At 38.2% G+C, this 123,659-nt stretch overlaps 6 protein-coding genes, 1 long non-coding RNA gene, 1 other non-coding gene and 1 pseudogene across 11 annotated transcripts; 1 reads left to right on the top strand and 8 right to left on the bottom strand.

The window, feature by feature from the left end:
* Positions 1-11,615: 11,615 nt before the first annotated feature.
* Positions 11,616-19,369, bottom strand: LOC131304259 (monothiol glutaredoxin-S6). Its single transcript, XM_058331439.1, has 4 exons — positions 18,926-19,369; positions 13,041-13,114; positions 12,783-12,881; positions 11,616-11,997 (listed from the first exon to the last, which is right to left on the bottom strand). Exons 1-4 carry the CDS (start codon positions 19,096-19,098, stop codon positions 11,942-11,944), a joined length of 402 nt encoding a protein of 133 aa, XP_058187422.1. The 5' UTR covers positions 19,099-19,369; the 3' UTR covers positions 11,616-11,941.
* LOC131304260 (uncharacterized) lies at positions 16,054-18,915 on the bottom strand. The gene is made up of 2 exons (XR_009192338.1): positions 18,479-18,915; positions 16,054-18,419 (listed from the first exon to the last, which is right to left on the bottom strand). It is a non-coding gene; the product is annotated as an uncharacterized LOC131304260 (long non-coding RNA).
* Positions 19,370-51,816: 32,447 nt separating the features above from the next.
* LOC131304031 (cytochrome P450 84A1-like) lies at positions 51,817-55,696 on the top strand. Its single transcript, XM_058331128.1, has 2 exons — positions 51,817-52,905; positions 54,715-55,696. Exons 1-2 carry the CDS (start codon positions 51,946-51,948, stop codon positions 55,336-55,338), a joined length of 1,584 nt encoding a protein of 527 aa, XP_058187111.1. The 5' UTR covers positions 51,817-51,945; the 3' UTR covers positions 55,339-55,696.
* Positions 55,697-61,564: 5,868 nt separating this feature from the next.
* Positions 61,565-65,520, bottom strand: LOC131304678 (protein FMP32, mitochondrial-like; annotated as a pseudogene).
* A 159-nt stretch (positions 65,521-65,679) lies between these two features.
* Positions 65,680-65,752, bottom strand: TRNAK-CUU (transfer RNA lysine (anticodon CUU)). Its single transcript has one exon. It is a non-coding gene; the product is annotated as a tRNA-Lys (tRNA).
* A 429-nt stretch (positions 65,753-66,181) lies between these two features.
* LOC131304068 (uncharacterized) lies at positions 66,182-72,755 on the bottom strand. The gene is made up of 5 exons (XM_058331169.1): positions 72,188-72,755; positions 69,269-69,438; positions 67,580-67,646; positions 66,804-66,873; positions 66,182-66,702 (listed from the first exon to the last, which is right to left on the bottom strand). The coding sequence occupies exons 1-5, from the start codon at positions 72,387-72,389 to the stop codon at positions 66,582-66,584; spliced, it is 630 nt and encodes a 209-aa protein (XP_058187152.1). The 5' UTR covers positions 72,390-72,755; the 3' UTR covers positions 66,182-66,581.
* A 4,883-nt stretch (positions 72,756-77,638) lies between these two features.
* Positions 77,639-89,870, bottom strand: LOC131304793 (zinc finger CCCH domain-containing protein 44-like). 4 transcript variants are annotated; one of them, XM_058332182.1, is made up of 11 exons: positions 89,108-89,870; positions 88,865-88,944; positions 86,483-86,670; positions 84,863-85,781; positions 84,607-84,734; positions 83,552-83,611; positions 83,411-83,461; positions 83,083-83,153; positions 80,600-80,754; positions 77,995-80,484; positions 77,639-77,853 (listed from the first exon to the last, which is right to left on the bottom strand). In XM_058332182.1, the coding sequence occupies exons 1-10, from the start codon at positions 89,473-89,475 to the stop codon at positions 78,002-78,004; spliced, it is 4,503 nt and encodes a 1,500-aa protein (XP_058188165.1). In that variant the 5' UTR covers positions 89,476-89,870; the 3' UTR covers positions 77,639-77,853; positions 77,995-78,001. The 4 variants fall into 4 exon arrangements, with proteins under 4 accessions (XP_058188165.1, XP_058188167.1, XP_058188168.1 ...); XM_058332184.1 differs by having other exon boundaries at positions 77,639-78,386; positions 78,480-80,484; XM_058332185.1 differs by having other exon boundaries at positions 77,639-79,609; positions 79,778-80,484.
* A 3,352-nt stretch (positions 89,871-93,222) lies between these two features.
* Positions 93,223-104,435, bottom strand: LOC131303540 (probable serine protease EDA2). Its single transcript, XM_058330440.1, has 12 exons — positions 104,117-104,435; positions 101,802-101,927; positions 100,793-100,948; positions 99,556-99,738; positions 99,352-99,468; positions 98,528-98,581; positions 98,376-98,447; positions 97,691-97,896; positions 97,402-97,496; positions 94,525-94,599; positions 93,652-93,735; positions 93,223-93,542 (listed from the first exon to the last, which is right to left on the bottom strand). Exons 1-12 carry the CDS (start codon positions 104,285-104,287, stop codon positions 93,427-93,429), a joined length of 1,455 nt encoding a protein of 484 aa, XP_058186423.1. The 5' UTR covers positions 104,288-104,435; the 3' UTR covers positions 93,223-93,426.
* A 9,151-nt stretch (positions 104,436-113,586) lies between these two features.
* Positions 113,587-114,651, bottom strand: LOC131303223 (F-box protein CPR1-like). Its single transcript, XM_058329988.1, has one exon. The coding sequence runs from the start codon at positions 114,649-114,651 to the stop codon at positions 113,587-113,589; it is 1,065 nt and encodes a 354-aa protein (XP_058185971.1).
* Between the last annotated feature and the right edge of the window lie 9,008 nt (positions 114,652-123,659).

Genomic DNA, 123,659 nt, shown 5'->3' with positions numbered 1-123,659 from the left:
ATGACCTATATATTTCAAAACCCAGAACGGTACCCCTCATTTGATGGTAGGGCTGCCCATGGTCTAGGTACAAAAGCAATGTGCAGTACGCAATTGCGAGGATATTTTCATTACTAAGTTAATTTTTGAAGTTGAATTCTACCCATATATAATGAGATAAAATAGGTATTAGAGCTAGAGTACCAAAAAAAGTTAAAATGTGTACGTGTCCTCAACTTGTATACAACAAGTGATGCTGATGCCGAGTGAGCGCTCTGTGCACACGAGAAAGAATGCAAAGTGAAGTCTCACATCACTGGCCTGTTCACAAAAATAAGATGCAGTACACTGTCACCTCAAAAGCCTATGCATGCATGTTTAGGTCGACTTCTGTTCTGTTCTGTTCTATTCTATGACATTAACATTTCCGAGTCTTTTATTATTAAAATTTTGAATATATTCACCTTGAGCTGAATTGAACATGTACGTGCGTAGTTACTTCCTCTTTTAATTATGCTGAAAACTAATCTGGCAGGCATATTTTTCCTCGTATATTCAGCAGGCTAGCTAGGGTGTGGGTGGTAAGATCATAAGATACTCCTATATAGTACTCCTTCCGTCCCTAAATAAGTGTCCGACGTGCAAAACTAAGTCTTCAAAAAAATGCATTTGTTTCGTTTAAAAAATCAATTTTTTTCCACAAATCAATAGATAGCAATAAGTTCTATTAGATTATGAAAAAAATTAATTTTTTTAATAAAAATTATGCATATTTTGTAAAGCCTAGTTTTGCGTACCGGACACTTATTTAGGGATGGAGGGAGTATTATTATTATTATACTCCTATGAATTAAGGCGATAATTAGATACAAAAGGATTAAACTTCGATCGTCAAAACGTGATTTTAAGGGTATCCGCGAGAAATTAGTAAAAAAAAAACTGGGAAGGGCTTCATCCGAGCAGTTTTTGTTTATTTTTTATTGAACGGTTCAAATAAAAACTGCTCAAATCAAGCCATTCCCGGTCATTTTTTTGCCAATTTCTTGTGACTACCCTTAAAATCACGTTCTGAACACATTAAACGGCTCAGATCATCAAAATTCAATCGGAAAAGAGGAGAAATGAGGTGGTCCACATTTTGCTTGGATGTGGATGTCCGCATTAGAAGCTTATTGTATGTATGTATATATATATAGGATCAATTAAAAACAAAACAAGGAAGAAAGCCATGGCTGAATGATGAGTGAGAGAACCAATAATTAATTAATTGCGTATGCGTTGCATGTCTGTTATTCTCGAGCCCTGCGTTTGGCTCCCTATTAACAGGGTTGACTACTCTTCTCCCGAATTCTACAATCCCCGTATAAAATCACACACTTAGGCTCCATTTGTTTTAAAGTAAAATATTTTTTGCTGTAAAATGATTTTAGTGAAAATAAAATTTTCATTTCTATTTTACGGCGTTTGATTTGTAATTGAAAAAAATTCTTGGCAACAAAACATTTCTGCAACGTTCATTATCAACCAAGTTAACCTTCCCATAAATACAAAAAAAGAAAGAAAGAAAGAAAAAGGAGACGCAAAATGCAAGCACACACTCTCTCTCTCCCTCAATTGACGAAGTACATTCAGAATTCATCACTTCCTGCAACAATTCTACTATTCGTTTCAAGTTTGGACTCGAGACCCAATTAAGTCTTTGGAATCTTTAAACAATTCTTTGAAAGAAAGAAAGTTGCACGTATGCGAAGTCTTTTGCATTGATGTGGTCGCATGAACAAGAGGAGTGCTAGGGACAAAAAATTGGCAAAGAAAATATCCTTAAAGTGTACATGAGCCGTTCATGTATACTTTAAGGATATTTTTTTTGTCCATTTCATTGCCAATTGGTTTTGAGATGGATATAAAGTTTCTACATGGTATCAAAGCGGGGCCCATTCCACCCCACATTTTAAAAATTAATAATCCACACCTCACGATGACAGACCAGCAAAAAGGCTGCACGATGATAGGACCCAAAAGTGGCCACACGTGACAGACCTCAAATGCGGCTGCACGTGAGAGGGGATGTTAAGGAAATAGAATCCCACATTGCTTGGGAGTGGAATGGGTGATCACTTAATAACATCTGGGACCTCTCCACTCATTGCCAATTGGTTTTGAGATGGATATAAAGTTTCTACATTCTTTGCACCTAGCATTTCTCCATGAACAATTGGTGGTAACAGTTGTGTGTGTCAGAGTGTGTGTGTGTGTGTGTGTGTGTGTGTGAGAGAGAGAGAGAGAGAGAGAGAGAGAGAGAGAGAGAGAGAGAGATCAAATAGATGTATTCACTCGTTAAAATTGATTTTGAGTTTGGAGAGGAGAGAGAAATGAATAGAGAATAAGCAAATTAGGGAATTGATATATAGAAACTCAATTGGGCAGTGGGAAGGGATTAGCAGTGAACACTGAAAAATGAATTACGGGAATTTTCACCACAAGTCATTTTAATTCCCAGCTCCATAGCCCAAAAAGATTTTAGGAGAAAAAACAATGTACTTGCGATTTAAACATCCTAATGCCGGAAAATGGGTAAAATGTTTTACCGAAAAATATTTTACGGTCAAACAAACAAAGCCTAAGGGTGAAGTAAAAACAGATAAAATTAAACCAAGTGGGAGAGATTATTAGGTGGTGGCCAATGCCAAAGAATTGTTACGGCCTTGCAAATACTAGTTTAATTTGATTTTATTGGGCTATAATATCTTTTCCAAATAAGGATGGATAGAATTTGGCTTTGAAAATGTAATTTTGTAGCTAATAGTAGAGTTTTTCCCCGACATTATATGTGTTTCTTATCTTATTGGGCTTTTTAATATTATTTCGGTATTATTAGGTATATGAATTGGAATAAATTCATTTTGAGAAAATGACGGCCAATGACGTGTTTTTTTATAATTAATATCCGTTAAGGATATTTTGTTCATTAATAAATGTTCTCAGCATATCCTTGGCGAGTATTAATTATCAAAACACATCATGGACCATCATTTTCCCATTGATTTTTGAAATGAGTTATTTTATTTATCATACCTTTTGGACTTTGTTGTAAGTCCAAAATGGAATAAACAAAGAAAACTGGCCGGACCAAACCGAATAAATAACCAGACCAAAAACCGAACTTGTTAGTTCCGGTTTGGATTTTGAAATCCCTCTAAACGAATTATTAAACTGGTTTGGTTACAAAATTTGTCAAAAATGGGGTAAACCAAACTAATTTTACCCTAGCACACACATACGTACATATAACATCTATATCTTTATGGAGGGAGCTAGAGAGAAAGGGAGTGTGTTCATGTGATGATATTGCGGGCTGGTTTTGTCAAAACCTATTGTCCTAACAAAATACTCTTACGTTAGTTGAGGTGCACATATGTTGGCTCGTACACTCCAATTGTCGAAAGAAAACCATCATCGATAATCGTATAGGAGAAAAAACCATCTCTCTCTCTGATTTAGAAAATAGTACTCCATCCAATAAACTTCCTTGCATATGATAATATCAGGCTTTCGAATCCTAGTGTGGGGATTGATTAATTGAATTGAATTGAAGGCTAAGCTAGGTAGGTAGGTAGGCTAGGTAGGTATTGCGCACGTAATGAGTTACAACCACAAGTTGATATATACCACAGCTAGCTGCCTCATGACTTCTTCTTCCTTTTCGTTGATTATTATTATTAGTACTACAGTATTATCTATCGAGGTACTCCAGTATTTATTAATTCATGACATTAATTTCTTGCTTTTTCAATTCGGCTACGAAAGTTAATTTTAAGCCACAATCGTAACATTATTAACTAATTATTAAGGTGACCCACATGCAACACAACTGTGCGAGCGATTAAATGCATGCTCGTGCTGATCACAATTGCACAAGGCGCGCGTCTTCATTAAATCCTGCTCACTGTTTTTCTACTTGAAAGTCGGCCAAACCCTAAATTCTGTTGGGGCCCGTTTGTTATTAATAAAAGGTATGGGTGATGGGATTGGATTATGAAAGTGGTGGGATTCCTAATACTATGTTTGGTTTCACAAAATTAGAATGAACTATTAAGCCGATAGGAGTATTGCTAGTTCACTCCCAACACCTTTTTCTACATTGACCAAAATGTCACCGTTGGACACAGGTAATGCTTGAAAAAAAAAAATGGACAAGGGCAACTTTGAAAATTTCATGTTTTAATCCTATCATATTTGTGCAAAACAAACATGATATTAATAATCTCATCATCTAATCCCGTGCCAAACAAACATATAAAATTAACAATTTCCTCTCATTACCAATATCCTCTCATTATCAATCACAATCCTAATTTCATCTCCTTGTGAATCCTACTAATTTATCACTTTTATCAAACGAGGCCCTTGATGAGGCCGGATAATAATTCCTCCATATGCATTACTAAATCTTTTGCAAATACTAATTGATCATACAGTTCATTTACTTATGTTAGTTCGAACACTTATACAAAAAACTCAATTGAACCAAAATGCCAAGTCAAGTGTATCTACGCTAGCTAGATGCATCCAAAGAGTAAAAATAATTACAAAATTTTAAAAAATTTGATTAAAGATAGAAAAAAGTACCTAACCCTATACTATAATTTTTCCATCTCCAATATTCATTTCCAATTATCGAAATTGTTAAAAAGATTGCTTCCTATTTTCTTAATATTCTCTCTGACACCATAGGAACCAATTAAGATTTTTTTTTAAACAGAAAAAAAAGAAAACAATCAAGGTACTATACAAGTTTTGCATTTTCCTTCCTCCCTGGCCCCCGCTGACGCCGAGGGATACATGCACACATATTATATGATTATGAGCTTTATTTGAGGTAATGTATTTATTTGAGGTAATGTATTAGGTATTCAAATATAAACTACCTGGGTTGATGGGCTGTAAGTGGGTTGTGATTGAGTGTTCAATTGATTTTGGGTTGAGTGTTTAATTCTTTTTGGCTTACGTGTTCAAGACTATTAGAATTTAGATATTCATTGATATTTAAGTTGGGTGTTCAAAGAAATACTTGCTCATAATTTTTACATGTATTCTAAGCAAATAAAATTTGTTTGGGTGTTCAGTTGACCATGCAATGCAACACATGGAGCTGCCTCTATAGTATCATGGTATCACTAAACGATTGGTACAACAATTCCAGGCCATCACTTAAATTAAGGTGCATGCCATCTGTGATGTGGTCGCAGAGAGAGAGAAAATTTGGTTGAAAAATAATACTAGCACATACTGTAATTACCAACGCAAGAATTATAATCACATAATAAAACAAACATTTTTGTTTACATGTGTGAATATGGATGAGAAATAGTAGAGTAGAGTTTTGTATGCCAATAGGTAGGGTTGCAATCGAGTTGAGCCGAGCTGAGCTTTACAGTATTCAAGCTTGTTTATTAAATGCATGTTTAACGAACTCAAGTTCGAGCTCAGTGAAAACTTAACGAGTCAAGCTCGAGCTGAGCAGGCCTTGGCTTGACTCGAGCCCCAACGGACCAACGAAAAATGTATATATATCCTCGCATAGGCCTAATATAATCAAAAATATTTTGAATGTGAAGGTATATATCTTTCATTTTCCTATGGAGCGGGAGTGTACTAGTGTGCGTGTGTTCTCCCCTCCCTTGGTTGACTGGAAAGTGAAAACGGAAAGAACAAATTATGAAATAACAATAAAAATCTTAAACTTAAGTATATATACCCCGGCTCGCGAGTCGACTCGAGCCGAGCTTATTCTTGTTCGAGCTCGGCTCATTTACAAAACGAGCTGAAAAAATCGGCTCGAGCTCGTTCGTTTAACTTCTGAGCCGAGTTTGAACGAGCCATTAACGAGCCGAGCTGCAAGCCGCTCGCGAGCGACTCTGTTCGTTTGCAACCCTACCAATTGGTACGTATACAGTAGGTTGGTGGCCGGCCGGGTCTAATTCAATTTAAAATTAATATGGCTGGCTAGCTAGCTAGCTGCTAGCTAGCGGATTACTTACTTATTACACTTGGGTTCTCAAGCAAGCAAGCAATTAATGGATCCGTTATTAATTTACGCAACGGCAATGCCATGAAACGTACGTACGTACGTCTGTCTAGCTAAGCAACATAGTAGGAGTATATAATTTAACTAGAAAATCAACTCATACTGTATAATTTAACTAGAAAATCAACTCATACTGTACAATAATATTGTAGCAGCTCTTCTTTAAGTATATCCTATCCTATCCTAGTTTCGCATCAAAAGCTCAAATTTAATTACTTGAACACACAAACTGTTAGCTCAATGTTAAAACTCGAATGACCACTCTTCAATGGTCATCGATCTAGTACTCCGTCCCATAATGTTTATCCGGTTCGTAAAACGAGAACGTAAAAATAATACTACAATTTTTGCAAGAAAAATTTGAAAATTTTTCAATAATTTACTAGATATCGATGAGTTCTTTTAATTGATGAAAAAAGTTTGAATTTTTCCTTAAAAGAAATACATTATTTTTTAGTCATCATTTTGCGGATCAGATAAACATTTTGGGATGAAGGTAGTATTTAATTAGAGCCTAATCAAAGAGCCAATTCATGTATCAATACCTTGGTCTTTTTTCTTTTTCTTTTTAAGTTTTATCAGCAACGCTCTTTATTTGCGACTCCCTACATCGTACTCTCATTTTTCTCTCTCTATCTTTATTTACTTTATCTTTTGATGCCAAAAAAAAAAAAAAAAATCATGTTGACGTAACTAGTGGGCCAATTTTCTCAGAATTTCATCTCGACTTTAACTAGACTTCGCTAGGGATGGTGGGATTGGTCCTTCCGGAATAGTAGGGTTATTTAACCAGATATCTAATAAGTACTCCATAAAATAGACAAATTTTACCATACCTGAGTTCGTTCACCAGTAGGCAGTGGGGTAGCATGGTGGGTTGCATTTATAAGGTGCTGGCTAAAGTCCTAGCCAATAGACTGAAAAATCAATTACCTCCTCTGATTGGTGAATCTCAGGCAGCCTTTATTGAGGGCAAACAAATATTGGATGGTGTTCTTATTGCAAACGAGGTGATTCATTGCTGGAAGAATAGTTCTCAAGGGGGCTTGATCTTGAAAATTGACTTCGAAAGAGCCTATGATTGCGTTAATTGGGGATTCGTTTTAGACTTAAAAGCTAAATTGGGCTTCGGGGAGAAATGGTGTGCTTGGATTAAGGAGTGTTTGTCCTCAGTATCCATGTCCGTCTTGATAAACGGTTCTGCATCTAGCGAATTCCAAATTCAGAAGGGTCTTAGACAGGGGGATCCACTATCTCCATTTCTTTTCAATCTAGTGGTTGAAGGGCTAAATCTTCTGCTAGAAAGAGCGAAGGATCAGAACCTTATCAAAGGAGCAAGAATTGGTCCAATTGGATCAAATGGAGTTTCGGTATCTCACCTTCAGTTTGCTGACGGCACTATTATTTTCTATAATAAAGATAGGGAGGAGTTGGCTATCATTAAAAGAATTCTGCGCTGTTTTCAACTTTTGTCTGGATTGAAGATTAATTTCTCCAAAAGTTCTTTGTGCGGGGTAAAAGTGAGTCACCAAGTTGTTTCCTCTCTTGCTATGATTATGGGTTGTAAAATTGATCAGTTGCCAATCAAGTACCTGGGGCTTCCATTAGGGGCTAATTCGAACAGAGTGATAACATGGGATCCAGTGGTCCAACGAAAGGAAAAGAGGCTTACTATTTGGCATAGGAGTTTTAACTCGTCTGGGGGCAGACTTACTCTAATGAATTCATCCCTTAGTAGTTTTCCCATTTACTTCATGTCCTTGTTCAAAATGCCGATGTCTGTTGCGAAGGTGATTGCAAAGATTCAAAGAAATTTTTTTTGGGGCGATACAACGGAAAGGAGGAAAATTCATTTGGTTAAATGGGAGGTGATCTCGAAAAAAAAGGAGTATGGAGGGTTGGGGGTAAAGAATTTGATGATCCAAAATCTAGCCCTTTTAGCTAAATGGTGGTGGAGATTTTATAAGGACAATGACTCTCTATGGGTGAAGGTGATCAAAAGCAAATACAACTTGGAGCAAAGCTGTTGGTTACCTCGCTTGCCATCCTCAGGTAAGGCCTCGAACATATGGAAGGACATATGTTTGATAGGGGAACCCTCCTCAAGTATCGGGTCAATTATTCAGGAAGGTTTCAGGTTAGTGGTTCACTCTGGGCAGAAGATTTTGTTTTGGAACCAGGTTTGGTTAGAGGACACGACTCTTAAAGAGGAGTTCCCTGGCCTCTACCTTATTTCTACTCAAAAAGAGAAGGTGGTTGGAGATTTATGTGATACAAGTAGTGATGGTAGGTGGAATATGCTTTTCCAGAGGAGGCTAAGGGATTGGGAAGTTCGTCAGGTCGAAGACTTGCTTATGAGGTTATAGGGTGTGACTTTGGACTTGTCCAAAAACGATGCACTGAGTTGGAGATGGGCGACTGACAATTGCTTTTCGGTAAAATCTGTTTACAATAGATGGGAGCAACTGAATTTCGAAACCAACTGGGTGATGAGTTCGATTTGGACTAGCATTAGCCCCCCCAAAGTGGAAATTTTTTCGTGGCAAGCTCTTCAGAATAGAGTGGCTACGAGATCGGTTCTCCTACAAAGAGACTTAATTCCGGATGGACAATCGGTTTTGTGCCCCTTCTGTTCAGTGCATCTCAAAACTCCGGAACATCTTTTCCTTCATTGTCAATTTTCTTGGGATGTTTGGTCGTTGTTGATAGACTGGTGGCATGTTTGTTGGGTGTGCCCTGGCTCTCTGATTGATTTATTCACATGGTGGATAGGTAGTGGTTTCAAAAATCTTGAGAAATATTTGTGGGAAATGACTTTCCATGCTGCAATTTGGTCCGTTTGCTTGGCTCGGAATGAGATTGTTTTCAACAATGCGTCCTGGCGAGTGGAGGATCTTGGGGAGCTAATTAAAACTAAGGTAGCAATGTGGGTCAAGGTGAAGTTCGATATTAAGGTGCACTCGGTGGAAGATTTCAAGGGCTATATTGATGGAATGAGAAAGGAGAAAGTGTAGCTAGTGAATCTTGCAATGAGGATGGGGGCGATCCAATTTTCTGTTGGATGGTCCTCTATTTTTTTTCCTGTTTTCCCGCTTTGTTTTCCTCTCTCAGTAAGCATGTGTGCTTAGTGAGTTTCTCTCTCGATGTACCCTTTTCGAGCCAATAAAATTTTCTTTGCTGAGCAAAAAAAAAAAAAAAAAAAAGTTTCCAATATGAAAAGTTTCTTTTCAAAATGGTACTAATACTCAGACACACATCTTAATTTGTTGATTTTTGAGTTTTTTTAGCGTCCAAATTTATAAAGAAATGTCATCCTTTACGTTAACATCACCGAAGAAGAAGAACAGGAAGAAGTTGCAAAAGTTTTAGTCAATCGGTATGGTTCGTTGAACCAGCTGTGGAGTACTTTTACCAAAACCAGCTCTTCCTCATCCTCTTGTTTGGTTCTGCAGAAATATTAACCATGTAAGTACTCCTACTTGGTAGTAATAGGATGGGGACCAACTACCATTTCCCTATAATGAAAGAGACAGCATAATACCAAAATAAAAAATACATGGGACAATAATAAATATGGCATGTTGGTTTTGAATGTGTGTTTTCGAAAATAATATCAAATTATCTCATAAGCATTCAATAAAAAAATTCACGTCCCCAGATTTTGAACTTTCAAGCTAAGGTAGGTATTTGATTCTTTATACATGACATAAAAAGGGACAAAATTTAGTATACACTGTTGCTTTGAAATCTACATCATGATTTGATTTTAAAATAAATAAAATCTACATCATGATATGCAATTGTAGATGTGCAAAGTCACACCGATTGGACAAGAGCAGAGTTCATTGTAGATTGATCTCATGTGCAAATACAGTGAAAGTGATGCACCGCCCAAAATAAGCACTATGGCCACTTTTTGGGTGTGAATTCCTTTCCATTTACGCCCAAAAAGTGGTATGCAGTACGAACAAAGCCAATTTTCTTGATTGAAAAATAAGAAAAAGCGTGAATCCCTTTCCATTTACGCCCAAAAAATGGCATGCAATACGAACAAAGCCAATTTTCTTGATTGAAAAATAAGAAAACAAAACAAAGCCATAAGTATGAATTCTCCAAAGTGGTGCACGTTCACTTTACCCTTTATATATGGTGGATGGATCAAAGTAATCACTGTATATATAACATACATATAGAAGACAACGGAAGAAGACCAAAACACTACAAACGTATTTCACGTAAAACCAACACCCACCACACACAACCCCCCCCCCCCCCCCCCCCCCCCCCCAAAAAAAAAAAAAAAGAAAAGAAAAGAAAAGAAAAAAAGCACAGAAATTCGTTGAATGTGGAGAATTGACAGCTAATCTTGAACACGTATGGTATTGGTAGTATGTTGTAGTGAACTAGTAGTTCCGTTCCGGAAACGGAAAAAAGCCCTTATTTTTTAAGAAGGCAATTTCAAGCTCAAAAATGAAAGGTTTATTGAAATCTAAAAATATACACTATGGATCTTGTTTGAAAGATCTCATTGAGATCTTTTATACGATGCAAAAAAAAATTAAAAATTTATTTTTCATTTACATTATTTTTGAGTTTGAAAATGTGAAATAAGCTGCTTATTTTTTAAGAAGGTTTCTGGAACGGGGTCGTAGTAGGCCTCTCTAAAGAATGATATTGAAAATGTCTATGAGGGTTTCTGTAGCAATTGAAATGAAGGCAGCCGTTGGTAGATGAGGCTTGTTGTCACCTGGCCTGGGGGCATATATGCATGTGAGGAAACATGTAAAGTATAGTACTCCTGGGTCTGCGTCAGTTGGGCTGACTCCTACATTGAGAGTTTGGATTTGTATGTGTGTTTAAAGGGTTCATTCTACCTCTCCCTAGTCAGCAATTGCCTAGATAAATTTGATAGGTGAAATTATCCTCTTGCTCTCCTTCAAAAAAATAGTAATCCTACTATTATTATCATTGTGGGCCTAGCCTCGACTCTACAGTGCCTCCTGCATTCGGAACAAGTCACATGCCCTCTATTTGAGAAACAAGACGACTACTACTCCTACTCTACTCTGTTAGGATCATTTATCCCCGTCCCCATACCAACTCCAACGTAAAACTCTCTCTCTCTCTCTCTCTCTCTCTCTCTCTTCTATTTTGACAGCCTAACCGTCAGTTAGTAGTACAGATAAAAAAGCTTTGGCATCATGATTCTATTAATGCTTTCTTTTCAACTGTCTGTCAACCTACGGGTGGGGCTTCTTGCACTGCTTCAACAACGCATAGAGTCTCTTGTTTCAGTTCCCCCCCCCCCACCCCCAAGTGTTGCACATGGCCTTGTGACAGGAAGTGTGGCACGTGGCCTTGCCAACAAGAATGCCACTGCACTGTGGGTAGCAGCAGTTCCAGAGGGGTCTATAAAATTCCAAGACTATTTCCATTTGAAGAATTTTTCAAGTAGGGAAATGACCAACTGTTTAACAGCATAATTAGGCAAATGATTGTCTTCGACCTCCTCCGTGCACCCTCTTTCAAAACAAAACAACAATAATAATAATAACAAAAAACAAACAACGACGACCTGTTCTGATATTAACACCATGAAACTTCACAGCCCTACCTCAACATGACCAACTATGGCAATAGCAACATGTATTTAATTTTGTCAAACTAAAATTAGCATATACCATGAAAGACAGTACAAGATTACTAGTCGAACACTACATCAACAGGAGTTCTGGATTTCATGGAGGTGCCAACATCAAATATCTACCTTCTAGTCTCGTACGTGGCCCCAATGAATTACCTTCAACCTCCAAATTTTTCTGTCACTTGTACAACAAAAGACAGACTGGATTTTCTCATTAATACAGTATTTCATCAACTCCGACTAAGAAGGTTCTGTAAGTGACCATTCTGGACAGCAGTTCTGAGATCTGAATTGCAAAAGAACACAATAAGAAAACAGTTTGATTTCGACTGGAAGTTTGGGTCAATGTTTTAAAAAGTGGACCAGACCAGCCGGTTCAACCGTTTGGACCGTCAACCGGTCCATGCTCCAGTCCTGATGAACCTAAAATTTGAAAACCGGCCTCAATCTTGAAAACCGTTAAAATAGAACGGTTGAACCATTTAAACGGTTGAACCGCCAAATTGAGTGAACGAGCCCCGGGTCGGATGAACTGCTGGGCGAAAAACTTTGAACTAATTCTTGCTTTATCACTCCCACTTTTGGGCTAGAGCTGACAACACGTATACTTTCCAGCCCATGGGACCCGTGGACAGTCATCCCAACCAGTAGTTTAAACTTTAAAGAGGATAGCTATGTTGGGCATTTATAGGAACAAGTATTACCTCAAAGTTTCAATCCCCAGCGAGGTGGGATTGAAGAATGCACTTATCATTAGAGAATAGCTTTCCTTTTACTCCACTTTCACTTCGAAAATGAGACATATGTACATTTCAAACAGTTTTTACACATATATGCTTTTATATTTTAATTTTAGTCAATTACATACTATTTATTTATTTTTTATATATAATTATGACATCACGGTTTGATTACGGTTTGACCGCGGTTGAACCAATGATCCATCCACCCGGTCCCTTCTCTGGTTCGCTCACCGATCCAGTTTTCAAAACATTGGTTTGGGTATAAGTTATAACCGTATAAATCCCCAGGGAAGAGTAAATTATAATATTTTAAGACCAAAGGACTAACCATCAGAGCCACCAACATGCTTTCCATTAACAAATACTTGAGGGACAGTGCGTCGACCCACCAGTTCTAGAAGAACATCCTGAATTTTATACCCATCGTCTACACAACCACAAACACAGAATCACTTCAAAGCAGAGCAAAAATATACTGAAAAACCAATACACACACATATACACGACACACAAAGTAAAAGAGAAATATCCTTCAGACAAATGATCAGTTGCATAGACAAAGTAAACACTATTGGATTAGAAGTACCTCGGAGATCAAGCTCCACAATAAAAGCTTGCTCATGTAGTTCATTGAATATTCTCTTGGCATGCACCGAATACCTGATTTCATGACAACCAACATACATGTAAGAAGGCAACAACATGCAGTAGCTCAACTTGCAGTTAACTGCTTCGGAGCATTTGCTACTGTAAGAAGGCATCCTGCCTATCCTGGCTCCAGTATGACGTGAACGCATGTGCACTACAATAGAACTTTCCTGATATTCGTTCCATAGAACTTTAGGTTCAAAGATCCACTTAAAAATATGAGGACATCTTTTGAGTGCAATTTACCAATAGAGAAACTCAACTCGGATAAAGCTAATTAACAAAAAATAATGCAAAACTTGTAAAGGAAATGATAATAATCATACAAATAAACCATGGCGCACAAAATCTGTAGTATGAATTGGCAGATGCATTTCAAATTTGCAAGAAACAAAAGTTCATCATAACTGAAGGTGTACATGATATGATTGGCAAATGAGCAACTCTGTTTGGCAATTTCAAGAACCATCTTCGCGGTACTACATGCTAATTGCTACTTGATCTAGTTCTGGAACATTCTCTGAGGCAAGATGAATATCAAGCAAGCAACCAACTACTCTTGACCCTGGTCCGGCAATGTTCTACGTGTTGGGGGGATTGGAGCAACAAGGAACAACTAGATGTCCTAGTTAATCCAGGTCTGCAGTAAGTAGCTCAAACAGTCTTTCAGCCTCATGTCCCAATATGTGTAAGATTGACCTGTGCCAAGTTTAAATATTGAGAGATGGAGGTGTCCTTCCTGGTAAGTGATAAACATTTACTTTTGAATGTACTCCATTTTCCTTTTGGGGATGGTAATAAATGTGGAGATTTTTCTTTAACACGGAAATGTTCCTACGAGAATAAAAATTGGACTGTGAAGAAAAGGAGGGAGGGGACGCATAACTGCACATTCCTTGAACTATCTTGTATACTACACTAACACATCTAGGAAAAGGTGAAGACATTTTAGATGTATGAGCAGTGTTTTAGGAATGGTCGATATGGAACCACCTCCTACCTATGTTACAGGGACACAGGTATATGAATCGGATACAGGTGTATATGTAATACCTCAAGCAGACCACTGGCCTCGTACTTTGATTTTAATCCATAAGCCACACCACATGGCCCAAAAGCTTAAGCCCAAGGTACTAGTAGTAGCCCACAAGGTTTGTTATATGCGCAAGATCATCCATGTAAACTTCTGATGTGGGACGTGGTGTTATAATCTCTCCAACCTTATAGCTTCACGACTTCGCGAAGGGTTGAGCACTATAATCATCAATACAAATCAAACCAACAATCAAATCCAACCAAACCCCAAGGCCCACATGGTCGTGTACATGGCTTGCTCTGATACAACAAATAACGCCTCAAGCAAACCACTAGCCTAGTACCCTGATTTTGATCCACAAGCCAATAAGCCACACCACATGATCCAAAAGCTTAAGCCCAAGGTACTAGTAGTAGCCCACAAGGTTTGTTATATGCCCAAGATTATCCATGTAGACTTTCGATGTGGGACGGGGTGTTATAGTATATCTAAGCAATAAGTCTACGGACCACGATACCAACCCCCGCCCTAGCCACCGATTGTTGATGTTGCAAAAAGTGGGCCCACCAATCACTCTCTCTCCTCTGTAATTTTTCCAAACTCAGAAGTAAAAACGGGGAACAAAGAGCCTACCCCAAACTTTGACCCTCACCATAAAACTCACCGGCCACCCTTCGTCAACGATTTCATCGGACCATTTTGTAACTCTTAGTCCATTCCTAAATCGTTGAACCCAACGCTCACTTCCCGAAACACTCTCTCTCCCCCGCTGATGACCTCCACCTCCACCACTTTGGATCGTTCGACTGCCAACGCCACCACCGACAACCACCCCTTCTCTCCCTTGGTTGGCTGGTTCGGGTTCAAAATTAGGTTTTGTTCTAAAAAATTTGGGGCTTTTCAAAATTAAGAGGGAGAGAGACACTAGAAGATGGAGACACGTCAAAGAAAGTTGGGGCTTTCCACAAAATCATTTCTACAGGTGTTTTGAGAATTTGCATGATTACAAATGACGATATTTCGACCGTTGAATAAGAAACTAATGGCTTTGTCATCATGTTTTGTGTGCACCATCTATGAAGTTGGCTTTAGCTCTGGTTATATGTTTTTAAAAAGAATTGTTGCAAAGAAGGGGATTATGTTGAAGTTCTCCATGTGACTAAGGATTCCTTGTGCCTCATCTTTGAGGCTTGTTCCGAAGGGTTTGTGTTTGTAATGGGGAACACTCGCCACAACAATTTTGACTTCCACGCTAGAGAAGACGATGGGGATGAAGCCGGAGAAGCGGGCCAGAAAGAGTTTTGTCATGAAAGTTGAGTGTCAAAATTTGGGGCAGACTCTTTGTTCCCCGTTTTTCTTTCTGAGTTTGGAAAAAATACAAAGGAGAAAGAGTGATTGGTGGGCGCACTTTTTGCCACATCAACAATTGGTGGCTGGAGTGGGGGTTGGTATTGTGGTCTGTAGACTTATTGATATGATATCTAAGGGTGGGACACTTTGAGCCTGAAAATAGAGGGATATCTATATTATTTGGATACGGATACGGGGATACATAGAATACTAATATATAAATTTTTTTTGCTTATTTAAAGGGATATCTATATTATCTGTAGAAATATGTGTAATTATCCTTTAGAATTACCCCACTTATTTATATTTTATTTATTTCAAGCACAAACATTTAAAATAGTAAAAGGGTAAGCATATGTTTTTATGGCCTGAAATGTCCTTGTAAGTTGTAACCCATTAGTTGAGAAATGCAAAGCTTTGGACAAGTGGCTACTGGCTATACAATAAAAATGCTAGCCCAGCCCACAAATGGCCTAAACTAAATAATAGAGTAAAACTCTTAAACACACACACACACACACACACACACTCTCTCTCTCTCTCTCTCTCTCTCTCTCTCTCTCTCCGGATTTATTTGGTCGAATCAGGTGCAAATTCCGCACCCACACCCATGTTCTGTGGTACTTCCCCAAAATGGGGGATCCATGTAACATAGCATCCTACCTATCTTCACATTAGACCAATGATCTAAAATGATGCTGCAAAGTGGTAGTCTTGTTTGCTCGAGGACATCATTCATAGCAAGCCTCTCTAGTCCTAGACTCCTAGTAATAAGAGGTCACGACTAGGGCTGCAAACGAACTGAGTTGCTCACGCAGCGCGGAGCTCGGCTCGATTTTGGCTCATTTAAGCTTAGCTTAGGGAAAATGAACGAGCTCGAACCAAATTATTGAACTTGTCTAATAAACGAGCCTAGCCCTAGTTTCCAAAAGCTCAGCTCGAATGAGCTCGCGAGCTAGGCTGTATACTTACTATTTATATTTGTATTTTAATATTTGCAATAAAATAATTGCATGAAAAATGAAAAATCTGCCAAGTGGCAGCTCCATGTGAACAGCTCACATGGGGATGGATGACCTGGTGGCATACAAGTTTTTTTAGGTAAGCGTTTTGCCTACCAACCCATCCTCTTTCGATGTGGAACAACGAAATTGCGCAAAGGAAAACTCTTTTCTTCAATCCCACCCACATAACCCACTTGAGGAAAATGAGCACAAGGAATGTTAGATAAGAAGAGAGCCAAACCGTTCTCTCCCTCCTGCCTCAAGGGCCACGCGATACCGAGCTCTCCCGAGCCGAGCTCGATCTTAATATTTTCAGCTCGGCTCAAGCTGACCCAATTTTCACAGAGCAGAGCCTAAACATTGTGAAGCTCGACTCACTCGTTTGCGGCCCTAGTCATGACTCACTTATCAGCTCAGCGCCCCAAGCGGAAGTGTAAAAATACTCCAAGCATCGTTAAAGAGGAGTGGTCTCAAAGTTGGGTAGAAGCGAAATGACAAATATGTAAAAGAGCTTTCCTGATTGGATAGTTTTGAAGGAACCAAAAATATGCAAATGGAACAATAGTAATGGAGGAAAGGGCTAAGAAGAAAAGGGGAAAAACTTATTAAACCAAACTTTAAGCAATTAGATGAGTGGGCATACGTCAAAGTGCTTGCAGGGAGAATGGAAGAGACAAAGTACTACTACTAGTAAATCCTGTAAATGTGAAGTGATTGGAGGTGTCAACGTTCATGAAGCTTGGAATAGCAAATGAGCAAAAGGGATAGTGAGGGAGTATAAGTACCAGCCGTGAGGAGGGGATGTGAATCTACAATAATGATTACTCATTTAGGTGGCCAGAAAGTGTTGCTACAGTTAGTGAATAAAGACCAGTAGGAACTTCTCATGGCACGTGGTAGAAGGTGGTTTGAACTTGGTTTAAGATTTTGCACAATTAGGAGCTAAGTGATCAAATTAGCCCCTTTGGATTGAGTGATTTGGTGAGAAAAGAAAAGATATGCACCAAATCACTCAATCCAATTGAGTGATTGGGTGAGAAATGAAGAGAGAAGTACAAAAATACTACTCCCTCCGTCCCATATTGTTTGTCATGTATGGGGAATCCAACTTTTTAAGGGGACATGCAATTAATGCACGTCTCCCTAGAAAGTTTGATCAGATTTCCATTATTACCCCTTATTCCATTCATTCATCGAAAACTATCTTTAATAATTAATGAGGGATGGTTTGTGTACAATTTACACACTTATTGGTTTGACTTTTTAAGGAGGACAAACATTTTGGGACATCCCAATCCCAAAATGAAATACATGACCAGCACTATGGGACGGATGCTGATTGACTCTTTCCTTTTTCTCACCAAATCTCACCATTTAATGGCTCTCCTTGGCCCTTTCTTATCACACCCTTTCTCACAATCCAAAGGGCTGTAAATGCCAGTGTTCTAAAAGTTGCTAGGTGGCAGTCGGGTGGCCGGGCACTGCCTAGCGCCTAGGCCGATTAATCGGCACCTAGACATTAGGCGGATTTTCTATTTTTATTTTTTTAAAAATATTCTCCTACCCCCTCCCTAAGTTTTGAGAGGAAATATAACAACATAAGTAAAACAAAACATTAAATATGGCACTCCAATAAAAAATTACACCTCCGAGATGCCTAATTGTCCGCCTAGCCCACCTAGCACCTAGTCCTTAATTTTAAAAAATTACACCGCCGAGCCGCCTAATCGTCTGCCTTGCTCCTCCTAGCCCCGCCTAATCCGCCTAGCGCCTAGCGATTGATTAATCGGGCCGGCGCCTAGACAACCGCCTAGGACCCTAGGCGCAGCGGCGGGGTACCACCTAGGCCGTCTTTTAGAACACTGGTAAATGCTAGGAAAGAGGAGCTTCTCTATTTCGTTTTTGTTATCCACTTTGCCCCTTTTTGCTTTGCAAACTCACCAGAACGGAAAAAGTGAGTCATAAAAGGGAAATAAACCTGTACACTTTGCATAAGGGAATCACACACCAACAAGACAAGATGTTCAATGTGACGCAGTGAAGTCTGAGACCTTAATGGCCTGTTTGATAAGGAAGACAATATAAGATTGATCCCATGGGACCTCATTTTCGGATCTTGAATTCAACTATGGTTGAGAAATATGAATGCGTTGGAGCTAATCTGCGTCTTAATACGGGCTTGGATACCAACTTCACTGGAATCTCCCAGTATAATGTGCAGATAACTGAATCCATAGACAGCATCACTTCAAGCAAGTCCTTGAGGAGTAAATGCGAGGTAGAGGAACACGAATTAGCAAATGGAACCCTAATTCTTGAGACCATGATTATGCATCATATATTCTGACCTGAAGATATGGTCACTGATGTTTTTCCATTAATCAGAAAAGGCAACAAAAACAATAACCAGAATCGCGAGAGAGAGAAACATACGGACAATGAGATTTGGAGAAGATAGCAATCCTGTTGGAGTAGATGACGTTCTGAACAAAAGCCGACGCGGAATTTGATGCTAGGGATTGTTTTGGTCCACTACTACCAATCACAACAACAAATAATACTGCTGTTAATGACAATTTTCTTCCAATAATCCAACTCTTCGCCATCGTCGGTTCTCTCTTCCCCCTCCGCCTCCCTCTCTCTGTCTTTGTACTCCTCCGTCCTTTATTTCTTTTTTGAATTATACATGTCTCAAATGTGTCTAATTTTAAAATTAATAAATAAAATTATGTAAATTTTCAAACCAATAAATTGAATTTAGTTTTCTTAAGAAGTTGAAAATTCAAGATTAAATAAATAAATCGGAACGGAGGAAGCAGTAATTAATACTCCGTGTCGATCAATTTTAAGGTGCAAATGAGGACTCCCCAACTAAGACTGTTTGAAACCTAAAAAAGAAGGGGAAGGAAAATAAAATAAAATAGGAAAAAAATGAGAGAAAGAATATACTATTTATAAAACTTAAAATTGTTATTTTCTTTTTTCTTTTTATTCCAACTAAAGCTACCATACAATAGGAGGAAAAAAAGTTTAGTTTTCCTTTTTTTTCCTCTTCTTTTCTTTTTTTTAAGTACCAAACAAAGCCTTATAGAGCGTCTTGTTAAGGTCCAACATTGATTGGGCTTCTCATGCATAAACAAATCCATAACTTAAATAGGACATTGATTTTTGCATTCTATAAATTATTAGGGAAAATGACGGTCAAGGACATGTTTGATAATTAATACCCTTCAATGACATTTTCAGCATTAACAAATGTTCTTAAATGTTCTTAGCATGTCCTTGACGGGTATTAATTATCAAAATACGTACTGGGCTGTCATTTTCCCAAATTATTATCTGCACTCCATTTGATTTTTGCATTCTATAAATTATTATATTGCATTCTATAAATTATTATATGCACTCCATTTGATTTTTGCATTCTATAAATTATTATTTGCATTCCAAAAGTTGAGTGTGAAAATCAATTCTTATCGACAAATCAACAACTCTAATAGGAGTCCCAACTCAAATTAATGTTGTCCCCTCCCCAAAACCCTAGGATATAGTAGATTAAATTTAATGGATGAAAAAAAAAAGTGTTGGGCAATGGTTTAATTTGTTGTAATTTGTTTTAATAATTAATAAAATATTTCTTTTTGCCGATAAAAAAAAAAGTGTTGGGCAATGGTACGATGTCCCCCAATCCTTCTCATTCTCTGCCCCGCCTTGATTTCTTGATGGGAATATTAGACAAAATCATGGTTTGCAAATTTTGAAATGGAAAAAGCATGGGTACATATGAGCATGTACATATCATGCACATATGGATTTTATGGGTCCACCTCGGGTCCCATAAAGATGATTCGAACCGTTCATTATTTTTAAAATATTTTTTTATGGAGCTCTGTAAAAATCAGCTCAACCCGATATAGGTAAGGATTTTTCTTGAATTTGTAGGGGTGAAATTACTTAACTGATCAGTTTCGCTCCTACAAACACTACAAGAAAAATTCAATTGGGCGACGAATGAAAATTGTCACAAATTGCATGTTTTTCGTCACAAATAATATAGGTGACGAATAATTTGTTGACTAAAGGTTGTCAAGGATTCCTACCTGGTGACGAAATCTATTTTTCGTCACCTATAGTACCTTTTGATGACGAAATATTTCGTCACCAAAAAGTGAATAATTGGTAACGAAATTTTTTTCCCCACTTATTGTGCTTTTTGATGACAAAATTTTTTGTCATCAATTATTCCTTTTGGCGACGAAAAAAATAGTCACTGATGGGTCACATCGGTGACGAAATTTTTCGTTGCAAAAGATGTTTTCATATGGAGAAAAAAATTCTTATTTCTTGCTCCAATTGGGTTTCGAACCCGAGTCACTTGAGTTTTTTGCACAAATTCCGACCAACTACACTACACACAATTTTCAATAAATAGTTGAAATATCTAATATATATTAACATATATGTTTAACATGAAAATATATTTCGAATGTAATTTTGAACCTTTAAACATTAAAATTAGCAATTTTGATAAACATAAAAGTTGTAGGCAATTGAGTTATTGTTCAAACCCAATTTGAATTATCTCAATCGGAGTTCTTTTGTAAAGAGTTATGTCCGAAATACATTTAGTGACAAAGCGCAATTCATAAATTTCGTTACGAAAGGTACCCATTTGACGACGAAATATATTTTTCGTCGCTAAAAGAGTTAAAATGGTGACGAAATTATTTTGGGAGGCTTAATTATCCATCCTCAAATTTTATCCAACTTAAGTATTCATCCTCCATTTTTTGAACAGTTATGATTTCACCCTGTTTTTTTATACCAAAAGTGCCACTAATATATATATATATATATACCAGAAAATGAGACCAAAACATAATCTTTCCCATCCCGTCCCATGATTTCCGTTTAATTCCTAAAATTATGGATCCCAAAAATTCGGGTGGGATTATATATAAGTAAGCATCTCTCTCTCTCTCTCTCTCTCTCCAAAGTCCTCCATTCGTCCTCCATAAACAACCGCCACTATTCACACATCCTCCGGTGGACGGCGATCCACTCGTCGTCCGACGCCTTCCGCTCTATCGCCGCCGTTTCCCTCCCCCCTCTCGCCGATCAATCATCCTCCGTCGTCATCAATGAAGTCGACAGAAATCTCCCTTCGGTACCGTTGCTGTCGACCAATTCCCTCCTCCCTTTCGCCTATCAATCATCTTCTATCGTCAATGAAGTTTAACGGAGAAGTGGACGTTATCGTTGTCGCCGGAGCAAATCTTCAAGATGTAGTGATTTGAAGTTTTTTTTTTTTTTTTGTTTATATGGTTTGGGTATTCATGGTTTATTAACCATGAATCAGCGATTGAATATTCATGTTTTTTTTCTCGTCTTGTTCGTTGATTTTTTTTATTCATGTTTTTTTTCTCGTCTTGTTCGTTGATTTTTTTTATTTATGGCGTGTTTGGGTATTCTTACTATGATTATTAATAAAGGTTTCCATGACGATACACATATTGAATGGTTTTTTGTTTATTTGAACCATTTATCATGAAATATTTGTTCGAATCATGGGATATTAATCGTGTCCACGTAGTAATCGTCATAGTAATTTAACCATGTAATGTCTTGGTAATTTAACCATGTAACGGTTTGAATATCATGTTATATATTTTTTACGGTAATTTAGCCATGTTCCATGTAATAAGATCAATGAAAAATATGACTTTCTGTTATCTGGTTGGCCAACTCGAAGAATGTAGAAAAAATGCAAATATGTGATCAACTTATCATGTTATATTCCTAAAAATAAGTAATCAATCATATTGAAATTTACCAAATTCCATTGAATTAGGAAAATAATCCAATCCAATCCCACTAAATTGGAAAAACAATCAAATCCAATCCCACTAAATTAGGAAAATAATCCAATCCAATCCCACTAAATTGGAAAAACAATCAAATCCAATCCCACTAAATTAGGAAAGCAATATAACATAATATATGTATATCATAGTGAAAACGGTAAGAAAGGTAATTCACACACTAAAAGGATGAAAACATAAGTATGAAAAAAGGGCAAGATGAATTCTTACATGACATGGATAAAGAGGATGAATATTTAAACATTCCAATTATTTTTCGTCACCAAAGTTAAGCATTTGTTGACGAAATATATTTGTCGTCACCAAATGATTATCTTTGGCGACGAAAAATAATTTCATCACATTTTTTAAGCTTTCGGCAACGAAAAATATATTTCGTCGCCAAATGGGTACCTTTGGTGATGAATCTTTTTTTTTCGTCGCTAAACAGGTATAATTGGTGACGAAATTATTTTGTTACGGAAGTTGTCAAAACAGTGACGAATATATTTTTTCGTCACCAAATATACTCATTTAGTGATGAAATTAAATTTCGTCGCCACTTTTATTCGCCAATTTTCATTTTTCTTGTAGTGAAATTCAAGAAAAATCCATACCGATATCGGGTTGAGCTGATTTTTTACAGGGCTCCATAAAAAATATTTTAAAAATAATGGACTGTTCGAATTATCTCTGTAGGACCCGAGATGGGCCCCACAAATCTCATATGTGCATGATATGTACATACCATATGTACTCATAGTAGTACTCGTTTGAAATATACCCCCACACTAACCACTTAATCAAGAAACATATAAGACCAGGAGTAGAAGTAAAATCATTCAAGTATTCCAGAAAAATCCAATTTAAATCAACATCTAGGTATTACTTTTACATTTATTAATATTTATAAAATGGTTATTATTATATTCGAAAGGTACATAGGTTATGAGGATTAATGCGCTTTCGGGAAAGGATGCATTGTTATCATCTGCCAAGTTTTGGGGGATCGTTTTAATTCTATCACATCGATCCTTACTTGTTTTCTCCTATTTTAATTGCAAACCAACTTTTATATGGGCGGAACAACTAACAAATTCCCATCATTACACCCGGTCACTTTCCTTTTTTTATTGGACAAGTACTATTAAACCGGCCAACGAAGTCAATCTCTTGAGGTTGGCGAGTGATTCCTTACTTTTGCTTGGAGATCAATGGATCTTGAGGCGTATCGTATATTAATCTCCCCCATTCAAGAGATGACCTTTCATTGGTTTTCTAAAGGCAAGATAAATTTCCTACAAAGGATTCATGGATACTTGAGGATCCAAGTTAATGATACTCTTAGCATGTTCCTTACTTTTAATTACAACGGTTATGCATCTATGTTTTTTTTTTTTGATAATTGTTATCGATGGATATGAGATGTTTTATTAGAAAACATATTTAGATGTGGCTCTTACGTACCGCAACTGGTTGTTATACCATTTAGCTTTTAAGGGAATATATCTGGAGGTCGCGTACATGGAGAAATGTCAAATTATAAGTTGGTAACTAACGCCTTTTTAACTCCACTAATGTGTACGAAAAAAAGAAGACATCTGTATATACCATGCATGTTACAAACGCATAAGATCCAAATTGAGCACCTGCATGTACCTTTTTAGTAAGTTCGGACTCTCTCTCTCTCTCTGGCAAAATTGACAGAAAGTGACCCATCCATCTCTTACCCTGTTATACATTCACATGCAGTAGCACATGCAGTTGATCTATGCTCGCACTCACCCCACCTAATCCTTTGACTTGGATTGGATTTGTCTTTTGATCACAACTTAATGGGCTCTACCTTCATGAAAGTGCTACAGTATAATAAAGGGAAAGTCTTCAATACACACCCTTTTAAAGTGTGTATCATATACATTTATTGTGTAGTTCATATTGTGCCACCTCATAAAAAATTCCTTGTAGGACCGGTCATTCATAACATTTTATTTCGTATCGTAACTTTTATACTAAAAATTCGTAACTTTTTATCAATATGATTCGTAACTTTTTAGCAATAGATTCATAACATTTTGAGAATCATAACATTTTAGTGTGTTTTAATAAGGGTACATATGATACACACCCAAATAAGGGGTGTGTATTGTAGCACTTCCCCAGTATATAATATAATATGGTGGTCATTATCTCCAAGAAGATAGAAAGAGTATTGGCTTTGTTTGGTTTCCATCTTTGGGTATTTTAATTATGGCAGTGAGTGGAGAGAGAAATATAGTAATGATTGGAGAGAAAAATAAGATAATGATTGAAGAGAGGGGTAATGAGTAGACAGAGATAGAGAGAAAAATGAAAGTAATAATTGAAGAAATAAAGTAATGATTGAAGAAAAAATAGGATAATGATTAGAAAACAAAATAAAACAAAGTTAAATTGAAAAACGAACAAAGCCATTGTTATTATTGGTTAAACAGTTTCGGAAGAGAATATGCTGCAACATTTCAATATTAAGCTTCTTTCTATACTTCTACGTTTGTTTCTTTTTAGTTTAACTAAATTTCAGAACTCTAAAGGAAAAAAAAAAAAAAAGTATAAGAGCATAAACTTTCTATTTTCTAATGCTTCGGCATTTGCCCAGCATGCATGAGGCCATCCGGCCCATCCCATGTTCAGTCCGGTCTTCTTGGGCTTTAGTCACCCAACCCTAGCCCATTTCCAAGCCTATATATATATATATATATATATTTATGAATTTCGTACGTAAGACTGTAAGAGGCATACACTGTAAGAGGCATACCTATTAGTATCTGTATTACATATAAACCATGGCAGAAGAATAAAAATATTCCACAATACGCAGTACAAAACGAGAGCAAAGAGATGTAAAAATGTAGAAGAAAGATGAATAACCAAAGTACTATATAAGAGAAGTTAGAGAACACATTTCACAAGAAATCTTCAAGGGGTTGATCGCAAAAGAGAAAGAGACAAAATAAATGTATCCATACAATATAGTAGAAAGTAGTAAAATGTTAACATGACTTGGACTCGTGTAAAGATTGTTAGAATAAATATAATAAATGATATCGTGATATTGAGATAGTGATTTGATTTTAATTAGGATGATTTTCTTCCATATTATTAGTATGATTTCTTTTCACAATTAGGCTCCCTCTCCTGTATAAATAGAGGGCTTATTGTATAGTGAAACACAATTCAATATTGAAATATTTTTCTCTCTCATACTTTACAGAGATCAAGTAGAAGGGCCATGCGTTGTTGTGGCACTCAGTAATTAAGTAAATCCATGGCAATTTTAATACAGTAATACTCATAAATCAAGCAAGCAAGCTAATACAACCACAATTACAAGTGAGACGACATGACCGAAAAAACAAACAACAAAATGACCAAGGAATGTACATAAAATAGGTAACTTTCCAATATATTGTCGCCGTTCGTGGGAGTACTTAATTTTGTACTAGCACGATCAACCTCTCGCTCCATCTGAGTTTCGTGGCCCAACGGCACCACATCCCCACCCCCAACATCCACCTTGTTGGTTTCCACCACCAACACCTCCTCCTCCTCCCCCTCCCCAACCCCATCCTTTGCCTATGTCGCCACCACCCCCATATTCTTGGCAGTTTGATCTTGTCTTGTTCTCTTGATTCTTTGCCGTCGCGAGTGCCCTTCAACGCTTCCTATGACTCTTTGGACTCGGTGACGGAGTGCCACATGGTCTCGGGTCCTTTGACACACTTTGGAGCCATCCAAAGCTTCTGAATGCGCCTTACTTCCAAGTAATTTATAACTACCAAAAGACACATATTTGAGCAATATCAATCAAATCAAGCAAATATAATTAAAAAAAAAATCAAGCAAGTATGTGTGTGTGTGTGAGATAAAATGAGAGGATAAGCCCCATTTATTTATACTATTGAGGGCTTATCAGGAAACCCCCTAAGGTGGACAAAAGTTAAACTCATTTTTCTTGATCCACAACCTTATGTTGTAAGAGTTTAAATTCTCTCTGCCAGATGCGACAACCATTTGGATTTTTGCCACTAACATTGTGGCCCCACCATACGTTTGTTGTATTAAATTGAATGGTACATATAGGATGAAACGGGTTTTGATTCTTCAAAATAAAGACTTGGGTAGAAGATGCTATTACCGTTCTTGTTTAAGGCCTACTAATAGGCCTTATGAAAGAGCATTATATATATTGCAGAAGCATTATGCTTCAGCAATAGGCCTTAGCCTTATTTTAATGGGTCATGCAGATCTAGTAGTGTGCCCGATTGACACTGGATGGCCATATATATATGGGCTAGAGCTGGACAACCTTGCTTTATAGTAGTATGATATATGAGCTGGACAACCTTGTTTTTGCAAGAGTTGTTAAACCACATTGCTATGAAGTCCATGATTGTTGGAAGACAGATTCAGAGAATGCCCCACCATCTCAATATATCCGTCCACACTTCCCATGAGAATCTGCAGTGGAGTAGTAGGTGTCTTGGGGTTTCGCAAGTCTCTGCACAAAGGGGGCAGTCTTGCGCCCCTTCATCAAAAATTAATCCTCTACTCGCCAAAACAAATCTCGAAGCAATTTTGTCTTGAGCCGCCATCCAAACAAACACCTCCCCCTTAGGGGGGGGAGAGGTTCTTCCAAATACGGTGAAGATTTGAATCTTCATTACAATTGAGTTCCTCCCATTTGGTGTAGGCTGATCCTACTGAGAAAGAATTGCTCTTGTCCTTGGTCCAAAGTAACATGTCATCTAGATCCCTTACTAAGTTGATCTCTGCCAGCTTGTGTTGTAACTGAAGCAAACTCGCCTTCTCCCTATCGAATAATTCCCATCTGAAACTAAGTGGCCACTAGCCAAGTGTTGAGCTCTGTCCTATGTCAGCAATTCTGGTATCTTGTTGTAAGGATGCCGCATAAAGTCTAGGATATTGGCTGCTAAGAGGAGCCTCCCCAAGCCACTTTTGCTCCTAGAATTTTGCTAGGTTGCCCGATTTGACCTCAATCTTGAAACCGTCATGAAGGCACTTGCCAAACTCCAAAGAGATATCACCCACTGAACATATATCTTTCCAAACAGTTGACGATCTTGAAGGCTCTGGGAGCTGCGGTAACCATTCACGATTATCCAACCCGTACTTCATAGAGATCACCTTATGCCATAAAGCTCCTTTCTCCTTGTAGAATCTCCACCACCATTTTGCAAGGAGAGATAAGTTGTGATCCTGAAGTTTCTTGATACCTAAACCACCCATTTTCTTGCTTTTCGTCTAGCAGCTCCATTTTACCAAGTGTAACTTCTTTTTCTCCAATGTGTCTCCCCAAAAGAATTGCCTTTGAATTTTCTCAATTGACTTGGCCACAGCGATAGGCATTTTGAACAAAGACATAAAGTAGATAGGTAAATTGCTGAGAGATGATTTAATCTGAGTTAATTTACCAAAAGACACATTTGCGCAATATCAATCAAATCAAGCAAATATGTGTGTGTGTGTGTGTGTGATAAAATGAGAGGATAAGCCCCATTTAATTATACTATTGAGGGCTTATCAGGAAACCCCTAAGGTGAACAAAATTTAAACTCATTTTCCTTGATGTATGTAGAAACTTTATATTCATCTCAAAACCAATTGGTCATGAGTGGAGAGGTCCCAAATATTATTAAGTGATCACTCATTCCACTCCTAAGCAATGTGGGACATTATTTCCTTAACATCCCCCCTCACGTGCAGCCGCGTTTGAGGTCTGTCATGTGTGGCCACTTTTGGATCCTATCATCGTACAACCTTTTTTTGCTGGTCTGTCATCGTGGGATGTGGATTGTAAATTTTTAAAATGTGGGGTAGAACGAGCCCCGCTCTGATATCATGTAGAAACTTTATATCCATCTCAAAACCAATTGGCCATGAGTGGAGAGGTCCCAAATATTATTAAGTGATCACCCATTCTACTCCTAAGCAATGTGGGACATTATTTCCTTAACAATGCACAACCTTATTTTGTAAGAGTTTAAATTCTCTCTGCCATGTGAAAACCATTTGGATTTTTGCCACTAACATTGTGGCCCCACCGTGCATTTGTTGTATTAAATTGAATGGTACAGGTAGGATGAAACTTGTTTTGATTCTTCAAAATAAAGACTTGGATAGGAGATGTTCTTACCGTTCTTGTTTAAGGCCTACTAATAGGCCTTATCAAAGAGCATTATATATATTGCAGAAGCATTATGCTTCAGCAATAGGCCTTAGCCTTATTTTAATGGGTCATGCAGAGTAGTGAACCCGATTGACACTGGATGACCATATATGTATGGGCTGGAGCTGGACAACCTTGCTTAATTTATAGTAGTATGATATGATATATGAATTGGGTACTTTAGCTAGCTCTTGGAATTAATGCTATATTTGAGCAGATGCATCATGCATATTAAAGGCCTAGCTAGCCTCTTCTGGGTCCGTGACGCCGCACGTTAATTCCTTTCTCTTCTTCATTTTCTGTCATTGATTTGCTTAATTAATTAAAGGTGGATATATAGGTTGTAACTTGTAAGAATTAATTAAAGGTTGCCGACATGCCGGAACTTAATTGCTTATATATATATATATAAAAGCTAATCGGTCCTATAATAAAATTCAAACACATTGACCAATATTGTGGACCCATTTTGCTAAGCTCTACCATTTTCAACAAATTGACCTATTCACAACCTGACGCGATCAACTAGAGTTGTTTTAATTGTTTGCATTTTTCAAGATCACATTAATTTTCTCAAGAAATATTTATATTTTTTTAGTGGGATGATGCCGTGTCCTTGTATCTTGTATAAATTATAGTCTTCTTCTTGTTAAAATATAATATTTCTTTTGCTCATCAAAAAATGCTAGGTGATCGATCATATTGGCTAACACGTACTAATATAGAATTTATATATTGTGCTAATTAATGTCAAAATTGTACTTACTTTCATTTCATACATACATAATAAGATAATAAAAAAAAAAAAAACAGTTCTAGATACAAAAATTAAAGTGGTCGATTGAAAAACAAGGCCGTACAAGCAAATTAACTGGATTTGTGTATATATTTGCTCTTGGTCCAAAGTCCAGAATTGGTGAATTTAATACTAGCTATTTATTCTCAATTTCTTATAGGGAGGGTTGGTTGCGTTTTTTTAATGACATAAACGGTGCTAGCTAGACTTTGACTGAAGCCAGTACGTACGTAACCTTAATAACCATCATGCCAACTGGTCTTTTTACGGTGTTTCTTAATTTAATGGTCTCTATTCTACTACTTGGTGAGTTGACAAATTAAAGGTCGATCTTCAAATATGAAAGGAAGAGCCTCTAGTCCTACCGGTGACAAGCCCGTCGCTGAATTGTCGTGACTCATATATATGTAGCTATGGTGGTTTGGTGTTAGTGGAGTTGATCAGAGCCATCTGCGCGCATATGCCATTTGACCTTTATAGCCAATCTCATACATGCATGATCCAGCTGCTAGTACTGGTCTTAATATTTACTTATACATACACACATATATAATTGAATCACAATAGCATCACCGCTTGAAATATCCTGGCTAGCTTGTTAAATTAACCGTAACAGATCTTTTTCTTTTTTCTTCTTTTATCTGAAAATAGCAACATATCCAAAACCCGGAATGAACCAATGCATTTCTTCTTGAAAGTTACCCAATATATTGAGTTCTGCTATTGCTAGTTCATTTAAACACTCAACAAAAGCTCTAATTCACTTCGCACGGTTTTGATTTACTTGGTGTCTGCGAGTCAAGCATTTTTTAGACTCTGGTGTGTAAATGGTAAGAGTATAGATTTTTTTTTTTTTTTTTGGTTTTAATACGAGTTTGTGATGGGATTTGGATAATAATTTGCACAACAGATTTTGCTAGAGAAAAGATGGTGCATGTGTAAAGTTGTAGAGAGAATCCAAAAAGCTCATCTGAAATTGATTTTCAAATTTTTTATTTTACATTTCATTTTTCAACATGCATTTCTACGTACAAAATGATCTCATAATTACCTCCCAAACACACGGAATAAAAAAAAATTGCGTAAGTATATGCATAATACAACGTCAGGCACAACCACCCCCTTAGAAAACTTGAAAGTTAGGACCCTTTCCTATTTTCTCTTAAAAGGGTGCAAAGAAATGAGTGCGATCGATATCCAAACAAGTCCTGAGGATGTCCATTAGTTTTGAAGTGTAATTACCTCCCCACACATTGGGGAATTATTTAAAGAAAGTAAAAAAAAAAAAGAAGAAGGGCGAGATGATCGATGTTTCCACCCCACTAAAATGGGTGAAGATTAATTAGTGTTCCCATGCGGCTCAAATCCACAGTTACCCTTGGATCCCCTAATTCTAGTCCCAATTACTCCAATTATGCAAATGGATTTCAACAATTAATGATGTGAAAAAGCATTTTCCAAAAACAAAACACCACAAAACTAATGCAGAGAGGGCTATCGCTAATTACATCATGTATCTATCTACTACTATAATATTACTATTTGGTTTGGGTGAGGTCACAGTGACTATACATGATGTTAGAGGCCACTACGTACGTACCATAATACAATTATGCTTTCTTTTTTCATAACCAGATGTCCGAGCCAGCTTGCGTGCACTTCGACTAATTTCGAGATTCTAAAGATAACGACCAGACATAACCCCCAATGACACAAGATTTGGAATGTTTGGCCTCCGTGAAAATGAAACTTGTAACCTCATGGAGAAACACTTATCGCTTTCTCACAAGTATTCACAACCACTTGGCCAAACTCTCTGGGGTTCATAATATAACTATACTTAGTTTTTTTTTTTTTTTTTTAATCGGCAATACAACCATACTTAATTCTTTGATCCTTCTTTAAGGAAAACTCACGACTGATTATTACTCCATAAATTATTACCAGAAATGACTAATGCAATCACGTTTTCGCCAATTAATATTATGTTTATAACCTGCCTCTTCAACCTTATCAATGTGCTACTGTCGGTTGGCTAAGATGTGATTTCTTGGTGCATTTTTGCACTAGTAGATCCAGATAAGATAATTCCAAGTATATATATAGTCGATTAAAATAATTATCAAGGAAGATAGATCAGATGAATGCAAGTGGTGACACTGCAGTTGACACACTTGCGGAGCTGATTAATTAGGAGTCTACGATCGACTAAGGTTGTCTTAACATGATGCATGTTTTAATAAAAGGTTGTCTTAACATGATGCATGTTTTTCTCTTTTTGCCGATCAAAAAAAAAAAAAAAAGTTGTCTTAACATGATGCATGTTTTTTTCTTTGGATAAGAACGAAGAATCTTATTCACTTGAATAAGAATTACAACAAACTAATTAATACGGAGGGAGGAAAAATAACACCCGACTAATCTTGTGTTCATCACTCTCCAAACAAAGTTGATAATTAAGACACCAATCCGGCCATACGAATAATACAACATCTAAATAGCAAAATACTGTACATCAGGAGGAAATAAAAAACTCTTCATCTCTTGCTTGCATATTTCCAATTAAGCTTTCAATGCTACGGTACTCCTATTGGTATTTTTTTTCTTCCTCATCTTCAATCTCCTTACTCCATCAAGACATCTAACACAATCCGTAACCGAATTTTCCTTAATGTCTGCTGCAGCTATCCCCCCAACTTAAAATCCTAATCTTGCACAATTCAACCACCTCTTCTCCCTCCAAGCTTCCATTGCCTATTGTTATTTTTTTCTTCATTTTATTCATCATATTGAGATGCTTTTATAAAAATAAATCCCATTTAAAATTTCACGTCTTCAACCATGCATATAATATAGTCTAGTAACGGTAATTTGCCGTAACATGTGTCACATATTGCATTATGGGTCGTATACTCTTATTAGTATGGTGAAAAAATTTACTTTAAGTAAGATAGGTTAAGAAAATATATTTGCATTAAATAAGATAGGTTTCGAAGTTCGTATCGGTGGTACTTCTAAAGGTAATGAACCATAAGATAGTAATGTACCGTAAATCTATACTCATCGTAATATCTACTTATTTGATACATGCCGTATGTTTAGCAATACAGATTTATTTAACTTCTACACGTATCTAATCATAAATTATGTATGATTAAATATTTAATGCTCTAATTGTGCCAGGGTGTTTGGACAAATAAGCCAAAGTGGCTTATTTTTTGTTCTTATTCAAATTTTTTCGTATCACTTGGCTTATCCTCATTTTTTTGGAGATTATTGCATCATCATGATAAGAGGAATTTAAAGAGTATAAAATTTTGATCGAAATCCAATATTTTTTGAATAAAGACGAAAAAAATGGCTTATTGGCTTATTTTTATCTTTATGTGGCTTTATTTAACTCATTTTTTGCGGGAAAGCCAGTGACTTTTTTAAAAGAACAACCCCTTAAAGGGGTGAGCTCTTGTGCCTTTAAAGTGATTAAATATTTAGTGCTCCAAAAGCAATTAATGTACCCTTTTCGGTCACATAGTAGTGAATTCCATGAATGAACGAATAATGGACGTGGCTTTCTTGCAGTCCATAATGGATCGAGACTTTACCTTTAGGTTGAGCCTTTTGGTGAGTTTTTTTTGCCCTATAACAATAATTAGAATTATTCGTTTTTGGATACTAGGTTGGTGAGAACATGAATCTTATCAAAAATCAAGTTCATCAACTATCAAAATATAAAAATTTTCATTCATATTCTCACGAACAAAACACAATACAAGTGCATGGACCCCTATCAAATATCTATTATCATCTACCAATTTAAAACCTGACGCTTCCTTTAATATATAAGATGTGTTTAGGAGTACCTATTAATTCAACCTCTAGACATATTGAATTGGAAGAAACGTTTTTTAATAGTAAGAGATTTGGACAACACTGATTAGGACCACATGATGTTAATATCCCACCATCTAATTTCTCTAAACACAGTAGTTAGCTCTGGTGCCTTCAAAGTGATTAAATATTAATACTCCTAGAGCAATTAATGTACCCTTTTCAGTCAAGTATTGAATCCCATGGATGGCATCAGAAGGGAGGTGTAATTCAGAGTAGCTTTTTGGGTCAAAGGGTGGTGTAATCTTACTGCCTATTCTATTGAAGACTTCAAGAGTCATTTGGATGACATCAGAAGACAAAAAATTTGATTGATTTTAATTGTTCTTTTTTTATTTTCCAACTTATGGTTGGCCTTCTCTTTCTCTCCTTTGGATTGCTGGCCTGCACATGATTGGATTGAATTTCTTCTCTCAATGATGCTTGCTATTTCCTTTCTCGATGTACCATTATCGAGTTTTTAATAAAATTTTCTTTGCCTATCAAAAATAAAAAACAAAATGTTACGGTGACATATATTATGGAAGCCTATTATTGAATGGATTATTCTAACATCTGTCCAAAGGGGTAAGATAATAGATAAAAATGAGCATTGATATCCGATAAAGGTGTATTGATACTTGTGAAAGTGTATTAATATCCGTAAGATATGCATTGATATTCGAACTTGCTTTGAATTATGTGTATATTATCTTCCACCTAGTGGGCGGAGGTTCGCAAAACCATTGTTGAATAATGGACATGGCTTTCCTGCACTCCAAAATCGGCTTGCTATAAAAATAAAAATAAAACACGGAAAACGCAACTTTGAGTCAGTGGAGAAGTGAGCGGATCTCGCTGATTTTTGGAATAGCTCTTCAAGTTGAGCCTTTAATAGGTCCACAAAAATGATCGAAATAGCTCATTTTTTTAAACTTCTTTGAGAACATTAATCTTTTAAAAAATAAGATTCATCAGATATCAATAACTATAATTTCAGAAGCGATTCATCTTTACAAGAAATATGTTAAACATACTAAATCATGATCCATTTATCCAAAATTATAGCATTTACTTACACACAATCAACATGATTTTTGATATCATGAACGATAGCTAGAAAATGAACAGTTCTTAATTACTATTATTCTTGTGAATCTAAAAAAGGCCCACAAAAACCTCAACCTGAGAGTGCAATCGCTTTTTGGGGCAGTTGAAAAGTTGTGTCCTTCCTAAATTAAAGGAGTATATAATTTCCCTTCATCGAATAAAGGATTCTTGCCTCGAAAAATCCTCATCGCTTGACAGAAAAGAAATCCCTCGATCGTCTAATTATGGCCCACGAAACTTACTATTTAATTTTGCAGTTTCGCCCCTATAAATTCAAAAAACATATCTATCGATATCTGTTGGGGCTGATTTTTTACAGTATCTCATAAAATATTATTTTAAAATTTATGAATATTTTTTTATATTTTTTTGAGGCCCACTCAGACGTGCGGTGGACGGTCACTGCGAAATCCATGCGATGACTGTAGTCCTGCTCCTCTTTTATATACACATGCATACCTGCTCAAGTTGACAACTAGCTAGCTAGTATTTCTATACTTGATTTCTATACTTGACAACTGACGAATGTACTAATATGGTAATAGGGATACATTATTAGCAATAACATACGGAGTATATAGGGAAGCGGAGACCCTGTTGTCCCATGGGTGTTGTCCCATAAAACTATGTAATTTTGGTGCAAGGGCAAAGGCTCCGTTTAATATTTCAAAGTACCAAAAAAAACAAAAAAGGAAAAAAGACCCCGTTTGCATGGCTTGCTTCCTTCTTTTGTTTGGTGCCCAATAAATGGGCATCATGATTGATGATTTCATGGGGCTCATTTCAAATCTCAAAAAATGATTCAAACCATAAATTATTTTTAAAATAACTTTTTATAGGCTGTTAGAAAAAATTAACTCAATCCCATATCCATACTGATTTTTCAGCATTCATCGGGGCCATACGAATGCTGAAAAACTGAAAATATATCTCACAATCAAGCTAGTGTATGTCAAATAAAATCTGTTAGCTCTTTAATTAGGATAACGGCTTTGTACGTTTCCTTTTTTTGGTAACTGAGCGTTGCATTAAAGAACTACTACGACTAAATAGCGTTTTCAAGCCAGGGGTATACAACCACTATCAAATCCGCATAAAGTAGATTAACAATACAATTAGGAATATGATAAGTGCCAAAATATACTTATTTTGGCCCTCCAAATTATATTTACTAGTCTTTTATATTTGTCAATTTATATTTTTTATGTGTTTTTAGGTTTACAGGTTGCTCGAGCTTGGTTTTCATGATTTTTGGGTAAAGATGTAAGTTAGCAAAAGTTTTGGATTGAAGTGCGAAGTGCATTGAAGTTTTGGATGGTTAATTCAATATTAGACAAAATCCAAGGGGCCACTTTGTAATTAATTCTTTCAAACCCTATAAAACCCATGTTTTACCCGGTCCTGCTACGAGCAGGGACAGTCCGCAGGGACAAACGCGTTTGGTCCAAAAGTAATATTTACCGATATCCACTGGAGCTGATTTTTTACAGGCCCCATAAAATAATATTTAAAAATTTATGGATATTTTTTTAGATTTTTTCGGGATCCAAATGGATCCAAATGCGTTTGTCCCTGCGGATTGTCCCTGCGAATTGTCCCTGCTCTTAGTTTTTTTGTTACCCTACTGATGGGACAGCTTTTTGGCTGCGGGAATTTCAGGAAGGTAGAAACGAAGAATGGAACTGCCGACTGCCAAGTTATTGTTAAGTTTTTAAGTTTTGTTTAATTACTTGCACTTCGGTAACTCATTTTAATTTATGTTTTTAATTAAAGTTGTTTATTGATTTTTGTTTAACTTAGATTCTGTGTTTATTTTCTTTCTCCAGTACTAGAAGCATGAATCAAATTAGGGTTTCTTCTATTTCTTGCATAATGATTAGTGATGAGTAGTCGTTTAGGTAGAGTCGCGGGTTGATTAGCACACCGTGGCTAATTCAGGCACTGCTCCTTTTATCAAACTATTAAATTAAACGATTTTCGATTGGAAAATACTTCCCGCGGACGAACCCGGGCATCGTCGGAGCCCATATGAACAGAAGAATGGGGGTCCAAAACTCATTCTCCACTGCGCATGGGTATACGGCGACCATAGGGTCTTGCATCTTGCGGGGTATCTTTTTCAATCTAAAATTAAACGTTTTGAAGAACTCCAAACAGAGCAAGTTAATCCAGATTAGTTACAAGTGCTATGAACCCTATGATTTTATCTCCTTTTAATTATTTGAAAAGTACAATCAATTTTTAGGTTTTAATTAAATCCCAATCAATCGACAAGGGGTGGCTACCTAAGAGTCCATTAAATTAGTTAAACCCGAGTTTTAGTTAGCACACATCACTGTCTTTGTGAATTCGACTCCGGACTTACCAGATATTATACTACGTCGGTCTCCGCCCCACGCTTGGGGCAACCCTTAATTTAGGACTAGGAATCGGTCAAGCAGAATACAATGGTAGATATAAAAATCTCTCACCGAAATAGGTGTTTCACTTGCCAATGTATCCGCACAACGATTCGCTTCTCGATAGATGTGCTTGATCGACACCGTTTCAAGCTCCTCCTTGCTCATTCTTCTACTACTTCTCTCTCTCTTCAGCATGCACAGGTCATGCCCATTGATTGACCGGCGACCAAAAAAATGGAAATTTTACAGCATTTAAAAGTAGTAATATTTACTCTCTGACTTTTGGTTGAAGCATAACGATGGACCAGAAGCGCGGATCAAACAAAAAAAAGAAAGATTGTCCAGAGGCCACAAAAATGGAAAGTAATCTTTTATAAACACACTAAAACATAGAAAGAGCAATATATATATATATCAATACACTTGTAATAAAAGAAGATAGGATGGTAAGCCAAGGCACGCCGTGAAAATACGAAATTACCCCTCGTAGGATTACCCTTGTAGTTTGAGTCGAAGGATATGGTTGTCATTTCGTCATGTTTGAAAGATCTAAAAGAATGTAGGATGGCTAGCCAAGCCACAATGTGAAATTTCCAATTTGTCCTTATAGTTTGTCAACGGTGGAGTTAAGATATGAGGGTATTTTAGGCATTTCAGTGTTAGGTCTTTTGCTTAGTCAAGAAAAAAATGAGGTACAAAAAAAATCTTTCTTTTCCCTAATTTAAGGGATATTGTTTTTTAAAAGTACAAAAAAAAAAAAAAACTTTCTTTTCCCTAATTTAAGGCAAGCCAAGCTACCAAGTTAAAAGACAAAATTACCCTTGTAGATTTAATCTTTCAAATATTTTTTGGATGTCTTGAGTTGAGGTTATTTTAGATCCTATTTTGCTTAGTCAAGAAGAAAAGGCTTTTCGAGGGTATTTTAGATATTTTGGGTCCTCCTTTGCTTAGTCAAAAAGAAGACTTTTTGGGATATTTTAGGTCCTACTTTGCTCAGTCAAGAAGAAAATGCTTTTTCGAGAGTATTTTAGGTATTTAAGGTCATCCTTTACTTAGTCAAGAAGAAAATGCTTTTCGGTGGTATTATAGGTCCCCTTTTGCTTAGTCAAGAAGAAAAGACATTTCATTGGTATTTTAGGTATTTAGGTCACTCTTTGCTTTGTTAAGAAGAAAAAGCTTTATACATCTTCTCAATCTAACCATTAGAAAGAAATCTCTCTCTCTCTCTCTTTTTCTCGCTCCTCCTAGATCTCCCTCGATCTGTCTCTCATCGATCCCTCTGTAATTCAGATGAAGATAGACGCATCAATTTCTCAATCGTAGATTCTTACGCACAAAGAAAGAAGCAACTATGTGGTCAAATTCTCTTAGATTTCATAACCCTAGACTATGATTTTGTTAGAACTTCAAATCATAAGTATTTTGAGTGGTCTCTTCTTTCTGGGGTTTTCTAATTGTTTTACTTTTATGGTTCTATTTTTTTTCAACATCAATGCTTGATAGTTTGTTGTGTGCTCTTAGCAAACCGAGCTCTAATTTTGTTCGATATTTTTGGAGAAGGGCTCTCTTGCGGTAAGGTTTTACAGTTATTTTTCAAAACACAAAGACGAAAAAGCCTCATTATTTGCACAGTTTTAGAATCTAATCCATGACATTATCTTGATTATTGTTGCTATTGTTTGAGAATGAATTTATATTTTAATCCAAAGACCTATTTCTTTGATCTATGTTTATGCAATGTTTAATTTGTCCTGATGGAATCAGAAATACCATTCTTTATAATCCATATTTTTAACAAGGTTGAGCTATTTGTGACTCTCTTCGGTTTTAGTGCATATGTTGGATTAAATTACTTGCATGATCTATGAAATTACAATAGTCTTAATTAATTATTTGAGTCTACAAAATTAAAAATATTTTGGTACTCCAAAATAGTGTTCTATATGTTATTTTTTCCGTACAAGAACTCCTTTTGTATTGCTTAAAAATACTATATTCTTATTTTTTCTTTTTTAAAATGACCTTTCATTCAATTACTTACTCTTACGATTTCTTTATTTCCATAACAATATCCTAATCTAAACTATCTTACATATATGAACAGTTAATAGTTACACCAATGAGCACACAACAGTGTGCGAAGCACGCGGAATTACACTAGTATATATATATATATATATAGAGAGAGAGAGAGAGAGAGAGAGAGAGAGAGAGTTTTTTTCAGGTCCGGACGCCTTACGGTCCAGACCGTCCGGACCTCGCATTTCCTGATCAAAATTCGATGATCCGAGCCGCTCAAAGTGATCAGAACGTAATTTTAAGGGGACACGATTGAAATCAGCAAAAAAAATGATCAGGAAGGGCTTGATCCGAACAATTTTTTATTGAACGGTTCAGTAAAAAACTGCTGATTTCTCGGAGGTACCCTTAAAATCACGTTCTGAACACATTGAGCGGCTCGAATCATCACAAATCAATCGGGAAAGAAAAAATCCGGACCATAAGAAAATCTGGACGAGTGGAAGGAGGGCGGCGGATGGTCGGTTCAGACGTCAACTTTGATCATGCTTCGATAATCATGGGTGGGGGCCAAATTTGGGTGTGTGAAAAGGTTCTCATAATCTGAGTCTTCATTCTCGTTCATCCGATCGAATATGTAATTATCTTTGGAAATTAAGAAAATGAAAAATGTCGTTGTCAGGTGATTGCTAGATTTGAAGATGAGATAGAAAATTCGATCTCATCACCTAACCTGATAACGACCCCTTCTCTCTCTCATCCTAAACCATTCATTATCCAAGATATACTCCTAATAAAAAGAGTAGTGCCTTAAGCCATTAATTTGTGAATTAATTTCATGATATTTAATCATGATAGAAAGCGGTGCAAAGGTCCATTAAACTGAAAACAGCAAAGGCACTTCATTTGTGATATGCAACCCAAGCTAGCATGCATTTTCAACCCGATCAATTATTACCATAAGTACTGTTAATGTTTTTCGTGTGTGTGAGTGTGTGTGTGTATTTTGATCAGACACATTATAAATGACGCAACTAGAAACGTGAACAAGAACAGAATCACCCCCATGAGTAAAGAACAACTCTTCCACAATCTAATAACACACAGATTAATAGAATTATAGGAAAAACGAGAAACTCTCTTTTATGAAAACACTCAATATATTAAGGAGTTTTTAAATATTCATCCTTATCTGTCATGTCACGTAAGTTTTCATCCTGTCCATTTTTTGGAGTTATGTTTTCATCCTTTCAGATGGTGAATTACCTATCTTACCCTTTCTTACCCTTTTTAATAAGATATTTATTTATGTGTATGTTTATATTTGCTTCCTAAAATTGTGGGATTGTAAGTGATATAGTGTATAAAAGGGCAATATTGGGTTTATTTAAAAGTGGGGATGAAAACATAATAGTTCAAAATGACCGGGATGGATACTTACGTTAGATGAGGTTGGAGGATGAATCTTTAAGTCTCCCATAATCAATGCGTGGATCCTTTTTGGGAATATATTGGAGTTGTTGTAAAGAAGAATATTTGGGTTGCGTACTTAGAGAAAATTGGGAAAGCAATTGTTACTTTTATTTTTCAAGACTCTTCTTTAAAATTTGGGTTTGGAAAAATCAATTTTAAGTACAAAATTAGTGCGGACAAGATTCGACAAATTCGACTATATAAACTCGAGGATGTGTTTCTTCAAGACAGGGAGAATATATGATGCGGAATGGAAATTTAAATAATTTAATAAATACTAGCGTTTTCTAATTTTTCTTATTTTGATTTTAGTAATTTTGTTAGGGAGTTTCAATTTTAGGAATAAGTTTTCTAAGAAGTACTTAGTTTCCTAATTTGTTTTGAACTATCATTCCTATTTTGTAGGATGCTTGGTCAAGAAGAATTAAGATTGATTTTATTTCCTTTTTACTATTTTAGTAATACTTTACTATAAATTGAGATGTAAGTCTTAGGGCAAATAAGTTTTATGATTGATTAATGAAAATTTGAGAAGTTTTCTCATAATTGTGTGTTCGTAGATGGAGTTCCTCTAGTTCATATCTATTTGTGTTTATGTTTCAAATAGATAATCTTTAACATAAGCAAGTTCGTGATCTCTTTTTATAACTAATTTCGTAAAAGGAAGCTGCGATGCATCAATATACTTATAGGATAGTTGGCCTCATTCGTAATTGACTGCAATATTTTAATTTGTATATTAATTAGCTAGGAGCTTTGGGTACTGTTTTATCGTTCTATGTGAGATTACGTACTTACCGGACAGTTGAGTACCCATTGTGTTTGTACATATATACTCTCATCTTTGGTAGTGATATTTATTCGTTGATCATCTTCGCCTTTTTATATATGTAATAAAATAAGATAAGATATATAAAGCAAATGTATGCATAAATCATTTTGATATATATATATGTTTCTTTCGAGTGTTTAATTTGATTGTTGTTATCATTTCCTTATTCCGTGCATGATAACATATGCAACACACATACACACGTACAAAGATAATTGGAATAACGAACCTAACTTTTTGAATAACAGATCGAAGAATCAAACTATTGGAACTATATAGCTTTGGAAGCTAGATTTATGGCTATATATATATATATATATATGTATATATATATATATGTGAAGAGTGCTACTTGTAGTAGGCCGAACATGACTGCTCGCGCTAATCAATCGTGGCTGAACCTAGATCCATATTCGGCCATGGATCGGAGCCCATGAGTTGAGCCAAGGCGCGCCCGCCTTACGGTTGACTGAAGAAAGGTGTCATGCAGGCTCGGTCACCTTCAGTTGATCCACGACATGCCCATCTTATGATTGATAGCAAAATTGTATCACACACGCTTGGCCATTTCTAGGGAGACAGCCTTATCTGAAAACCCCTCATCCAAGCCTCACGTCAGACTCGACCGAATATGGAGCTCGGCCGCCCGTTTAAACACATGACCTCTCACGTGCGAAAACGGTTATGCTTACAAGATAATCATGAATGCACATGGGTGTGCTAGCTCACGCCTAAAACGGTTACTAGATCTGTTCAGTGATGTCACTCAGCTCGTGCAAGGCACATGCATGTGCTTGGAGAGCAAGCTAAGGAGACTCTATAAATACTGGAGGAGTAACCCTAGAGAGATATGTACGTTCTACCCTACAAAAAACCCTAGTCTCTATCCTCTCCAAGAACACATACTCATCCTTGCGCCGGAGGGCTTTGCCGGGTGACCCCCGGCCAGGTCTTAGTCGTGCGTTCACTGTGCAGGATTGAGCAAGAAGGCTAGGAAACCCACGAACCAACGGAGGAGGATCCCAAATCAAAGGAACACGGGCCACACACTACTATTAGAATCTCGAAAGACCCTTCGGGTGAGTGCGGCAGCTGCAGGTCAAGGCCTGATTTCCCAAGCTATATATACTGTATTAATTAATTTGTTCAACCCCATATTTTCATTTACACTGATCATCTAGCTACCTACATTTGGACCCCTCAATAACTGCATTTACTTAGCAGCAAAATAATAATAATAATAATAATTATTATTATTATTATTATTGTATCCCTGTGAATTAATTTCCCGCTCGCCGATCTACATATGTATTTTAATTCCAAACAATTACTAGTATATTATATTGGCGATGCTAAATAAAATAGCGTCACCATTGTTAGATAACATTAATCTCACAATAATTGGATATGGAGTTGGCCGCAATGATCACAAAATAATTAATCTTAGAATCACTCCACCGATTGAGTCTAAGGATTTTTTTTTATATGGTATCAGAGAGAGACTTATTTAATCTCACGTTCCAAAGATAAAACTATTGATTTTGGGTTCCAAAGCCTTTCTTTCTTCTATCTCAACCCGGTTTTCAATGAGTTCTCTCTCTCTCTTCCCAATTAAGCATTTAGTAATCCTAAATAAAACCTCCCTTAAAATATTACCCCAAACAAAACCTTAGAAGTTCATCTAAGACAACATGCATCAAATTAATCAATTTATAGACTTGTTCGACTTGTCGTCTTCATTGGCTTGATTTTTGCAAACCCATCAAATCTTAACCGTTTGCTTGCCAGTAACTGCAATTATTTTAGACACATATTTAGGTTGTGATTGTGATTGTGATACGTACGTACACATGATGGACGTGGTGGAATTTTTCCCTTATAAATTGCACACTACAATAATAAGTCTCCACCATGAAAGAGACAACATATATATATAACCCCTCCCCCGGCCCGGCCACTTCGAAAGTGGTGGTTGATTTATTAAAGTATTTTTTGTTTGTCTGAAAAGAGCGAGCAATACTAGCTGCGGACTTCTCAACCTCGATCGTGTTTATACCTATCAATAGAGTTTCCCCACCCCCCCCCCCCCCCCCCCCCCCCCCCCCCCGCAGTATTATCACTTTCTCAAATCCCTACAAATCTTCTCTTCTAGCTGCTCACATGCGCGTAATATTCCAAGTTTGTTGATTAATTCGCGCCCCCCCCCCCCCCCCCCCCGCCCCCCCCCCCCCGGCGATCCCCATCACTTGTTTTTTTTTGGTAACTGGCCCCCATCACTTTTAGCTTGTCAGTCTTGCTCCCTATGGTAATAAGAGCTCGTTCCAGAACGCGAAAAAAATTTTTATTTTTTAAGAAGGCAATTTCAAGCTCAAATATTATGGACTTATTGAAATCTAAAAATATGCAATATGAATTTTGTTTGAAAGAACTCATCGAGATCTTTTATACGATGCAAAAAAAATTGAAAATATATTTTTCATTTACATTATTTTTGAGTTTAAAAATGTGAAATAAGCTACTTATTTTTTAAGAAAATTTTTGGAACGGGGCCTAAGACATGGCCCACGGATCGAAGACACTGTTGCTGTTTGATTAATTCGTACATTACCACTTTCTAGAACCAAAAGAGTTGGAGTTTCACAAGTCATTGTCAGATATCTTTCCTATTCTCTTGAATTTAATTTAAATTTGAAAATTTTGTTTTTATTTGAATTTTTTTCGCGTTTGTTAATTTTGTGTTAAACTTTTGTAGGTTATTAATTCGTCTTAAAGAAAGAAAATTTTTTACTTTTACCCAAATATTTTAAGAAATAACCATTTTTTAGCACAAAAAATGTTAGTTATTTGCTAAAAAATGGTTATCCCATTTCTCAAAAACCTTAGAAGTTCATCTAAGACAACATGCATCAAATTAATCAGTTTAGAGACTTGTTCGACTTGTCATCTTCATTGGCTTGATTTTTGCAAACCCATCAAATCTTAACCGTTTGCTTGCCGGTAACTGCAATTATTTTAGACACATATTTAGGTTGTGATTGTGATACGTACGTACACATGATGAACGTTGTGGAATTTTTCCCTTATAAATTGGACACTACAATAATAAGTCTCCACCATGAAAGAGACAACATATATAAGTTATAACCCCTCCCCCGGCCACTTCGAAAGTGGTGGTTGATTTATTAAAGTATTTTTTGTTTGTTTGAAAAGAGCGAGCAGTACTAGCTGCTGACTTCTCAACCTCGATCGTGTTTATACCAATCAATAGAGATTGTCCAAACCCCCCCACCCCACAGTATTATCACTTTCTCAAATCCCTACAAATCTTCTCTTCTAGCTGTTCACATGCGCGTAATATTCCAAGTTTGTTGATTAATTCGCGCCCCCCCTCCCCCCCGCCGGCCCCCATCACTTTTAGCGCGTAATATTCCAAGTTTGTTGATTAATTGCCCCCCCCCATCGAAGACACTGTTGCTGTTTGATTAATTCGTACATTACCACTTTCTAGAACCAAAAGAGTCGGAGTTTCACAAGTCATTGTCAAATATCTTTCCTATTCTCTTCAACTTAATTTAAATCTGAAAATTTTATTTTTATTTGAATTTTTTTTACGTTTGTTAATTTTGTGTTAAATTTTTGTAGGTTATTAATTCGTCTTAACAAAAGAAAATTTTTTACTTTTACCCAAATATTTTGAGAAATAACCATTTTTTAGCACAAAAAATGTTAGTTATTTGCTAAAAAATGGTTACCCCATTTCTCAAAATACTTGGGTAAAAGTGCCAAAAGTTTACTTTTTCGATTTCTCTCGTCGAGAGGAATTAATAACCCACAAAAGTTTGACGCAAAACTAACAAATGTGAAAAAAATTCAAATAAGGACAAAACTCTCATATATTTAAATTAAGTTCAAGAGAACGGGGCCTTAGATCATGGACTCGTTCGTTCGTGGTTAGTCTTTTATTCTGAAGGGAAAATGATGGTCCAGGACGTGTTTTGATAATTAATATCCGTCAATGACATTTTCAACATTAACAAATGTTCTCAGCATGTCATTGCCAGATATTAATTATCAAAATACGTCATTGGAGGTCATTTTCCCTATTTTGAATCTGTCTATCATTTACATTTTCCGCAATAGCTCAAGAAATTCCGTTCCGCTTTCTTCCAAAATCTTCTTTTTCAAAAAGAAAGTAATTTCAAACATAGATAAAACGAAAATAAAAAATATTTTTTCAATTTTTTTGCACTATTTAAAAGATCTCAATGAGATCTATCAAACAATATCCATATTGGTAGGAAAATTATTTGCGTAAACACATGATTTTTGACCTTGAAATTACCTTCTTTTTCCAAAAGTTATTTTTTCTAAAAAGTGGAACGGCTCCGAGTCTACCCATGGTCAACATTTCGCTCGCTTAAATTAAGTTCCTTCGAAGATCAATTTATTTCATAGTTAGAACAAACTTAAATATTTTTGACAACTCATTATACTTTTAAACCAAACTCAAACAAGTCAATACTCCACTCGTTCGGCTCACAGTGTTTAAAAAAATTCAAAAATCACTGAAGAATATCGACTAGCTCGATAAAGCTCTCAAACGTTGAAGATCAACTCATCTTATAATTAAACAAGTAAATGTTAAAGTATCCAACGCAAGACCAATTGGCTATGAGTGAAGAGGCACAGACTCATATACTAACTTAAACGATCTCCTAGCTTTGATACCATATTAGTTAAAAATGTTAACTACTAAAACTCATCTCAAAGCTTAAACTGTTAGAGAGAGTGACAACTTTATTATTTATGCCTTCAACACACCCCCTCACGTGTAGCGTGACACTCCTCCATAAGCGGACTAAACATGTGTAAACATTTTAACATTAAGCAGGTGGTAAGGTTCCAGCACAGGATTTATTACCTGCTCTGATACCATATTAAAGCATCAAACTCGAGACCAATTGGCTATGAGTGAAGACGCCATTCAAACTCATATATTAGCTTTAGAGAAGATAATTAACTGATGTGGGACAAACTCCAACAACTTAAAACAAATTTTAGAAATTTATTAAGCTTTTAAAACAAACTATAACAATAAACTGGTAGGCTCGTTCAGCTCTCATTTATCAAACCAATTGTTGTCGTTGTTTTCTTTTCTTTTGGGTCTCAAAAGGCAGCTGAAGTCATATAGCGAAGCTTTTGGCTGGTGAGTCGTGATTGAATCCTTCCCCTGTCTATGGTCAATCTACCCGGCCATAGTTCGTCGACCCTTCTCATTTCCGATCTGGCGGGGTTAGCCCTTCTCGAATGACTAGATTTGTTTACCCACACTTCTTCTTTATTTTACACTATTACCGTCTTCTAATAATATTGACTTTCGCACTTCCCTTAAGAGTGCGGTTAACAAATTTGGGAGTGCGAAAATCACTCCTAATAAAATTGTTAAAAAGTAATATCACTTTTGCAAGTTGGTGAATTTATTTATTTTTTCTTTTTCTAATTGGCTTGTTGAATGTATATATGCATATATATACATACATTATTGTCCATTTATCGTTTTCTCTAACAATTGAAGCCTACTTTTTCATAAGTGCTAAAGGAGCATTATTCTTTACAGAGAAAAAAAAAAAAAATAGTCCCTTTAGCATTAGAGCACTTTTGGGAAACACTAAAATCCTACTAGTCCAAGCTGGTTTTGGGCCCTAGTAAAACCTTAATTAGGAAATCTTCTACTCGTTCATTACTTAATTCATACTTTACAAGTAATTAAACTACGTTTGAAAGAATTGACAAGGTATTAGTTTTGATGTGTTTTGGACTTTGTAGAACTGGGAAATGTAGGTATAGTAAATAACGTAAACGAATCCAAATGTACGATTGAACGTACCTAAATTTCCCGATTAATTAGTGATATTATATCTTTTCAGAAGACAAGAGAGGAGCAATTTATTTAAAAGCTAGCTAGCTAGTATTTAATTTGTTACACACTAATATATATGACAGACAGGGAAGGAAGAAATTCAATGAGGATCGTCCAAATTTCTGACGTTGATTTCTCCACAAACTGTTTTTTGACTAATTGCATGTTCAAGGAGGAATGGGCTGACAGATTGATCCCGTTGTCTGTGCTGTGCGGCGGGCCCCCCCGAGGGACTCAACCACAATCCGATAACCATTGATGGTCATGATATTGGGAAAACAACGAACCAAACATGTCCAAAAAACAAACGGAGAAACAAAACCAAACAAAGAAGGCGAATAGTACGCACTGGCTGGCAGGATTGATTTCCGCCCGGGCAGGATTTTCAAAGAGCACTAAAGTCAAAACCTGATTAGACCGCCCGGGCGGCCTTGAATCCGAGGGGATTTATAAAGAACAAACATAGATATCGAGCCGAAAATCCCACAGTTCGATATTGGTCCCAACCTACGATTTCCCATGAATAACGTTACAAATGACACAATCGAGTACCCCAAACAATATTCATGCATGCAGCAATATTGCTGTATATGTGTTGATTGGCCAAATTGTATATGTTACGTTTTTGAAGTGTGAAATGACATGTTGTGAATGGAGCTAGATCGAAACTAATTTGTACACACACACATATATCCAAGGCAAATCCACGTGGATCCTAAGAAATTGGCACATATCTATCAGTTTCAGCTGGAAGTCGTCAATTACTACATTTAATGACGTTGGGATGATGGGAAAACACGCAAGGCTTAATGTGACTTATCTTGTCTTAAGTATTAAGGTATTAAGATTAATAATCAAATTTTGGCTGACTATATTTGTTTTGTTGAGTGTGACTACTCTCTCTCTCTCTATCTCTCACTCTCTCGTGAATGTTTCTTCTAGATAATGAAGTATATATAAAGATAATCGATCCTTATTAGAAAAAAGTTAAAACAAAATGGTGGGAGGAACCCGTCAACGGTTCCAAGGTCTAACCATGAAAATGACTCGTGGAAGTAGAAAGTTCCAGATCTCAACCTCATTACTCACGATTAATCTGGCAATGAAAAATGGTTAATTGACATATTGAATTAATCCTCAGACTATACAAAAATTGACTCCACACCTCTCCACAGTTATACCTACTCACAAGGCCGGCTCATAGGGTAGGCAAGAGAAGCGATTGCTTCCCGTCCTGAATTTTGTTCCAAAATTGAGGCTCCACTGTAATATAACTTACATATTAATAATACGGAAAATTTCACCTAGGCACCTGACTTTTCACACAAATTACACATAAACACCTGACCTTTCTTAAATTTCATATAAACACCTGAGCTTTCTAAAAACTCATCAACACCTGACCTTTCTTAAATTTCATATAAACACCTAAGCTTTCTAAAAACTCATCAATTCAACACCTGTCGTCACCCCTCTGTCTAAAACCAAACGGAATGGCTGAGGCTCCAAGCAAAAAAAGTTAAGTGCTACAATTTTTAATTTGTTTGAAATCAGTGTGAAGATATTATTTTTCTGATCATTTTATCCTAAAGAACCATACTTAATTTTTTACTCTAAAGTTCTCGTTAGTCAGCCCTAAGAAAGTCGTAAAATCAAATATTTCTTAGGGCTAACTAACGATAGCCTTAGAGTTAAAAATTAATTATGACCCTTTAGAATAAAATGATCAAAGAAATAAGATCTTCGTACCAGTTTAAACAGATTGAAAATTGGAGCACTTATTTTTTTAACTATACTTTTTAATATATAAACGGTCTATACATGGTTGAAAAATTAATTGTTCCAATTTTCAATTCGTTTGAACTAATGTGAAGATCTTATTTCTCTGATCATTTTATTCTAAAGGGTCATAATTAATTTTTGACTCTAAGGCTATCGTTAGTTAGCCTTAAGAGATATTTGATTTTACGACTTTCTTAGGGTTGACTAACGAGAGCTTTAGAGTAAAAAATTAATTATGATTCTTTACGATAATATGATCAGAAAAAATAAGATCTTCGCACTGGTTCAAACAAATTAAAAATTGGAGCACTTAACTTGTTTTGCTTGGAGCACATCAGCCATTCCGTTTGGTTTTAGACAGAGGGGTGATGACAGGTGTTGAATTAATGAATTTTTAAAAAGCTCAGGTGTTTATATGAAATTTAAGAAAAGTCAGGTGTTGAATTGATGAGTTTTTAGAAAGCTCAGATGTTTATATGAAATTTAAGAAAGGTCAGGTGTCTATGTGTGATTTGTGTGAAAGGCTAGGTACTTGGATAAAATTTTCCCTTAATAATATAATGTTTTCATATAAAAACAAAAACTAGATACTTGATTTAGTGGTCACATATTGCTATCATGTTATTGGGAGTGTGGAGTTCGACTCTCATGCACCTCCATGTTTATTTTTTCAATTCTCAGGCCCTTCCTCTTTCATTTACTGCTTTACTTTTTGTTTTTGTTTTTTTTTTTGAATATTATGAAAATTCATGAATATGCAAGGTGCTCGATGTAGGGAATTCGTTTCGGGCCTCCAAAATATATGAGCTCATGTGCGCAGCTGCTATATATCATATCCTTGTATCCATCCAAATAATAGAATGGTTGTGGGTTAATTAAGTGAATAGCTTTAGCTAGGGTGATGTTCTAACCGTTCTAATTATATCAACTCACCAAAATAATAAATCTTCCTTGGGGTATATCATTTTGGTTAACTTAAAATAGGTGCTTTAAGGAAAGAGAAAAAGTTTGATCCAAATCCAATTATTCCAGAAGTTGAAAAGCCCAACTCACACTACTCCTAACCAGCACAGACAGGACATGTTCAGGCGATGTGGGACACATTCCAACACATCCTCCTGGACCACAACACATGACAACTAGACAACGGTCCATCAAACAAAGGCCCAACCAAGTTATGATATCAAGTTGAAAAACTCAGCTCACACTACTCTTTAAAACCCAGGTATTAAGAAGAGGGAAACTGAGGCCTTATAACCAGCACAGACAGAGCATGTCTAGGCGATGTGGGACACATTCCAACACCAACAACAACCCAAAAAAAAAAACTCAACATTATGTACCAAATATTGTTCTTTTGATGTAGAAAGTATGCATGTGTTAGACTAGCTTATCGCCCACCTAAATTACTTAATAAACGCTAGCTAGAGAATACAACAGCTATTAGTATCAATTAATTAATTTTAAGTTGGACTCTATCTCTAAGAAATCTTAAATCATGCATGTAATTAATCTAGTCCAGTGATATTAATTTATATTTGACAATATCAACGCTAGCTAGTAAAGCTAAAGTTAATTTTGACTCCCTTTAGAATTAGGAGTAGGTAATGTTACGATTCACTTGTCTTCTTCTTCATCACGTCACGTGATCAATTGGTGGGACTTTTATACTATACGCTTGTGGCATGCGTACGTTGTTGAACAAGGCCTTGCGATGACGGCCGCCGGAGACATATAGCTAGCTAGCTAGGACTGAAAATGCAATACTCCAAAAGATTTGCTCTTTCCGCAAAAAGAACAGTGAGGAGATCAGGATTAATTGATAAATGGAAATAGGCTTACTTATCAGAGTGATAACAAATGTTTTTCCATTGGCTGCTGTAAAGAGTCTGAAACAAGACTGCCAGTAAGACTTGGGGAGAATTGCTGGGTTGAGAATGGAGGCTGCTGCACCAGTATCAAAGAAAGCGATGACTGGTATTGGTTTCTCACAATTAAAGCAAACTTCCCGGCCCCAAAAAAATATACTAGCACATTTTTAAGGTAATCGATCGATCGACACATATGCAGCAAACCTTTAATTCGTGATATCGATCTTGACTCATCATCATGTAATAAGGGACAGTTTTCACTAAAAAAACATTTATCTTCAGACTAATAATGACAATAGGAAAAGTCTTCAATACACACCCCTTTAAGGTGTGTACCATATGCATCTATTGTGTGGTTCATATTGTGCTACCTCATAAAAAATTACTTATAGGACCGGTCATTCATAACATTTTATTTCGTATCGTAACTTTTATACTAAAAATTCGTAACTTTTCAACAATATGATTCGTAACTTTTTAGCAATAGATTCGTAACATTTTGGAATTCATAACATTTTGATGTATTTTAATAAGGGTGCATATGATACACACCCAAATAAGGGGTGTGTATTGTAGCACTTCCCATGACAATAATTAAGTTGTTTATATGTACTTCAAACAAAATGCAAGACCATACAAATTAAAAGAAGATTAATTACCACGTATCGATCCTAATCCAACAGTGAATGAAACCCCATGACCTTATCAACTTTATATACTCCATATATGTTATTTGAACAGTGGAACCCGTAGATTAGCTGTGGTGCATGCGGCCGGTAAACTGGACCGGATCTATATATATAGCTACCTCATATTCATTGACGGTTTAATTAGCTAGCTAGCCCCAATATAATATTCCTGATATTAATTCCAAGCTGTTTGTGCTCCAGCTAATAATGTATACAAATCGTGAAAAAAGTCAAAAACAAATACTGAGCAGTAAACGGCAACCAATATAATTTAAGTATTTTACTGGAGAGAGAGAGAGAGAGAGAGAAAAAGCGTGTGCAAACAAAAGTAGTAGTTTTCTTTCTTTTTTTTTTGGTCAAGTGAAAAATAAATAAATAAATAAGTAGTAGTTTTCACACCAACAAATGCCAACAGGAAAGTCTAAAAACAAGCAACTTGTAAACTAGTATATAAACCCCTCTTAATATCTTCCCCAAACTCAGCAACATCTCACTAGAGTTGCATTTATCTATACCACTCATTAATTTACACCCAACAAAACACACACAAACACACACATATTCATCCAAAACACACACACAAAGTTAGAGGAAGGGAGAAAATGGAAATGAGTTCTGTATTAGAGGCGGCGTTCCAACAAAACACGCCCATGACAGCACTACTGCTCTTGTTAATCATCCCTTCCCTGTTCTTGTTCCTCGTATCAAGACTCCGCCGTAAACTGCCGCACCCACCGGGCCCAAATGGCCTGCCCTTGATCGGAAACATGATGATGATGGACCAGCTAACCCACCGTGGCCTTGCCAATCTGGCTAAGAAATACGGCGGCCTTTTCCGCCTCAGGATGGGCTTCCTCAACATGGTGGCCATCTCATCCCCCGACGTGGCCCGTCAAGTACTCCAGGTCCATGACAACATCTTCTCCAACAGGCCAGCCACCATAGCCATCAGCTACCTCACCTACGACCGGGCCGACATGGCGTTTGCCCACTACGGCCCATTCTGGCGCCAGATGCGCAAAATCTGCGTCATCAAGCTGTTCAGCCGCAAGCGAGCCGAGTCGTGGGAGTCCGTCAGAGACGAGGTCGACTACATAGTTCGAGACGTGGCGTCAAGCACCGGCTCAGCCGTCAACGTGGGCGAGCTCGTTTTTGCACTGACTCGGAATATAACATACCGAGCCGCGTTCGGGTCGAGCTCGCGCGAGGGACAGGACGATTTCATTAAGATACTGCAGGAGTTTTCCAAACTGTTCGGTGCATTTAATATAGCAGATTTCATTCCGTGGCTGAGTTGGGTTGACCCGCAGGGACTCGGGGATAGACTCGCCAAGGCTCGGGCTTCACTTGATGGGTTCATCGACTCCATCATCGACGATCACATGCATAAGGGTAAAACCAAGAGTGGAAAAACTGGAGGGTGTGATGATCAGGAGGAGGCAACAACTGATATGGTGGATGATTTACTTGCTTTTTTGAGTGACGAAGCTAAAGTCACGGAATCGGATGATTTACAGAACGCAATCAGACTCACCCGAGATAATATCAAAGCCATCATCATGGTAAGCCTCAAAAATCAAAACCACCAAAACACACACTCTCTCTCTCTCTCTCTCTCTCTCTCTCTCTTACATATTGGCGGTTAATCATATCCACTTTTGAGCCTAGCTATCATTTTTTGGGATTTTTTTTAAGGTGGTTTTTGCACTTCTATTTTTGCAATGCTTTAGGTACTGTTTTTGCACTTCTATTTTTGCAATGCTTTTAGGTACTGTTGTACTGTTTTTTTTCTATATATATATAAAAACCATAGCGGGTGAGAACGTGTTGTTTTGATTTTCCTCTAGTTAATAGGTTTCTTAAAACAATTGAATGTCGTAGTCTAATGGGCATGATTATTACATTTCTTTGTTGTTTTATGCTTTCTTTTTGAAATTATAGATCTTCCGCGCAAGCAACGAATAAATCTATATTGATGTGATATTGATAAGGTGATCTTGGTATATATAATACTCCAATCAATTTCAAATGCCTATATACATCATGTCTTTGGTAAGTAATACTCCCTCAGTAATGAAAGTCCCTTTTAGGAATTTTAACTTTTTTAGGAGACATGTAATCATTTTACTTACTTTTTACCATTACTTCCTATGTTGTACCTATTTAGCATCATTTGTATTCACATGTGAGAAACACTTTTGGAATTTTATCAAATTTTTACTTTTATTTTTGAAAAGTGACAAATCATTTTGAAACATCCTAAAATAGAATAAAGAATTACTCCATCCGTTCCTAAATGTTTGGCACTTTTGGGAGTTCTAACTTTTAAGGAACAAATATTATTATATTGTGCAAAAATCAAGTATCCAATCTTACCCTTCTAGTGTATTTTGAATAGTACTTGAAAATTTGAATTTGAAATATGGTGCTCAAAAGAAAAGGGTAATATAGGAAATTTTTCATATTTTGCTTTTGACTTTTCAAAATGGACAAATAATATGGGACAATAAAAAACATGAAAGTGCCAAACATTTAGGGACGGAAGGAGTATCAATTAGGAATGGAGGGAGTAGCATTTCCTCCTAACAAAATACTTTATTGATTTGAACAAAAATTGCATTACAAGTAGTTAATGACTATTCCAAATCGCCAATCGTTGACGGCTGGCTGTTTCAAACGCCACTTCCGTTTGAGAAAAGTACCCAAGGAAAGAGAACCACTCTTTTGAATTGACTTTTGGAAATAGATTAGCTCATAGGAGTAGAATAAAATGTTCTTATTTCAGCGCTTTACTCCTATTATTTTTGCCGCTACGATAAGTAAACCAACTTGGGATGGCCACTTTACCCATTCCTGTCCATAATTGAGGCTAGCTTTTCTATTTTACCTCCCTAAATTTAAAAAGCTAGTAATATCTCTTCTTGTAACTCAAGGAACTAAATTCTCCTATTCTACAACCCTTCAGCCACATGCTCACGTTAACGTAAACAATTGTACATGTGGTTACAAACACGATAATTTTATCGCAATTAAAAAAATCTTACTAGTTTGGCCTATTAATTAATTCACCATCAACACCATGGATAAATTTTCTGCATAAAAAGTTCTTTTTAAAATTTATTTCATTTTATTCTTTTTTTTTTTAATTTCTTTTATCTTCAGAGCTATGTAGATTTCTTTATAAGTTTAATTAACTAGACCAAATGGATTTCTTTTTAAGACCCAATAGATTTAGGTTTAGTGTATTTCAAGATAGAGCAGAGAGAAACATATGGGTTAATTTAATTTCCGTATGATGTGGTATTGTTGTCGTCACCAGGACGTAAGTTTTTAATTTTTTTTTTTTTTTTTCCTTTTGATGAGAATTTCAGGACGTAATGTTTGGAGGAACAGAAACAGTAGCTTCGGCGATAGAGTGGGCCATGGCGGAGCTAATGAAAAGCCCAGAAGATCTCAAGAGAGTCCAACAAGAGCTAGCCGACGTAGTGGGTCTGGACCGTCGCGTCGAAGAGTCCGACTTCGAGAAGCTAACTTACCTCAAGTGCGCCCTCAAGGAGACCCTCCGTCTCCACCCTCCCATCCCCTTACTCCTCCACGAAACCGCCGCCGATGCTGAGGTCTCCGGCTACTTCATCCCAGCCAAATCCCGGGTCATGATCAACGCATGGGCCATCGGACGCGACCCCAACGCATGGTCCGATCCGGACACGTTCAAGCCTTCGCGTTTTTTGAACGAGAACATGCCGGACTTCAAGGGGAGCAACTTCGAGTTCATACCGTTTGGGTCGGGTAGGAGGTCGTGCCCGGGCATGCAACTCGGACTGTATTCTCTTGAGATGGCAGTGGCTCACCTCCTTCATTGCTTCAAGTGGGAGTTGCCTGACGGCATGAAGCCCAGTGAAATGGACATGGGCGACGTGTTTGGACTTACCGCTCCGAGAGCAACCCGACTCATTGCGGTGCCCAATCCACGGCTGCTGTGCCCATTGAATTGACCCGGGAAAGATTTGACCCGAGCAAGAATTACACACTACATTGAATTGCCAAAGCATGCATCGGTTGACAAGCCGAAGAAACAAGAAAAATAAGTGTCAAGGGATAGATAGATGGAAGAGAAAAGGTTTGTCAAAGGGGTTTGAATTCTCTCTCTCTCTCGCGCGCGCTCTGTTTCTGTGGATAGTAACAGAATTCCTCTGTTTCACTTGGGTTTGTGTGGACGTTTGATCTGTAATATTGTTCTCTTTCTTTTTTCTGCTTTTTGTCTATTTATGTGTAGTGAACAAATAATTAATAAAGGCTGTAACGGAAACTATACACATTTCGATGAAGGCAACAAAAATATGTTTTGCATTATCCATTTGTTAAGTTAGTAGTGTTGTTGATAATATTATTCATTTTTGAGTGTCGTTATTCTTGACAAGTACTACTACTACTTGCTTCATTCCTTTTTCTGATAGCATTAAATGTAGGTTGCTAGTAGTTACTATCTCAAATTTAAGGCTGAGGCAATTAATTAATAATTGAAACTTTTAGAGCTCGTGTAGTGTAGTGTAGTGTAGTGTAGTGTAGTTGGGGGGTGGGGGTTTCAGTTCAGTACTGGATCTCTATTTCCAACCACAAAATGCAGCAACTACAACGCAATTATGCCACAACCATCTTCGGCAGAAGTACCGAACCACTGTTCAAGAATGACAAATAGCTGTTTTTTCCCCGAAGCTGTTGTTGCAGTTGTTTTTTTTTTTTTCTTAAACTAAAATAGCTAAAAATACATTATACATTATCTGGTGTATATTAATTACCTCATTAAATAGTAGTAAGTGATACTTATACCGGTTTGTTTGTCCAATCTCAAATTTTTAACTTATTAAGGAAACCAAAGTTGATCTATTGATTTAAAAATTTACATAATCTGATTCATTGATTTTGAAATTCAACAATCAATTTAAAACATGATTGCAAATTAAGAATACTTCCATGAACAAACTTACTTTAAGCACTACATATCATGATTGCAAATGTATTGTGGGTGTTTAAATTGATCGGCCTAATTTTTCAAACCAACCACTCAGTTTTTTTTTTATCGAAGTTGGTAAAGGCACTAGGAATTAGTAAGGGTAAATTATAGTTAAGCCCCTCAAACTATGTTTTGGTGACACTTTAACCCCTCAAACTTTTATTTTGCACTTAAACACCTCAAACTAATGGAAATGTAAAACCGGCTGACTTTCTTAACAGAGAAGATGTAAGTTACCGTTTTGCTCTCTATTGAAAAAGCTTACCAAAAGGACCAAAACCCATTTGTTTGCCAAAACCCCAAACGTCAATCGGTTCCTCCCCCTTTCCCTCATTTTGCATTTCCTCCACCTCTCCCACTTTGTATTCCTCTACCTCTACCCATTTGTATTTCCTCCCCATTTCTCACATTTTCTGAGCAACCAAAAACGGAATCTGGCACCGCGGGATTCACACCGCCATTCTGCCACCAGCCAAGTGACGGCGTGAGGAAGTCAGATGTGACACCATTAGGCTTGGAGATGATGGTCAAAAAGCTGTCGTCGATGAGGAGAGGGTTACTAGGCTCGGTGACACGGACCGGGTGATTGTTGCCTAACTTGTTGGCAAAGGTCGCCACTCTAGGACCACCATCACGCACTTGCAGTTACACGTTGGCCATTGATTTTTTAGGGTTTGGCTATTGGTTGGTGCGATGAGATTAGCGATGGATATAGCTGATCGAAGGTTAGTGTTTTCGATTTTGGTTTGGTGATATAGCTAGTATGTACGTATATATAAATGTAGAGAAGAGAAATGGCGAAGAGATTGGGGATATTTCAAAGGGTGGTTACCCTCTCTGCAAACAAGATGATAATCCCCTGTTCTGATATCATCTGAGCCGATGATTCCATTTCAAAATCAACAACCTTTCTCTCTCTGTATGTATGTATTTATTGTGTGTGTGTGACTGTGTGTGTTGGTAAATTACATTGACTGCCTTCGTCGTCGTTTCCAATTGTTTCCTCAATGAATTCCATCCATATCTTAACAGAATGTTAACGGAAGTTGCATTTCCATTAATTTGAGGTGGTTAAGTGCCAAAAAATAAAAGTTTGAAGGGGTAAAGTATCACCGAGGTATAGTTTGAGGGGGTTAACTGTAATTTACCCAATTAATAATACTACTAAAAAAATTGAGCCTTTTGATAAACTCCTGTTTTTCGTTACTAGTGAAAAATCAAGAGTGGTGCTACAGTTTCCGACCAAAGGGATCCCGATGTCCCACCAGGCACACTCCGGCTATATACGAAATATGGAGTGTTTGGATCGAGCACCTACACACATCGGATACCGTTGATTCTCACTCTGGCCCGTTCGGTTTTTTTTTATAAAATTTTTGGACGACTCGGATCGGCCGTCCGGTGGCCGGAGTGTCGGCGGGACATCGGAATGCGATCGGAATTTTGGGATCCGCAACCATAGACTTTTCGAAAAAACAAAGAGAAGTGAGATACAACAGTACTACTATTACTTTCTTAGATCGATTCAGGTGATAAAAGTTGCCCATAAGATAGTACGCTAGTAAGTAGTAGTACAGTAGTATAGTTTTGCATTATCCATTTGTTAAGTTAGTAGTGTTGTTGATAATATTATTCATTTTTGAGTGTCGTTATTCTTGACAAGTACTACTACTACTTGCTTCATTCCTTTTTCTGATAGCATTAAATGTAGGTTGCTAGTAGTTACTATCTCAAATTTAAGGCTGAGGCAATTAATTAATAATTGAAACTTTTAGAGCTCGTGTAGTGTAGTGTAGTGTAGTGTAGTGTTGGGGGTTTCAGTTCAGTACTGGATCTCTATTTCCAACCACAAAATGCAGCAACTACAACGCAATTATGCCACAACCATCTTCGGCAGAAGTACCGAACCACTGTTCAAGAATGACAAATAGCTGTTTTTTCCCCGAAGCTGTTGTTGCAGTTGTTTTTTTTTTTTCTTAAACTAAAATAGCTAAAAATACATTATACATTATCTGGTGTATATTAATTACCTCATTAAATAGTAGTAAGTGATACTTATACCGGTTTGTTTGTCCAATCTCAAATTTTTAACTTATTAAGGAAATCAAAGTTGATCTATTAATTTAAAAATTTACATAATCTGATTCATTGATTTTGAAATTCAACAATCAATTTAAAACATGATTGCAAATTAAGAATACTTCCATGAACAAACTTACTTTAAGCACTACATAGACTTTTCGAGTGATCCGCAACCATAGTATAGTGTACTAACCACTGACATACTGTATATAAATAAATACTCCATTTATATGCAACTCTAGCAGGCCAACAACATCAATATATGGCCCACTTTTTTTTTTGAAAACAATATATGCCCCACTTGATAGTACTACTTGGCAAAAAAAACAAAACAAAAACAAAATGGCCCACTTGATATTGCTACCGCACCTAAGATTCATTGGCCCAACTTAACTTCCACGCTTTTCTTTTGGAAAATTTTTGATATTAGCATTTTAAAAATTGATACAGACACTTTAAAAAACAAAAGAGAGTGACTTTTGAGTTACACTGATTTTGAAATACCTGCATCAATTTTTGAAGAACCAATATCATTTCCCTTTCTTTTTTCTTTTCTCTCGTCAAAAAACAATCAACAAGATAGTAGTACTCCACAACACAATCCACATAGTACTACTCCAGTAGGCTAGCTCAATCTTTGTGGATACCTACCACCAACACATGCCACAAACAAAACGGACATTTAATTTGATAGAAAATTACGAGGCAAACACCTACGGCCAGGCCAACAAGCAGCGAGGATCAACTGACGTACCCACTGTGGTGTTTCTGCCCGAGAGAGACAACAGAGAGATATGGGTTTAGGGTGATCCAAATTTTAACACGGCAAAGGTCAAATCGTAAAGCGATATCTGGGTGTTTATTAATTACCTCATTAATAGGAGTAAGGCTCCGTTCCGCAACTCGATTTAAGTACTTATTTTTTAAGAAAATAATTTCAAATTTCAAAAATAATATGTTTACGCAAATAATTTTTCTACCAATATGGATCTTGTTTGATAAATTTGATAAATCACATTAAGATATTTTATACAGTGCAAAAAAAATTAATAAATTATTTTTCATTTATATTATTTTTGAGTTTGTAAATGTGAAATAAGCTGCTTATTTTTTTAAAAAGTTTCTAGAACGGGGCCTAAGTGATACTTATACCATCAATTTGTTTGTCCAATCTCAGATTTTCAACTTATTAAGGGAACAAAAGCTGATCCATTGATTTAAAAATTTACATAATCTGATCCATTGATTTTGAAATTGAACAATCAATTTGAAACATGTATAAGAGCATCCCATTCCATTGATTTTGAAATTGAACAATCAATTTGAAACATGTATAAGAGCATCCGCAATGGGGTTTGATATATTTGTGTGTTAAAATATTTGTTAAAATGTGTATTAGGATAAAAATAGGTCCCATAAGTGTGTGCTAGACATTGATAACATAGAAGTGTGTTAGAACATCCACAATGAGTTTGGTAAATATGTGTGTTAAAATGTTTGTTAAGATAAAAATGGATCCTACAAGTGTATATTAGAAGTAGTGAATATTTATATTTTATGGTTGAAGATTGAATTATAGAGATGGGACCTACTTATTATTTGCTAGCATTTTTGTTAAACTTAACACACATGCTAGCACACCACTAGATTTAGCACACTCTAGCACACAAGCATTGTGGCACAAAAAATACAATGAACGATTTTTGCACAAGAAAATTTTCCTGTCAACCTCCCATTTCTTACTTTTTTGTTAATTTTGACGGAATTGTTAACAGCCTCACTTTAGTCCAAAGTTCAGGGGGTTTGTGTGTTTAAAAAAGAAATAGAGGGGTGTTGTTGCAAATCGGTCAAAGTACAGGGGGTGTAAATGAAAATTTGCCTGAGTTTCTAACTTCACTCTTCGAACAACTTGAGGTCAAGAAATCTTATCTCGTACATTAATTCCAAAAATTAGCTTGATCATACGACGATAAATGTATCAAAATTTGAATTTGGTTTATAGAGTCATGGACAGTTTAACTTGACATAATCATATCGTCCATTTCATAAACTAAAATTCAACTTTTGATACATCTATTGATCTTTAATCAAGCTAATTTTTTGGATGAATATATTACTTTGTGAGCTCTACAAAATAAACGATTCAGATTGTAACAATAAATGCACGATAAAACCTGCAACGGCGTTGGTGTAAAATCGATAGTTTATGCCGCACCGTCGTGGAAAGGATTTTATAATCTCCAAAGAGTAATCAGTTGGGAAGGCCTCTCAAAGAATAAACACTTGTATCGTAATTTTCTATGTTTGGGTCACAGAGATAGGGAAGTCCATTTTCGTATCCCAATCACTCATGTACGAAGATAAGATGGGTAGCGTGGGGCTTGGTGGAGCGGTGATGTGATTTTCAACTTGGAATTTAGTATAAGGAGAGATGGTTCCAGTTCCACCAACCCCGACTATCCCCACGCGTTTCCTTGTTTCAGTGACCAAAACACGAAGACCCATATAGTAATGTTTTTTTCGGAACCTGTGGAAATTGGAAGTGAAGGGAAGTGCATCATCCACTGGAGAAAAAGGAAGGGGATCAACCGGCCGGGTGGTTGCTGAAAAAAGGGGCGGGATCAACATGGGTCCACATCTCATAACTGGATAGCTCACATGCCAATATTTAACCCCATTACCATTTTCTGTTGTTTCTTTGGGCTGGGGGGGGGGGATTACACTGGTTTCTTTCTTTTTAGTACTCCACTATACTATCGTATCGTTACTAGTATGATTTGGATTTGAATTTGGATTTGGATTTGGAATTTGGACTCCCCGAGATCTAGCCTACTATCAAGACCAAATATAGAATGGTTCTGTAACCATATTAACCAGGAATTTGTTAATTTATCCGTCATTGGGGCCCCTCTCGAGTTGGAAACACAAATAAGTAAACCGTTTTACGGAAGAATAACGTGGGACTTTCTAGAATATATTCTGTGTTCAACTTTCCTCAGTGGAATGTTTTAGGTAGGTAGGTAGGTAGATTTAGTTCCCTACATGTAATTCTAGTGTAACAACAAATCTGAATGGAATTTATCATCACGGGATTGAACAAATGAGTGTGCCATAAAAACAAGAAATAAAAATAACAAATTGAACTCATGATCCAACAAAAGAAAATGGAACATCCAGATCCAATGGGAATAATTTCTCTTGATCATCCATTTACAGTGTGATCCAATTTCCTATCTTTTCCCTTCCAGCAATCACTGGCATTTTAAGAAATACTCCAACACACAGTTCGTTGGCTAAGTTTATTTTCCCCACTTCTCTTTTTCTTGTTTCCCTTGGCTTTCAATTTAGTTATGTCAGTAACTATTGGCAACTCAACAAGCATACATTAAGAATTCAAGATACCAACTACAGCAGGACCAACAGTGGAGATAGAAACAAGAGTACCTATGCAGTACTTTAGGACCTCGTATTTTGCGGCTTCCAACTGGCCCTTAGTTCATGAATTTCCTGAGATTAAAATAAAGTAAAAGGAAATGATCCAAAAAAATTTAGGCACAAATAAAGGTAAAAAAAGGCACCGCCAGAATCAATATTTCAGCTGGCACAAGAGCACTCACTCTATCAAGTTTGTTAGTGAGGTTAGTATTTTGTTGATTCTGATTCGTTGGCTCATCCTGCATCCTCCTGCACATAGCAGCATCAATTTTTGCACCGAAACAGGAATTGTGCTATGCTCAGAAAAAAATTCACATATACCCCCTTTCAAGATTCAAATCCAAACGCTGCTCCGCTGTGACCTTGTCAATCTCATAACTGTGTCACAATGAATTGCCCTCCATTGAAAAATGAGCCTTCTATAAATGAATGCAAAATCCAATATGACGCGGTCAAATAGTTTTCATGGCTATAAACAAACCTCAGTTCGCTGCGCATCTTTTCTATCTCACTCTGAAGTTTTACAGTTTCGTGTTGGGAAAAATGGTTTTCCTACATCAGGGATTGTATAAATGACTAAACAAATTGGTAAAAATCAAGTTTCTTGCTTGTTAGGTTAAGATTTGATGGGAATATTTATAGGCCTTTCAAATGAACCCATCATCAGATATCTTGTTTCAACTTCTGTATCTTATTCCAATCATTCAAGTAACAAGACAATAGCACTGGTCACATGCTACAGTTCTCTATGGAATGAAGGCTTATTTCTGATTAAGAGTAGTTTCTGTAAAGTGAAGAATAGAAACCATGTCTCTGATATATACCGATATATAATGACTTAAAGGCCAATTATCTGGGCCTGTCGCCCACCGAAATCTCAACAAATATCATAATTGTTCGGTCCCAGCTGCTAAGCAAATATTGCCCCAAGTGCAACACTAAAACTGCAGGGATGAATAGTAAAGATCAAAGAAGGAGGACCAAAGAGAAATGAATTAATCAGCTCAAGTTCCATTTACACCAATAAGAGAGGTCCTCCTCAAAGATTCTCTGGCCAAGCAAAAACGGAAAGCGGCAGCAGGGTAACAATGGGCAGAAAATATTTTTGGAAAGGAGTAGTTATATGCCCAAGATGAATTCAGTGCTGTCAGTTGTAACCGACTATAGATATGTCCTCATGCAAACACACGGGTGCAATTGCCTTGGCCCTCCTGGATAATAACGTATTCTTGCTTTCCTCTTTCCATCTCCTTGAGTACAGACTTTATCACCGCAATGTAGACTGCACTTATGTTTGGTCCCCACAGCTACTTCAACTAATTAGATGCAAACCCAACTAATGAGGTGAATGATCTACCAGACTAAAATAAAAGGGATGACTATGGCATTCTTGTTACTATATGCTTTTTCTCTTGAAAAAGATGGATGTTACACAGTGGATGAAGAGATGGAATCGAGGGCTTATCAGTTTATTCTTTCCATCAAATTCCTATTGAAGCACAAATTTGTTTTCCATTGCATAGAAAAGAAGACAACGAAATTAGATTTGGGTAAATCCATTCATGGCTACCTTACCGTTTGCTTTTAAAACTTCTACTCCATATGCACTTTAACTACGTAGCCCCATGTCTTTTAGGAGGCAATATAGAGAAAAGGAAATGTACTTGCCCAATTTTACCTCATCCTCATGGTAATAGAACATGACGGTATATTTTCTTAGAGATGAGTCAAACATCTCCAGTAGTAGTCCAGTGTGTTGGATCGAGCTGTATCCTTGAAACAACCTTTAGATCAGCCGTGCCTTTTTTGGCTATTTGACAATATTATCAATGGAATCTAGAACGTGAGGTAACCATAGTGAGCCTTTAAACAATGGTAGACACCAGGCACATGATAGTGTCGTGCATCATCCAGACAACAAGAGTGGAAGATGTGTGCACCAAAGTGAGCCTTCAAATTCATGGCAGGCACCAGGCACATGATAGCACCTTTGTGTCTTTTGGAGGACAATGGAAGATGTATGCTTGAGGCTCAACATCATAGAAGGAGTGTATGGATGACATGGCAACCCAGAGGATACGAAATGAGTACGGAGACTTCTAGTTAGACCTCAGAGGGGAGCATATGGAATAACTTGATCCAACCCAGCCCCGGGAAAGGAGCATACGGGGCTACATGGCTCAACCATGGGGCGGGAGGGGGGAGCAACCTCAGAGAAGAGGGTATGGAGATATGTGGTTGGTCAATGAGACATGTTAGGAGGGTTGACAAGCAGAACCAGGTTATGTTGAGACTACGGTTGGGCAATGAAGTGGAAGGCACAGTCGTGACATCGTGGCTCGCCACTTGGGTGACGCAAATGTACCTACACATTTAAGACTAACAGTATGTTAACCTCATACTTGTAAATGCCAAGTTCTTATTAACTAAGGTCTTCAAAAGGCCAACACTGGACTTCAAGTACCTGCATTGTCTGAAAAGGACTTCAAAAGACAAAACCAGGTCACAACCAGTTACCCAACATGACCCGATTACTGTTTAATAACGCATAGAAGAACTGGTATTCAAATATAGAAAATCCTATGTTCACATGACCCTTCTGTAACCCCATTCTTTAGGATTTATTAGGAATGCATGGTATTCATTTTGTAATGAAGACAGACTGGTAAGAAATCAAATAATAGAGAATCCACAAGCAAATAAGAAGGGCAGAGTTTAGACTACCTGTGAGCTTTGAACTTTCGCCTTGAATTTGGATAAGTTGGACTCCTGAATCATCTCAATCTAAAAGTGACAGAAACAGAGAACTCAGAATAGCAATTCACAAGGACACTATGACACAATAAGCAATAATGCATAAAGAGACGGAAAAAAAAAATCCCACTTTCTGGGTTTCAGCCTTGGAGACGAAGGAATGAGCAACATTTACCAAGCTGTCATTCAAACCTTCGGTGATGGCAGCTGTTATGGCCTCGGCATGCTTGGAAGGCACTCCTTGTGCCTCCAATTTCTTAACCTGCACAAAGTCAAAACGTTTTCAGAATCCCAACAAACAATTTTGGATCTTTTTTCCCCGCAAAAATCATCATCAAGTTTGGCTCTAAACAAATCGGACCCCACACAATTCAAACACTTTTTGCAGTTTCTTTGATACTAATTGAACACCAATAGGAAACGTCAAAATTAAAACTTGACAATCCCAAGCAAAACATGTATGCATGTATATTGTGTTGGCATACAAGAGCTAAGGTGTCGACTGAGGAAAAGGCGGTTTCTGGTGGTGGAGTGGAGGAGGTGAGAAATGTGTCTGGAAGAAGGGGGGAATGAACAAGTAGGGATGGAATTGTAGTCTCGAGGAGCAGTTTGAAGGCAGCTTGATGGGCAGCCAAGTTGAGTTTTTTGTTCCCCACCCGCATACACGCCGCATATTATTTATAATAATGATCATAATGGAGTAACATGCGGCGACCCTTCCCCTATTCAACCAGGCAAAAAAGTAGCACTAGTATTTTTCTGTCAAGAATCAGATCGGAGTCGGTGAAAGATTAAAAGATAGAGCTGGATTTGGGTGTAGTAAAAATGCAAGATCTCAACAGACACCATTACCAATATGGGCAGGGCAGGGCTGGGCGAATTGTGAGGTGGCCGAAACGGAACAACTCTCTTTCTCCCTTTCCCTGCGTCTTGTGGATTTCACTTCAGGAACCTTCGTCTCTCTCTCTCTCTCGTCCTGTCTTCTTCCCACTCCCACCTCGGAAAACGTGGACAAGAAAAGAGGCCGGCAAAAAGGTTTTAGAGACATCATCGCCCACCGTGGGGCTCGAACCCACGACCACAAGGTTAAGAGCCTTGCGCTCTACCAACTGAGCTAGACGGGCTTCCTTGCCCTGACACCTGATTGACATGACTTTAACTCTTCGGAATGACAACTCTGATGCATCTCATGCTCATTCGACGGTGAGCATAGTGATATATCAATGGCGGGGAATCCTTTTATACAGCTTAATAAAGCAAAAGAAGAACAAAAAACACTCAATTTAAGAAGGCATAATTCCAGCTTTCTTTCCGTTGCTATTGTTCTGACGTGATCACAGTCTCGTGCTGGCCATAGGCGTGGCTTCTAGTATTACTTTTCTATTAATCCAATTCATTCAACAATCTGCTTAAAATATTGACTTGGACAGAGATAATACAGTTTTGCAACATAAATCGTCAAAAAACTGCACCATCAAGAAAGGATCGCTACATCACCCAACTGCAAAATTGATGATTTCTGGAGCAAGATGAAATGAGTAAATGTCTCCAAATATTCACAAGTCGATAAAAAAATTTATTATATTTCCCTTAACTTAAGGCTACAACAACTTTCCAACCTCGCCACGATGGCACCAGTGAACCATATTTTGGCTACAAAAACAAAATCATAATTGCAGAGTATGATAGCGAAGAACAAGGCTATCTATCTCCCCCTCAAAATCATAATTGCAGGCATTCGGATGCCAACACCAATACATAACATATATTTCATTAAAACATCGTTCGGAATTTTGAACAGAAAATGCAAAAATGTCCCCCTCTACCCTTTCCAATTGGACAATTGCTTTGTGGAGCTGAACTGAACTGAAAGGAGAACAGGGAGGTTGTTTTGTGATCTACCCTTCTTGCTTAGTTTCTTGATGCCTCTTATACCATATGATACTAGCAATCTTACTTCGGACGCCTTCGGTGTGGATATAAAATGTCATCAAGACGATCTTTTATGTTATTGCCCACTCTACGCAGGTTCTTGGCTACCCCCATGGCAACCACATTCGCATTTCTAGAAAATCTGCACAAAATGAACTTATAAGCCTTGCAAGAGTTATCCGTACGAGGAGGGAGAAACATTGACCCCCAACTGATTAAAAGGACAACAAATCATCAGCTTGCCTGCTCAAGAACTCATCCCCTGCGGAATGAGTAGGTTTATGCGTCCGAGGTGGTTGAAATCCATGGGCATCTTCAAGGTAGAAACACCATATATTAGTAACAGTATATAATGCAATGCAAGCCACAGAACATTCCACGAGTGAAAATCATCACACAAAAAAAAATGTCATTAATGGAGATATCCCGTACGATATTAGAAGCACAGAAGAAAATGGAGAAAATTGAAATCTAGACTAATTTTACTCAACCAGCAAATAGCAAGAGATATGAAAAGAGAAAGCAATAAGCCAAGGAAGCAACAAATTTCTTCGCCATCATCTAAAACTCAGTCCTTGAGGCATAACTCAGAAAGAACACACAGGCATGCATGTTGCTCTGGCAAACCACCTTGCGCAGCTCAAATAAGCCACATCTTCAAGCTTGATCCAAATTTGAAGAAATTAAGGCCGATTATACCTTTTATTGTGTCAGAGCTTAGAGAAACATTGTCAAGTTATTAGAGATCGTATAGGATATCAGTAGGGAAAGGTTTTGAAGCTACAACTGAATAGGAATAGAGTGGTTAATGGGTAAAGTTCCTTCTGAAATGCTCTACTTCCAGGCTCTCTTCCATCTTGCAATATAGGCTTACATGATGACTGTAAGGCTGCACAGCTAGCTTGGGAGTTTCCAAGGCCGTGACAATAGCTTGTCAATGCATTGACCAGACAATATTTTCTTTTTGTAGCAAATATCTTCATCAAACCAAATGGCAAATGTAACTGCTGCTAAGCTACCTTCTTTGTTCTGAACACCAGCTGGAACAGGATCGACAGCAGTATTGACCTTTCTGTCTACCAAAACCTGCAGGAAGAGTTCATTATAGCAGTTATTAGATAACAATTGCGAATAACAACCAAAGTACAGAACAGACATTCCAGATTGTGGGACTTGACAACTTCTCACTTACTGGAGAGAGATTGTGAGCACATAAATCCTTTCTATAATACCCTCCATTTACACCCAAAAGAAAAATAATAAACATCATTGCGATTTATTTGGGTTGAAACTCCAAATCCAAGCCATGGATCTTTAGATTCTGGAATCTATAAATGCAAAAACTGTTGACGGACATTCTCACCCATCAAGGGTAGAGGGTTATATTAGACCGACGCTCTCCAAGAGATGTGGAGTCTATCTATCACTCAGATGGCCATGAGTAGATATTCGAGAGACCTCTAGCCAATGAAAGAAGATCATAAGCAGCCATCAACCCTTCAGGACAGAGCGTCCTCAGTTTAATACCTTTTGTCCACCACTGCCACTAGCATACACATCAAAAGCACAACAGGGAGCGCTTAGGAATCGGGGGCACGAAGCAGGGGATGGGGAGGGAGCGGGATCAGGATCGGGGGCCGAGGCAGGGGAGATGAGAATCATAGAAGCTCCTCATTCGGGAGTGTCACATGGAGCGCTTAGGAATAATATATGAAAATATAAATACATATTACAAGTAAATATTATTATTTCGTCATTCATTTCAACAGCAAATAATATCTTAGTGACTAAGCAATATAATGTTAATATCAAGTACTTGAGCAAATTAATGTTAATATTTTTCTACTATCTTATCACGACTTTGTATTTTCTCTTGCTTGGTATCTTCTATTTTTGTTTCTTTTGGGATTTATATGCCTCAAAGGCTCTATCCTAGGTGGGAGCCGGTTCCTTTCTCAATGGGAGCATGGTTCCTCGTAGAGTCTGACTTGGGAGCGTGGGAGCGAGCTTATGAGGTGGATTTGCCACCCACATAGGTGGTTCCTGCAACTAAGATCTAGGTTCAGGCTATCACTCAAACGATGTCGGTCTCTACTCTACCCACAACCAACACAATGGAGAAACCAAGCATATCCCTTTTTTTTAATAAGTAAATAACTATATAGATGAAGGCATTAAGGGAATACCACCCGTATACAAATAGGCCACGAGACCAGGCATATCCCTTTTTAACCTATTTTTAATTGATTCACAAAGTCTCAAGTGATCGGACTTGAAGGTATCATACACAATTACTCTTTCCACCACAGTAATTCAGGTTTAAGTACTGGATTGAGTTATCACACAACTCACAATCATGTAATTCATCCACCACATTCAGGAATATGTATGAAAAATACGAAATGCCAACATTTTTTGTTCGAACATATCTTCTTACACCTATTTTCTTAATTTCCGTACATAGCATGACTTAACTGTTAGTAATTTGTAGACAAACAATATTGAAGAGTTTAAAATAAGTACAATTCAACAAATTCCCAATGATAAAACTATCATTTGCATCTCTAGAAACAATATCAATACACAATAGCTCACATGAGCAACATGGTACGATGGATAACATATTAACAATGAAACCATAAGGTATCATTGCAACATTAAGAACCAAAATAAAACTGTAAAGAATACAAAAATATTGAGTTGATAACCTCGAGGCCAACACAGATCGGCAATTCTGCTTGCGTCTCTTGAGCATCCACAGAACTGCCTTTCCGATCCGAATATACAGAGTAACCAACACAAGCATACTTGAAATCTGCAAGGCTTCTACCCTCTCTAGAGGCTTCAATCTCAGATACTCCAACTATGTAGAGCGGTACTAGTTACGAAACATGGAGATCAGTATCCATTTATAGTTCTCATGAAAACTTCAAGCAGAAACATAATTATATGCAGGAACCTCACAAAAATGCAACACCAAGGGGTTTGGCCAAGTAAGAATGAGTAAACTAATAAGTGCTTGTCCTCCATGAGGTCACTTGTTCGAATCCAACTGAAGCCAAAGATTCCAAACCTTGGGGCCACTGGAGGGTTTGCCCGATCGATAACTTCAGAGCCCCGAAATTAGTCGAGGTGTGCATAAGTTGGCCCAGACATCCGGTTATCAAGAAAAACTCACAAAAAATGCATTGTACAATACCAAATTGTATACCCAAGGTTTGTAATGTGAAACACATATCCTCCAAAAGTTTTGTGCTCGAAATGCAAAACGTGATTTTCCTTATTGGGAAAGGACAAGACAGTTTTCTCAAAAAGGTTTTGTGAATAGAAGCAAAAGAACTTTCCCTCCACATATTTAGCAGCTCCGGACAGTTAAGGTATTGGTAGTCGTTACACATTCTCATGGTTAATTTAATACAAAGATTTAGAAACATCATAAATCGGTATTGTACTTCCATGCGGAGGGATGCCCATCTACTTCATTTCTGATGGCATTGGAGCTTTGGGCTTGCGTTCTCTCTTGGTTTTGAGTGGTTTGGGTTTCCCCAGAGGAAGGGCTACAACTTCTTCATTGTTGGGGAGATTACAGTAGGGAAGAGGAGAAGGAGATAGTGGGAAATGGTTGCTTTTCTTTTTTCTTTTTTGATGTGGTTCATTTAGCGAGAAAGGAATCCAATTGCTTGGAGAGTCTTTGGCTATAGTCATCAAAATGGCTTGGAGAGTCTTTGGCTAGAGACTTCTAACTCTCAATCTCTAGTAGTTTGTTCGGCAAGGATTCGAGGGAATCCAGTCCTTCACTTGACCAATTTCTTAATCTAATAGATCCTTTTCTTATCAACCGAACTGCATAGGGCCCTTCAGTAGTAGGCCACTTTGGTAAATACATTTGGCATTCCCTTAATCCCCTGAGCTCATATAATTGCTAACTTCTCAAAGAACAATATCAACTATAACAAGCAATATTGACGGCCGTACTATTCTTGCAAGATGCACTGATTGTGTACATGATCAACAAAGATTAAGGGGGTAAGCAGATCTTTCTCCACTTTCAGATTAATGTACAGAGTTTTCATACTGTGTACTGGCAAGACATCACCTAAATGATGGTTCTTGAATATTTCACAGTTGTTTTCAACAAACAAAAAAAAAACAATTTTCAGAGGCATATAGAAGGGAAAGATTACCCTCCGATAGATGTTCGTATTTAGTGCAAAGCTATCACACTTTAACTATACATGTGCGTACAAATACATGTATAAGTACATATAAGTATGCATACACTTCAATTCTGACATTCGTCCATTACTGCCACAAGCAGGAACAACCCATAACACCCATTAGGCCACGTTTGTCTCAGGTATTGGAGTTGGAGCCGAATGAAAACACATGGAGCCCTTATGTCAACAGCATCAAGTCCAAGTTTGTTTCACCAGATGCTGGATGAGGCAGATTAGTTGTTTGACTGCACAACAAATCCTCATCCACCAACCAAAAAATGGATAACTTCATCAAAGTTCCTTCCTTTTTAAATTCCGTTACCAAATATGGACAAAATCCCTCTTCCTGGTATTTATAAACTCATCCAATAGCACATCATACTAATTCATATACTGATGCATTCAGGTCCGGCAGTATCACTTGTCCCCTCGTCCCCAATTCTATCCCCCAGAACAAACATCGGCACATCGTCTTTGTGTACTACATCTACATGGTATCCAAACAAAAGTAGCATGGCATGGCTGAGGGAATCCAGCAAGATAATATCCCAATTATTACTCAACTAGTGAGAAACTCTAGAGAGGTTCTCATTTTGACGAAACCTCGAAGGATTATATACCATCAACTGTGGTGATGGATCTCTGTTTCTGCAATAGAGCCTCTCCATCCCCATAACCAGCTTAAGTAATGCAAATGAAGCCCTATTTCAATTGGACCCAACACACTATTCCACAAAATTGAAGTCAACTAATACCATAAACAATCAAGTGAGACCAAAACCAGGCCACAAGGAGGGAATAAAACAACACACCAAGAAGACTAACTGAGAGATGAAGTGCAGGATCCAACTTGTTGTCACTTGTCAGTCGCACTAAAGCCTTATCAGTAAGGAAAGAAAGATATAGGATGAGACATTAGCTCACAAACAACTCCGTTAATTATACAATCAGTACAATCCGTTGTTTGATTAACCAAAAAGATTCAAAGTCATACAGATAAACCAGTTTGCACGTGAAAAGGGATCTTTTGTGGAATGAATGCGTAATCTAAATGACTCGTTATGCTGACAATTAGCCTTGGTTGTAATCATAATCAGAATAATTCAAAACTGAAAGATCGAGTAGCCTAAAAGATTCACGTTGAAGAGATGATTCACCCGTTTGTGCAAAAAGTGGGATCTTTTTGAAATAAGTGCTTGTAATTTACAAAAACCCCAACCCAAGATCAAAAGAAAATGAATAAGGCAAAGCAGCACAAAAGCAGATAAGATGAATAAGGCAAAGCAGCACAAAAGCACGAGAATTGAAAAGTGCAAAGAAATGGGCGAGCAAGGGGTTTATATTCATGTGTCTATGCGGTTACAGGTAGGCCGATGGAGGAATGTATGTATGTATGAGATGAGGGAGTACCTTGGGGGAGGGAGCGAGGGATGCCTACGCAGAGAGGATTGCGAGAATTGGATTTGAGGGTGGATGAGTAATATACACATCCCTTGCATGACTTGGCCTTCTTCGCTGGACTTTCCTTGTGGATTTGATTGCTGCTGCTGTTGTTGTTGTTGTTAGGGCTTTCTTTATCTCCTCCTTTCTCTTTGCCCGTCTCTTCCTCCATCGCTCTCTCTCTCTCTCTCTCTCTCTTGATGGTACTACTGGGCCTTATATAATTTTGTAAAAATGACTTTTACCATAAGTGACTCACCGGACTCAACATAGAGTACGTCGAGTACCAAATAAGGAGTACGTACTACGTAAATACGTGCCGACTAATCTGGGAAATTCCAAGAAACAGTCCAAACAACGTAGCTCGCTTCCTCTGAAAAATCTTGCTACTTTTATGGCGTTGAGTTGAGATTGGCCTAAACGGATTGATTTCCAGATTCCAGAATTTGGAATCAAGCTAATGAAAACACCCTCCACATTTGCTAATCTAACCTCTCTCTACCCTCTGCCGCTCTAGCAGGGAACAAATTTTTTAAAAAGACTCCACTCTTTCCTCTGATTTTTTACTACAGTACCATTTTTGTGCGACTTTTTAAATGACAAGGAAAAAATGAACTTTTTTTTGTCGCAGGTGCTTTTAATTTTGATGACACATTACCATCAACAAGTATATGTTTTAGGAATTCCAATCTTCTGTTTTAAAAGTTGATTTTTCAGCGAAATTGATATATTTACGGCAGCTAACCATATTCCATTACAGTAGTCAAAAGCAGAAAATATATACTGTATGTTTTTCTTCAACTTTTCACATTTGTTAGATGACCAAGAACAGAAGTGAGTCGATTTAGCCCGAGTATGCTCAAGAAGGCAGAGGCGGCTCTACATTCACCATTTCATGATCACATGAACACCGAAACAAATTTTTTTTGCTTATAATATATGTAAAAATTATGGGCTAACTTCTTTTTGAACACCCAACTCAAATAATATCAATGAACACCTAATTCTAATAATCATAGTCTTGAACACTTAACCCAAAAATAATTGAACACCCAACTCAAGCAATTGAACACTCAATCACAACCCAATTACATTCCATCAATCCAAATAATTCATAGTTGAACACCTAACACATTATCTCAAATAAAAACTCACAATCCTAATTGAAAAAAAGAAAGAGAAAAAGAAGAATCTGTGGTTTAAGTATTATGCATGTGTTCTCTCTCCCTCTCTATTGTCGATGGTCTTAATGTGTTAATTTTGCATTTGTAACAATAACTACTTTATTTTTTTTAATCTCGTTTGCTTGTAGAATTAAAGACAAAGCTTTAAAATTTTCAATAACATACATTCCCCGTTAGCTTGAATAATATTCCTTCGAATTTAAGATTAAGATAGAAAATCTCATCATGACATCCTAATGAACAATATATTTTTGAAAAAGGGTTGGCCTCAACATACTCTCTACGATTTCTTTCAAAATGGTTTTAGTAGATTAATACACCGATTAAATATTGGCAAAAAATATGATAACTCATCTAGTTAGAATAACTCTAAAATTTAAGTCCCTCCATTCTCAAAACACTATTGACTACGCAATACAACAACTTTTAAAAAAAAAAAATTTGATTTTTGGGGAAATTACAGTAAGCCCCCTCCAACTATACCTCGGTAACGAGTTGCCCCCTACATCGTTTAACTCGGACACTTAACTCCCTTCATCGTTTATCGCGTGACACTTAAGCACCCGTCCGTTAGTGAGCCGTTATGAATTTAACGGAAGAAGGTCATGTGAGCAATACATGACCTTATTAATGACAGGTCATGCCCTTATAAATACATAAGTATTTCAAATTTCAATCCGTTTGAACCAGGAAAAAGATTTTAGTTTTCTGATCATTTTATCCTAAATGGTCATAATTAAATTTTGACTCTAGGACTCTTGTTGACCTGTCCTAAGAACGTAGAATCAAATATCTCTTAGGGCTAATCAACGAAAGCCATAAAGTTAAAATTTAATTATGACCATTTAGGATAAAATGATCAAAAAACTAAAATCTTTCCACCGGTTCAAACGGATTGAAATTTGGAACACTTAATTTTTCAACCTCTTTATACCGTTTATATATTAAAAAATATGGTTAAAAAATTAAGTGTTCCAAATTTCAATCCGTTTGAACCGGTGGAAAGATTTTAGTTTTCTGATCATTTTATTCTTAATGGTCATAATTGTATTTTGGCTTTAGGGCTCTCGTTGATTAGCCCAAAGAAAGTCGTAGAATCAAATATCTCTTAGGGCTAATCAACAAGAGTCATAGAGTCAAAATTTAATTATGACCATTTAGGATAAAATGATCATAAAACTAAAATCTTTCCACCGGTTCAAACGGATTGAAATTTGGAACACTTAATTTTTTAACCATATTTTTTAATATATAAACGGTCTCTAAAGAGGTTGAAAAATTAAGTGTTCCAAATTTCAATCCGTTTGAACCGGTAGAAAGATTTTAATTTTTTGATTATTTTATCCTAAATGGTCATAATTAAATTTTGACTTTATGGCTCTCGTTGAATAGCCATAAGAGATATTTGATTCTACGACTTTCTTAGGACTAGTCAACCAGAGTTCTATAGTCAAAATTTAATTATGATCATTTAGGATAAAATGATCAGAAAATAAAAATCTTTCCCCCGGTTCAAACAGATTGAAATTTGGAACACTTATGTATTTATAAGGGTATGACCTGTCATTAATATGGTCATGTACTGCTCACATGACCTTCTTCCGTTAAATTCATAATGGCTCACTAACGGACGGTGCTTAAGTGTCACGCGATAAACGATGAAGGGGGTTAAGTGTCCGAGTTAAACGATGAAGGGGGCAACTCGTTACCGAAGTATAGTTGAAGGGGGCTTACTGTAATTTCCCCTTGATTTTTTGTTAAAAAATATGGTACATATTTTTAAGTTCTCATTTTGCCTCGTAGTTAATTTTCTAAAAATAAAAGTCATGTTTTTTTTGTCTACACTATTTATATTAATACATGAGGTTTTGCACATATATTATTGGTTGATACATCAGCTAGTAGAGTTAAGGTAATTTTTGAACAAGCTATCACAAATTTCTTGAGCCGCCACTGCAAGAAGGGTTCTAGTTCGGATTTGGATCAAGTCAAGCTTCTGCGTCGCACCTATACAGTGAATATCCTCCGTTAGTGCTTAATTAGTCGGAGGTGACCGGAAAATATTCCGATGGTTAAGTAAGTGAATGGAGGAGAGGAGGTAAGAATGGAAGAGTTTTAAGGTAGAGTAAACAACGTACTTCTTTGGAGGAGTTCTTCTATAACCACACTTAAACACACATCCACATGCTCAAGTGTGTAGGCTCCAAATATACTAGAACATGTAGTATGTGTGGGTGTACATTTGGGTGTGTAAAATGAATGTGGTTATAGAATTATTGTCTTCGGAGTTTGTCACTATACTTAAAAGTATATATGAAGTCCTTGCCTTCTAAGCATATGCATGTCCGACAGACCGACACACGAGGTAACTGGTTGGGCTGATGTCACATACATCAGAGAGGCGATTATTGCTCACATGTACGAACTCCTTCTGAGTGTGCACGTACTCGACAAAGCCGGTAAAACGCTTCAGCTGGTCTCAGTCATACAGATGGCAATTTCGCTTGCCCCGCCCCGTTTCCCGCCCCAAATGGGTAGGGGATCCGGGGATTATTTAGGGATCGGATAGGGTATGGAGATAATTTTTAAAAAAAAGTGGGGAACGGGTAGGGGGTGGATATGAGGTAGTACCCGCCCCGCCTCGATCCCTGCCCCATTAGCCTACTATATATAATACATAATTATATATATATATATATATATATATATATAGAGTTAGGTTCCGGTGAGGGATCCCTCATTTTAATAAAATGAGGGACTCCCCTTCCCGATTGAATTTCGATGATCCGAGCCGCTCAAAGTGATCAGAACGTGATTTTAAGGGTCCCCACGAGAAATCAGCAAAAAAAATGACCGGGAAGGGCTTTATCCGAGCAGTTTTCATTGAACGGTTAAAAAAAACTGCTCGGATGACGCCCTTCCCAGTCATTTTTTTTGCTGATTTCTCACCGGGACCCTTAAAATTACGTTCTGCACACATTGAACGGTTCGGATTTTCAAAATTTGATCGGAAAATGAAAGTCCCTCATTTTAACAAAATGAGGGATCCCTCACTTGAAAATTCCTCTATATATATATATACATAAGTTAGGGACTTAGGGTTCCTGATCCCCGCCCCAGCCCCACTAGCCTACTATATATATAGATAAGTTACGGTTTTTCCATTTTCCAGTCGCCTCTCTAAAGACTTACGTCTCCAATCCCAAGCCCCACTGGCCTACTCATCTTGTTTGTTTGAAACTGTTTTTATTTCAATTTGGTTTGTAATACACTATGGCAGCAACTATGTGACTGTTTTAATTTAAATTTGGTTTATAATGGCACTAGGGCAGCAGATGTGACTGTTTTCATTTTGATTTGGTTTGTAATGGCACTATGACAGCAACTGTGACTATTTTCCTTGGCATTTGGTTTGTAATGGCAGCGTAGATTGTTTTTTTTTTTTTTTTTTGAATTTAGTTTTTTGGTTCGTATTTTATGGCAGGTGACTTTTTTTTAAAAAGTTTTGGGATCTTTGGATCCCCGTTACCCGTTTGGGGCGGGGATAGAGGGTAAAAATAAATCCCCGGTGGGTATTGGGGCGGGGATGGGGAGGAATTTGAGTTCGAGAATCGGGGACGGAGATAGTGGTATCCACCCCCGACCCTCCCCATTGCCGTCCCTACTCAGTCATGACGTATGGAGCTAGACAATTAAGTGCTCATGGATGAGCTGCCTGCGGATCAAAAAAAAAATGGATGAGCTGCCTTCCCTGTACCACGCGAGGCGTACCGATAGGGTACGGCCGAACCGTTTGGGGAACCTGTCTGCCTGAGCCGGATATAATAGGATCAGAACAACTGAACTAGTCCGGCCCAATTGTTTGGATGAGCCCAATAGATGCGCTTCCTAGGCGTAGAGGAAACGCTGGCCCTCCGCGGGTAATGCCGTTCGGCCCACAGGGCTACTCCATTGTTCGGCCCACTACACAAAGATTTCCTAGTCGAACAGTTTTGAAAATGGGGACGCCAAATTCTGCTCTACCTTATATTAGAATATAGATATTTCCAATTCACCCATTAAAAGAAAGGAGTTTGGTTTCTCTGTTTGCAATGTCTTATCTATCTTTTCTTTCTTATTCCCGTTCAAAAATCCCACAGGAAGTTTAGCGTTGAAGACACACATACAAGCCGAAGCAAGCCACGAAATGTCATGTCAACCCCATTATCTAACTACAGCCTCTTCATCAACGAATGCATTAGCCAATAAAACATGTCGATTAGTATATATGTGAAACTGCATAGCCAGTAATTTGGTTGCAAGATATAGAATAGAAACCAGCTGAATAGGTCTTTTTTGACAACTAACAACAAATTATCTACACTCTCTCTTAGGCATCAATGTCACTCTATCCTGCCAAGCTATTCCAGGTCGATATCTACCAACGATCGTTCTGCAAAACAGCCAAGCTACCTGAAGCAAAAAATTGTATTATGCCATTGTAACTGAGTACTATTTCTCAGCTACACTTCAACATCAGCAATATGTAGATGACGCTTGTTCTACCAAAAAAATGATTTTACAGTAATTTTAATGCACCAGATAGACAGGAACCTCCTCATCATGGGTGGAAGTAGTCACAAAACGCTCCCTTCGTGCAATTTCCATTCTCGTAAAATTTACAAACTCCCTGCCCTTTGGGAGGAGCCCTAGAGTAACTTTCTGCACCACCGCCGCCATTGCCATGTATTGACTGCCTCCTCCATGATGACTCCCAGTCACTTAGACCTACAAATTTCTCCCCACCATATACTGGAAAGCTCTCAGACCCCATAAATCCAGCTGAAGTGCTCCAGTTCATGTTTATGTTTCCCTGTATTGTCCCCAAACCAGATCCCCATCCCACGTTATTTATTCCTCCCAAACCCAAGTTCATATTTCCCTGCATTGTTCCCCAGCTAGCGTTCATGGGTTTCTGCTCCGCTCTCTGAGAAGTGTTTGGTTGCCTGTTAGGACCAGCTTCAGTTTTGTTAACTGAAAAATAAGTGGGCTGCGTTTCCACATCCACTTCAAAGTTTGTAGAGGATTTCACACTACACCTTTTTACATGATCACTAACACGAGCCTGAGCCGCACCAAGTGGTTCATCTGTCATCATGGATTGACGAGGTAGAGTAATATCCCTCATGGAGCTCAAAGCATCACTTCTGCCTAAATTAAGCGGATGGCTCAATACACCAATGTTAGTGAAACAATCATTATTAGGATCCTGAAACAATTCATCATCAGAGTACATCATTGAAGTAGGGGAAGCCAAGCCGCATTGAGACTCCATTGCATCAACTTCAGCTAACAGATCTGAGACCGATTCTTCATCCAAAGTGCTAAACTCAATGGGCTCAAGACGCCATGTGGATTCATTGAATACAGGTTGTGGTGGGGAAGGAGGAGTAAGTTGGTCACACTTAGAAGTAGGAGTAGCTGCGTGATCACTGGCCAATTCAGGCGGTTTCAACGAAGTCACAGAACCAAGGCCTGAATCCCCTTCCTCAACAGAGGGTTTTGCACGAGCAGGGGAACATCCACTCCATTCATCCGCTGTTTCACGACATTGTCTCTCGCCACCCACCACCAGACTAGAAGCACTGCTCCCACTGGAGCCAGAATCTTGAACAGGACATTTTGAGGAGGCTGGTTGTTTATTTTCAGCAGCCTCAGTTTTCTTGTTCCCATCCCCTAGCATCAGCAGGGGACTTGGCAGATTTTGCATATTTGAGTCAGCTTTCTCGTCACTATAACTCAGCTCTGGTGTGGGACTTGGACTTGGACTTGGCAGGTTATATAAACCAGAATCTTGCACAGGAAGACTTAAAGGCGCAGAAGGCTCAGCTTTAATCGCCTGACCTTCCAAGTCCCCATTGCTAGTTATTGGCGTTGGACTGGGTAGACTTGGGATATTGGTTTCCAATTTTGGATCTGATGAATCAGATGACCTAGCCACAGATTCAAAACCAGAGTTAGAATCCCCATTCTTTGAATTTCCACCAGATGACTGTCCTGGAGAGCCCTGAGATTGGTTCACATGACTCTCTTCACCACTAGCCTGAAATGTTGTGCTTTCATGTGAAGTCAAATTTCCATCAGTTGAAGCAAAGCTACATATTTTTTCCTCTTGTCTCTTCCCTTGATGTAAAGAAGTTCCATCCTGCTGTCCGAGTGGACAATTCACCTGGGGATGATCAGAATTAACGTTGTTAGGCTTGAGCGAGTCCAAGAACTGAGAAGAACTTCCTGTGGGACCATCAGTTTTATTAACAGGCGCTTGCCAATTGGAGGATTGAGAGCCCCAACCATCACTATTCGTGGATTCGCTGTTACAAGTATATGGCGCTACTACCTTATTACCGTTCATGCTAGTTGTATTCACAATGCCACTGCTCCTATCATCCAAGTAATTTAATCTATTACCAGGGGCAATAACTCCCTGAGATGGTAAAGAGATATTGGACTGCAACGGAAAGACTTTACAGAACTTCCCATTCAATACATCAGTTAAGAGAACAGAGTCAACTTCTTCATTATTTATGCACCATATCCTCATTTCAGGCGGGAAGTATCCAGTTGTACTCCACTTGCGCAGCTGCACAACACAAAATGGTCCTTGAATTTTTCCATTTGGGTCCCGGTAGTGCCACAATTTGTCTGTTTCACTATCATTCGCAGATGGTGCACTCCCAGCAGAGAGAGATGAAATGGAAGTTTCTGGTGCACGCACACGAAAAGATTCAGACCTCAGCACAGCTTGATTGTTCTGACCACCACCCACAGAACCACAAGAGTCAACCCTGTTCCCCGGTTTTGCCGAACAATTTGTTGCACATGAATCCTTGCCCTCATAACAGGAGTCATAGGCTCTCTGTACAACCCTGCTAGGAGCTCCATTTTCCAAATAAAATTTAGTAGGCAGGCTTCTATTTTGACCACAGGTATTTAACTTTTTCCACGGCCTAGTCCCCGAACTCTTCTGACTATCACCATTCTGTGCAGAGATTGACTCCCTCCTTTTTCTACCGAACCCAGAATATCTTGGTTTAACATTATCACCTGCATATATCACCAGCAATAGTCAATATGATAGACTTCTCTGAATGAATGAAGAAAAGTGAAATAGATCGTTTATAAAGGTCATGTTCTATATTTTCTAGGCAATGCAAGGGACCTTGTTTCTTATCGTCAACTTCTCCAACATCTTGATCGGAGTCACAATTCGGATCCATCTTAGGATCGGCATGAACCTCAGGAATCTCATGCAACCTGCGCTGGCGTTCCTCCGGTGTCTTCAGAAGCTCTAATTTCTCTATACATTCTCTGAGCGTGAACTTGAGTCAAGGAATCCTCAATGAAATAGGAAAGTTTTATTCCCATTATTAGTCCTCAAATAGAGAGAGAGAGAGAGAGAGAGAGAGAGAGAGAGAGAGAGAGAGAGAGAGAGAGGAACCAATTTCCTTGCCATTTTATCTTGTATGGGATCATTATGCAGAACATAAATATATCATCGGATTTGCAGCTTGATAGTATGAACTATGATGCACAGGAATCTCTGGGATAGAACAGAAAAAGCAAGTTTGGAATAACTCACAATCAGACAAAAAATAACTTCGAAGACTTCCATCTATCCATTAAAAACAGTTTCTCTTAGTGTAGATCCCTGAAGCTACAAACTGCCAGTCAACTTGATCAGCATTACCCATACAACCCTATTTATTTATTGGGAAAATTTCAAAATGACACCTGAACTTTGCACCAAATGTCACAGAGACACCTGAACTTAAGTTTATTTCAATTAAACACTTGTACTAACAAAATTCCCAAATTTAGACACCTGAACTTGAGTTTATTTCAATTAAACACCTGTACTAACAAAATCTCCAAATTTAGACCCCCGCCGTTATACTCCGTCCCAAAAATTGCTGACATGGCATCTCCAACTCGTTTAAGTTGCCTCATTGCACATGTTTTTTTGCCCAAACCCAGTTCTTCTTTCTGCTCAGCATACTTCTAATGATGGGTTTCGCTTGGATGCATCATCCCCTGTTGGAAACATGTGCAATGGGGCAAGTTAAACGGGTTGGAGATGCCATATCAGCAATTTTTGGGACGGAATATAATGGCGGGGTCTAAATTTGGGGATTTTGTTAGTACAGGTATTTAATTGAAATAAACTTAAGTTTAGGTGTCTAAATTTGGGGATTTTGTTAGTACAGGTGTTTAATTGAAATAAACTTAAGTTCAGGTGTTTCTGTGACATTTGGTACAAAGTTCAGATGCCATTTTGAAATTTTCCCTTATTTATTTCATGAAAACAAAGATTCACTCCTTCCAATTCGTATTTAGTTTCAGGAGATACTAAGAAATGGCTTGAAAGGTCAGTGACTCCGCTAGATTATGAACGGGCAACAGCATTTGGTCTCAGACTGGGTTCTCAAACTAATTTTACGCATGATGGGTACAAGCTTCCCAAAACTTGAGCTGCAACAAGTTTCTTTCTTTTTCTTTTTTTTGGAACTGCAGCAACAAGTTGGCATGAATCTTTTTTCCCCACTACCTTGACTATTTTCACCATGAAGTGTTCTTAAATCTTTATTCGCTTTGCCCACGACCATGGAAGAGCTCAGTGTAAGAAACTCACAAACAAAGCAGTCATCAAACTTCAATGGAAATGAAGAAACTACATAATCTAACATGCTATTGTGGCTACCTGTATATCCATAGCTACCTGCACGTTCATTAGGCTCATCCCTCAGAACAGACTCCAGCTATACTAATTTAACTATGCAGAGAAGCTACCTTAAAGTCTCCAGGATCAGCATCTGCCCTAGGTCTCTCTGGACATTTGACCCATAATGGTAAATGTATGTATGGTGAAGTCATCTATTACTAAGTTCAGTAAACAAAATTCGGTTGATCCAAGTTTTGGCTCGCGGGGTCATTTAATATTCGATGAGCTAAGCCCGAGCTTCATTTAATAGCTCGTCTAATAAAAGAACTGAACCGGGTCTCAGCTGGTTGTGTTCCAAAAATTAGCATATGATGTATGTTTGTGATTTTCTAAACTTCTCGGCGGTTCATTAAACCATTTGACTCTGACAAGTACATACAATAACATTCCAAAAGGAGAAGACAAACTACTGTTTCAAGGTTTTGTCTAGGTTTTGTCTGGCACTAAGCTGGTATTAACAACTCCTGATTACAGTTTCAAAGCAATTCTTAGACTTACTAAGCAAAGCCAAAATATGCTGGTAAGCTCATGAGTATGCATGGCTGCGCTGCTGGGCTTGTCATGTACGCTAACCTAGCCCGCACATACCTTTCAAGTAATTGAGCCAAGGCCAAACACCACAAGCTAGGCTTGGCCCATTTGTGGCCATGTTTACGAGGTCATGTGGACTCGTATCTTTACACTCCCTCAATTCCATTTCCAAACAGAGACAAAAGCCTTAACTTCTTTCTTTTCTTTATTCTTTTGTTCTCTTTGCTTCAGCTGGTTCTTCCAACAGCCATATCACATATATACAAATAGTTCAATCTGATAACTAAATAGTTCAAGTTGATGTGAAAATCTTTCTATCAGGTATAAGATATTAGATCTTGTGATATGAGCTATGAAATATTCAAAAAAACACTCGATAAACAAAAGGATATCCCTTTTTATGCCCCTTTTCACTCGCTCGATCCCGAAGATGATTTAGCCGTAACACCTCTGTTTCCAGCCACTAGTAAATAAAGCAAAGAGGAAAAAAGAAAGCAATAAGAGGATCATCAAAGGAGCAGAGCGAATTCTGAAATCAAGTCTACCAACATGCGGTAACCATGACAAGACAATAGATCGATTAATGAGAGAGAGAGAGAGAGAGAAAGAGAGAGAGAGAGAGAGAGAGAGAGAGAGAGAGAGAGAGAGAGAGAGAGTAGATAACAAATCTGCACCATTATCTGGTGCTTGTGCATTATAATAGAAAGCTAAACAACTTACATCATTCAGTCTCACTTCCTGAAGTGCGACTGCTTTCTCCTGTACCTGGCCCTAGAACCATGCATGGATATCCTTAGCAAGAAATCTTACATATATGTTTTGATGAATAAGTACAAGTAGCATATATAGATATAAACTTACTACGGTTAATCTTTTAACAAGCCCGCATTTAATACTTTGACGCAAACGTCTGCATTCATCCTGAAAAAGTATATTACATCAAAACAGATAACAAGATGATATCTCGTAACAATACCAGGTATTCATGCACAAAAGCAGAGAGTTGTGTAGTGAATCTCCAAAATAAAATACTTGAATGGAGTCTAGGTTTAAATATCTGACTTCATGCAGATAACCTAATCTAATCCATATATCTCCGACTCATTTGCAACAAAACCTAGTCAGTTTTTTTTTTTGAACAACAAAAGAGAAAAGAACAACATAGTCAGTGATATGCAGCACAAATCAATAGTTGGTCCACCTTGGAACAAGAACACATTACAAAGGATTTGTTGCCAAGCATGACAAACCTGGTACTTGGGGATTATACATGTCTAGTATAGCATTTGTTCAAGACCAAGTTTAAATTTCGCGTTTGTGACATACTTTGACAATATGCATCCGAAGTTGTCCATAATAGCCCAAAACCACTATTTAGCATAAATAAATGAGTGTCTAAAAATAACGAACAATATCACCCTATCAGTCTTTTCTTCTCCTTTTCTTTTTCACCCATGCATCCATTGTCAACCCCGAAAAGTAACCATCATTTCTTTCCGCCGAGTGATGCTTTCTGTTATCTGCGGGTGGGCTCAATTATTGGCCAGTTAGGATTGCTGGGGCGGAAATTGCCACATAATTATAAGCAGATGAGCGCTTTAGACTGTTGTTGGTCATAGAATCATGTCAATAATAGGTTTTATAACACAAAAATAAGCCCAGCAATACCTATAAAACTTCATCCAGGTATGAGAGTAAAACACACAGTACTCATTTAGTGTTAAGCCAAAAAAGGACAAATAAAACTAAACATTTCATAAAACCATATCTATATAAGATCCATACAAAGAGCAAAACTTTTTTTCCCAGAAACGATCCCAAAATATAGGAAATGGTTTATCTAACCATTGGTGGGTGCCAAAAAGAAGCGAATCAAGGAGTAACAGAGTATGAAGTCAAGTATCATGTTTAATCACCTCAGAAAAGGCTTGGTTTGAAATCACATCAATGGATATGGTCTCTTTCTTGTCCAAGTTTAATATTTCCAGCATGAAGTCTGCTGTCTTTTCCCCAATTTTATAAGGTAAAGCCGCCTTACTCGTACCTAAAAGACAGATATCCACATTGCAGATTATCAGATGTCTGTATCATTAACCCTTTTTTCCTAACAAGGAGATTATATACCATTTACAATCCAGATTAAGATTATATTAAAATGCTATAAAGGTATACCTACAACTTGGACAAGCCTATACATATCTTGCTTCTGATCGTTATTGGAAATTCTTATTCGCACAATCGAGCCAACCACCTTTTCGTGGAATTTCCCAGAATCCACAACTAAGCTTTCCATCAAATTACGACGCAAATAAATCAAGTTAATGTTGTGAACATCAATTGCAGCATATTCATCCAGATTTACTTGTGGTCCTCTCTCCTCAATCTTCATACGAGTTTTCCGCTTCTTATCTTTACCCGTCATCAGCAGGTTCTCATTGTTCCCACCAACCTCCGCCTGGCTCAGAACAGTATCAACAATGATGCCTTGAATAACGTCTTTCTTGAAATCCTCTTTTATGTGAAAGTGAAATTCGAGAAGCTTTAACATTTCAAAGTGACCAACACGAGGTTTTCCAAACAGTTTTTTAAGCCTCAAATCACAAATGATTTGGCTTTTCTTAGAGGGATCCCGTAGATTATCTCTCTTTATGTAGTCTAGCAAAAGAGTCTGTACATCAAACTGAGACAACACAGATGTATCCCCATTCCTCATGTGTGCAACAAACTCCAAGAGGTCCTTGGATGCCCACTCAGTGGATTCATTTGAAGCATTGCCTTGGTCACAACTTGATTTACTCGTGGGTGGAGAGTCCCCATGGTTAGGTAACTTTGGCTGTTCCGTTGTCCTCCTTTCGGAATCATTTGACTCCTGCTGACCAACAGGAATGTTGAAAAAAGAAGAAACTTTGCTGTTATTACCACCATAACGCATTTTCAAAGATTTGTTACAAGCCACAGCACCGCCTTCTTTCCAGGGATTTTTAGCTTGAATAAGATCGTCTACAGTTAGAGAGAGTTTCTCCTTCAAGTATACCCAGTAGACCTTGAAAAGGTACTCCCAGCTACTCTTGTCATCAAAATCTACTTGAGGCTGCACAAGGTATTTGCATAAGTTAAAGTGGCATTAGAACGTAGGAAAGAACTAATAAGAAAGCATAAGGTACATGTTTGATGCAGATAGGGAATTCATTCAGATATTACTAATTCGGAAATCAAGAACCATCCAGCCACCTCTTTATCTTTCTCAGAGAGTACTACTTTTTTATATCTTGTTTGCTGTATCTTTCCTTCTGACATTTTCTGTAAATGAAATAAGAAGCATGGCCATAAAGATGAGAGACTACACGCATTGCCTCTACATCGGATGCAAATAGCAGGTATGTGTGTGTGTTGGGAGAGAAAAGCAGGGCCACCAAAACTCAAATTTTGTAAGTCCTACTCTGGTCCCATGCCCATCATGCTGACCACACAAAAATGTCTCCTCGACACTCCTCCGGCTCTCATCTTCCAGTCCTTATGCAGCCCATTAAAAGGACTTCAAATAAAAATAAAAACAGTTGACTTGTGAGGCAGTTTAACCATCCACTAAGATTCAATTTGGGGCTGAAGTCCTCAAAGCTAAACCTGATTGGACCAAGTTTAGAAAATATATAGAGCGAAGACAGCAAATTTGAGAATAGAGAAAGACCTTCATTAAGCTTGTGCTCATTCAAGTGACTTGAGCCAAGTTCGAAATCAGAGGCGATTATAAGAAAAGTTCAACAACATGGAAAGATGGAGAATTATGCCTACCATTTCCTTGTTCCCTTGATCATTGTTTTCAATCAGCATGATAGTTCTCATACATGTTGTACAAAATCCTTTATTCTCTCGTACACACAAGTAATCAGCTTTTTTGGTGCATGCTTTGCACAATGAATATGTACAAGTGTAGCACATGTAATGCGCAGCCTTCTCACAGATACTACATATATGCCATCCTGAAATTCACAACACAACAATGAATTTCAAAGGAGCGTGCAACCTTAGTATTAGCATTAATGTTAATAATGGATATCCAAATAAGATAAGTATTTGATACATGCAAGCAATAACCAGAGATAGGAAGACCAAAATTCGGTAGATTGCCTGACTGTTGAAGTAGCGCCAAAAAGGTGCATTGATGGCCAAGGATTAATGATACGCATGCATCAACCAAAATAAAGATGGATAAAATTATTGGTCTTTGTAGGCATTCAACTGTAGCAAGGGAAAGTTCAAGTGGAATTGGAATCAATTTAGGCCTTCTCCTCCCAATAGCATTTGCAGGACAGTAGTCTCGTCCCTCCTTCCATTGCATAAACTGGTCTTTGTTGCATGTGACCAAACCACTCTAGTCTATTCTCTATTAACGTATTTCAATTGGTGCTACTCTTACCTTTCACAGATGCTTTCGTATCTAATTCTCTCCTATTATTACCTCTTATCCATCTAGACAATTAAGAATTCCCATGTTGACATTAAAATTACAATGTACTGCCATTTACTTGAAACCATGTTTCAGCATTGTCAATAAATACATGTGTAAAGTACAGTACAATAAGAAACTAGAGGAGAATAACAGAACTCGAGTTTAATTCAACGGTTAACTGAACAAAAATTGGAATATTAATTTATAAACATGGCCAGATACATAGGTAGGTCCAAAATGAGCCTCTTTGCAAGAAGTGTCAGAATATTGCGTAGAAATTCAGAAAAAAAATAATTTGCATATATTACACTTCTAGTAAGCTTCGGTACCTTTAATTCACTATAAACAATCACTTAACGAAGTGTGAGCATTGCCAAATACAAGAAAAACAAAAACAAAAAATCATACAATGATATTATGGCATTTGTAGTATAAATCACCTAACACAGGAACCATATTCGTTGTTTCATTTCCACCGGAATTTGGTTTTCACCACGTAGGACCCCTATAAATCAGTTGGGATGTACACTAGGCAAATAATAGAATTCAAAATGATGATTAGAGAAGACCCCGGCGCTACTAAATGATAATTAGAAAAGCCGGGTTACCTAGATCGTGGATCATTGAAGTAAGTGGAACGGGACGCCATATCCTTCAGAATGCGGCACAGTGTGGGTAGGATTCTCCGGATCATTTGCTCAGAACAAAATTAGTTCGTTCCCAATGCGGAACATTTTAGGATGGTTTTAGTAGAAGTAGCATCTGTATATGATGCCATACTTATCTAATCATTAATGTGATCAATTTTTTGTTATACGAGAGTGTACTTACCATCAGCATGCCATTTTTTTCATCCGATCGAATGAATCCCCATTCCAGTTCGCAATATAAGGGATCGTTCGGACGCAATCACACTACATAGCAATTAAGGCGAATTGTTGTAACCTTGCTTCTGCAGCTTATTCTTGCGTCTTCTCCCACTGTTATTGTTAGGTTTCAAAACCTCCCAACAAACCGTCAATATACCTCAATTTTGGATATGACGTGTCAAAAGTCGTTCACATCCAACTTAAGCTCCAACCACCCCAGTCAATGCATGTTGTGGTTTTATTGTCATATTCTCCAAAACAGTAAGGCCCTTCAGGTAGTACTTACTGTCTTGAAGCTCAATTCGATATTGTGGTTTCCGCTATTGTGTGACGCGTGAGAGCTAACTTGCATTCCCAGTTTGTCAGGTAATTCTCAATAATTTCATTTAAGTGCGAGTGTGAAAGTAGAACCTTAACCGACAAGGCGATCGATATTGTGGTTTCCGCTATTGTGTGACGTACTGACGTGTGAAAGCTAAATTGCATTCCCAGTTTGTCAGGTAATTCTCAATAATTCATTTTCGTGCGAGTGTGAAAGTAGAACCTTAATCGACAAGGCGACAAATACTGCGAATAGGAACAAAAGAACGTGAGCATCCCCGATTAATTTCTTCATTACCTTTTTTCGCTTTATAGGCTGTCCGTTGTTGATAACTCATCATGTAATATGGCAATGTGATGAGTACGAAATGCTAAAATTTAGTATCATGGAGGAGAATATAACACATTCAATCCAAAAACCAACACAAAGATATTTACATATGACTTATGAGAGAAACATATGGCAGCATAACCTAACAACAACACATGCAACACTAAGTAGTAGTCTTATGAACAAAGTACATAGCAACATACCGCAATTCCATTTAGCCTTCGATCGAAAAAATGCCTCATCCCGCTTAATACAAGCTGGATGGTATGCCTTTGGGCAGCCCCTACAAATTAAACAAATCACTACTAGTCAATCAACAAATATGAAAAAGGTTGTCATTTTTGAAGCGTACTTCGTTGCTTTAGTTAGTAGGAACTACAGTAGATCCAGAGCTAGAAAGTAATGCTGAAATGTACTAACCAAATAGTAACCAAAACAAAACTCACCGGCGATCGCACAGCACGAGGCTCCCGCCATCAAAACATATAAAACAAACATCCTCTTCTTCTTCCTCCTCTTTTATCTTCTTCATCGGTGGCGGCCTGGGCTGACCTCTCGCCGGCCGCCCTCGCCTCCGCTTACCAACTCCCTCTTCATCGACGTTGACCTCCGTCTTGACCTCCACAAGCACCGCAGCAAGAGCAGCAGCCTCCCCACCGCCGGCAGCTGTGACCACCGGCGAAACCCCGGCGAGATGCTGCGAGTCGACCATTTCTGCAATCGGGTCGCACTCAATTACGTCGCCGTTTCGGTTCTCGATCTCCGTACATGGACCGGACTCAAGACACGAAGACGACTTATCTAGTCCTTCCATAGAAGAATCCTCCTAGGCCTGGACTATCGCAAAAACCCTAGATTTCCTCTGAACGCGGTTCTAGGTTTTGATCGCGGCCACATCGATGTGGACTGCCCGACGCCGTCTTCAAGTGGTAAATACAAAGAAGTTCGGACCAAGACGAAATCACTTGTTACGCTTTTAGAGAGAGAGAGAGAGAGAGCGTGTGGGAGTTTCCGATTGGGGTGAGTGTTGTGTTGTTGTGAGCTGTTAATTAGCTTTAGGCGACAGGATGAAAGCGTCAAACACGGCTCCTCGGTTGGGTTTGGGGACGAGTTTATCTCTCTCTCTCTCTCTCTACTATGGGATTGATTCTTTCTTTTCTTCTCTCCTCTCCTCTCCTCTCCTCTATAGTCTATACTGTAGTCTTTTTTCTCTCTTTTTTACCAACACGTGATTGCCATTTAGTATAGTTCAACACGGAGTCATAGTCAGACAGAGAGACTCGACTCCATCGCACAAACTTTTTTTAGTACCAATGGTGAGACGTCTGGACTAGTTTGCACGTAACTTAATTAATTAATTTTTCTGTCCAATTAAAGGCAGCAAATCATTTTCATAGAGATTAAAGAATTCACAATGAATTGTTTTTTTATGATCTGATCCCAATAATCAAATCTGATAAATTGGGCGAAAAGCAAATCCACCAATTGACCGGACTCAACCGTGGGCTCCATAACCACAATTTTTGACTTCTATGTATATGTATGTATCGGGTTCCACTTTTTGGCTGCCACTGCCCACCCCACCCTTGATGTATTGCCATGTGTAGTGGACAAACTATGAATAAAGAGGTGGACCAACTGTTGTAAAAACGACAGTTTGGTGGCCAAGTTATATTATTCTATTCTCTCTTTTTTTTTTTGTGTGTTTTAATCCGCATTGTATTCTGTTTTTTACTGTTAGATTTTTTTTACTGTCATCGTAAAATGGATGCTCTCTTGTTTTTTTCAATGCTATGCTTGGAATGAAGTCTTGGACTATATATATATATATATATATATATACACTTGTAAAAAATATACTAGTAGTAGTAGTACCTACCGCATAGTCCTCCTAGTGGCCCACACATAAGTTGTTGTTTCATTCCATAATGCCTCAATTATTAAGGACCAGTTTACTTTCGGTTGATTGTTTGGTACTATAAATAAATAACAATGGCTTCCTCCAAACTTGAGAAAGTGTTACTGTTACCCCCCAAAAGGGGGGCCAATTACGTTACGTACCCCATGATTTTCTTCCGAATATTCCATTCGTAATAAGCAGTAAAATATAGCAATCCTCGACACTTTTGGTTAATAAGTAACAGTGCTACCTTCCGGTTCACTTGCACTAGGAAAGCAACATTTGAGATTTACGTGAGATGGTTTTTAAGCGCTCTTCTGTCTTTTCAAACAACTCATGTCAAGTTTATGCAGGCACTCTGCAACAGATTTACATAAGCATATGCCTATATGTTTTTATTATGTATTTTTTATATACTTGTGATGTGGTCGATGCTGGTTATCCTATATAATATATGTTATCAAAATTTAACAAGTAAAATTTCACCATCTGCACTGGTAGCCACTGTTACATAATTAAGATAAATAATAGCTATATATATTTGTTTTATATATCTTCCGACATTACTTCCAATTGCTACAAACCTCAACGGCTATGTTTTAGGCATCGTTATTGGTGTTATTGTATTGTTTGCAAATTAACGCTACTATTGGTTTGTACCATCTCCGCATATGAAAATTGTTGATGTTCTCAACTACCATTGTTGGTTGTCTTCACCATATTGTACAATATTCTTGTCAAATAGTATCGACAATATTCTATATTTGGTGAGGCTAGTTCCTTTAATAAGGACCATGGGACTTCGTCCTTCTCATCGTATTCTTTTGTTTGAATACTTATCAAATATTTATGCTAGTTAACTAAATTAATCCTTATCAATAATGTCAATCACCTCTATCACGACCAATTGGAATTTATCTGTATTTCTTTGCAAGCTCTCGAGATTTTTACAGTGATCGTTTAACATTTGGGTCAGCTTTAATAATGTAAACAAGTATTTATTTGAGTCTCGCAATGTCAACTTATTAAACACAAATCAAGTGGTGTATATTTTTACATAGTATTTAATGCAGCAAATCTCACATATTTGAAATTGGGACAAACATTATAGCGGTGAAGGAACTAACCGCTATAATGTTATGTCTCTCGTAGATCCTATGCCATGTACCACAACAATAGAAAATCATATAGAAAATGAGAAGAAGACCAAATTCACCTTCGCGCTTATTATATAGGCAATAGATGTACATATTGATATATGTGTAAGTATCGAAGTTCTAAAATCAAGAGCAAGGTAAGAATAAAATCAAGTCAAAGCGGATAAGACACTAAAGATTAAAGGGGAGTATAGAGGGAATGCTGTGCCAGCAGACCCTAAAAGTAACATAAAAACAAGAAATGAGAAAGTAACTTTGTTCTTTGTTGACTACCAATCCCAGAGCCAAGAAGAAGAATTTAAATTATTTTGTCCATTCGATAACTTTGGACATTTGAAACAACTCGCGGAGTAAATGTTATAGCAATAAAGAGAACCACCAAATTTTTTTCATCAGGAGAAGACTCACGTTTGTTCCCTATTTTTCATTGGTGACATTGTTACCAAATCTTGACTTGGATAGAGAGTTGTGGTCGGAATGCAGAATCTGCTTCTATATTTTTGGAGCGGGGATCTGAGAAATGATGGCTTGGTTTTAAGTAGAACAAGATTTTTGCGTTGCTACCAGGTTTGGGGTTCGACAGAATAGATACAGTTCATGTATGGATGTCTAATGCTCCTTTGTCATTATTCATTTAACCTCATTTTTTGATTCAGGTAGGCAATGGTTCAGCCAAATGAATGACTCTCTCTCTCTCTCTCTCTCTCTCTCTCTCTCTCGATCGACATGCTTACCTAGATAAATATGGATATTAGCAGTTGCAGCTGATTTGGCTAGGAGAAACTTGCAAGTGTGGATTGTACATCCTTCCCTCCTTTTCCCCTGTTCTGTTGAAAAGAAATACAAATAGAATTTTGACATCTTTTGGGGCTACGGATCCTTCCCTCCTTTTCCCCTGTTCTGTTGAAAAGAAATACAAATAGAATTTCGACATCTTTTGGGGCTACGGCTCCTTTTTACGGACCAAAATACAACAGTGAGGAGCCATGCATGGAAGCTTTCTTCCAGTTTACTGACGGTTTTTTTTTTAGAGTTTTGTTTGTTAAAAATCCTGCTAATGAGAGAAATTATTTCTCTCCCTTGTTCGTAAGAAGAACATTGTCTTGTGTTAACCGTAGTCGCACTTGACACCCTCCTCAAAATGGTTCTCTCGAGAATTTGTTTCTGCTTTTCACCACTCTCTTTTTGCAACTATATAGTGCATGGACTTAGGACATGCATAGTGACACACTGAACCTTTTCAAGCTTGGTTTTTGGAAACTGCATTGACTTCCACTATATATGTACTGGTACAATCTTCGAGGACACAGTGTAAAGAGGAGAGGTAAAAAGGGTGGAGTAAAAGCACAATCTAATTACTATTGCTTTTTCATCATTAGCAAACGGTGCCGTTTTCTCCACTCCTTATAGTAATGTGGAATTGGAAAGGCAACTGTTCACTAACTCATTTTTTTCCAGTATTCCATAAGTGTGCAGCAAAATGGAAGAATAAGGACACAACATCTAAATCCGAAGTAATATTATACAAAACCGTGGCAATACATATGATGTTTTCCGTGTTGTTCAAATAAGTAATGTACATACATAAAAGCCACTCATACATGGCATATCTTCAACGGATGAGCCGTTACACGTTCGGAATGTAATCGCATTACACTAAGATCAGATAATGATTACTGTTATATACGTTCCCCAGCCACAACTCTTATCACATAGAACTCCTACCTAAGGATTGGCACTGAGACAACCACAAGTCTATTTGTTCAATTAATTGTTGCCTTACTTTGTGAACAGCATCAGGGGAGCTGCAATTCTTGGCATCACCTGAAAGGAAAATAAAAAATTCATTTACTTAAACATCAACAACTCCATGGATGGTTTGACGGTATGCTATGCAGCAGCATAAAATTTGGCACAAACCAGGCATCATTACCTTCAGGAACTAAAGGAGCTTGAGGACATCCGCGGAGATCAGTTCCATGGCCACAGTTATGACAAGTAACGGTATAGGAAGGCACTGTCAGATTGCCAAGAAAGGTTCAGAAGTGTGAAACCATGACTCCAAAAATAAATCAAACAGGAAGTCGTAATCCCAATTACTATTCTGATAAAGAACAAGAATACGCAGGTGCCACTGAGTCATTGATGCATGATTCCGTTCATTATACCACCAAAGGATTCTTAAGTGGGCAGAAATATAATCTAACATACCACGCATCATCAAAACACAAAGGAAAGAAGGAAAAATACGCTTGAGGTTAGAGCAATCACAACTAGAAAAATCTAGGCAATGATGTAGAAAGGGCTGGTCGTGTTGAAATTCCAGTCAAAATCAATACACAGGCGGGCAACATCTATTGCCTAGGGTGGGATTAAGGCACAGTCAATTCCCAACAGGAAGTCATAATCCCAATTACTATTCTGATAAAGAACATGAATACGCAGGTGTCACTGAGTCATTGATGCATGATTCCGTTCATTGTACCACCAAAGGATTCTTAAGTGGGCAGAAATATAATCTAACATACCACACATTATCAAAACACAAAGGAAAGAAGGAAAAATATGCTTGAGGTTCGAGCGATCACAACTAGAAAAATCAGGCGATGATGTACAAAGAGCTGGTCATCAACTGGAAAGTGGAAATTCCAGTCAAAATCAATACACAGGCGGCAACATCTATTGCCTAGGGTGGGATTGAGGCACAATCAATTCCCGAGCCGCTCTTCACCACCAAATATCAAAAAATTAATGTTCTTCCCTAATACAATACGTATTAAAAATTCAAATCACAAGATGGACTCACTGTCTGTGGATGAAGTCTGTTTGGAAGCATGTCGCCAGGGATCCTGTGAGCCATTTGTGAAAACTATTTTTGAACCTGGCAATTCACAATTTTAATCAGAAGACATTAGTTGTGGTTAAATATGTTTGATATTTCCATATAGTGCTAATATGCATTAACATAAATGCATTTTAACCAACATACGTCCATCCTAACTCTCAAACTACTTGGACACCCAAAATAGTCTTTCAGATACTTTTGTGAGGATGAAGCTATAACGCAGGGAGATGGGATACAACAAAACTGTAAAATGAATTTACTGCTAGGATGCAGACAAGCCATAGACTTGCAGTTTAACGAAAGGAGGTCGTCACCTCCATATCCTTGCAGGTTGAAGCATCTCTTTCCACATCACACTTTCTCCGAATCACTTATAAAGCCACAACATGAAGGTACAATTACCACTGCATCTTACTCAATCTAAAACAAAACCCATCCACCGTCCCAGCTATCACCGATCTCAGAATCAGAACCCACCCTTATCACCATTTCACAGAAGAAACACCAAATTCCAAAAAACCATCCCCATATTCGGAAGACTCCAATTCTCCAACTGTTAAAGATGATATCCTTCAAGCTGCCCAACAGCAACACTTTTGGCCTAAAATGACTCACTGAATTTCTTACACCCCGTTCAATCGCATACCAAAAAACAAGAGACATCTCTGGACACCTCTCCCACCTTCCATCACCAATACACCGCCCTTCTCTTCTCCACCACCATCCACCATATCGAAGGTCTTCAACCTTGCTTGAACAATCTTTACTTCGTCCACCCGTGTAGGCAAATTTATACGTGATTGTACTCAATTACTGTAAAGGTGATTATATGCTTTAACAAGCCTCCATTTGTTTGTCACGACATTTTCCCTTTTGTATGTTCACTAAACTTGGGACATCTTCATTCACAACTACTTATCCTTGATTAATGGCCCTCTTCACTTTCAACCAACCAAGAACCTATGTTGCTAAACTCTTAGCACACACAAAAATATTACTAGTTGTTTGCATATCCCACTAATGTCTTCTTCTGATCCCCTGTAGCACCGTTTAACGTAATAACTTTCAACAATTTTAAACGGGTCCCTTCATTGCTTCAAACTCTGCAACCGAGCTTTTAATCTCTTTTTCTCTCCTACAGTTGTCTTTTAACATGCACACCTAAAATGGTAGTTAACAATTCTTTACCTAATAAAAAAACTATTTGACTCATAAATCAACCACATATCCACATCCCAATGATAAATGTTTTCATCTTCAGATCTTCTTGGAAAATATTTTTGTGATCATAACGTTGGACACAACTATAAACCCATAATTGCATCCTGTGTCATTCCAGGTACAAAATCAATGTCCAACACACGTCGTCTCATAGCCTTATGCTCTTTCTTCTTCCCCAATAGCACTACCATCAAAATTCCAGCCCGACTCTTGAGAACACTTTTTCTTATAGATGCATTCATTGCATCAATCCTTCCATGGTGGGGACACCAGGGCTTAGGCCCAATTCTCGCGAGTCTACCAGCGTTGGCATTGGCAGACAAACCCAATCGGTGTCCTTATCGTTGGATGATGACATCTATGGGCCCAGAGATCTCATGAGATTTATTTACTTAGTATTTATCTAGATTTTTGCTAAAGAGTTTGTCTTGCTTTATCAGAATTGTTAGCTTATCTTTATCTTAGTTGGTTATAATCACTTTGTTGGAGCCTACTTTTTAGGACTCTCATCTTTTATTAGGAATATTGATTGAATGAATAAATATGTCATTGAGTTGGCACAGAGATTCTAATTCAACCATAAGTACAGAGACACCTAAGGTTAGTTCTCGATTCTAGATCACTCTATTTAGTCCTAGACTGTCTTCAAACTGTTCATGTAATCCTTCCCGAGGTCCATAAATACAAAACAAACTCCCTCTGTCCCTTTTTAATTTTCCACCATTACATTTTGGGTTGTCCCAAAATAAATGTCCTTTCCAACAGTGAATGAGCAAACCTACATACAATTTCCAATTACCCCTTCTTCTCAGAATTGAAGTACTCCACAAAGATTCCAAAGAATCACATTAAATGCTCAAAGGTATTTTTGAAAAGTTAACCTTTCTAACGTGCAATGATGTTATACCCTTAATAGTTAGCTTTTCAATGGAAACTTAAAAAAAATGGACGGATGTAGTAGTAACTATAGTTTTCCTATTGTGATTGTGCAATCTCATTTTCAACTCTCTTTAAAAGAATTTTCTTTAGTGCATTATATCTATGGTATTACAATGTTCATTTTTACCAATATTATTGTCTTCCCACAAGTGCTTCTACATCTCAAGGTGCTAATTTAAGTGTACCATCACAAATCAGCTTTCTTTGTGCTCATACATAGTATAACTGTGACCCATTTCTCACCCCACCCAAGCATTGCAACAGAGGTCGTTACCAACTTTTCCCTTATCTGATGGTAGATTCAGCAAACCACTCAAGGGAAACCCCAAAACAAGTACTTCATGACAAGAGGAAGCATGCAGTGGCAAAGTCCACAAAATGATATGCAAGACTTCGAGTATTATGTTGTACTTAAAACGACTGTTCCAATTTGATCACCAAACATACCGGTAAGAATTTAGATAAACAAATGGTGATAGTGACTAGCATTCTCGCCGTAGATAAAGCAAACCCTTGAAACCATTTTCATAAGAACAAAGAAAAAGATAATGAAAGACAAGAGTCACAAGACAACTTGACTAGGTCAAGGAGATATGAAGTCTATTTTGGCTGGTTGCCAACCTAAAACCAAGACATATACAGAGATTACAAACTACTCATCAGGATAGACGTTTAAACCTGCAATTCTTTTGCCACCATAGTATATATTTGTTCCATCGACATCAGGATAAATGCCTTCTCCAAAGACATTTTTGCAAAGGTCCAAATGGTATCTGCCACATACAAATCAACTGATTTATGTAAGAACATACATGGAACCCACTAGGCAGTACCAAATAATAGGGAGTAGGGACAAGTGGTTCAACCTAGACATTTTAATGATCTACAGAAGTGAATATGAGTGAAAGAGCAGAAAGCAGAAGCAAGATAAGGAAACAGAGATCAATTTAGAGCAAATAAAACATGCCTTGTGTCAACTTTTGAAGAACGAACACTATCATTTGAGGGTGCCACCTGGAAATAAGCAACTTCAGTACATACTTGAAACCACCACAACCGGTCAGAACTGTCGCCATTGAGAACAGTGTTTTTCAGATGTTGTTGATTATATGTTTGAACGCTAACACCAAAGCTCCCAAGGTAATAGTCTTTTACGTAGGTGGCATATGCATCCTGAAAAATATTATGAGACAAAGTTAAACGAGGTATATCATATGGAAAGAAGGAAATGACAAGACATCTTGCTTGTTTCATCGATGACGCAATAACCAAGAAAATTGTACACTATATTACACGGACTTAAAGAAAGGGTGTCAGGTGTGGTGTCTCCCAGTTTAATCTAATTCTCATTTCACTCATCGAGGCACGGCAAAACATTCACAACAATAATGAACACTCATCGTTTTTCAAGACCATTAAAATATTGATGTTCACCTAAGTCGGGGCAAAATCCCCCTCCCCAAGGGAAAATAACACCCAAATAACCCCACACAACATAACAAATAACATAAGAGCAACTCACCGCCCATTGTTATTCTTATAGATTAAATACCAGCTAGACCCCAGGAGGCACTTGAACTTTTATTACTTCGAACAAGGAGATTTCATAATATTTAAAGAGTGGATAAATGGATGGAAGAGCATCAGCATACCACCAAATCCTCGCCGGTATTCCTTGCCTGAACAAGAGGGGAGCACAGCGTATCTGGATTTCCATATTGAAACTGCAAATTGGTAAATGCAACAGTCACTTATTGAATTCATAGATAGTACCCGAGACAATGAGAATAACTGAAGCACCAACCGCAATAACGGCAGCATCCGCCAAAAAGTACAAGAAATCAGCATCAATCTTAAGCTGCAAATTCCCAAAAGGCCACATGCAAGTTAAAGAGGGTAAACAAATTACTTACATGAAAAAAAAGAAACCCAACTCATCCTTTACAACTTATGACCAAATTGTAGAACTGGGTCTAGACAGTTACATCAACAAGGCTTCCACGATGAGACCGGGTTGTGGCATTTGGAAGAAGTGTTTTATGGTGGTCACTGGAAAGGATATTGGCACATGCTACCAACTTGTCCACTTTTTTGGACATCATCAACAGTACAACTTCATGCTCAACCTCAACATAACAAGAATTGACAGGATGAAAAACTTACATAGATCTTCCCTATATTATAAACATGATCATAAGAGATGTTGCCAAACAGTATAGAGCTTATCACTCATCGATAATAACCGTATTGACTAACAAGGAAATAGAGAAGGTAAATAACGCTTGTAAAGCCATGGTGGCTGCTTTTGTAGCCCCTAAACTAACATTTTGGGTCCAACCTATATGAGTGGAGGGGCTATAACTCTATATCCAGCCACCAAGGCTGTTTAAATACCGCCAACCAACGACCACTCCGCTGTTGACATTTCCCAAATCTTAGAAGTATATCTATTGATTTTCTCAAACCATAACATGTCAATAGAAATTTCAAGATCTTTAGAACTTTAATAATGATTATCTACAAGGGCAGAAAATAGATGCCAAGCATAACTTTTTAGCCACAGAGTGTACTTCAACTAATGTTTCGTAGATGTATTATTGCATGTTGCACGTAAAATAAAATACACACCTCAGCTGCCCCAAACAAGGTCTTTAGTGCTTTGCCATTTGTTGAAAGCCTCTGTTCCACAAGTGAATTAACTTCTTGTAATGCAGCTTTACATTCTGGACCAGCTGACTCACCAATCTGCACTAGGAAGATCAAACTGAAAGCCCCGACTTACCAGTTCAAATCAATAAGCTCAAAGCCATAGACCTGGCGCCTAATAACTACCTGCTGGTCGAATTCAGTGAAGTTGTAAACAGCAAGGACAACAGCCGAACTCGCAAGACTTCCGCATGTCAAGTGAGGGAATTTCAAGCGGAACCATGCACTAAGAGCTCCTGGGTATGAAACACCAAATACGAACCACGGATTTTCACCATTGGATCTATTGAGCTTTGCATTTATGGAGTCCTGCAATGTGCAAATAATTTATAATAAGCTGAGGAAGATTCAGGATTATGACCACCAAATGATAAATTTATGCTCCAAAGTGAGAACGTCAGTATTGTCCCATTATTAATCTTCAAGTTATATATCGTAAACCTCCGATAAAAACTAGGTTCCTATTAATAACAAAAAAAAAAGGGTAAACCTTTTTCAAGTTATTTATGATTTATATGCATGAGTATGATGTGGTACATGCATATAGTCTTAATCACAAACATACACCAACATGCAGACCACAACCACAAAGTTGTCGTTGCATGAAGTTAGAACGAATCTGACTGCCTGGTATTGAAATACATACGGCTACGGCATATCTTAGAATATCACATATACAATGCAGAGAATGCATAACTCAAACTAGAGATTGCCTGCTATACCCTCGTATTCTATGGTATCAGACCGTAAGTGCATGATCAAAAGGGTGCATCCGACCTTCTTTTAGTCATTACAAGAACTAATTAGTCAACATGGAAAAGAATACTGCTGTCTACAGAGGGAAATGAAATAAAGAAGACAAAGAAAACTTCACGGCTAATTGACAGAATGCAGAGCTGCACATGAGCCAGGTGGGTTATTAATTTGGCTGAGCTTGAGAGCCAAAAACAAGCCCAATATGCATCTCAAGTTTGTTTATTCTATCCCGTTGAACTTCAGCTTGTGAACAGGCTCGGTTCATGCTCTACATTTAATAGACTGTAAACTTTTACCACCAGTATTCCTCGATCTCGTGGATATTAATTATTATGTATCGATTTATCTTCTCCCGTTTAGTTTCAGAACAGCAAAGGTTAAGAAGTATGCAATCTCTTCCTTCGAGGAGATGCGACAAAACAATGTGCCAAAAAGTGCCTCCACATTCTGCTTGCTATTTGGAGACAACTGGAGCAACAGAGCTAGCCTCATTTTACCAAAGAGGCAAAGATATGCAAATTCCCAAAACAAAAAATCATGCCAGTCACATTTGGAGGAGCATAGGTGCTCGAGTTCTGAAATAAAAAGGGAAAATCTAGAAACTTGCCTGGTAATATTGGCGGAAGACAGCCAAATCAAAAAGAGCCTGCTTGGATGATAAATATTTAAGATTTTCGGTTGCCAAGGACTTAAAGGGGGAACTCTTCCCATAGTAACGATGCTCAAGAGAAACCACTGCCGCTCCAAACTTCTTCGCCAAAACCTGTTTGAAGTTACAATGTTCAAATTTATTCCTAGGCATTTAATATATCATTACAAAAATCCTTTGCGAATTTAGAAATGAAATCACACTGACTAAAAAACGCAAATAGGTCTAGGGGTGTGACAGGTCTCAGTCCAGGCAACCAGAAAACCTGTTGGCCAAGCCTTACCCCAAGGAAATAATGTCCACCACAACCCTGCCTCCAAAGTATTAATTACTTTCTTATTCTCTCAACCAAAATGTCCATATAGTTGAGTAATATTTACATAAAAGACTCATGGGAACTTAGTAATAAAGGATCATCAACTGCAGCTTAAATTTACCTACTTCTGATACAAAAATCAAAGTGTCATGAAACAAAGCCAAACATGGCTGGCTTTGCATGCAAGCTGATAAAACTAGCCAAAGCATCTTGCAATCAAGGCAAAAAGCCATAAGGCTGAGACGTGACTATCGACTTGCCACTTGTCATTCAGCAACTTACCAACAATAACATGCACCATTTGCCAATATAAAAACCAATACGATGCGCTATCTGTACTGGAATGATTCAAGTTTCCACGAAAAGCATTCAGCTACTTAAGCAATAATCCAGTATCTTAAAACGTGAAATTATTCCATGAAAAACTGAGACACTAAGCAAGAATCATTTTGGTGCTACATCGCAACTGTTCAAGGAGTAGGTGGAAAACACAATCGACAAACAAAATCGGAAACTAACAAAAATTTAATCACTGCTAACTATAGACTGATAGCTGTCAAGTAAATAACAAGCAAGTAAAGACTTATTTGGCTGGTAACCCCTTAAGATTTTCAGAGTACATCATTCTGCAGTAAACTAACTAGAACATACGCTGATATAGTCATTCGATATGCCGTTGCATGCAGATTCACCACATATTTTCAAAAAGATCGGTCCATCAGGAAGCAGAAAGTGGTCGAGGAATTCATAATATCGCTGTGCAAATTGACGGTGATCCTGCAAAAGCCAGTATAAATAAAGTACCCTTTTATCATTCATTTATGAATTCAAAGGAAATTCAGTTAAATAAACCATAATGCTCAAAATATCAAACATATACATGTCGTATTGCTTAGGAGGAGAAGGTATACATCTGATTCAAAAAAATAACTGTGAGTCTGCGACTATCTCAAGAGATTTTCCTCTTTCCTGGAATATATACCATTGCACTCATGACTCATGAGCAGTTCTCACCCTTTGTATGCAAAATGGAGAAGCAGATCTTTACTAAGAACACAAATCAACATCTACAGTAGAATGTTAACCTGCTGCGACAGCAGGAGGGGACAAGTACAACAAGGTATGCCCTGGGCTGTCCACCAACCTCGTATGACGTGACCGCATGCAATCAATTCTTCCATTTTAATATCCAGGAAAATCCATCACTTCTCAAACAATTTATGCGATAAGCCTCATTACACGGAGTCTTAGCCATAACAAACATGAGTTGACCTTCACTACTAGAGTGGCATAATGGCTTTCCTGACCAGTTGTCCTTGTTCAGTCCCCATTGTCAACATCTGGAAACCATTTTTAGCCAATGATACCAAATTGTCCCCTTGATAGAAAACTCCAATGGTACCTTTAGAGGCCTTCCATTTTAGTCTTGCTCTTGCATGTTGGAAGAAAAAATTTATTCACGTGCTAAATGGATTTTTCAGAAAACAAGCACTATGTTCCTGTCTAAGTGATTACATAGTTGTGGAATCAATGGGCCAAGACTAAAAATTTTAGCAGAATTAATTTAAATTAAGAAACAAGCAGGTAGATATACTAAACTGCATCTGCTTGTACTCTACCAAACCGAAACGAAGTTATTTATGCAGCTTGTCTAAAAGACAAACCGCACATACTATTAATTTAGCGCGTCCGATGGCCATCAAAAGTTTGATAACCCTCTTTGTTTAAAAGCTTATGAAAATGCTACCTCCGTCCCAAAAAAATGTCCAGTAAGAAAAAACAAACTTAAAAAAGAATGTATTTTTATCAAAACAAATTCGAATTTTTGCAGCAAGTTCCTAGATGCCAATGAGTTCTTTCAAGTTATAAAAGAAATTTGAGATTTTTCTGGGACAAATATGAAGGTTATTAAGTCCTCTGTTTGCATAGCGAATAACCTTTTTAGGACAGAGGGAGCAGCTTACAAATAAACAAACTTGGCAGAAAATGTAACTGTTCCAAACAAGGTAGCTCAGTATTGCAATTTTCACGAATAATCCAATATATGAGTAATCAACATAACAAATCAACTGGGACTAGCTAGCTAGCTCAGTTGGCTAGCACTCTTGCATCTCACTAGGAGGTCAAGAGTTTGAGTCTTGCCAAGTGGGTGTGGGTGTTCTTCCCTTTGTATTGTTGGGATTATTTCTCCCCCTGATGGTGCTTGTAATGGGGTTGGGCTTATCCCTCTGATGGGCTTATTTATCTTGTTGGCTGAGGCATGGTCTCGTAGGCTCTCACACAATTGATGTATAGATGCAATGTCCCGTGATTTGTACTTTGCAATTCGTACATGACATTACATCTCCTATCGATGGGAAAAAAATACAAAATCAATGTAACATCTACAATAGAAGGATAGAAAGAGATAGGTTTTGGAAACAAGAGTAATCGCATTTGGCTGTAAAAATGTATCAGATGGACTTTGCATAAACCACCGAGCCAATGACGGCCAATTAAAGCCAAAGTTGGTCCTTTTCCAGTCAACTTACATAATCTAGGTCTAGGCACTTCCTTCTTTCCCCCTGATTCTACCGATACTTGTATTTTTTTTCTTCTTTATCCTTGTAAGCGTGTTCGATTGTTGGTGAAGCAAATACACAGGCGAATGAATTTTTTCAATACTAGTAAATTGCATACAAGGCCATCTCCCTCATGCCAAATTTGAAGGCAAGCTCACCTCATGCCAAAATTTGAAGTTGTTAAAGAAAGTGACCACTGGATGTTACAAAAGAATAATAGAATTTTGACATAAGGGTTATAAGGGTTGGAGAGGGAGGTTTTAATGTCAGATTGGAGATGTCAAAATACCACCACGTAAGTCTTCAAAAATTTTTGCATCTCCAATTTGAAGAGATGGGGGATATAATCATTTGAGAGAGAGAGAGAGAGAGAGAGAGAGAGAGAGAGAGAGAGAGAGAGAGTACATAGGGAGAGAAGTGATCAAGAGTCTGATTGAGCCAGAGTTCCTGAGTGGTCAAGTAATTGCTACCGTCGGTCAGGCGATTCAGGATCCGAGATGTCAAGGCGGCATCGGAGAGCGTTGTTATGGACATCAACAGCAACGAAGCTACGCAAGCCGCCAGCCCCAGCCTCATATCTCTCTCTCTCTCTCTCTCTCTCTCTCTCTCTCGGGGTTGTCTCTTTTCGCTGCACCAGCTTTTATGGTTCCTTTCTTCAACCGGAGGAGGAGGACTTTTCACGACAAAAAGTGTAGTTTGTTTTTTCTTTTCTTTTTTATTTTTGGGTGGAAAAAGGGCGTAGTTAATTACCCCTGTGACTTGGATTGAACTTCCACTAAAAAGGTGTTTTGGTTTAATACTAGTAAAACTCTTTTGAATTTTTCTTTTTATCTTTATTCTAACTCACTTTGAATGTGTTAGTTTAAGCAAATGTTTTGGGAATTATTGGTTGAATAAAAAAAATTCAAAAAAGAAGAAGAAGGATGTTGAGTGTATTCATTAGCAATCGAAGTTTAGAATTAGAGACTCATATGAATTGTAATTTTGGAATTAGATACTGACATACGTCGATCTTTTTTTTTTGTGTGTGGAGTTATGCGATAACAAAAGTTGCATACATTTTGATGTTTTCCTTTTGTAACCTCTTTGGCTCTGTTCAGTTGCCAGGAATGTTGTACATGAAAGTTATTCTCAGAAAAAGTCAAATAAAGTGAAGTAAAAGAAAAAGAAAATTATTTTCCTGTGAGTGTTCATTTGACAAAAGAATTTTGCAAGAATAATTAAGGTTTAGTTGTTCATTTGTCAGGAAAAAGAAACTTTCGGGAAAATTTTGTGAGTGTTCACTCGTTTTCCTTTTCCCGTGACCCAAAATCTTATGTTTTTTGCAGGATCACTTTTGCAGGAAAGTAATTCCTGCATGAAAACTTAAAAACATGTTTCCTACTACTTTCCTGCCAACTGAACACTACAAAAATCATGGGAAAGTTGATTTTCCCATCCTTTTCTGTACTTTCCTGGCAACTGAACGGAGCCTTTTTGTTCTTGTGGAAAATAAAACAAAATCAATGTAATTCCTGTTTGATGATTCCGGTTCGTTCACATTTGGCAGGGTCAATCATGGTGGCTTTGATGTGATAAGGTTTCCTAATTTCCAATTATGATGTTGACATTAGTATCTCATTCCCTTGGAAAGCTATAATGGTAACGAGAAGCCTCAATCAAAGCTTTCTTCGTATATATAGTTTAAGGTGGTGGTGACTGTGGATTTGTTCTGATACTGTACCATATTTCTCTGTTATTGATTCCTGCAAATAGATTTTGAGAATAACTGGGACCAACCAAGCCAAGTTACAGAGATACTACTATATTCAGATGGTCTACTCAAGATCCTTTTAGAGTAGTATAGTAGAAGTGAGTGAATAACCAAGTGTGGATTATACCAGTAGAAGTGAATGCTCCCTGGGAGAGGAATCTGCAGGAACGACGCTCTCTTAAATTCTCTTGTAACCAGGGACAGTAGTATAAAGCTATCACAGCAATTCTAGTTCCTGTGCACAAGAGAAGTGACCAGTTGACATGGCCTTGCTCTCGCACGGGAGTCTACGGTGTAAAATCTGATTATCAAATAGCCTATGATCTTGTGAAAAGGGGCTAGAAAGAGAAGCCATAATCATCTTCCAAACCTCCCAAGTTCTGTGTGGAAGGCTATTTGGAGATTGGAGACTTCCCAAAAAAATCAGAAATTTCTAGTGGAGATCGAGTATGTAGAAACAGACTTGCAACCAAGGAGAATCTTTTTTTTTCTCGAAATTGTGCTCAGAACCTTCTTTGTCCGATCTGTTCTAACTGTGTTGAAACGACTGAGCACCTGCTGATTGGTTGTGACTAGACTAGAGCTGTCTGGTTTGGATGATTTGCCATCTCTCCAGGTTATTCCTCCAACCAATGCTATGAAGTGGACGACAACTCAGTGTGAACACAGTCTCGCAAGTAGGCCATTGCTTTAATCGATAGAGTGGCAACCATTTGTTGGCATATTTGGAAGGCTAGAAATGATTTCATCTTCAACAACCATGCTTTGAATCCCCTCGCCACAGTGTCTAATATTATGTTTTCAAGAGTCGAATCTGGGGAGGCTTTTCCTCCGAATTCTCAAAGTCAGACATTGAATTCTTCAGAGCAAGGGGGGGAGCATCACTGGTCTACTCCAGAAAAGGGATTTGTTAAAGCCAACTGCGATGCTACTGTGAATACCAAGGAAGGAAAGGCCGTGGCGGCGTGGTGTTCAAGAGACCATTTGGGCAGAATTTTAGATGGGAATGTGAAGAATCTTTTTCGTTAATTCTGTATTGCTTGCTAGGGGAGCTAGAGGCAAATCAATTAGCTTGGGCCGTGGCAAAAGACAAAGGGCTTCCGAATATTTCTTTTGAATATGACTGCAAACAGGCAATTCACCTACAGTATTTCGGAGCTTGTTCCTCCGAGGGATGTTAGTGCCTTTTGGCTATGGATATCAGAAGTTTTTTTGATGCAAAGTGGAGCTACAAAGATGGGTCGGTTGTTCAGAAAACAAGTTGGCGGATGCACGTGAAAATGCTGCACGATGATAGGACCCAAAAGTGGCCACACGTGACAGACCTCAAACGCGGCTGCACGTGAGGGGGATGTTAAGGAAATGAATCCCACATTGCTTAGGGATGGAATGGGTGATCACTTAATAACATCTAGGACATCTCCACTCATTGCCAATTGGTTTTGAAATGGACATAAAGTTTCCACATGGTATCAAAGCGGGGCCCGTTCCACCCCACATTTTAAAAATTAACAATCCACACCCCACGATGGCAGACCAGCAAAAAGGCTGCACAATGATAGGACCCAAAAGTGGCCACACGTGACAGACCTCAAATGCGGCTGCACGTGAGGGGGATGTTAAGGAAATAGAATCCCACATTGCTTGGGAGTGGAATGGGTGATCACTTAATAACATCTAGGACCTCTCCACTCAATGCCAATTGATTTTGAGATGGACATAAAGTTTCCACACCATGGCTATCCTAAAGTGCCTTCCCGCTTGGTGTATTTTGTCTATTTTAGTTTCCGATGCTTCCGTTGCGTGCAGCCCCCTCTTGGGTGTTTTCCGTTGATAAAAAAAGAAAAAGAAAAAGAAAAGGTGTGCAGTATACTTCACCAATTAGTGACAGGCATTACATGAAACAAAAATAAAAACGCATACGGGTAAGATAGCAGGTGTTCACCCAGAATGCAATTAATCATAACATCATTCTTTTAACAATAGTATATTAGAAACAATAAAATCGTATTGTAGTATTATCACCTTCTCCAAAGATCATCTCCAGTAGTTCTACCTATCGAGCAAAAACATTTTCTCTCTCTTTATTTTGCCGGACCCAGCTCCTCCATGGTCGACCCTTTCATTGTTTGATTTAAGGACATACAATCTGAATGAGGAGTAGATGGCATCAAAACTCATGATAATGATGCCCATAAGATTTGTAATCAAAAGCACCTATGAAAAGTGAGGGAAAAAAAATTGAAGAAAGAATAGGACAAATAGAAGGCCCTGAACTAATCAAGTTGCGCTATACCTGGGGTCTCGGGTGCAAGCAAACGATGGGGCGAGTGCTAAGAGACAAACCAAGCACCAGATAAGAGCTTACCTGAATTAGGTTATTCAGTTATTCCACCCACCCTTATCCCACTCTCTTCTCTCACCTTCAAACAGGCCGTGAGATTAGGCAAGAGTAGAGTAGATTTCTTCCATACACACAAAAACAGTTAGACAGTACGAGCTATGTTCAATCATGCTCTTGCAAATCCTACCATATCCAATGGAAGGATTAAGCAGAGTTATAACCGTAAAAAAAAATTTGGAATGCATTTTTGAAATATAACATCATGTGTGCATGGAGCATGTCAGTAACCAAAGAACAGCACAGAAATATGATGGAACAGGTACCAATGAACCAAAAAATATATATATCAAGTTTTGATCAAGATAGTTTACTATTTAGATTGGGAGTGATCAAGGAACCACAACCCTGAACATATGGTAAAACATCCAAACTGCGTAACAAACTCAACATAGTCAGATCAGATGCCAGCAGGACAAACGGGAGTGAACTAGAGATACCATAGTTTCACTTCTCCATTTTGCTTTATAGGAAAAGTCGAGATCTCCATAGATAATCACAAGGGAAAGTCTACAGGAGAGGTAGTAAGAACTTAACATAAAAGTTAAAGTTAGCCTCGGACAAAAGGACTATGTGCAGTGTGTGCAATAACTGCTCCCTCACACCGAAGGCTACCATCACAAGTCTGTCTGACTAAAATTGCGCACGGAACATAAGAAGCCACGACTCGCTTAGCTATGAACATAACAGCTGGCTGCAGCACATTACGAGAAACCTACCGAATCCTGAGAAAAAAAAAAAACCATGAAAAATCTCCTGTGAAGATTTCCCTACGAAACTTAATCAGCAAAGTGAGCTTTAGACCTCCTTCCTATCTGCAATACAACATTAAGACGGTCAGGATAGATATAAGCAACATAATAAAGGTATCCATTTAAAAGCCAGTACACAACACAAAACTTCAGTTTGGATAGAACTGTTGCTACAGCCTGCGAGGGATCCATAGGACAACAGGCAACCAAACCCACCCAGCTCCAATTTACTTGCTTCCCAAGCCCCATCCACAAAAGAAACAACTGCATTACAGTAGTCATTACTGGGGGTCGGGGTTTCTTTTGAATAACATATTGTTCATTGGTCTAATTGGATCGGGCAGGTGGTAAACGGTGAGATTGGTCTGCAGAAACAGTCGATTCATTGGGCCAGATACCAAGTTTTCAAAAAACAGAGAAGAATAAATTCTGTATTTTGAGTAACAAATGATCCAGATTGTGTGATCTGCAAAAACTAAAATAGGTCAAATGTACGTAGTATTGACGCTTAGAAACAGGCAAGAAACAATTGAAAAGACTCTTTAAAACCAATCACTCAATCAGGTAGCAGTCAGCAAATGTCATTGGACCAAAAAGAAAAGGAAAAACTCAGCTAAATACGATGAATTAGAAATATCATCGAAAACACAAACATCCAACAATGAAGTTGTTAAAAATTAAATTGCGAAAAAGGTTCAGTTTTTGCCCAAGTTCAAATAGCAAAAGCCACCACGAGAAGCTATAATATGCTATTACGAAAATGTTACTCCAAAAAAAGGGGTAACAACGAAATGTGACTCTCATATGGATTGCAGGTGAAAAATCCCAAAAGAGGCCAAGACAAATTGGATGAAGTGTTCCAACCTCAATTCTCACTTATCTAGTTATCTTCCCACCCAAATCCACCGCTTTGATTTTCTTATTTCTTCTTTTATTAGAGAAAATATCTTCAAGGAGCCGGACGCAAGGAAAATAATATCTTTCGTAGATATTGGAAGTCCGTTGAGGTTTTGATTCTAGGAATCAGAAGGCAAATGTTGCTAGCTTATTGATCAGGAAACTTACAAAGCAAACAAGGACGAATTGCAAAGTGATATAAACCACGAGGAGCAACTGCAAATTATTCAAGAAAGAACGACTACCACAACCACAATAATGAGATGCTTGTGTTTGTTGAATCGCCATCTAGAGCTGACAGGCAGCCTAGTACGTCCCAAATGATGTTGTCAGGAAGGCTTGACATCACAGGAGAGAGAGAGAGAGAGAGAGAGAGAGAGAGAGAGAGAGAGAGAGAGAGAAACCTAATTCAATCGTCCATTGCCAATTGTTGGCAGGTTGTTTTGGCTCTTGGCGCCGTCTTTTGCACTCATATTGTATATTGCGTAGTAACCAATAAAATTTGACAATGCAATTATCACATAACATCCAATTTCTTGAACTTCACAAAACAAGTAGAGTCAAACTCAACAGCGGTAGATTAAACTTGGCATGGAAATTTATTGAACTTCACAAAATTTAATAAGATAGATAGTATGTTTATCATACAAGTTGATCTAAAAAGGTGCTCGAATACTTCGACTTTTATTTATTATTTATTTATAATGTGTTAGTATCTTAAACTTAAGATACTATTCAAGCTTGGCTTAAAACTCAACGAGCTTCAAAGAGTTTGACTTGTTTATTCTTCACATCGATCACACATGAGCTTTCAGTATGCTCAACAATGGTCAGGCTCGAGTAGCTTGACTCATTTACAGTGTTCTAAAACAAGGAATTAATCAGTAATTAATCGGCGATTAATCGTTGGCAAGGCCTATCCGATTAGGTCCGACTAACGATTAATCGTCAATTACTGATTAATATGCACCGATTAATTGCTCGAAGGTGGCCAACTGCCCGACTAGCGCCTAGCGACTTTTAGAACATTGCTCATTTAACAGTCCTATGTTTACTAGAACATTACTCCACTCACTCCCTTGTTCTATGCAATTGGATCCTGGCACCAAAAGTAAATGCCTAAGAAAGTTTTTCGGAATTGATTATTAATAGTTTAAAATCCCATATTATGATTTGTACTACCTGGCCTTGAGTAAGGTAGAATAATTCTTAATCTCTTCCTCTAAAGGTAACGTAATGCACGCCATGATTCTTGGAACATACTACTATCTTCCTCTCATCACAGACTCATTCATTGAAAAATACTTGAACTGTAGAGCCTTGACTTTGAGATCTTTAATCTTAACTTGAGGACTTTCCCACCACTCTCTAAAGCATCACAGTTGTGAGGCACTGACCCACGAAATAAGATTCTTGGATACCTTGAGGCTTGAGGGGACTTCATTCACAATGCACTGCTTGCTCGACCAAAGTGTGTCGTAGTAAAGAGCGCCCCAAGTGTAGGGCTAGGTTGATAGCAACATAATATTTGGAAGTCCAGAGTCGAATCCACAGGGAGCCAATAGAGCTAGGCCAGAAGGTTTGCTTTACGAAGGGTTTTTTTAGAATTAGGACTGCCAACCTTTGGATTTGGCGTTAAAATGGCCAACTTTTGAGTGATGGAATTCTCTCTGCCTCCTAACTTAATTGAAAAATGAAGTTTGACTAGAATTGACAAGCGGCAAGGTCTAGGGGATTAATTCACCCATAACTTAGGCCATTTAATGCTTCTCTTTGATAACTCAAGTGAGAGTTATGTCATTTGATCTCACTCGGAAAATTTCTATGAAAATAAGTTTAACTTATACAACGAGGTCTGGAAATGGGTGAAAACTCGTTTAGGCATTTTATCGAACACAAAGAGAGCCATGTTTCCAAACATTGGGTGTGCCAAGAAACATGTCTACACCCAATCAAAGAAGTTAACATCTCTTGGTTTAGACCAAAGATTAGAGCTTAACAAGTTCTTTGAGGCATTTTGACAAACACTTAAAGTGACATAGCTCCAAGCATTATATGTGGCAAGAGATCAAATCCTTACCTACACATAATCAAAGAGGTTAACAACTCTAGGTTTTGTTACATAAAAATGAACTTAATCCATTTACAAACCACATTGAGCACAAGAAATGAGAGAAGCCATTAAACTACCCAAGTCATAGGGTAGAAATCACCCCATGACCAAGCCCAAAGAGGCTACCCCTCCATGGGAAATGAAATCAACAAGAAAAGAGAATGGACAACACAATACATAAAGGTAGACACGAAATTAAACTAAAACTATGATTGAAATAAGGAGTACTTACATGATTGAAAGGAAATTGCAAGAGAAATGAAAATTTAGAGCTCAATCCATGGAGGATTGAAAGCTAACCCTAAGAGAGGGAGGTAGAGAGAGAAAGCAAAAAGGAAGATAACCTACTAAAATGAGGTTTGGAGGTATTTATACCCCTTACAATCGTGCTACAAAAGTCCTAAATGCCCTTAAGATGTTATAAAGTCGGGCACAAAAATCTGCAAAAAATTTCAGTTGGTAGCGGTATTGACTTTTTGTGGTACCGGTACTAGTTTTCGAATGGCATTTTTGCACAGCTTCTATCCAACAGGTATAGGTACTAGATTTTGGTGGTACCAGTATTGGGTTTTTTGGTACAGGTACCTTTTGAGCAGTTTTGAGCTTTCTTTGCTTCTTCAGCCTTTCTTGCCCCTTTGGCCTTCCGATGTCTCGCACACCCTCCGAAACTACTTTTCATCATCCTTGGGACTCGGTGGCAGAGTGCCACGTGACATTGGGTACTTGGACACACTCGGGGCTATCAATGGCATTCAAATGCGCCTTATTCACGCGAATTACCTGAAAACGTAAAAAATACACCTTCGTGCAATATTGTTCAAATCAAGCAAGTTGTGCACGTGTGTGTGACAAAAAGGAGAGAGATAAGCCCTATTATTTACACTATTGAGGGCTTATCATGCACATAAGAGGTGCATTGAACACAACCAGAAAATGCCAGAATACCTAAACATAATAACGAGTTGATTAAATCAACCATATGGCATCCCCTCCGTGGCTCCAACCGGTTGCTCTCTATCCAATTCCATACTCAATGCTGTAACTAACTATAATAAAATTTGATCCAAACACTTCAATGGAACCACCTTTGCTAATAGCCTTGAAAATGAGAAGGTTTCCAAATGCTTATATAGTTATCAATAGGTTTTCCCTTAATGAAAGTGCCATGGCCAAGATCAAATTCCAATATGTGTTTGGATCATAATCATTCAGAGAGTAGATGTAAAATTCCAATATGTGAACATAACCATTCAGTCACATAATCTCACATCATGCAACCATGGGATTTGCAGTAATGCAGTTCATGTTGCCACTTGTAGTAGTTAGAAACTTCTAGTAGTTGGGAGCTATGCCTTCTTTACCTCCTTGTAATGTTTGTTCTTCCTTAAGCTTTTGGATTACCCCAAGAAAAGGGTAAATTTTAACTACAGCAATTTCATAATGGTTTTTCATCACTCAACTTTTATAAACAAGTTTCAGCTTTATCTGCATTGCCTTGGATGGCAGGACACATGACACGAGGCACCATAAAACATCCATTGCAGCAACCTAAAATGCATAGCAGAACTTGGTTCCACAAATCCAAGCAGTATTAATCATGTAGGGTTATTTGGACCTAAAACTTCTCATTCTCTATAGTGAGACAAAACTAAATGCAATCCATGAGAAATACCTATAAACATTTTAGTTAATCACTTTCTCATTAAGTATCTGCCCCCAAGAATGTGCGACATCAACATCACTTAAATATTAGAAAGAACGGTTAAACAGTGGTTCCTTGAGTAATTGAATGCTTTAACCGTGAGATCTATAGTTACCATTCTAAAAGCCAGTTTTGCCAGTTTTGCCAGTATATTTAAGTGTTTTGAACTACATGTGAAAACACAAAGAATTAGGAGAATAATGAGTTGAATCATCTGAATTACCTCTTTCTCTTCCGTGCCCATCTGATTAGCGGCATCATGAAGTCCCACGGCCACCATGAGGTGAGACAAGACTTTCCACAAACAAAGTCGCATCAAACTTGCAACGATGAGGGATCACAATCTCATTGAACATAAGTTTTTTCATGTTGAATATGCGTAACATTTCCGAATTAACCACCATTACAACATCTCCAACCTTTTCATAACACAAAGGCATACAGAACTCTCCTAACCCATATGGTACACTGAGCTGCTTGGTCCAAGATTCCTTCACTCTGTATTCCGTCATCACCCAAACATGTGCAAGGCTCTCATACTGCTGATCCTTCTGAACCACACACAACCATCCACCCAGAACCCTCAACTCAATAAGTCTATCATGACCTTCATCAGTAGGCCGGGGCACCTCCCTGAATTTCTCCTCAAAAGCATCAAACCATACGATCACCTCGGAAGCAAGAAAACTACTATCGGTGCCACGACTCACAACCCAATGTGGTGCCCCATTCAGAGTAGCTCCCGGCCCATCATGATAAATCTCGTAACCAAAGTCTCCAATCCTCTTCCATGAACCAGGTTTAGAAGAAAACACATGAACAACATAAGGGGCATCAACTAAAGGCCTAATAGCCCTAACCACCACGAAATCATCAACAACGAGGTTATAACCAAGCCCGTAGATTACAATTCCATCTGGGTAGTCAGGTGGTGAAAATTTCTTATACATTCTGATTGTTGGGTTCGATAAACATAATTCAGCACCTAAACGTAAAAGCACAATTCCATTGTAAGAACCCAAAATTTCAGCACGAGATTGACTGGGCATTTCGAGCTCGGCTAGGGTTTGGCCCGGTGCGGGTGCTTTGTGGTCTAAGGAATAGACGGAGGGAGAAGTGCGAGAGGTGAGAATTAGCTTCTGTGTACTGGTGTCGTTGTCCTTTGTGGATTGGTTGAGGTGAGCTTTGACGAAGTGGGGATTGGTGATTAGAGAAAGCCATGGGTTGGAAACGGATTTGAAACGACAGAGAAGCTTGACTGATAATCTTGAGAGTATGTTGAAGATGATCTCGTAAGGAAGATTGGGTGACTCCCCTTCCATTTCCACTCGTAGAGTTTCTAGGGTTTTACACTTTTCTTCTCTTTTTGGCTTCTGGATAGGGCAGAGGGAAGTGAAAAGGCGTGGGGTGTACCTTCGCTGGGTGGAGTCGGTGTCGAGCAGGAACTATTCGCAGCCACTTTTTTCCTCATCTACACCCACAAACTTTGATACGATACAACCTTAGGTTTTAGATTAATTTTTTTTAAAATAAATATGACACGATATGATAAAGTAGAATTGAATGGAACGAATACAAGCTAGACTCTCTTAGGTCGAGAATTAAGGCCGTAAATGAGTTAAGCAGCTCTTGGTTCGTCTAGGTAAGGGCTCGGTTCGACTCGATTCGAAAGATAAATGAGCGAGCTCGAGCTCGATTTTGCGGTTTGTTTGATAAACTAGCCGAGCTCGAACCTAGCAGGGCTCGGCTCGAACAGGTTCTTCTCGGTTCAAAATATATAGATTCGGCTCGGCTCGAACATGCCAATATATAGGTTCGCAAATAGGTTCGTCTCTGCTCGAAATATATAGATTCGGCTCGAACATGCCAATATTCAGTTCGACTCGGCTCGTTTAGCTAATTTTTCAATATTAAGGCTGAAAAGTTGACGAATTCGAGCTGAGCTGGCTCGTTTATTCCAGACCAAACAGTAACAAGCCGAGCTCGAGCTAGATGAATTCTGATCGAGCCGAGCTCGAACATGCCAATATTCGGTTCGGCTCGTTTACATCCCTATCGAGAATGACGCCGATAAACGTTTAGTTTTCAGCGTCAACCCTATATTCCAAAACATTAAACAACACGATCTGGCGACACCAACACCTGGACATGTGACACCCCACTTTCCGGTGGCCGGTGGTACTGCAGGAAGCGTCCGGACGGAAGGGGGTAAGTCATAGTTTATAAGAAAAGATCCCTCCTGCTTGTACAAGGCCTTTTAAAGCCGTGAGGGCGGGCCAAAGCGCATAAAAACTTCGCAGTTAAGCGTGCTCATCCTGGAGCAATCCAAGGATGGATGACCTCACTGGGCACTATGAAGTTCCTATGCGCTTTGGGCGTCCAAAGCGGACAATATTGTACAAAGATGGAGCGGATTGTTACATATGGCATACACCCCGCTTTCTGGTGGCTGGCAGTACTGCAGGAAGCGTCCGGACGGAAGGGGGTAAGTCATGGTTTATAAGAAAAGATCCCTCCTACTTGTACAAAGCCTTTTAAAGCCGTGAGGGCGGGCCAAAGCGCATAGGAACTTCACAGTTAAGCGTGCTCATCCTAGAGCAATCCAAGGATGGATGACTTCACTGGGCACTGTGAAGTTCCTATGCGCTTTGGGCGTCCAAAGCGGACAATATTGTACAAAGATGGAGCGGATCGTTACATATATATCATTATATCCAACAAAAATTAGGATTCTAATCAAATTACGCTTCTTGTGAACCTGGTTATGACTAATTTGAATCATAATCGATTTACTACAACCACTTAATATGTAACGATCCGCTCCATCTTTGTACAATATTGTCCGCTTTGGACGCCCAAAACCCATACACTTCCCAGTGAGGTCACCCATCCTTGGATTGCTCCAGGATGAGCACGCTTAACTGTGAAGTTCCTATGCGCTTTGGCCCGCCCTCACGGCTTTAAAAGGTCTTGTACAAGTAGGAGGGATCTTTTCTTATAAACCATGACTTACCCTCTTCTGTCCGGACGCTTCCTGCAGTACCGCCGGCCACCGGAAAGTGGGGTGTCACAGGACATGTTACACAAACTTCTTTAGATAACAAGAAAGGTTTGAAGCAAGATGTCCCAATGCTTTTTGCGGGATTTTGTTGGTTTAATAATAACATTTTTGTCAAAAAAACTAATCATGTTGTTCATGTGTAACATTGTTAAATGAAGTGATCAGTTCATGATATTGTTTTAAGTAGGTCGGGTTAGTTAAGATATATAACGCGTTTAATTTAAAATATGGTTTGACATGAACACGAAATGACACAATGCGAATACGGTTCCCGGGGTGCACGATGCCCAATGCCTAATAATTTTGCATCTCCAACAAGCTAGCAATTAATTTGGCTAGACATTTAATTTGCCTATTTGCATTTTGAATAGCTGCTGATAAGCACCTGAGAATGCAATGTAGGGTGCGCTAGTGTTTATTTTTAGTTCAATTTAAGTACTAATTAGTTATTGATAACGTTGTTTGCTTGTAGAGTGTTTTAGTTCTGTTTTGTAGGTGAATCGCCAAACAAGGGAGTTTTCAAGATGTAAGGCATGTCATTGCCCGAGCAGAAGTTGATTTGCCCGAGCAGAAGCTGATTTGCCCGAGCAAGAGGCAGACAGCCAAGGCAGAATTCTGGGTTAATGCAGTCGGCATCGATGTCAAGTTCTAAGGTCCATCGATGCCGAGCCCCTTAGTGGTCCAGCCCCTTAACCACCTCGGCATCGATGGGATGTATTGTGTTACATCGATGCCAAGCCCCATAGTAGAGCACTCTAAGGCCGTTGCCATCGATGCCAAGGGACTTAAGAGCGAATTTTCTGAGTATCTTGGGAATATTCCAGGCGCGGATCTTCAGGATATAAAAGCTTATGTCATTTTTGTAAAAAAACAAGTAGGATAGATTCAATAGTACTAGTTCTAGATCTAGGATTAGATTGGCTTGCATTTTCAATTTGTTCTTGTTGTTCTTCATTTTTTCAGCACTTATCTTTTAATTTTCTGCCTTAATTAGTTTAGTTTTGTTATTATTGTCTTTATTAAAGTTGTTTATTTTCTCCCGATCTATCATAATCTCTAATTTTCTTCTAGTGTTGCTTTTCAATTATGTTAAGTAAATTTTTGCTTGCTCTTATCTCTCTAGATATGAGTGAGTAGTTTCAAAGGTTAGGTCATGGGATGATTAGCATCTCATGGCTCGGGCGAAAAGAAACTCCTACATAAGAGGGCTCGGCTTGGTAAACCGTTCGATGCCGTCCCTCTTCAAACTATTACATTTGGCACGGCAAATTCCTAATGTTTGAAGCCATCCAAGTCCAAAACAAAGTTTAAATCCTTACAAAAAACAAAAAAAAACTTAAGGAGATTCCTTGAAAGATCTTCATCTACAGTAGCTGGTCACCTCAATCAACTTGAACTCGTTCATCCTCAGCAACTTTATCTTGAGCCTTGGAATTACTGTCACCATCACCGACCTTCTCCTGTTGATCGGCGGCAGGCGCATCGATCATTTCTTCATCATCGTCTTCAGGAGGCAAAGGCTGACACTCTTCCTCGGTGTAAGGAAGGTCAAGATTAGGCACAATTGGCTCAGGAAGTTGCTTCAGAAAACCCGACTCGGGCTGAATCGCCATTACACTAGCCATCTCGTCGGCACCAGCGACATACCCCAGCCTGTAGAAGTCAAGTAACCGAGCTTCTAGCTCGTCGTTTACCATCTTGTGCGCAACCTGGGTATACTCGAGGGCGGCCCGCTGAATCCCGGCCTCATAACCTCGGGCGTCGGCAACCTTAAGCTTTTCTCTCTCTTCCCCCTTCAACTTTTTCACTTCGGCCTCAGCAGTCTCGACGGCAACCTTTGCTTCGGCCAAATCCTTTTTAAGCTTCTCCGCTTCGGCCTCCGCTTCCTTGACTTGCTGCTCCGAGATCCTAACTTGGTTCTCTAGGAATCTCGGTCAGACCTATATCTCTCTCGTTCGGCAGATACTTTTGAAGCCTTGTCGTACGCCTTCAGGGCGGCTTGCCCAGCCTAATCAAAAGAGCAAAGTAAAAAAGAGAGAAGAAATAAAGAAAAAAGGGAAAAAGAGAGAAAAAAGGGAACAAACCTGAACAAGATGAGAACACATCTCACCAAGACCAGGAAGAAGGTCGGTTGGAACCTGATTGTAATCCCTCGGCAGTGCTAGCCCCCTTAAAAGTGTGATAGCAAGGTTCGGCTCCTCTTTGACCGAGTCGTTCTGCAGCAGAACCCTGCCATCAGGCATCGTGTATGAAGGGCTGAACTGGCGACGGACGGCGGCCTCAGTGGCTGGATCAGTAAGATCAATATGAGGTTCAGTAAGATTCCCCTGGTCCTTTGATGGAGGGGCTTGGACTGTGTCCTGAGGCACGGACTGAGGAATATTTGGCAGAACAACATCCTCTGACGTTTTCTGTCTCTTCTCCTTTTGGTGCTGTTGCTCCGAAGAGCTTCGGCTTTGGCCAGGATTAGCCGTTTTTGTTGGGATCACCGGCCTTGGAATGTTCCTCCTTGACATATCTTCAAAAGAAGGCTCGAGAGACTCGGTAGATTCGAATGGAGTAAGCCACTCCTCAGCTGTAAATCCTATCCTCGGCAATCTTACTCCCCCCTGTTGCCTCTTCTTTTGGATTCCGTCAGGGTTGGAAGCTACCTTTTTCTTCTGTACAGCTTCGGTAGGCGGAGCACCGGATGTCTTTTTCTTGCTCGGCAAGGGCTCTTTCCCTTTTTCCTTCCTCCTTAGCACACCCTTGTATGAGGGTATGTAGTCAAGCAGGGTTGGAGCGTGTCGGCAAGCTTGGGCGAGAAGGGTGTCGCAGGCTTTCTCTCGGGAGTTGGTATTGAGTCCCTTCGATATTGGACCGAGCTCTGCAAACGTAAGATAGAAAGAACGAAAGCATTAGCAACAAAAGAAAAGACGGACGAATATTTCTCAAAATAGAAGATGACGGTTCGGTAGTACCTCTCGTATCCCTAACTTTTGGAACTGTGTACCGACGCAGACCGTCGCCAAATTCATAGTTCCCATGAACTTCAAGATAAAAGTCGGCCCATTTATCCGTGTCGGATAAGCCTTCGATCAGAGGACTCTTTTTGGGACGAGTTGTGAGGTACCGACGGCCAGACTTCCCATGACGAGACATTGTATATGTAAAAAAGAGGTCCGTCGGCCTGAAATCAAGATCATGGCTCTCGATCAAGGCGATTACCGACATAATGATTCGGTAACTGTTGATCGCGAGTTGATGGGGGGCCAAACTAAACCTCCAAAGAATTTCCCTAAGGAAGGGGTGGAGGGGGAACCGAAGCCTGACCTCGCAAATGGCCATTAGGGGCACAGTTATATGCTTGGGACGGTGATCCCTATGGTCTTTTATTTCGGTGCTCTTGACTCTATGAATCAGAACATCGTCGGGAATGTTGTACTTCGTGCGGAATGCTGCATACTCTCCGAGATTGCCACTGAAGTAGTGAGCATAAAGGCATAGCAAGCCTTTATCGAAGAGATCGGCATCGCTCGGAGCCGACGTCGAAGCTTCGGCTCCTGACATAAGCCGTGATTTGGCCTCTTGCCCCACCTGTGGCTCGGTCTCGGACTGGGTCTCCGGAGAAAAACTTATCTCAGGCTCCGTGAGGAAGTCATCCGCGGCGTACTCAAAATCGCGCTCGGCGTTAGAATCATCAGACACGGGTGAAGTCGCCGACATCCTAGTTGAAGCAGATTCTATCGCTCGGCCGCTCCTCAACCTACGCAGCTCAAGAAGTTCGTTGATGAACTGACGATCGGATTCGGTTTCCGAGCAATCCGAGTCTGAAGAAACGTCGATGACCTCGTGAGCCAGACCTAGGAAAAGAACAAAGGGGTATTAAGCAGTTGAAATCTGTGTCGGCAAAGAAAACTATTTGGAAGTTCGGTTCATCTTATCGGCTCACGAGTCATAAGCTAACCTATAATGGGTTCGGTATTACTGGGAAGTCTCCCTACGCTCGGCCAAACAAGAAATTGGGGCCCGTTCGGTTACTTATCCCCGTCAGAAGAAGTCGTTTGGGGAGCCCCAAACATCCTATTGGGGCTCGGAAGAACAAGTTGAGTTCAGGGATGAACATCATCGTTCTTCCCAGTATTCTACTGTTCATTCAGAACAAAAAACCCCCAAAAAATCACCCAAAAGCCCAAAAAAATGCATAAAAGGCAAAGAGAAAAGTGAAGCAGTAAAAATCCATAACATACCTGAAGATTTCTATTGAAATGAGGCTTGGGGGTGAAGATCAAGATTCAAATCGAGCTCTGGAACGGAGTTGAAGAAAGAGAAGCTCCAAACGCTAGAGAGAGAAAGTGCAGAGGAACTTTCTCTCTCCTCCTATGTTGTTACTTATAAATGGAGCGGGGCGTTTTGAATTTCCCGCCCATCATTTCACAACCGAACCCCTCACCAACCACGACATGACGCGTGGCAACTGAAAGCCTTTCCCACGCCAGCTGTCACCTCACCTGACAAGACATCCTTTCGACTGACACACCCGTTCGAATTCTCAACAGCTGTCATCATATGTGGGGCTCGGACTAATCCGTTGCAGATTCGAAGAAAGATCTTCGGATAAAGCTCGGCCTAATCTAAAATCAACCCATACCAAGTAAGGAGCTTCGGCATGGGTTGAGGGGCTATTGTAGCAGGCCAAGCAAAATGGCTCGAGCTATTTCCGAACGTGATCCAGTACCCCTGTCAACTCCAAGTCATCTTTCTCTCAACGTTCAGAACAGCAACCGTAGCCGAGAGTCCCCGTAGCCGAGGGTCCCGTTAATTACTACTTCCTTAAACGCTCCAGTCCCGGTATCCGCATGAGCGAAAAATACGTTCGTTTGGACAGCTGCCGAGGTCACACAACACACTCGGTTCCGAGCGAAGCGTGGCCGACGATCCAGCCCGTCTGCGTTAGAACAGTAGCCGTGGCAATGATGATGGTTGTGACGTCATCCAAACGGTTATGAGGATAATGATGGGGGCACGTGAAGGTGTCAGCTCATCCTGAAAAATGGTTGCAAAACCCTAAAACGTGACGTGAGAGTGACATCAGCCGACGCGTGTCGAGCGTTGGTGCAATCTTGGAGACCAAGCTAAGAGGTTCTCTATAAATATCCCATTATGCCTACTTGAAGGGGGTATGCACAAAAGAAACCCTAGCTCCTAATTCCTAATTTCTCTCTGCAAGTAAACTGACTCTTGCACCGGAGGGCCATCCCGGAGGACCTCCGGTGTGGTCTTTAGTCATGCTTTGTTTTGCAGGGAAGAAGAAGGAATCAAGGGAGAATCACGAACCCACATTTAGAAAACAAGAACCACTCTGAACGGAGCCCCCACACTGGACACAAAAGTTTTATACTTAATACATAACTTTCGTAGTAATGTTTGAAAACAAGTGCAAAATTTTAACGTATTCATCAGTGAAGATTGTACAAGATATTGTCACACAGTAAATATGTGTAACCACAAGAACGTACACCTTATTTGGTCTCTGATAATGTTAGCAACTTTGAGTTTCGTCGAGGTAATGTAAACGGAGTGGACGAGAATAGGTGTTCTAAGTTGTGGATCGAGTTCTTGCTTACACAATTCCCACTAATTCAGCGTTAACTTTTTCTATGGTAGCGCATTTATATATATATATATATATATATATATATATATATATATATATATATATATATATATATATATAGTCCGTCTCCCGTAAGGACCACCTCATTTTAATTAAATGCGGACCTCCCATTTCCCAATTGAATTTCAATGATCCGAGCCGCTCAATGTGTTCAGAATGTGATTTTAAGGGTACACGCGAGAAATCAGCAAAAAAAAAGACTGGTAAGGGCTTGATCCGAGCAGTTTTTGTTTATTTTTTATCGAACGGTTCAAATAAAAACTGCTCGGACGAAGATCTTCCCGGTATTTTTTTTTTGTTGATTTCTCGCGGGTACCCTTAAAATCACGTTCTGAACACATTGAGCGGCTTGGATCATTGAAATTCAATCGGAAAATAGGAGAAATGAGGAGGTCCGCATTTTAACTAAAATGAGGACCCCCTCGTGGGAGACTAACTCATATATATATAATCTATCTATCTAGATCCAAATGAGCGAGAGAGAAGAGAACTGCTATATTTGCTTTTATCTTCTCTATGGCTTCACCATATACAGAAGCTTTTAAAGGGTCAAAACCTTTTCCGTCCAATTTCAATGTAGTAGTAAATAATGGGCCAAAAGTGTTTTGATATCTAGGGACCCTTGTGCCATATATACGTTACTTCGGAATTGTCCAACTCATCGAGGAATGGGGGATCAATGCTGGCACAGTGGCACTGATGAGTGCATTAAACTACAGTTAGTGAGAGTAGTGGAGTGCTGAATCTGATTTTAGTATTACAAAAGAATTTATTGTTCTTTCCTTTCTCATTGACGCTGGCACATGCATTACCAAATCGCAACATAGGTTTGCACGTTTGCTACATTCTAAGGTCATATAGGTTTGATACTTTACAATTTCAGGTGTTATCTATATTTTCCTTAAAGTTTTATCTGGTCGTTAATTAATGTAAGAATCAGTGATTGATTAGTCTAGGAACGCGCGCGCAAACTGACTCGAACCGCTGGTTATGAAAGAAATTAAGATCTATTTCACTTATGATTGGATTTGACGTACTCAAATTTGTACAGTACAAATGGATTGAAGGAGGATAGACTGGTAGGAGGTGCCATTTTCTTGCTCTACTTAGGCTCCGTTCCGGAACAAAAAAATAAGTTCTTATTTTTTAAGAAGACAATTTTAAGCTAAAAAATTATGGGCTTATTGAAATCTAAAAATATGCAATATTGATCTTGTTTGGAAAATCTCGATGAGATCTTTTATACGATGTAAAAAAAATTTAAAAATTATTTTTCATTTACTTTATTTTTGAATTTGAAAATGTGAAATAAGCTGCTTATTTTTAATAAGGTTTCTGTAACAGAGCCTTAATTAAAGAATGGTCTCTGAAAAGTTTCTTTGGTCACAACACACATCACATGCATGGTTCTCCAATCAAGGAGGAATGATAAAAAGTGTTGCATTTTTAGAATTAATAATTAAGCTGGCTCCTAACATCACATGGGTTAGTAGTACTATTTTTTTGGGTCAAGGAGGCCAAGTTTTAAGTACTTCCGCTATTTCGTCTTTTTGTTGCCTGCAAGCTTCAACATATTCCGCCACACACAAACAAAAACAATACTACTAACAAAA

Source organism: Rhododendron vialii, chromosome 10a (genome assembly GCF_030253575.1).
Source record: "Rhododendron vialii isolate Sample 1 chromosome 10a, ASM3025357v1".
In the NCBI taxonomy this organism is placed as follows: Eukaryota; Viridiplantae; Streptophyta; class Magnoliopsida; order Ericales; family Ericaceae; genus Rhododendron; species Rhododendron vialii.
This window is presented reverse-complemented; position numbering and strand designations above follow the sequence as displayed.

Excerpts from the sequence above, each read along its gene's own strand:
- LOC131304068 (XM_058331169.1), bottom strand. The coding sequence starts at position 72,389 with ATGGAGGAAGAGACGGGCAAAGAGAAAGGAGGAGATAAAGAAAGCCCT. Across the intron at positions 67,647-69,268 it reads CGATCTGTGTTGGCCTCGAG|GTTTTGGTAGACAGAAAGGT; the intron begins GTTATCAACTCA and ends CTCTTCCTGCAG. Across the intron at positions 66,874-67,579 it reads TGGTGTTCAGAACAAAGAAG|ATGCCCATGGATTTCAACCA; the intron begins GTAGCTTAGCAG and ends TCTACCTTGAAG.
- LOC131303223 (XM_058329988.1), bottom strand. The coding sequence starts at position 114,651 with ATGGAAGGGGAGTCACCCAATCTTCCTTACGAGATCATCTTCAACATA.
- LOC131303540 (XM_058330440.1), bottom strand. The coding sequence starts at position 104,287 with ATGAGGCTGGGGCTGGCGGCTTGCGTAGCTTCGTTGCTGTTGATGTCC. Across the intron at positions 99,739-100,792 it reads TCTTCCGCCAATATTACCAG|GACTCCATAAATGCAAAGCT; the intron begins GCAAGTTTCTAG and ends TGCACATTGCAG. Across the intron at positions 98,448-98,527 it reads CGGATGCTGCCGTTATTGCG|TTTCAATATGGAAATCCAGA; the intron begins GTTGGTGCTTCA and ends ACCAATTTGCAG.
- LOC131304259 (XM_058331439.1), bottom strand. The coding sequence starts at position 19,098 with ATGGCGAAGAGTTGGATTATTGGAAGAAAATTGTCATTAACAGCAGTA. Across the intron at positions 13,115-18,925 it reads TTCTCCAAATCTCATTGTCC|GTATTCGGTGCATGCCAAGA; the intron begins GTATGTTTCTCT and ends TCATGAAATCAG. Across the intron at positions 12,882-13,040 it reads TGTGGAGCTTGATCTCCGAG|ACGATGGGTATAAAATTCAG; the intron begins GTACTTCTAATC and ends GTGGTTGTGTAG.
- LOC131304031 (XM_058331128.1), top strand. The coding sequence starts at position 51,946 with ATGGAAATGAGTTCTGTATTAGAGGCGGCGTTCCAACAAAACACGCCC. Across the intron at positions 52,906-54,714 it reads ATATCAAAGCCATCATCATG|GACGTAATGTTTGGAGGAAC; the intron begins GTAAGCCTCAAA and ends TGAGAATTTCAG.
- LOC131304793 (XM_058332181.1), bottom strand. The coding sequence starts at position 89,475 with ATGGAAGGACTAGATAAGTCGTCTTCGTGTCTTGAGTCCGGTCCATGT. Across the intron at positions 86,671-88,864 it reads GAAGGCTAAATGGAATTGCG|GATGGCATATATGTAGTATC; the intron begins GTATGTTGCTAT and ends TGTGAATTTCAG. Across the intron at positions 85,782-86,482 it reads ATCAAGGGAACAAGGAAATG|CCTCAAGTAGATTTTGATGA; the intron begins GTAGGCATAATT and ends TACCTTGTGCAG.